At 45.7% G+C, this 142516-nt stretch overlaps 5 protein-coding genes across 13 annotated transcripts in view; 3 read left to right on the top strand and 2 right to left on the bottom strand.

Moving 5' to 3' along the window:
* The window catches only part of CCDC9B (coiled-coil domain containing 9B), a 9786-nt gene extending 4841 nt beyond the window's left edge, over positions 1–4945 (top strand). For all 3 annotated transcript variants that reach the window (XM_021009388.1, XM_021009387.1, XM_021009389.1), the window contains 7 exons: positions 1–56; positions 403–461; positions 976–1029; positions 1464–1563; positions 2224–2281; positions 2367–2915; positions 3731–4945. The exon at positions 1–56 is cut by the window's left edge and continues 93 nt beyond it. In XM_021009388.1, the coding sequence (XP_020865047.1) occupies positions 1–56; positions 403–461; positions 976–1029; positions 1464–1563; positions 2224–2281; positions 2367–2897 (858 nt within the window). In that variant the 3' untranslated portion in view covers positions 2898–2915; positions 3731–4945. The remainder of the gene's footprint in view (positions 57–402; positions 462–975; positions 1030–1463; positions 1564–2223; positions 2282–2366; positions 2916–3730) is intronic.
* An 8348-nt stretch (positions 4946–13293) lies between these two features.
* INAFM2 (InaF motif containing 2) lies at positions 13294–14542 on the bottom strand. Its single transcript, XM_021009372.2, is given in 2 exon segments — positions 13294–13558; positions 13560–14542. Coding segments are annotated over 2 exon segments (459 nt in total). The 5' UTR covers positions 13842–14542; the 3' UTR covers positions 13294–13381.
* Positions 14543–25585: 11043 nt separating this feature from the next.
* On the top strand, positions 25586–63064 carry PLCB2 (phospholipase C beta 2). 7 transcript variants are annotated; one of them, XM_021009320.2, is made up of 32 exons: positions 25589–25981; positions 35495–35572; positions 36695–36763; positions 37650–37790; positions 38192–38271; positions 38466–38519; positions 38656–38731; positions 40775–40875; positions 41087–41253; positions 41575–41721; positions 42399–42556; positions 42777–42859; positions 43682–43766; positions 44308–44470; positions 44947–45047; positions 45321–45417; positions 47275–47359; positions 47517–47641; positions 48287–48441; positions 49090–49254; positions 50845–50944; positions 52499–52603; positions 52903–52997; positions 53300–53396; positions 54431–54472; positions 58185–58395; positions 58744–58915; positions 59636–59712; positions 60048–60143; positions 60336–60393; positions 60821–60907; positions 61697–63064. In XM_021009320.2, exons 1-32 carry the CDS (start codon positions 25898–25900, stop codon positions 61892–61894), a joined length of 3552 nt encoding a protein of 1183 aa, XP_020864979.1. In that variant the 5' UTR covers positions 25589–25897; the 3' UTR covers positions 61895–63064. The 7 variants fall into 7 exon arrangements, with proteins under 7 accessions (XP_078007473.1, XP_078007474.1, XP_078007471.1 ...); XM_021009319.2 differs by having other exon boundaries at positions 54428–54472; XM_021009321.2 differs by lacking the exon at positions 25589–25981 and adding an exon at positions 34027–34162 and having other exon boundaries at positions 54428–54472.
* Positions 63065–72633: 9569 nt separating this feature from the next.
* Positions 72634–76799, top strand: ANKRD63 (ankyrin repeat domain 63). The gene has a single exon (XM_021009189.2). It carries the CDS (start codon positions 73279–73281, stop codon positions 74434–74436), a length of 1158 nt encoding a protein of 385 aa, XP_020864848.1. The 5' UTR covers positions 72634–73278; the 3' UTR covers positions 74437–76799.
* A 3754-nt stretch (positions 76800–80553) lies between these two features.
* Positions 80554–133187, bottom strand: PAK6 (p21 (RAC1) activated kinase 6). The gene is given in 12 exon segments (XM_078151344.1): positions 80554–82266; positions 85786–85920; positions 86905–87030; positions 87197–87323; positions 87734–87867; positions 88018–88518; positions 88626–88742; positions 104071–104378; positions 104381–104702; positions 108226–108434; positions 131395–131555; positions 132610–133187. Coding segments are annotated over 10 exon segments (2142 nt in total). The 5' UTR covers positions 108430–108434; positions 131395–131555; positions 132610–133187; the 3' UTR covers positions 80554–82098.
* Positions 133188–142516: the final 9329 nt, after the last annotated feature.

Below are 142516 nucleotides of genomic sequence, written 5' to 3'. Positions count from 1 at the left end.
CGAGATGCTCAGGGAGAGTGGCGTCGCCCTTGGGATCTGGACAAGTCTAAGCATATGTATGTGCTGTTGCAAGAGAGTGACCATGTGGCTGGGGGGGGCAGGGTGGGCCAAGGGGCTCTGCCTAGAGGGATGGTGTGACAAATTCTCAGAGGCAGGATCCCTGGAGTTGCCTTGGGGCTCCTATGCCTTTTGTTGGGGTCCATATTCCATGCTCCATATTTTGCATCTTATCTTCTAGGCCCCATGTCCTTCCCTTCATGTCTCTCTGTTCTACCTGACTGTGGGGAAGGTGCTTTGTGGAAGTATAGGTCTGGGCGGCAGAGGATGTCCCTGTTGAACTACCCTGTCTTTCCAACTGCCTAGGAACATCGGTGAAAACTTAATTCTTTTATTTCTCAACAGGTTTCAGGATGCCAGCAAAGCCAGGGATCTGGGCGTGCCAGCGGGTAGCAGCAAAAAAGGTGAGTAGATCCCTATATTCTACTTTCCTCTTACATTTTCTGACAATTTTGGGTAGAAAAGCTTGAAGTATGGGTAAGGCATGATGGTGGGTGAGTAGTTTGGGGGTTCCCTTAGAGTTTAAGGAAGTTTCCTTTGCAGTTCTTAGCTTCCCCCTTTAAGTACTGGGCCCTAGAAGAATGACTGCCCATCACACCTTCCCTATCTGAATGATGATGGGGTGAGCACCGATCTCAGAGTCAAAAGATGTGGATTGTAATCCCAGGTCTGACATTTCCAAGTTCTGTGATATGGACAAGTCACTTAATTTCAGCACAGTGCCTGGCACATGCTAGATGCTTAATAAATTAACCTGCAAAATGGGATTGATACTTGAACTACCTTTCTTATAAGGTTGTTGTGAGGAGAGTGTTTTGTCCAGCTTAAAGCATTGCATACACGTAAGTTATTATTATAATTATTCTCACTTGGGATCCCTGCCTCCAAAGTTATTTCCTATTCCATTTGTTCCCACAGGACCCAGGAATTACCGGAAGTTCCAGTCTCGGCCATTGCCCCCTGATGAAAGAGGTAGGCAGGGTCGGAAGATTTGGGAGAGATGGGGGTGGTGGAACAAAGGTCTTATGTTTCTCTAGCTCCTGCACAAGATGCACAGAATACTGAGCCCTGGGCTGGTGAATCAAGGCTCCTGACACTGCTGTTGTGCGCCATTTCCTCCATGAAAGCCTTCCTTGATTTCTCCTAACTAAAAGTGACATCTCCCTTCTAAAGTTTTCTTAGAGAATTTTTTCTGGGCCTTTCTTTTGGCTATGCTAGATTTTACTATGTAGCATATTTATTTGTGGACACATCATACCCCTCCAACTTGTTGGATGGCTCTTCGATGGCAGAATTGTATCTTTTTTATCTGTATCCATGGCACCTGATAGTACCTTGTACACAGTACGAGCTTAATAAATGTTTGTTGAATTGAATCAAATTAATCCACATATCTTTTCTTGCAGTTGGTGGTGCTCACAGTGGGAACCTAGGTAAACCCAAAGTGGTACCAGCCATGAGCAGTAAAGCCCGTGGGAAGGACAGGCTAACTGGCCGGGCCCGCAGGTAATAGGCACCAGGGTGAGCAAAATCGGGCTTTGGGTGCCAGGTGAGTATCCCTAGCTAAGGCTGATCTTCTTCTGCCCAACTACATTTTTTCCCTCCCCTCTTGCTTTCCCCACCTGTGACAAAGGACACCAAAGAGCTCAAGATCCAAATGCCTAGTTTCCCTGTCCCTCTGAGGCAGGGGTACTTCCTACCTGGATCTATCCCTTGTCACAGGTTAATGAGACGCTGGGAGAGACTGTCAGCAGCAAGAGTCCAGTACCTCTGGGAGGTTGTAGTGTAATTACAATAGTGACATCCCTGGAGGTAGTGCCTGGCATGCCTTTCTCAGGCAGCACAGGCAGGGACATGTCTAAAGTCCCCATAGGATGAAATAGTGTGGGTAGGGTGATAAACAGCAGCTGTGCATCCAGAAGCAAGGAAGCATTCAAGGAAGTGGGGAGGGCGCTGGGTGGAGACGAATGTTCACAGTGCCCAAAAACAGAAGTGAGAAGGAAAAAAACTTCTGAATTTTTTTCATTTTGTTCCCATACTAGTTGTGTGAACATTTACACCTAAGTTTCTCTCTTGGGAGACCCATTAAACTGAGAAGGGGGTTCAGGGTGCAGGGGAGGGGGTAGAGAGGGAAAGGGGTACCTACCATATGCTCTATGTTGACAGGTGGGATGCGAAAGAGGGAGAAGAACAATCCTGCCCCAAGGAGGACTTAGAGAGTCAGGTGGGTGCCTGAGGGATGCAATTGGAACAAGGAGAGAGGAGGGACCCTGAATTCATTGACTCAGCTTGCTTGTACATTATTTTAGGGATCTCACAACACAAAGAGGTCACAGAATGAAGAGGAGGACAAACAGAAACAAAAGAGTCTGGAACACAGTGACCAGTGTGGTATTCAGGAGCCCAGCACTGGCCTGTCCAGCCTGGACGGGCACCAGAGAGAAACAGAAGACAAGCTCAGCACTGGCAACCCAATGTCCAGTCTGGAGCCTAGGTCTTCCCGGAAAGTTGCACCTGTGCTCCCTTTCTTCTCCCCAGGAGATGCCAACAGCCCTGCGCCCAGGGCAAGTGGGAGCAATAAGCCCACCTCAGGACCTAGTGTCAAGGAGAGCAACCTATTCTCCTTTCCTGACAGTTCAGAGCAGGCTCAGAAGCTAAATAACAACATGGCAGAGCTATGCCTCCATGAGAGCCCTGAACAGAAGACAAGATCCCAGGAACCCACTGAGGATGGCTCAGGCCAGGCTGGAATTCAGGGACAGCTTGGCACAGTTAGACAGTCCAGCCAGAAAAACCAACCAAAGGGAAAGAGTGATAAGAAGAGTGGTGAACAGGATTGAAGTGAACCCCAGAAGATGGTGAGTGGACCAGTTCTCTAATACCAGGGAGCTTAGAAAGGAAGTGCTGAATCAAGACCTCTAAGCCTTCTGGGTAACAAACTGTTGGCTTCTGGTTTGCTGTGCCAGGCTGGCTAAGCAGCTTGGTAAACTAACAAAAAAAAACTGATTTGAGGGGAAGGAGTTCCCTTTCTGGATGTCACATGTACATCAGTGTAGGCACATGCTTGTACATGCAAACTTATACACCTGGTAGTCTTCCCATGGCAGCACCTCAGATTCTAAAACAGCTGGCACCATATCCCAAAGCCCCTTTGGTGCATCCTATGAGCCATTCCCTTCTGCGTTATAAGAGCAGAAGCTGCTCGTTGTTTTTCAGGACCCCAGAATGTACCTATCTCACTTACCCATTACTTCTTAGAGTCTATGATATTTCAAATTGGTCTATTGACTAGCTTCCGTCCACCAGTTTGAGGGTTCTTTGCCCTACTGATATGATTCCAGTGGCAGACACTGGTGGTCAAGTCCTGTGCTTGTAACTCCCTGCATTATACCCCAACTCATTTAGGTGCTACCTCACTTACCATTGCGTCAAGTTCCCAGAATTTTGCCATCTGCTCCCAAAGGTGTTTCAGGGAGTAAAAGGTGACTCAGCTAATGGAACAAGAAGTTTGCTAGCAGCATGGAGGGAAAGAACCCATCCAGTTGGCATAATCTGGGAGGAACAACAGGATTTGAATTGGCCTCTTAACTAGAGGACATTCTACAAAGTTGAGGTTAGAGTGGGAATAAGGATTCATATGGCTAACTATCATACCACTCCTTCTGTCTTTCAGAGTGAAGAGAGAAAAGCAGGAACTCCTTTGGGCATCACACTACCTATGGTTAACTCCCTTGAGTACCTAATATTATCCTTCCCTCATGAATCTCATTTCCTGGATCTCATCATTTAGGCCCTAGATTTCATCATGTATTTCCCTCTGCCAACTTTTTCCTCCCGAGCATTGCCCATTGCTGTCCATCTCTGACTTTTCTATCTTAGCTATGCTTTTTACTGCCAGAGGAGGTTTACCCCTTTGCCAGAAAAATGAACCATGACAGTTCAGAAGATATGGGGTCCTTCTGGTGCATAATTGAAGAGGTGGAGTATATGAGGAATGGAAGGAAACTTATGATCCTGGCTGGCCATTTGTATTTCTGGATATGCTGCAGAATGCTGGGGGGCCTTGAACTTTCTCCCTTCTAGGATCACTATCTCTACTTTCAGAGTGTGAAAAATCAGTGTCCTGAAATGAAATGCTGCCTTTAAAAGAGGTCTGAGTGGGACTGTACTGGGTTCTTACAGTAGGGAGTAAGGAAAAGATGAAAAAAAATTAGAACTCTGGGTTTGGTGTGAGGGTAGAGTAAGAAAATAATTTCAAGGCTTGAGGATATTTCTGTTCATGTGGAAGTAGGGCCCCTGAGGGATATATTTTTGGACCCTAGGATAAGATGGAAAACCCAGTTCCTAGCTGGGGCCACTGGAAGACCCTTATCTTCTAGCTGGACATATATAATTCCCTTTAGTTGGTATAAAGCATTGGAATTCCTCTTCCCCAGAAGAAAACTTTGATTTGGAGGGGAGCCTGGCCTTGAATTCTGATGATCTCTAATTATACCTGCCCCCAAGAAGCAGTTGACTATCCAGATGTGGTGCCTTCTTCATTGAGAAATTTGTGTGGTTGTGTCTGCATGTGTGATATTATAGGATGAGGGATGTAGAATAAGGAACTGTGAGCAATGATTTAAGTTCTCTAGTGGGTTCCTGAGCTGGAGGGATCCAGGGTGGGATGGCAGTGAAGAGGTGATATTTTACTTGATTGGAGGCAGCAGTCTCAACTTTGCAGAGTATGTCCCAAAAAGATGTCAGGAGAAACAATGCCACAGATTCAGGTTTTAACCTACATCAGAAGCTGAAGAGAATGGTGAGTAGCTATGGAAGAAACATACAGTATCTCAACTGAAGGGAAATGATAATCTAAGACAAATAAAATTAAGCATTCCTGACTAAATGTGAACTATTTTCTGTGACATGGTATAAAATGGTTAGTGTAGCTATCCTCTGCTGTTCTTCCACTGTATCCTACCTAGGATTAGGCCATCTCCAAAAAAACAACAAAAACCATACCTCTCTAAAAATATACACACACACAGACAGTACTGGGCTGCACCCACCTTGAATCCTTTTCTCCTATGCTCTGTCTGCTTCTGACTCTGCTAACCTGAAGACCTCCAGCCTGGGGCAACCTTCACTCCTTTGCCCCTAAAAGATACAAGTTTCTCAATATAAGTCTCTTTGAAAGCTTAGCCTGGCCTTCACAGCCTTCTGGTCTGTGATTTGGGAGGGACAACAGACTGTAAAAGGGGCAATCCTTATGAAAATATGGGAGGCAATCTGGGACTATACCTGGAGCTGTTAAGGCAGTGAGCTGGATTGGATCAAATCTTGAAAACAGCAGAGAGAGGGTCTGAGAATAGGGTTGTTCTGGGGCCCATTTTAGCTCAAGGGAAAAGCATACTAAGAAATTTTAAGGAGAAGAATTTTTAATAATCCTGACATTTCTACTATCCAGTCTGGGCCCAATATAGCTTAGCTCCAAACTTTCTTTTTTTTTTTTTAAATTAAGAAGTACTGTACGGTCACAGAAACAACAAGGTAGATTCAGGTTCCCCAGGGCTATCGAGTGAGGACAAAAACTCTTCTCAGAAAAACAATTTTGGTTTTCTTAGGGTGTCTTGATTCCTTTTATCCATCAATTCTGTCACAAGGATTTGGGGACTATTTCTCCATTTGACTTCACACTCTGGTTTCTATTTAAATCTTTGGCTTGGGCCTGAGCTGTCCCTTATCCCTGCACTGTCTCTCCTCTGTTTACATCGCTAACATTCTTGTCAGCTGCTCCCAAACCACAATCCTTGTTTCTTTTATGTTCTCCCCAGTAGCCAACTCTGTTTTTGGAGTTTGCCTCTAAACTCTCTTCCTCCAAGTTCAAACTTTGTCAACCAAAACAGCACCATAGCAACATTTTCCTGCAGACTCAAGAGGTCCCACATAGGTATAAAAGGTGACGCAGTTATGGCAGGAGCTACAAGAAAGGTTGTGGTTGGGTTTTTGGTTTGCTTTTTTTTTTTTTAAGCTAGAATTCCAGAAGGTCAGTCTGCCATTTAATCTTAAAACTGGCCTCAGGAAATGGGAGAAAGGATGAAATATAACAACACTAGGCAGGGATAAGGAGACAATTGCTGAGACTCCTACACATCCGGATCTTTCTTGAATTCTTGCAGTTATGGGTTAGGGGTAGAGAGGGAAGGGAGATAATGAAGACCCAATTTCCCTTTTGCGTCAAGCTGAGTCATTTATATCTCTGTGTACTCCCCTAGCTCAGCACCACTTCCGGAGCCACGAAGGTTATCAGGGTTTAGGGTAGGAAGCATTCATACAACAGCATGAACCCTTAAGGAGTGGGAGATCTCAAAGCTGCGCCAGCCCTGCAGAGGAGCTAGTGTTACTTTCTCTCAGACAAGTCTGCAGGAGCTCAGATGTCAAGGCCGCTTATTATCCATTCGCTTGATGCCAGGCCTGGCACCGGGAGGAATGGTATGTGGCATCGGCTGCTCCTTTTATGGATTAGCTTGGGGAACAGCAGGCTGCAGGCCAGGGGGTGAAGCAAAACACATCAGGACCTTTATAGGAGACAAAAGGGGAAGCTAGTTCAGAAATCTCCCCAATAAGATCAGTCTTTTACTATTGTCAAAGAATTGAGGGACATCACTGTCACTTCCCCCTTTCCTTTGTATTCTTGGAAGACCTTTCCATTCTACCTTCTCTTCAACCCTAACCCCCTACCACACTATTAACAATTGCTGTCTTTGCATTACATAAGAATGGGAAGTTGTTTGTCACTGGAAATTTGCTGCTTCGAAAATCAAAGAGCCCCCCCTTAATGCAGTCCTTGGCTTAGTGACAAAGGAAAAGGTTAGGCCAAATACCTCTGTACTCTCTATAATAACATTGTAGTTATACTTCCCTCTCCTTTACTCCAGCCTCGCAGAGTATAACTTCTGCCCCAGGCACAAATACTGTGTTGGAAAAATATCACCTCATTTATAAGGCATCTTTGTTCCCAAGAGCTAAAAGCATGTTCACATCTCACAGCTTCTGATAAATTCCCATTTAGTGATAAGGAAAGAGAAGCAAAAAGTGACTTAGCTGAGGTCACATAGTCATTGGCAGAATAAGTATTAGTGCCTAAATTCCCAGTGTTCTTTTGTTACTTTGCCGCACCCCTTCCAATTATACTTTCATTTGTATAGCATTTCATTTACAAAGGGCTTTCACAAAGGTTATCTCATTTAATCCTTCAAAATTAGAATCATATACTATTCCCCTTTTACAAGTGTGGAAACTGAGACTCAGAAAAATGAATTGATTTGGCCAGAGTCACTAAGATGCTAAAGTGGGAGAGCTAGTCCAGTGTTCTTTTCACTATATTATTATTTCTATCTTTGTATCCCAACTTCTAACAGGCAGCAACTTATACACATAGTATGCGCTTAAAAATGCATGCTGGATTGCATTACCTAAGCCAATAGCAGAAGAACTGAGTGGGAATGCCAGGTACAGAACTCACTTACCAAGGACAAGTTGAGGGAGAACCTTATCTACAGGAGGCAACTCTGCTTTATTTACTCATCTAAAAGCTCGAACCATTGACACAGCAGAGTGAGAAGTAAATTAGAAATAGAAGCTACACTAATTGACATAATTTCTTTACCTGAATTGATTCAGAGGGTTTGTGAAACTGAATGAACAAAGTCTCCTACCCCTAGTGCAAACTGGTCATTTTACTTAGCAATAGACATATCAATGAAATAGTTAGAGGAAGTCTTCCTAATAAGGCTTAGCTACACAGGCCGTATGTAGGCCAGTTTATAGCCAGCTATTTGAAAGAACTAATCATGCATCACAGACGCTTTTGTGAAGAATATGTGCACGCGCTTGCACGTGCACGTGTGTGTGTGTGTGTGTGTGTGTGTGTGTGTGTGTGTGTGTGTGTGTGTGTAAGGGGGAGGATGGTAATGGTATTGTTTTAGTGGGAAGCTTCCTTCCTAGTAAGAAGAGTGAGTTCTACTTGCTATTTAGCTCTCTGGCAAGTGTGAATGCAAGCAGGAGTCACAGCAAATACAAAAACTAAGTACAATCAGCAGAATGTCCCTCTAGTTACCAGGAAGGTCAGAATCATTATGGGGTATAGAGTGAAATTGTGGTTTTTGGACTCATGCTGCTGATAACTCCTTAGTGATGACTTAGCTGTTCCCATTTGTACCATTATGTCCAATGTGAGATCTAGCTGTTTCTGTACTTGAGTCGAGGTGACTATTAGGAAAAGGGACATGTGACCAAAGAGAACCCTATTTTTTACCTACTGGCAAGAACAAAAGCATTGCACCAGTGGCAACAGCAAACCAGGGGCTGTGTCAGCAAATGAAACAGATGTAACTGAAAAACTGCAGAGGGAGCAGGTATTCTTAATATACCAACAAGCAAACAGAGGCCTGGGCAGAGAGGGCAGTGGATCCAGCTTTATAAAGTGATGCATGTGGGAAGAGAATAGTCATGGGATTTTAGAATTAGAAGGGGGATTTTAAAAATCACCTCATCCACCTATCTCATGTTATTACAGTTAAGTAAAAAAAAAAGTTAGAGAAACATTGATTATATACTTACTATGTTATCTTGCCTGGAAAGGAAACTAAGAATGGTTAGAAGGTTTAAGTGACTTGCCTGAGGTCACACAGTTAATAGAAAAGCTATGACTAAAACCTAGGTCACTTAGCTTCCAGTGTGGTGTTCTCACTATTCCAGCACATACCTTTTCCCTACTTAGCACAGTAATGGAGTTGTCTGAAATGAGATGAGCACATTCCAAGAAAGAAAACAAAAAAACATAATCAGAAATTGAGTAGATGCAATCCAAACTGTCCTCTTGGAAAATTTAAAAATCTGTCCCTTTTAAGACTGTGCAAGTTCATTTAATATTCATAGTAATTCTGTATTTCTACAACATAACAATATATAGGAATTCCCATCTGCTGCCTGAGCAAAACCAGAGGGCTATTTGAAGTGTCTTGGCCCCTCTAGTCCAGAAGAATTTCAGGTACACCTGCATGCCCTAGATGTTAAAATAAATTAGGAAGTTCTGGGCTTGGAAAAGGAAATCAATATGCCCTCAATAACTTATTCTCAGAGATCACAGGATGTGTTATTCACACCCCCAAAGCCAGTTACATTTTGCCAAATGTAACTGAGCTGTTGTAGCAGCCAATATGATAGGTATGGCTGATTCTTTTGTCACAGAGTAGCAATTTAGAAATACCTCCATACTCGGAGGGGGTGGGGAAGGCATTAATTCTAAGTGGCATCAGTAGTTCCAAAATTCAGGTTCTATCCTTCTGGTTTCTCTAGAGGAAACAAGTCACTTCCCCTAGTCCTACATGAGATTTCAAAATATGGTGAGTGAAATAAACACTTAAGTGAAGGGCTCACTATTTGAGAATCTGCTGGTGGAAATAAAAAAACCAATTAAAAAAAAACTAGGTGAAAAAGCTTCCAGAGCAGCAGCTTCATGGTATATAACACTATAGGATTTTTAGGAAGAAGGGATTTTGCTATAGTAGCACTCTGTAAATCCTTCAGAGAAATACTTTTCTTTACTTCAATATCAATAGAGGAAAATTTTCAGAACAGAGACTCACAGCAGTAGCACCTCAGGGAAATATCTGACCAAAATCTCACTTTAAAAATTTTTTTTTTCTGAATGCCTAAGAATAAAACCATAGCAATAACTTAAAACACACACACACACCACACACACACAATCCCAGTATTTCAGGTACAAAGTAGACTCAAAAAGAAAGCCAAATTCTTGGCTTAAACCTTTCTCCGCTGGCTTGAGAGTTAATGGGCATTTCTGCAACTAAGATTCCAACCTCTGAAAATAAGCTATTTCCATTCAATACTCCCCAGCCAACTGGGCCTTGTCTTGGTGGAATAGTTCCTTTCTAATTAGACAGCAGGGCCCTGCGTATCGCACAGTACAGACTGCTGTCATGTGCCACAATGTGTGAAGCTGTGTGCAGCTGTAGAAGCAACATGTAACTATCGAGAGAGAGAGAGAGAGAGAGAGAGAGAGAGAAGAGAGAGAGAGAGAGAGAGAGAGAGAGAGAGAGAGAGTGAAGGGGCTGACTGAAAGAACTATGTAACTCTTTCACTCCTCCTTTGCTCTGCCTTACTCAGCCCTCTAACAAAATGCTATTGTGTGGGTTGAAGAGGGGAATAAAAGCGGGGCGGACCTTTTCCAAGCTTTCCCGCAGACTACAAGGTTATGTCAAAGCCCAGCAGCTGCCCCCCCAGCAGCTCTTGTGAAGCACTGGCCTCAGGGGGCCCCATCTAACATTGGCTCCTAGCTCCACATTTGTACAGGGCAGCATTTTGATAACAATGGGTTGATTTGAATTGCTTCCCCTATACTTTGCTGCATGCCTAATCCCTTATGTTTGTACCTTTTTACCCTGCCTTTCAAAAACTGCCATTTAAGGTTTATGAAGTTGGCACTCCCTCCTTCCCTTGTTGGAATGTTTCCTTTTCTCCCTTCCCCCCCTTGAAGCTAAAGCCATGAAGTGGCACCTTACCATGACCCAGGCCAGGATTGCCCTGCAGGGTCAATAGGTTTCTAAGTCTGCGCCTTTGGAACCTCTTGAGAAAAACCATGAGAAATAAGGCTTTAAAAGAGAAGAAAGCAGTAATGGTATCAGAATTAAAGCCTTACTTCAACTATCAGCTCTTCAAGCATACTGTCATCTCTCAACCTCATCATTAAAATATAGCAGTTACTACTGAGAGTTTCCACTGAAGCTTGGGCACCCTGGCTGAGTTAGGACAGCAGAAGACATTTATGTTTGTTGGGGATATGCAACTAATTCCTAGGGTTTTAAGAATGCATCAAGTCTAAAGTGAAATTATTCCTCCCTGTATTAACCAATCCAGCCATAGCCCTCAGATTACTCCCCCTACCCAATCCTTTCAAAACTGTTCTGTACTGGCTCACTTCATCTGAAGATACTTTTTCTCCTGGTCCCCACCCTTTTCTCTCCAAGTTATCTGAGAAAATAAATTTAATAACATTCTTACACAGGTTTAGGCAGAGTTCTTAGAATGTATTTTTGTTCACCTGAAAAATAAAACTTTTAAAAAATATACAGGACTTTTGAGTACAGGTATATCTTAAATGGCTGAATTATAAATAAGGTCTCTGAGCATGTTCACACTTAGAGCTGGAGCTAATGTCCCATTTCCAGTGAAGGCTTTAGAGAGTTAGTGGGGCAGCAGTTGGACATTAGAATGGTCTTGCTAGATTCTTTGATCCCAAGGTGGATTAAGATAGTCCCGGAATGCTGGGGAGTTCCAGATGGTCTCCTGTTCAAAAGGTCTTGAGATAACAGACAAACTTACAAATTATTAAAATGTAGGACTAAAAATTCACACAGTAAATATAAATTGCAGGCTATTATTGAAGTAATAAAGGTGATTATTTCACGGTGTTTTTTCCCCCCACCACGCTCCATACTGGGAAAAAAAGAAAAAGGCCCCATTGACTTTCTAATGACTGTAGCCAGTAGCTAAGAAATCCTCTAGCCAGTACTACTCAGAGTGCTACTGGCCTGTCCCTAGGCTATGACAGCTCTGATGCTATTTATCTTGGCCCACACAGGACAATGGCTTAAAGCATAGCTCCTCTCTGGTAAACTTGAATTGCAGCTGGCTAAAGACTAGGCCAGAAACAGCAGAGATGAACCATTTCAGGACACGCAGGTGGAAAAGTTTTTTTTTTGCTTTTTTTTTCCCTTAAAGTGCCATATTTTCCCAAAAAGGAAATACTAAGGGGTTTACTCTCCTGTCACTGCACTGCAAGTGCTTGGCTACAGCTAATGGCAGAGAGAAATGGAATCCAAATACAAAGAATTACTCCTTCTCCTCCTAAGCCATATGTCATTTTCCTTTGTTTCTTAACCCCACAATAAAAAATATATGCTGCATAATAGAGACTTCATCAGGAGAGAGAAAAACACATCAATTTACCTTTCACATGATTTTTTCTGTTTGCTGGCTATCAAAAGCTATTTGTGCCTAAACACAATTACAAGTTTGAAGCCCACCTCCGCAACCCTTCGGATTCTGTGGTACAGCTCCTAAACCAGATAACTGGTGACGAGGCTCTTATTTCACCAGAACAGATTTAGTCCCTAAGAGAGGGTTAGGCTTTCACTACAGGATCAAAAGGGAGGAAAGTCTAAGCTTGATAAGAGTGTGATTACTGGAGTAATGCCAAGGTCTTGAAGGGCAGCAAAAAGGCATAAAAATTCTTGCCAGGCCCTCTATTTGCTCACTTTTCCCTAACCCACCCCTGTAATAGGAAGGTTAAGAATAAAGCACAGAGAGGCCTTGCTCTTTCCCTTCCTTCTATCCTGGCTCCAGTCCAGATAATTGGAGATGCAACAGGAAGCATCTCGGGAGGGTGGGGATGTCATTACATTTCCCACTCTCCCAAAAAACTGCTTCTATTCCTCCTGAGGTTTTTTCACTGTCATGTCAACAAGTCTAAAAATTAATCCAACAACAAATGTTATTGGTTTAAGGATGTCACAAATCAATCTATCTTCGTGTAACTGGAAGAGGATGAAGGAAGAGGGTGATGAACAAACCAATTTCATGACTAAAGGTGCTGTGCCCTCCTGACTAGCTGCACTTGGGGGGCAGCATTTTCTGGGCGATAGTCCTTGCTTGACACACCAATCAGTAGCTATCCAGGGTGTGGATGGATATATATAGTTCTATATAATTATAGCTTCTAAGTGCATATGTCAACAACTATATACACGAATCTATAAATTAAATGCATCTGTGGCCACAGCAACTAGGTTGACACCTGAGCTCCACTACTTGTGCTCCCCACTTTTGTGAGAGCTTCAGCTTATTACAATGGGCCCCTACAGCTCCCTCCAAGCCCTGAGTTGGGGCGGGGAATGGGAAAGTCCGGGACACCCCTTCCCCCTGAAGGATACTCAAGAGAGAGCCAAGGAGGGTTCGGGACTGGGAATCTTCCCACCCCCACCCAACCATCCCCCCTGGCTCCGGCCCTGGTGCATCACGGTCCTCCGAGGACGGAACCGAAAGCTAGCGGCGAATCTTGGTCCCTCTCTCCGAAGCTGATCGGGCCCGGGGACTGTCGGCGCATAGGACTCGGGGCCGCTGGCTGCCGCGGCTGGGGGTCCATACCCCCTGCCGACTCTCCCTGCCCCGCACCGGCGGCTGCAAAGTCCTGCCCCCCGGGGTTGGGGAAGGCCAGGGACGGGTTCCCAGCCGCCCCCCACCCCCATCCAAAGCGGCTTCAGCGACTCCCGGGTGCCGCCGCCGGCGCTTCCTCCTCCGGCTCCCGCCGCCGCCGCTGCTCCCCGGACCGGCCGGGCGGCCGGGCCGTGGTCCCGGAGCTCTGCAGCGGGGGCGCGTCCTGCGGCGCCTCGATCCTCGTGGGGGCTGTGGCGTTGGAGCCCCCAGTCGCTCCCCCCCGGGGTCCCAGCCGGCGCCGTGGCTGTGGCCGTGGCGTTGGAGGGGCCGGGAGGCGGGCCGCCGCCGGGAGCCCCCGAGGTGCCGGCCCCCACCGGCTGCCAGATGAGGCTATAGTAGACGGCGAGCACGATGGCAGCCAGGGACACGGACAGCACGTAGGCGAACACGGTGGCGAGCCGGACCCACTTCTTGTTGGTCTTGGCCGCCATCTTCGCCTTCTTGTCCCCGGTGTAGGTGGCCGGCTTGCCCCGCTCGGCCAGGGCCGAGTCGCGCTCCTTCATGGGGGGGCCCCGGCCTTTGCCCCGGTGCTCCACGGCCCCGGCTGCTGGGGGCCCCGGAGGGCTGGCGAGGACTCGGAGGCGTGGGGCCGGACTGCACTGGGGGGCGGCCTGGCGCCCTCACGACCCCGCGGGCTTCTGGCTCCGGCCGCCGCCGCCGCCAGCCCCAGCCACCTTGTCGCTGCTGCCGGGGCCTGAGTTCGTCACCGCCGCCAGCGCCGCCGCCGCTGCCGCTGTCCTGTCAGCCCTCCAGCCCCAGCCCCTGCCGCCGCCACCTCCGTAGCCACCAGCCGTCTCAAGGTCCCCATCCGCCGCCGCCGGCTCCCGCAGCCAGCCCCCTCGGCCGCCAGACAGACTGTGCCCTGCGCTCCGCGCGCCGCCGCCGCCGCCGCTCCGGCTGACCACCAGCCGCCGTCCGTCCGTCCGTCTGTCTCCGGCGCCCGCGCGCGACTCCACTCGCGCTTCTTTCCGGGCCGGACTCCTCCGGGATGGGGGGGAGGGGGCGCGCGCGATCCACTCGGGGCTTGCTTCTTAAAAGGGCCACGCCGGTGGTGTGGCAGCTCGGGTCGGAAAAGGTGGGTTTTTAAAAGAGCGAAGCTAAATCCCGCCAGCAGTACCGGCTTCTTCTTCGGACGACCCGTTAGGGAAGCTGAGCGAAAGGGACTCTTAAAAGGGCGATGCCTTGGGGGCGGTGCTGGCGTGCGTCAGGGGCGGCGGCGCCGGGTGGGAGGGAAGGGGGAGCCGAGGGAAAGGGAGCTCGGAGCGCTTCTTTAAAAGGGGAGCGTCGCTGTACTGGGCGGAGTGCTGAATTGGTTAGATCGAAGGTGTGAGTGGTTTAGGGCGGGGTGCCCCACTAGTCCGGGAGACTTTCTCCTCGCTTACCCGCACATTCTGTCTTCAGCCTGTCCCGGTGGGACTCGGCAGAGTCCAAAGAACTAAAGGGGAACTATCTAGAGTTGTGGGAGGAATGGGAGCCCAGCTCGGGCTCCCGTGCCTCAGTTTCCCTCCGTGTAAAGTGGATTTCAGAGTTTCTAGGAAGCCCAGTTCCCTCACTTGAAGGCACTTGGAGCTCAGCCCTGTCTCTCCCCCAACTCTAGACTCCCTTCTCCCGTAGCCCGCCCCGCAGCGTGCACACAGCACTTATTCATTTAATGCATATGTTGGTTCCATGTGTTCCGTGTTGTTAGAGCATCCAATTTCCGTCCCCACCAGAATCGTCAGCCTTAGGCTGTAAACTTCAGGAGCTTAGGCTTTTGTGCAGCACACATGGAAAGACAGAGAGAGAGAAAGAGAGAGAGAGAGAGAGAGAGAGAGAGAGAGAAGAGAGAGAGAGAGAGAGAGAGAGAGAGAGAGGAGAGGAGAGGAGGAGAGGAGAGGAGGAGAGAGAGGAGAGGAGAGGAGAGGAGAGGAGAGGAGAGGAGAGGAGAGGAGAGGAGAGAGAGGGAGAGGAGAGGGAAGAGAGACCGACAGACTTTCCTGTAATGTCGAAGACTGACGATCCCTTTGGGGGATCTCACCCTGATTCAGCTGAGGCGTTGGGGATCTCGGAGTCCTCCTGGTTGAGCCTCTTGTCCTTCTCTAGTTTGCTGCTTGGGCCGTGGGCCAGGTTTCCGCTTGTTACGGTTTACTTGTCGAGTTAGATATCGTCAGGTCCCAAAGGGGTGTATTGTATAGCGCTCCCTTGGGAGTCCTTGGGAGTCCGACCACTGCTACCTAAGCTTCCTTACTCCCATTCCCTTCCTCTACTTCCCTTCCCTACTAGAACGAAACCAACGTAGCTTCTGGCTGGCTTCTCCATTCTGCTGGGTGGTCCTCATACAGCTCCAGATTCCCAATGAAGTAGGCTCTTGGCCAGGTTTGGAGGAGGATCAGGAGGACACGGGATTCCATTAGGAGCAAGCCTCGTCTTCCTTCTCTCCCAGCCCAGATCCACGGAGGAAGGCCATTTTAACCGCCTTCTCTCTCTTTGCCTTCCTCCTCACCTTAGCCCTTCTATATTCCTTCTCTGTTCTCTTTCCCTCCGTTATTTCCCCAGATGTTCTTGCCCTCTCCTCCTCGAATCCTAGTTGCCCGTGTTCATGAGGGTTTGTGTGGTCTCTGCCTGTGGGTAGCCTAATGATGATGAGAGTGTATTATGGAGACTCTAGGATTGCACTAACGTTTCATTGTCCTCGAGTGCATCACATCTATTTGCCTATGTGTGAGTCACTGAGTGAATGTGTTTGTGAACCTTCATTCTTCCCAGGATTGTGTGGCGTCTGTAAGGGATTGAATCTCCCAGCTATTCCTATGGGCCTTCCTCAGTTGGAGAAACCTTGGTGGTAAACCACACCTCAGAGAAGCTGCTTGGTGTGATGGAAAGAGTTCAGGGCATGAGTCAGGAGTGCCCCGCTTCACATCTCTTATCCTTACTAATTTTGTGGCTGGAGGTAATTTAACTTTTCTGATCCTCAGTTTCCTTATCTGTAAAATAGAAATAATCATTTAATTCCATTCAGGAAACACATGAGCACCTACTACTAGATGCTAGATTCTAGGGACAAAGGTTTCTAATAGTCCCTCTTTTCAATTGATGTACTTCACAGGGTTAGTGTGAAGATCAAGTGAGATCACGTATGTAAAGCAGATTGCAAACCTGAAAGCACTAAATTGGTCCTAATGCTGATGCTGCTGCATCTTACCTATTTGTACCCTTGGGCACATGAGTAAGACCTCTTGGGCCTTTTTCCTCAACTGTAGAATTATGTGTTGGGGGGGAAGGGGTGGACTAGATTACCACTGAGTCTTCTTCTGGTTCTGCATTTATACTCCAATACTCTCTCATTCCCCTCTCTAGAAAATTAATATGTGATCAGTTTCCCTGCCACCTTTTCCACTAAAGGCATCTTAATTGGGTGAAGAGTACTAAGAGTAATATCCAATAGCCAAAGCAGCTTCCTGACCTTCCAGGTTCCCTTTCTAACTCTGATGCTAGAAGGATGCTATTTCAAGGAGTGACTTTTCTCTTTCCATTCTGAGAAACCCCAAGGGCCTCTGGGGTTTGCATAGTTTTTACTGTGCTGCAGCAATTAATCAATCCCTGTCCAAGACTGGACAGGTTGGAGGCAGGAGCTCAACTTGGAACTGCAAGTAACACAATGGCCTGTTTAAGGTCATAGCTTTAGAATTCTTACTCTTGAGCTAAAAAGGGTGCTCATTGACTAGATAATAACTAAATTGTAGTGTATGAATGTAATGGAATGTTATTGTCAAGAAAAATGACAAAATGAATAGTTTCAGAGAAAACTGGAAAGATCAATATGAACTGATGCAAAGTGACATGAATAGAACTAGTATACTTTTTCACAATAACAAACATCATAAACAAAATCAACTTTGAAAGACTTGAGAACTCTGATCAATGTAATGACAAAGTGCCACAGGACAGAAGATGCAGTATGCTATCTACTCCCTGACAGAAAAAGTAATGGATTCAAGATGCAGAATGATACATGCCTTTTGGGACATGGTCAATGTGGGGATTTGCTTTGTCTATGCATGTTTGCTGAGAGGGTTTTCTTTTTCTTTTCGTTCATTGGAGGAGGAAGGTGGGAGAGAGAAAATAATTGCTTCTTAATTGAAAAAAATAAAATTGAATTTAAAAAAGGAATTCTTATTCTTGGAGGTTATCTTTTCCTTTCTCTTCTGTGTGCCTCACAGATTTTAACTAGCTGGATATAAGTCTGTGCTATTTTTAAAGATTCTAGGTCCTTACTCTTTGACTGACCATTTCAGTTGACAACTGCCCTGGAAAGTTCTTTATATAGAGCTTTGCATATCTTCTGATGCAAGTCCAGGTTCTCTTTGCAGTAGAGATTTTAAAAAAAGTTTTACTCTTCCTAAGTTCTTTACTTTAAAAAAATTTATCCTAAGAACTTGGAAAGTTCTCATTTGCTCCCCACTTACCCCTCTCATCTCTAGACTAAATGACCCCAATTTCTTTCATTTTTCTCTTAGGCTTTTACTCCTTAGATTTACTTAGTGCTTTTTACCCTAAAAAGACAATCAAGCCTGGGTGCATTGGTTCATTAGGTGATCATTTCTTGTGATGCTATTACAGAACACTAAATGGTCTCCTAGTGGCCTGAAAGTGAATAAGACCACCCGGGGAATGAGTGGCTCAGGCGGGAGGAATTTGGTCAACAAATATTAGGCTATTTAGATTTATAATTGGACAGAAATTGAGCTAGACTGTGCACTACCATGTGCCAGGCACTGACTTAGGCACTGGGGATACAAATACAAAGTATGAAACAATCCTTGCTCTCAAGGAGATAATTTTAAATGGGGAAACAACATATTTTTATGTGTGTGTATGTATATATGTATATATATGTGTATGTATGTACACACATATATATCTACAAAAAACATCTGAAGAGAGTAAATACAAATCAATTCAAGGTAGTAAGGGGAAGGAATCACTAGTAGGAGGGATCAGGAAAGGTTTCATATAGAAAGTAATGCTGGAGCTGGGTCTTGAAGGAAGAGAGGGGTTTCATCAGGGGGAGGTAAGAAAATTGTGCGTTCCAGTCATGGCCAATGCAAAGGTGTGGAGATGAGAGATGACGTATGGTGTAAGAGGAACAGAGAAAAGACAAATTGGGTTGGATGGAAGAGGGCAGAGGGATAATGTATAGTGAGGATAGAAGGGTAGGTTGGGGTAAGGTTCTAAAGGGCTTTGAAAGTTAAGTAGAGGAATTCATATTGTATCCTAGAGGCAGTGGGGAGACATTGTAGATTACTGAGTGAGAGAATGACCTTTCAGACCTATTTAAGGAAGATTATTTTAGCAGTGGTGTGAAAGACAGACTGGCATGGGGAGAGACTTGATTTGGGGAAGCCAATGAGGAGGCTGTTGGAATAATCTAGGCAAGAGGGCATGAATTAAAGCAGGAGCTGTGTGGATAGAGAGAAAGGGTTGGATGAAAGATATTGAGAAGCAATGAATAGCAAGATTTGGCAACTGTGGATAAGTGGACTCTGTGGAATAAGTGAGAGTTAGGAATCAAGGTTAATGCTAATATTATGAAACTAGGAGACACGAAGAATGGTGGTGCCTCTGACAGAAATCTAGAAGTTTGGGGGAAAAACTTTGCTCTTACGTAGAAATAAGCATTAAAGTACCTCTTTATCTCTTTAGGTGTCTGGATGTCTAGAGCACTGGAGATGGAGCCAGGAAGACCTGAATTCAAATCCTGCCTCAGACACTTGTTAGCTGCATGGCCCCGGGCAAGTCACTTAACCTCAGCCTCAATTTCTTCATCTGTAAAATGGGAATAACAACATTCCTCACATGAAATAACATGTTAAGTGTTTTGCTAAAGTGCTAAATAAATAAAGACTATCTCCCCAACCTTTGAAAACTAGATTCACTTTATGAGTTTGGAAAACCAAAGAAACAATTATCGTCTTACATTTTGTATTACAAGAACTTTGATGTGTTACTTTATTTGAACTTCGCAAAAATCCTGTAAGTGAGGCTACATGTTGTCATTCCCATTTTGCAGAGCAAGTTAAAAGACTGCCCAGGGTGAAATAACTAGTAAATGGTGACTGAGACTAGAACCCCACATTTTTGGCCCCCTGCATAGACTACTCTCCACTATGCCACACAGCTGGAAGTAGAACCCAGATCTTTCAATTCCTCCATTGTTCATGCCTACACATTCTCAGTTCCCAAATGGGAAGAACTGTATTTAGGGCCAGGGTGGTGCTATCTAGGGAAAGTTCATAGTTTGGGATGGTGAGGAAGGTGTCTTCTTTCCTGAGAGAAATCGCTTGGCCTCCTCACTTTCTCACTTTTGCCAGACCCAGAATCAGGAAGACCTGAGTTAAAATCCAGACTCAGACACTTAGTGTGACCCTGGGCAAATCACTTTACCCTCTTTGCCTCAGCTTCCTCATCTGTAAAATGAGCTGGAGAAGGAAATGGCAAACCACTCTAGTATCTCTGCCAAGAAAACCCCAGATGGAGCCACAGTAAGTCAAACAGGACTGAACAAAAACAATAAAAATACACTCTGTCCCTTCCCCCCTTTTGTGGAATGTAAGATCTTTGAGAGCAAGGACTACTCCTCAGCACTTTGGAAACATAATAGGCACTTAATAAATGTTTGTTGGATTTCTTGACAACTGATAAGAGCTGTGTTTCACACTGTCAATAGGCATTTAATGTGCCAAGCATTGACCTAAGCACTGGGAAGATAAAGACAAAAGTGAAACCTAGTCTTCTGCCTCCAATAAGCTTACAATCTAACTGGGGGTCTAATTTGTATGTGTGTGTACATACACACATATAAACATGTATGTATATATACATACATATGTATATATGTATACTCAGAATATATAAAAACTGAATACAGGGTTGTTTGGGAAGGGAGTGCCCTAACAGCCAGTGGTGGGGAACCAGGAAAGCCTTCATGGAGAAAATGGAGTTTGAACTTAATTTTGAAGGAGATAAAGGATTCCAGAAATTGGAGGTGAGGAGGAAGTACATTCCAGGCATGGGGGCAGCCAGCCAGGGGCATAGCTCACAGGTAGAGCAGAATTTGAATTTGTATTCTCTGCAGCTAGGTGGCAGTGGTGCAGGAGATAGAGTACAGGGCCTGAAGTCAGGAAGACTCATCTTCATGAGTTCAAATATGGCCTCACACTTCCTGGCTGTCTGACCCTGGGCAAGTCACTTAACCTTGTTTGCCTCACTTCCTCATCTGTAAAATGAGCTGGAGAAGGAAATGGCAAACCTCTCCAGTATCTTTGTGAAGAAAACCCAAAATGGGGGGTCACAAAGAGTCAGACACAACTGAATAAAACCCCTGACTCTAGGTCTGATGTTCTTTCTACTCCACCATGACTCACCCTCACATTAGAAGGCTAATAGCAAGTGAGAAAACAGGAAGAGATGGGATCAAGGGGGCATATAAAGAGGTTGGTCTTGGTGAGGACAAGGCCACCTCTTTATCAGACTGAAGGAAACGAGGAATGATGTCAAGAGATGGCCACATGAGGTAGTTTTTGGACTCAATTTTTTTTCCTATAAATTATACGTGAGGCCTCAAGCGAGGAGAGAGAGAGAGAGAGAAAGAGAGAGAGAGAGAGAGAGAGAGAGAGAGAGAGAGAGAGAGCGCACACTATTGGAGACTTGACAAGATCTTAATGTAAGGAGTGTGATGTTGTATGACAGACTGAAACCAAAAGAGATTAATAACTAAGATGTGCTCCACAATAACTAAATTCCCAACCCATACATATCCAGACTTCTGGTTCAGAGTTCTTGGGGGCTCCACTAGTTCATCAATAAATGACACCAGTAGTTCATGAACTAGCCTTGGATTCAGTGAGTCTGAGGTTTGAATGCAAACTTCTTGGCCCACAGAGAGGGAAACTGACCAAAGCTGAGTCTTTTTTACCCAAAGGGTTGATGAGTTAGAAATTGACCTTAAGGGAGTCCTGACTCTTATCCTGTCATTCTGATTTCCAGGGCCCAGTCTCCTCACTTATAGTTTGGGTTTTGTTTTGTTTTTGGAGGCAGTCAGAGTTAAGTGACTTGCTCAGGGTCACTTAGTATCTGAGGCTGGATTTGAGCTCAGGTCCTCCTGACCCCAGGGCCAGTGCTCTATTCACTGTGTCATCTAGCTGCCCCAATTTATAGTTTGAGTAATAGCGTGTGTGCGTGTGTGTGTGTGTGTGTGTAAAGACTAATACATAAGCTTTCTTATTTTCTCAGTCCTTCCAGTCCAAGGTCAGACTATCTTCCACAAGATCCTTATACATTTGCACAGATAATATTATACTCATTATATTTTACATTCTCTGCACCCAGAACACCTCCTCATTTGGAGGCAATGCTCATTTGGGGCGGGGAGTACAGAAGATGCCCTGATGGACGTCAGTTCAGTGGGCAGAAAGCAAGGTGTTGGAGGGGAGCTGAGCTGAGCTGAGTGGGGGTGTTGCTGCCTAAAATACCCAGCAGGGGGCATACTCACCCTTTCAGTTGTCATCTGCGGGGGCTGTGATTGGCAAGCCAAGGCGGGGGTGACTGTGTCTTGGCCCTAGCCCTAGAGTGGATCTGAGTGAGGGAGGGAGGGAGGGAGCTGCTCCTGGGAGGGCCTGTCACATTCCAGCTCAGAGCATCAGTAGAACATGGAATTGGTACAGAGCTGGCACGATCCATCCCCTGGGGACCAGGCTGGCTGGGGTGGAAAGTGGAGAAGGGAGTCCTGAGCCTACAGGTTTTTGGGAATGCAAATCTTCTTGGGGTGGGGATTGGGGGGGCTTGTATGTATGGTGGGAATGACAGGCATTCTTATCCTAAAGGGAATGATAGAATCATAGCATAATGGGTTTAGAGTGGGAAAGGACCTTAGCAATTAATCCTCTTATTTTACAGAAGAGGAAACTGAGGCCCAAAGAGAAGTGACTTTCCTAAGGTCACACAGCTAGCAGGTGGTAGAGCTGGGATTTGAACCCAGGTTGGTAGAGAAGATTATTGGCCCTGGAGCCAGAGGATCTGGATTCAAATCCTGCCCTATCACTTACTAGGTATGTGACCTTTAGTGAATCACTTACCTTATCTGGGCCTTAGTTTTCTCAGCTATAAAATGAGGGGGTTGGACTAAATAGTTTCTGAGGTCCCTTCCAGTTCAAGATCTATGACCCTACAATGATGGTTCCATAGCCTCATTCCATTACCCTATGCCGCCTTAAATCAGACGGATGGAATAGGGAGATACATGCCCTTCTAGTCAAGTAAAGGAAGGCCAATCAGTCAGTCAGTCAGCCAATAAACATTTATTAAGCACCTACTATGTACCAGACACTGTACTAAGCTCTGGGAATACTGAGAAAGACAAAGAACAAGCCCAGTCCCTGATTTCAAGTTTACTTTCTCAAACTAACGGGAGGAAATAACATGTAAACAGCCAGATACAAACAACCTGCATCCAGGAAAAACGGGTCAAGTTTAAAGAAGTCTGGCCTGGGGGGTCAGGGGCTCTGGATTCTAGTTTCCATTCTGCCACCAAGAAGTTATGTTTGGGGCCCAGTTTCCTCCTTTATAAAGTGAAGGTGATGGACTCTGTGGGAAGGGGTTTGGTTTTGCAGTGAGGGGACCTGATTTTGAGTCGAAGTTTTGTCCTTTACTACCTGTGTGGCCTTGGGAAAATCACTTAACCTCCTCAGGTCTCAGTTTCCTGATCTGTAAAAAGTTCCAGATGACCTCTGATGTTCCTTCCAGCTCTGAATCTTTTATTCTGCAGCCAGATGACTTCTTTAAGCTCTATGAATCTATAATAAGGCCACCTGGAATCTGAGCCAGCCCCTAAGAGGCTACAAATTTGAATCCTACCATTGAATCACAGGACAGAAATTTCTCTCCAAGCACATGACTTTTCCTAAATATCTTGCTTCCTGGGTTTCTCCCAACTCTTTGTGTCCTATGGGATCTAAGTCTTGGGAGTGTGGGTAGGAGACAGGTGCAGAGTCTCAGACTGGCCTTTAGCATGTTGGGGTCAGGAACCATGCCAAGCAGTTCTGATGCTTGGAGAAGGGGGTGGGACTTTTATTCCACTGTATTTAGGAGTGGGCCTTCCAACATAGCTTCAAGAGCTGGCTTGAAGCAGAGGAAGTACCTAAGCATAAAACTGGGAGTTGGGATTCCTGGGTCCATTTCTGGTTCTGGTGTTAATGAGCCACAGATAAAGAAATCTGTCTTCCCAGCTTCAATTCCCCAACCTGTGAAATGAGATAAGAAGTCTGGGTTTTTAGGTAGGTGGGAAAAGGGGAAAGAACTTGTTGCCTCCTCCTGAGGGTGGAGAGGAAGATAGCAGTAGGGTCCACATTTAGAGAGGATGGGGATTCTTAGATGACTCTGTTATGTTGTTGACAGGTGCAGAGGGCTTCAGGCCAAGGGATTGAGATTTCCCTTGCAAAGTTCATTCAAAAGGGTTAAGAGAGGAACCTGATCCATGGGAGTGTAGAGGAAGTCCCTGGGGCCTGGTGGGGGGTGGGTCAGGCAGGGGTAAAGAGAGGGGCAGAAGGCCAAAAGCAAGAAAAGAGAAGTTAAGGAGGATGGGGGAGAATGGAGTTAAGTGACAGGTGAGGGAAGAGGGCAGGGGGGAGCTGGGGAGCTCTTTAGAATGAGGAGTGGTGAGGGGAAGCTAGGTGGCTCAGTGGATAGAGCACCAGCCCTGAAGTCAGGAGGACCTGAGTTCAAATCCGGCCTCAGACCAAACACTTGACACTTACTAGCTGTGTGACCCTGGGCAAGTCACTTAACCCCAATTGCCTAAAAGCAAAAAAAAAAAAAAGAATAAGGAGTGGTGATCTTCAGCTCTCTGTCTTCTGGTCTCTGGGTTGTTTTGATTGTTGAATTTTTAAAAATATAATAGCTGTCCTTTCCCCCTCACTACCCTGTGCATTGTGTGGACTTCTCTATGGACAAAGACAGAAGCAACTGCCAACCTTGCCTGGCTGATCTCTTTCTGATTTCTTTGCTAGTGTGGAATGGCCCATGAGAGTGGGAGATGATGGAAGGGTCTATATTTCTTGGGGTCCAGCACGTTTGTTGTTCTGCAGACTACGACTGCTCAAAAGGGTTGAGGGGCCCCAAGGTGGGGTCTGGGTCAGCCAGGCAAGCTCCTCACAGGGGAAGTAAGCTGATGGGTGGTGCTCCTTGCTTCCCCTACTGGGCTGGATGGAGGAAGATAAGAGGAGCTAGTTAGGCAAGAGGAAGTGGGGTAGGGCCGGGTCCCTGCTCTGCTCCATAGAAGAGGACACAGCTACTGTCCCCAGTGAGAGTTAGTGTGGGCTAGAGGTGGGGCTGCCTTGGGAAGGGGGCCCAGTCCTTATGGGGAAGGCTTCAGATCCCCAGGAGGTCGATGGGAGATATGACTCAGGTCTAGGACCTCTCATCCAGGGTCCTGGGCAGACAGATGAGAGAGAGGGATTCTAGCAAGCACAGCCTTCATCAGTGAAACTGCAAAGGGTAACTTAATGGGAAGCTGGGGAGGGGGAAAGGACAGGTCTCCAGGGGCCAAGACAGTGAAACTCTGATGGAGGAGATAGGGGTGTATGTTTGAGAGGTAAACCGATTGTCTCACTTGCATCTGATTTTCATGGGGAGGAAGTGCTGAGAAAGAATGACTAGGTCACCTAGCAAATTTTGCTTATTCAAAACACTCAGTGCCTCCAGCTATGACCCTAAATCTGGTTCCCTCCAGCTGGCTCTCCCCTCTTCCCCCTTCCTCCTCCAACTCTTTCTGATGGCCTCTCTTATGTCCCTGCTTCTGTCACTCAAGTCTGAATTGGGAGTCACAGGGCCTTGGTTCAAATTCCATCCATGCCACTCACTATCTGGAGTGACCTCAGAGAGGTCACCTTACCATCCTAGGCCTCATTTCCTCATCTGTAAAATAGAAAGGTTGGACAAGATGGCCTCTGGGCTCCCTAAGAACTCTAAATATATGATCCTAAGATCCTATGATGTCTCCTGGGAGCCCTCCTATGCTTTTAACCTGGGTGACTCTGCTTCCTGTTCCTCTGTTTTCCCAGAATTCTTTCTGAGGGTCTCACTGAGCCCCTTTGGGGGATCCTCCCTGGGTGACAGAGAAAAGCATCTTGAACCTGGCACCTCCAGTCTAACCTCTGCTGCTTTAGGACGATAGAGAAGTAGGAGAAGGAAGTCCTGAGGCAGGAAGTGCTGGGGGTGGGGGTTAGGGGGTGAAGGAGAAGGAAATTATGGCCTCCCCAGCAGCTGCTGGTAAAGTCTTCCTAGACCAGACCGTGATCCTCCTGTAGCCTGTCAGTGGGCACAGGTGCTCTGGCAGCCACTGATTTGCAATGCAGATAGATACCTGGCTGCTACCCCCAAACTTCGTGCATCTTATAAGAGGGTGTGGACTTCCGGACTGGGATACTTGGGGCGAGAGCAGCATGTGAGACCGGCTTCATTCTGCTCTGCTTCCCACCCACATACTGGCCCGCACTGCCCTCCTCTTCCAGCTTGCTGTAGCAGCATGTCTCTGCTCAATCCAGTCCTGCTGCCCCCTGAGGTGAAGAGCTATCTAACTCGAGGAGAGCGCTTCATCAAATGGGATGATGTGAGTGGGGTAGCAGAGCGGAGGGCCTGAACCTTGGGAGGAAGTCAGTGCAGGGGGGCTCTTTCTTAGCAACCTAGTGAGGTCAGGTCGTAAGGGCAGATTGTGTGGGTATGGCAGTGGGAGATCAGTGAGTCTAGTCTGGCTTCTCCCACCCTTTGGGGCTGAGGGCTTCTTCAAAGGCAAAGAGTGGGGTGTGTCTGTGGGTGTAAATGTGTTTTCCCCTCATCTGCAGATTCATCTGTTTGGGTCAATGGGTGGTTGTAGCTGTATTCATATTGTGAGCACGCATATTTGAAAACATGTACGTGTCTTTGTGTGATTCTTTCTCTGTGCTCATGGGTGGGTGTGGATCAGAGGGTATCTCAATCAGTCAAACCTAGCACTCAGTAAGTGCCTGCTATGTGCCAGGCACTGTGTGAGGGGCAGGGGATACAAAGGCAGAATCAATATTTCTGCCCACAAGGAGCTTGTATTCTAATGGTATGGATGGATGTGTATACCTGAACGTGTGTTTGACCGCTTCATGGCAGTTACTGGAGAGGCAAGGTCAGTCTCTATTAGTGATATCAAAATATTTACCCATTTGTCTCTTCCCATTGCCAACTGGAAGATTAAGGATTATTCTCTGATTGGGGGTCAGATCAGGGTGGGGGACAGCAGGGAAGGGCATAAGCATTTATATAGTGTCTACTGTGCTCCAGGCACTGTGCTAAGATCTCATTTGAACAGCTTTAGGAGGAAGGTGCTGTTATATTATCCCCATTTTATAGTTCAGGAAACTGGGGCGGAGAGAGGTTAAATGTCTTCCCTAGGGTCACACATGTCTGAGGCTGGATTTGAACTCAGATCATCCTGACTCCAGTCCCAGAGCTCTATCCACTATAGAAGAAGTCTGGGATCCAGAGTCAGGCAGGGAGATAGGGGCAGAGCTGTGATGGAATCCCGGTCCCCTGTCTCCCAGTCTGTTGCTCAGGATTCCCTTTCTATCCCTCCTGTTCAGTGATCCTCAGGCTAGGATTCCGGCCCTCTACCTCTTCCACTTCCAGGGTAGAGAGGCACTGGGACCAGTGAGCAGGGGCTGCAAAGAGATGCTTGGCCTCGCTCAGCTCTCTCGGGGTGCAGGTTGTTAGAGGAAGGGAGCAAATAAGGTGAGATCATGGAAGACCCCCGGAATCTCCAGGGAACAGGAGGCTTTCCTGCATCCAGGGCACTCCATGCTGTCACAGCTAATAAAGGAGACTAGAGCTATCTGATTATGCTTTTCTTTGCTTCAGGGCTCAGCTTTCTTTCTTTCAGCAATTGGGGTTAAGTGACTTGCCCAAGGTCACACAGCTAGTAAGTGTCAAATGTTTGGTCTGAGGCCGGATTTGGACTCAGGTCCTCCTGACTTCAGGGTGGGTGCTCTATCCGCTGCACCACCTAGCTGCCCCAGGGCTCAGCTTTCTTAAGCCTGTCCCATCAGCCCTGAAAGACGGAGAATTTGCATCATCCCCTACACGACACACCAGTTGAGGCTTTGGTCTGCTAGGGCCCTACAATATACCCCTGATTCTTCATGTCCCCTAACCCTGCTGTGTCTCCTGTGATTTGTCCCCTCCCCACCCCCATAAAACTTCTTCATTTGGGTCACTAAAAAGAAAACCAGGAACCATCTTCTGAGGAAGCAGTGGGAGGAAGAAGAGATGTAAGGGTGGCTGCAGGGCCTGGGGAGCTGGAAGGGTGTGGAAGGATCAGATATGAGCAAGGGTGCCAGGGTGGACCCAAGAAATCCTCTCTCCAAGGGAGAGACTCTCTGGAAATCAAAGCTATGCACCAAAGTCCTTGTACCCCCTGAATCCTAAGGGAAGGAGAGAGAAGGCCCAGCTAACGTGGCTTTCCTACACCTTGGGATATAGATCAGTTGCTCTTGGGAAGAGGCTTTCTTCCTGGTGATGGGACTCAGATGGTATAAGGTCACAGGATCAAAGTAGCCAGAAAGGACCTTAGGGGTCTTGTAGGCCAACCCCCACATTTTAAATATCATAGAATCTTAGAGTTGAACAGAGCCTATAATTTCATCTAATTTAACTCCTGCATTTTATAAATAAGGAAACTGAGGCTGAGAGGTTGGGACCTGCCAAAGTCACATGGGTAGTTAGTGGCAGAGACAGGATTCAAACTCAGGTCCTGAGACCCGAGTCCAGAATTCTTTCCTCTGCACCAAGTTGCCCCCTGTCAACAGGATTGCTAACCTATCAGACAAGAAGTCTGGGACACTGGGCCTCTCCAGTTAGCATCACTTCACATGAAAGTGAGTCTGGTCCCCTTGGTGACAGGCCATGGCCCCTAAGGTATGGGAATAAGGGAGGGGATAGGTTTTTGAGGGGAGGGGGAAGGGGAAGCAGGAGGTAGGAGGAGGTGGTAAGGTTTCCAGGAATCAGGCCAAAGAAGAGAAGCAGGTCCAAAGTGAAAAGTGAAGTACTTTCTTAGTTCTTCTGGGAAAGTTTATTACCAACCAGCCTGAGGTCAAGACTTACAGGGACTTGTGAATTCCTCTTCAAGTCAAAACCTCTGTGACTCCTCCCCCATGCCCCACCCCCACCTCTGTAGTGGTCAAAGTAGCTAATGGTCCTTGACCTGTAGAATTCAGCAAAGAAAAATGTATCAAGTGCGTACTTCAATTCAGGGCACTATGCTAGTGACAGGTGCCCAGTAAGGGATAAGACACAGTCCTCCCTTGAGAGGCATTGTTGGTACAGTGGGAAGAGTGTTAGATTTGGAGTCAAGGGAGCTGGATTCAAATCCTACCTCTGACACTTATTACAGTTGTCCCTTCCACATCAAGGGGGTTAAGGGTGGTGCCCACATGAGCTGGAAAATATTTTGTAAAAATTTTTGGCTCTCCCTTTGTACTGGAGAAGTCTGAATTTTTTTCTTTTTCTTTTATGGGGTGCTTACAGTACCTTATTGTAAAATTTAGGTTAAATATTTGGTCATAGGCTCTGTGTTCTCTGGGCTTTGTATTTTGTCTTCCGCAAAACTCCCCAAAAATTCCCATATAATTTCTTATGCTGATATACGTTGAGATACATCTATATCTATATCTATATCTATATCTATATCTATATCTATATCTATATCTATATCTATATCTATATCTATATCTATATCTATATCTATATCTATATCTATATCTATATCTATCTATCTCTATCTCTATCTCTATCTCTATCTCTATCTCTATCTCTATCTCTATCTCTATCTCTATCTCTATCTCTATCTCTATCTATCTATATCTATATCTATATCTATATCTATATCTATATCTATATCTATATCTATATCTATATCTATATCTATATCTATATCTATATCTATATCTATATCTATCTGTATCTATATCTATCTCTATCTCTATCTCTATCTCTATCTCTATCTCTATCTCTATCTCTATCTCTATCTCTATATCCATCTCTATATCCATCTCTATATCTATATCTATATCTATATCTATATCTATATCTATATCTATATCTATATCTATATCTATATCTATATCTGTATCTATATCTACATCTACATCTATCTATATCTACCTCTACCTCTATCTCTATCTCTATCTCTATCTCTATCTCTATCTCTATCTCTATCTCTATCTCTATCTCTATCTCTATCTCTATCTCTATCTCTATCTATCTTAACCCTGTCCTTATATATCGAATATATTGAATCCTTAATGCGGGAAGTCGAGATGTGGAAGAAATAAGTGTACTTATGGCCTTGGGCAAGTCACAGCTTTTTCTTGGCCTCAATTTCCTTATGTGTAAAATGAGGGGAGTGGGATTATATGTCCTTTGAGCTCCAAATCTATGATTATATGATTCCCTCAAGCAGCTTACAGTGTAGCTGGTAAGACAGGACATTCATAAAAAGATAACTAAAAGATGCATTCATAAAAAGAGAACTCATAAGAGGCAAATGAGTGACACAGACAACAATAATAATAACTAGCATTTGCATAATGCTTTAAGATTTGCAAAACACTTTACAAATATTATCTCATTTTATTTGCATGCAAATAGTAATGATTTGTTTCCTCTCTGCCCATGCTTATTCTCTCAATTTCTTTTTGTTGTCTTATTGCTATGAATGTTCAGAACTTTATTAAATAATAGTGATGGCAGTGAACAGCCTTGCTTTATCCTAGATCATATTGGAAAGGCCTCTATCATTTTTCCATTATAGGTAAAGCTAGTTGTTTGTTTGTTTGTTTTCAATAGGTTTTTAAAAAATCATATTAAGGAAAGCTTCGTTTGTTCTTATGCTTTCTAGTGTTTTTAACGAAACTACCTGTTATATTTTGTCAGCGGCTTTTCTGTATTTATTGTTTTTGTTATTAATATGGTCTATTGTATCTACTGTTTTCTTAATGTTGAACCAGCCTTGAATCTAGCATAGTCATAGTGAATTATCTTGTGAAAAGATCATTCACTGATGGTAGCCTTTTGGTTAATGTTTCATTGCATATTTTTATATCAATATTCATTAGAAATATGGGTCTATATGGTTTTAATTCTCCTGGATTAGGTACTAGTACCATATCAATTCATAGAAAGTTTGTCTTTTTTTTCTATTTGTGAAACAATTCACGTAGTGTCAGAGTTAGCTGTTTTTGGAATGACTGATAGAATTTGTTGGTAAGTCCATCTGAACCTGAGTTTTCTCTTTGGGAGTTCATTCATAGCTTGTTTTTCTGAGATTGGACTAATCTGCACCAGGTAGTGCACTGGGTTTGGAGTCAGGAAGACTCATCTTTATGAGTTTAAATCCAGCCTCTGGTACTTACTAGCTGTGTGACCCTAAGAAAATCACTTAACCCTGTTTGCCTCAGTTTCCTCATCTGTAAAAAGAGATGGAGAAGTAAATGGCAAACCACTCTAGTATCTTTGCCAAGAAAGCCCCCAATGGGGTCACGAAGAGTCAGACAGGACTGAACAACAACAAAATTTAAAATTCCTTGTTCTGTTAATCTATGTATTTTATATATATTTTTTTGGTGAGTATTTATTTGTCCTATCTAAGTTAGCCATTTTTGCCCTGGAATATTCTGGCTCAAGCTCATTTACCTGTCCCTCAATCCCAGGTTTACTTTCAGCTAATCAGGAAGCCTCCTGAATACTATTAGGCTTTTGTTGCCCCACATACATTATTAATCATTTGCCCAGCTTGATTTCCCTTCCCTCTACCCCTTTCCTCCAAAATGGTTTTGTGTGGGAAATAAAATGAATTTAAGTATCACAGGGTCTCAGAATTAGAAGGGACCTTGTAGTCCTCTGGTCCAACACATACCTGAACAGGAATCCCCACTACAGTGTCCCCAGCAAATGACCATCCAGACCTCTAGTGAAGGTGGCTGAGAATTCACTCTTGCCCAAGGGAGTTCACTTTTGGACATTCCACTTTTGGACAGCTCAAATTGGTAGGAAGTTTTCTCTTATATCAAAGCTGAAATCTTTATTTTTGCCACTTTGCCCAAAGTGTGAAATATAATCAGCTTCTCCCTTTGAAAATAGGGTTATGGCCCACAAAGTCAAGTCAAGAAGCATTTATTAAGCACCTACTATGTGCCAGGTATTGTGTTAAGCTCTCAAAGAAAGGTAAAAGCTCTCCTAGAAAGCTTTTGTTCTAAAGGAGCTCATGTCCCAACAAGATATAGACAGGATATGTTGGAGAATATTTCTGAGGGAAGGTACTAGGGGATCAGAAAAGACTGCTTGTAGAAAGTAAAGGAAATCAGGGAAGCTGGAGGCAGAGATGTGGAAGGATCAGATCCCAGGCATGGGAGACAGCCAGTGAAAATGCCCTGAGTGAGGAAATGGAGCATCATTTGTGAGTGGGACAGCAAAGAAGGCCAGTTACATGGGCTCACAGAGTGCGTGGAGGGAAGTGAGGTGCAAGAAGATTGTAAAGGTAGTGAGATGAATGAAAGGCCCCCAGAGACAGATCTTCTGAGTAATTAACAATTTGTTCATTAGCCTATCCAGTAATCAATAAATTGATGGTCGGTGGTTTCTCTTAGTAACCAAAGACCCCCACTGGAGACCTTAAATAATCTTCTGAAAAGAAATGCCTCTGACAAGTGAAAATCAACGTTGATTGTTGGACACTGAATGAGTAGGTGGGCTTTAGCTCTTCCTGCTGAGAACGTGGCTTGATCATGAGACTCAGTAGCCTCCAGCAATCTGGACAGAGGAAACCATCTCCATCTGGACCTCTCTGGTTAGTTTTCTCTTTCATGAGCTGGGTCACCCTAAACTCTAATGGAGGGGTACAAGGACCTTTCCCCAAGATAAGAACTCATCCAGATTGGATTCTGTTTATACTCTAAACAGAAGTTAGGTCTCCTAATTGAGTGGGGTCCTGTCCAAGATTGAAGAGCATGTTCCTTGAAGGCTAGAAATAATCTCATCAATTGGTTATGTCCTTCAGAGACTGACATTGAAAGAACTACGCCTTAATGAGGAAATAGGAGAGAGAAGCCTGGATCCCAATTTAATAATTAGTTATTGATATAATAGTATAATAATAATTTCTCTCAGTAGGAAGGAGTCAGATTATGAGGAGCTATCAAAGCCAAATAGAGAATTTCCTGGAGGTAATAGAGAGGCACTGGGGTTTATTGAATGGGGGGAGATGACATGGTCTTTCATAGGGTACTAGAAGACTTCAGACGAGGGAAAGTTCTCTCCAAGCTGGGATGGTCAAAGAATATTTCAGGGAGGACGTGGGACTGGAACTGGACATTGAAGAAAGAATGAGGCTTAGAAAACTGCAGGCTGGTATATAGCAAATTGAATGCTGGACTTGGAGGCAGGAAGACCTCAGCTCAAAGCCCACCTTCAATGCCTCCTAGCTGTTGTTGTTCGACCTTCGTTTTCAAAGAGGACGACCAGTGATGTCATGGGTGACATCTTGACTTGAACTGGATTTGAGTGAGACAGAGTTCCCCAAAGTCATCAGTCTCCTGGCAAGACAAAAGTCAAGAAGACTGGAGATGGCTCAGGAGGCAGTGGATGACCTCAGTGTAGATGTCCAACCAAGCTCCACAGTGCCTACTAGCTGTATGACTCTAGAAAAGTCACTAGCCTCGCTAGGGCTTCATTTCCTTATTTGTAAAATGGGAGTAGTAATACCTGTAATACCTACCTTACAAAGGCTGTGAATTTTTTTTTCAAACTTAGAAGTGTTCTATATATGTATATATGTCATCATTGTTCTATATATATATATGGACACATATATACATACATGATAATGATAATAATAGCTGATATTTATATAGTACTTGCTATGTGCCAGGCACTATGCTAAGTGCTTTACAACTATTATCTCATTTGATCCTCACAACAATGGAAGGTAGGTTTGTTATTATCCCCATTTTACAGACAAGGAAACTGAAATATAAATATACATATATAGATAGATAGATAGATATAAACACATATCTGTGTCTATTATATGAGCATAATATCAGCAAAGGTGTGGAGGTGGGAATGTCTGTGGCATATTTGTTTGACATTGAAATGGGCCAAGAGGTTTACTTTATCATGAGAGATAAGGTTAGAAAAATAGGGGCAAGGTTGAAGAGGATTATGGGTGTCAAACTGTGGGTTTGGACTTTCTTCCAGTGGTCTCCAAACTTTTTTGAGAACATATCCTTATCAGTTAAAAAAAAACTGTGCATGCAGACACAAAATGTTTATTTAGCTATTATATTATATATTTACATATAATATACAATGCTGTATATTTTATGTTCAGCTGTATATATTATATACAATGCTGCATATGTTGTATATAATATATAGCATTATATATAATTTATATTATATAACATTATGCATAATGTTATATTTCATATATTTATTTCTTATTTTTAAATTATATGCATTTACAGCATGACATAATGGATAGAGAGCTACCTTTGGAGCCAAGAAGACCTGAGTTCGAGTGCCTGACATATACTAGCTGTGTGACCCTGTGCTTTTTACTTCTCTGTGTCCCAGGAAGCTTTCTAGGATCATAAGTCACAGAGGAGTTGCAAATTTGCATTGGTAGAGGAAGGTTCCTCATTCATCATTCCCCAGATAAGGAAACACCTACCACTAATGCAGATTTGCGATTAGATCGATGAAATCCCAGGTCTGATTCCTATCCCTGTTCTTATTTGTGTTCTGTAGTACTAATAATCGTGTACATTATAAAACTTACACAAAAATAGAAATTAAAAAAGATGAGATAAAGATGAAATCATATTTGTTTATTGAATCAATAGGGACCTATGCGAGTTTGTCAAATAGGAGACTGACTTGTCCAGACTCAAGATTTGAGAATATAAATTTAGCTTCTTTGTGGAGGATGGACTAGAGCTGGGGAAAGCCTGGAGGCAAGGAGACCAATTATGAGGCTATTATAATAGATTTGGGCCTGCTGGGATATAGAGGGGTGGCGAATGAGGAGTCAAGAGTGACAGTGAGGGATTGCTAACTTGGGAGATTAGAGGTATCTTGGATCAAAATATGGAAGTTCAGGAGACAGATATATGTTTTGGGAAAGATAGTAAGTGTGGTATTCACAATGCAGTTCACAAACTCTTCATGTCTGCTTATCCTTTGCAATTCATTTTTTGTCCACCCCAAAGGAAAAGGGCATGGGGGAGGGCTCTTACTTATTAATTATTACCCTGGAGTACAGAGCCCACCTGCTAAGGGGCACCTGCCACAGACCAGAATTGATCTGGGGGCAGGGTTTGGGGATGCTGAGGGGTGAGGATGGGAAAAGGAATTTTGCTTGTGAAGCTGCTGTGGATGCCTGGGTAATGCTTAGGGGAGAGAATATCTAAGAGCAAAGGGTTGTCGGCAGTGTCAAGGGCTGCAGACAGACCAAGACGGATGAGGATCTTTTGAGAAAAGTGCCATGAGATATGGCAATTAGGAGATCACTAGTAACTCTGGAAAGAAGTCAGGTGAATAATGAAGTCCAAAGCCAGATTGCAGAGGGATTAGAAGTGAGTTAGAAGACAAAAATTAGAGGTGCAGTTGTAGACAGCTTTCTCAGTGAGTTTAGTTGAAAAAAGGAGGAGAGATATAGTACTACCTCAAGAGGGTATGGTCAGATCAAGTGGTGTTTTTTAGGGAGAGAGAGATACAGAAGTGTTTATGGACGGCAGGGAAAGAGCCAGTAGATAAGGAGATTAGATGAGAAGAGAGAATCTCTCAACTGAAGAGAGAAAGTAGGGTTGATTTTGTTAGAGAAGACAGGATGGGATCAAGGGTGCATAGAGTGGGGTTTACCTTGGCAAGGAAAAGGATTATCTTTTTATGAGAGAGTGGGAGCCAAGAACAACTTCATGGTGCCTTGAAACAATTCAGCTTGGCCTAAGGAAAAGAGAAGGGGAGAAGGATAAAATGGGGACAAGAAGGGGAGGGAGAAAGATGGGTGCCGGACTGAAGAACTGAGCTCCTTTCTCTACAGGAGACTTCAATGGCATCCCCGGTCATCCTTCGAGTGGATCCCAATGGCTATTACTTGTACTGGACATATCAAAGCAAGGTGAGGACAGCCCTTCACCCCTTTCCCTCTGTTTTTGCATACAACCTCAAGCCTATTCCAACAGGGGAGAGAAGATGGTCCCTGGGATAGTTCAAAGAGGCATGTGCAGGAGAGAAGTCCCAGAGGGAGCTAAGTTACAGAAGGTCGAGCTCTCAAGGCCTCTCATTAGAACAAGAGGGGAAGGACTGCCTGGTGCCTGTCTCTGGGCAGAGCTAGAGTCTAGGCCCAAAGACAATGACCAGATGACCGCTTTGCTTGCCTCTGAACGTGGAGTCAGGGTTTCACTTCCTCTCAAAGAACAGCTGGAAAACTCCAGCACCCTAGCACCTCCCAAACACCCAGCCTCTCTATACACACACACACACACACACACACACACACACACACACACACACTCCCTGATGCATCACATATCTTCTGTCTAGTTGCTCCCACTGCCTGGACTCTAGAATTCCTGTGAAGGAGAGGACTGGGTTTGGGGTGATCTGCCAGACAAAATGTTGGGAAAGCCTGAAAGTCCACAAATGGAAGGTCTGAGCCAGGCCCCACCAGAATGATTGAAGGGAGGAAAAGTGAAGCCAGGACAGTGTCCAGAGTTCCAAGGAATGTCTGTCCTTCCTGAGGTCCCCACACAGGTCAAAAAGTAAGATTTTAGAGTTGGAAAAGGCAACAAAAATCATTTGGAGTATGAGCTCCTCATTTTACAGAAGAAGATGCTGAGGTCCAGAGAGGGAAATGACTTGTCTAAGGTAACACAGCTATTTAATGACTGAGCTTGGGTCAGATCCTAAATCTTCTAACCCCTGAGTCAGAGTTTTGCCCTTTAGTCAGCTCTAAAAGGAAGGAAGGAGGGGTGGGGCAAGATAGGACTGATCAAAAGGCTATTAAGAAGAAGAAGAAAAGGGAAGAAATTCGGTACCAGGAGGGCTATTCCATGGTCCACTCTAACTATACCATCTTTTTCTAGGAAAGCAAGGGGTTTGGACATCTACAGTCAGACATGCCTTATCTGGAGGGTGTATTTGGATGGATCATTTTTAGGGGCTATGATAGCTACGCTCTCTCATCTTAACTCCACCTTTCTCCTTTCTGTCTCTATCTTCTTCTCAAACCCTATCTCAGGAAATGGAGTTCCTGGACATCACCAGCATTCGGGACACTAGGTTTGGAAAGTTTGCTAAGATGCCAAAGGTAAAAAGGGCTGCATGGGTCCTGCTGGAGCAGGAGAAGAGGAAGGGAAGGGCCCAAAGCTAATGCACAGAGAAGAAATGACCCAAGGGCATAGAACAAGAAGTGGGTGGAGACCCTACCCTGGAGCGGGTTGGGGCTGGGATACCTGAATTCTGGGCAAGAAGGGAATTTCCCAGAGCTAGGTGGCAAGAACTAGAGCCAGGGCTAAAGGGACATATTCCCTACTACCTATACCATCCTTGGGTCCTTGGCCTTTCCTCAAGCCTTTGAGGAGATGCTGTCCTCTCTTCCTCTCCCCCCCAAAAAAAGAAAAAAAAAGGACAAGGAGCTAGGAGAGAAGGTCAGGGAGGAAAGAGAGTTGGCCAGTTTTGTCTAGAGCACATCTCTACAAACCGCCCTGCCCCTGGAGCTCCCCAGACTTGACCAGAGTCCCTTGGTTGCTGCCTACATGAGGCTTCACTTATGTAGGAAGCCTTGCTTGGGCTGGGCAGGTGAGGTTGGTAGGGAAATTTGGGGGAGGAGCAGCAGCAGTGAGCTTGGTCCTGGGGGATTGGGAAGCAGGACTTCCACAGGTAGGTACCTGGACAGCCTGGGCAAGCCTCTCCCACATTGGATGTCTCAGCTCTACCTTCCCTCCTCTCTTTTGATAATGATAGGATAGGAAGGAGGGAGCAAGGAGGTGGTTCTCAGGAAGGGCTGGAAGGGTGTGTTGTTTGGGGCCTCCCCTGAACTGGGTATGATGTCTCCTGCGGATGGAGTCCTTGAGAGAGAAGGAGCTGAGAGTGATATGTTGCTATGGTTGGGGTGGGGGAACAGTTCCCTAGCTTGCCCTCTCCCTCGCTATTGCCCCGACACTTCAAACCCCTCCTGAATGGGTTTATTGCAGACCCAGAAACTTCGGGAGGTTTTCAACTTGGATTTCCCTGACAACACCTTCCTGCTGAAGACGCTGACTGTGGTGTCTGGCCCAGACATGGTGGACCTGACCTTCCATAACTTTGTCTCCTACAAAGAGAATGTCAGCAAGGTGTGTATGTGTATGTGTGTGCATGAGAGGGGTTGGGGTGGGGGTGGGTTGGGGAGGAGAGTTTCAAGAAGTGGTGAGGAGGGGCAGCTAGGTGCTGAAGTGGATAAAGCTCCAGCCCTGTAGTCAGGAAGACCTGAGTTCAACTCCAGCCTCAGACACTTACTAGCTGTGTGACCCTGGCCAAGTCACTTAACCTCGATTGCTTAAAAAAAAAAGTGGTGAGCAAAGGTCTGAGGATACCATATACTGGCTCTCATAGGAGGGCAGGGGAGCCTCCATCTCTTGGGTAATCCTAGAGAGAGCCCTTGGCCTCAGTTCAGAGGAAAGGGCAGAGGAAGAAGCATCCCACTGGGATTATGATGAGTCCTGGACTCTGCTCTCTCATCTCTTGCCTCTCACAGGACTGGGCTGAAGATGTTCTGGCCTTAGCTAAGAACCCATTAACAGCCAATGCCCCCCGGAGCAGGTTCCTGGATAAGATGTGAGTGATTCTCCTTTCCCCACTGTTTATAATCGCTCCCACCTTCCCCAACAGGCTTTTGCTAAGTCTCTGGGGAGTGTGTGTGTGTGTGTGTGTGTGTGTGTGTGTGTGTGTGTGTGTGTGTGTGGGGGGGAGGGAGGAGGAAGGAAGGATGAGGAACTGGGACCTCACAAGTTGATCTCCTCTCACCCTAGCCTAGTAAAGCTCAAGATGCATCTCAATCCAGAAGGAAAGATCCCCGTGAAGAAGTGAGTGCAAGAAATCCCTATCCCCGTCTTGGGCTGGCACCTCTCCCCACTTCCTCCTTCTTCCTCTCCTTCACTCTTCTCCTTCTCCTGACCCTCTCCCCAATTTGTGCCATTCCCTTGCCTCTTCCCCCTTCAGTTTTTTTCAGATGTTTCCTGCAGACCGGAAACGAGTAGAGGCTGCCCTCAGTGCCTGTCACCTTCCCAAGGGCAAAGTGAGTATGCACTTCTCTCCCGGTATCATTTGCTCTTGCCCCACTCCCACCCTCACCTCCTCTTGCCCTCCCTCAGGGGTGGCTGCAAGGTCAGTGGACTTCTCAAATTGAGAAGGCCATGGAGAGCACTGGAGCCAACTTTCTTTATATAAATTTACCAAGAACATCCTCATCTTTCTCTATCAATTCTCAGTTCTCATTTCTTATAAATAATGATGATAATTTTAAAAGATAGTGCTTTAAAATTTGCAATGCCCTTTCCATATCTTATTTGATCCTCCTAACAACCCTGTGAGATAGATGCTATTATTAGCCTCATTTACAGATGAGGAAACTGAGGTTGAAAGAGTGAAGAGCTTCCTGGCTCTGGTTCAATACTCTATCTTTCCTAGCCATGTTCCCGCTTATAAAAAGATGACCCTTCCAATCCTACCATCATTAAGGAACATGCTTTGAGTTATGTTTTCAAGTAGTGGAGGTGGAAGAGAAGGGTCTAGGAATATAGGGATCAAAGTTCAGCTAACTGTAGTTTGTCAGTCCTTACTTATCTGTGTGATAAGAGGACTTGGTCCAGATTCGTGATGTCAGACTCAAAGAGAAACAGGGTGGGAGAGGGCACTAAACCACATACAAGGATCCTGTGGACCACATATTGACTTAAAAAACCACATGTGTTTACATATTTCTTTATTTGTTAATAAATCAACACACCTAAAGAGGTAGGAATTACATTTTAATCTGGTTCAGGCTGAATGGGGAAATGTTGTGAGATACTTGAGGGCCTTGTGTTTGACAGCTCTGGTCTAGACCAAAGTGTGGTCAGAGGCTTCTGGGGTACTCAAGGCACTTTCAAGGAGTTCACAAGGCCAAAACTATTTTCATGATACTAAGATATTTTAAGGCTGCTGGTGGCTCGGTGGTTAGAGTACTGGGCTGGAAGTCAGGAAGACCTGAGTTTAAATCCAGCCTCAGATACTTCTTAGCTGTGTGATCTTGGGCAAGTCACTTAACCTCTGTTTGCCTTAATTCACTGGAGAAGGAAATGTCAAACCACTCCAGTATCTTTGCCAAGAAAATCCTGTGGCCAGCTATGGTCCATGGGGTCACAAAGTTTGGGCAGCTAGGTGTTACAGTGGCCATGGACAGAGTGCTAGGCCTGGAGTCAGGAAGACTTGAGTTCAAATCCAGCCTCAGACACTTACTAGCTGTGTGACCCTGCGAAAGTCACTTAACACTCTTTTCCTCAGTTTCCTCATCTGTAAAATGAGCTGGAGAAGAAATGGCAAGTTACTCCAGTATCTTTGCCAAGAAACCCCCAAAAGGGGTTGTGAAGAGCTGGAAACATCTGAACAACAACAAAGACATTTAAATTTTTCATATGCTAAATACTAATAGACATAACCCATATAAACAAAAGTTCTTTTTAAAGTAGGTAAAAAGACCAAAAGCTTTGAGAATAAGCAGTCTAGATAATCTCTTAGCTCTGAAATTTAAAAAAATTTTTTTTTCATTTTTTGGACTGAACCTGTGATTTCCCTGGCATAGGGAACACTTGATGAGGGAACTCCCTTCACCAGTACAGATCTGCAACTATTCTTTGTACTTGTCCATTCTTTGTACTTGTGTCCCCAGAGCCTGGCACACAGTAGGTATTTAAAAGTGATTATTGATTGAATGATGTTAGGGAATACTAGCTGAGAGGGTTCTTGATGAGATAAAGTGACTTCTTCACTGCCAGTATGTCACAAGCACAGTAGTATTCCATTACAATCACATGCCACAACTTGTTTAGCCATTCCCCAATTGATGGGCATCCCCTCAATTTCCAGTTCTTCGCCACCACAAAGACAGTTATAAAAATTTTAGAACATATAAGGTCTCCTTTTTTTCTGATCACCTTGGGAAACAAACCTAGTAGTGGCATTGCTGGGTCAAAGGGTATACACAGTTTTATAACATTTTGGGCAAGGAAGTCTCTGAAGGGGAGGAACTGATAGAGAGTTTGTTGATAACCAATTTTTCCCCTCCTCTTCTCAACCCTAGAATGATTCCATCAATCCTGAGGATTTCCCTGAGCCTGTCTACAGGAGTTTTCTCATGAATCTATGTCCCCGACCTGAAATTGATGAGATCTTCACCTCTCAGTGAGTTTCCTGGGCATGAGTCTAGGACATGGTTAATGGGAGAAGGGTTAGGCTGGGTTGGGATCAGGGGATTGGGTTATTACAGGCAGGATCAGCAGGCTCTGGCCTTCTATTGTAGCTATCACTGCACTGGATCAGGAGCTTATTAGAGTCAGCCCAGAATCCCTGGAGATTCTAAATCTAAGATTTTCCTTCTCTATTTGGACTGCAGCCATGCCAAAGCAAAGCCTTACATGACCAAGGAGCATCTGACCAAGTTCATTAACCAAAAACAACGGGATGCCCGACTCAACTCCTTACTCTTCCCACCAGCCCGACCTGACCAAGTACAATGCCTCATTGAAAAGTATGAGCCCAGTGGCATCAACATCCAGAGGGGTGAGGCTCCTTACCTGCAAATTTTTTTTACCCAAAGCCCTCTTTTTACCCTCTTATATTCCTGAATTCCCCACCTCTCTAGGTTTCCAACTCTATTTTCCTTCTATCTTGAGGCTCCAGCCACTTTTTCAGTCATTCTCTCTGAGCTATAGCCAGACCTTCTCCCCTCCTTTCCTAACTCAATAAGGTCTCCTGGAACCCTCTTTTTTGTCTAGCAGTGAGGAACAAACCTTAGCATCCTGTCTCCCTGACCCTGCTCCTACACTTTCCCCCAAATAATGGAAACTTTTTTGCCATTCTTTGCCATTCTTTCTTCCTCAGGTCAGCTATCCCCAGAGGGGATGGTTTGGTTCCTATGTGGTCCTGAGAACAGTATAGTGGCCCAAGACAAGCTGATACTGAACCAGGACATGAGTCAACCTCTGAATCACTACTTCATTAACTCCTCCCACAATACCTACCTGACAGGTGAGGCTCCTTACCTCAGAGTAAGGAGATTTTGATAGCTCTCCTATAACTATAGTGAGGTGAGTGGGCTTTGCCCTGGGGTACTACATGTAGAAGGTACTTTAAACTGGAAAACGATCACACACTTACCTCAAATGAGGAGTGCTTTCTCCAGGCACAAAAAGATGGCTGGTTACAGCTCTGCTTCAAGAGAGTCAATTCATCTGCCCACCCTGAGACCTCCATCTTTGACCTTTGACTAAGAATCTCATCCCTTAGTAACATTTCCGTTCCTCTTCCCCACTTTTAGCTCTAAGGGTTGAGGGTGCTGCTTGAGGATAGTATGTTTTATCATCAATCAGAAGTGGAATATTGGTGTGGTATATGGGGCACTGAACTTAGTGTCAGGATAGACCTCAGTTCAGATATCATCTCAGACAATAAGATCCTGTCCTTCTTAAAATATGTTTTGCTTTTTGGTCTGTTTTAAATACTAAAAGTGTGATAAAATAAAAGACTCTGACAGACCAGAGCAGTAGGAGAGACTCAGACACTTGGTAGCTGTGTGACACTTCTCCATGCCTCAGTTTCCTCATCTGTAAGATGAAGGGGTTAGATAGATTTAATGGACTTTCAGCTTTAAAAAACTGTATGTCTGGTCTTAACCCTGAGTGATCCTACCCCATCCCCTTGTTCAGCTGGCCAGTTCTCAGGACCCTCATCCTCAGAGATGTACAGACAGGTCTTGCTCTCTGGCTGTCGCTGTGTGGAACTTGACTGCTGGAAAGGGAAGCCTCCTGAGGAAGAGCCCATCATCACCCATGGTTTCACCATGACCACAGACATTTTATTCAAGGTGGGATGATTGGGAAGGAGAAGGAGAAAGGGAGATCAGAGATCTGGGAAGGGCTATGACTAAGAGCTGGGAGGGCTCAGAGAAGAACCGAGATCTAGAGCTTTAAGGAAAGGTAGCCTGGTGGTGGGGTAAGAGGGAGTAGATTATGGGGTAGGAGGGGAAAGGAGCTGTGTGAAGGGCATCCCTGGAGTTCTAATCTCCACACATTCCCCTGCTCCAGGATGCAGTGGAGGCCATTGCTGAGAGTGCCTTCAAGACCTCACTCTACCCTGTCATCCTGTCCTTTGAAAACCATGTAGACTCGTGAGTATCCTACCTGTATCCCCAGCCTCTCACCTCCATCTCTGATCTCCCACTTCTATTTCCAGCTTCCTTGGAGCTCTCTTCAGTTTTTTCAAGACCCCATAACTCCCATAAGTCCCTAGTCCCTGTCATTCAGACCTCCCTGAAGTTTTGGACCAACCTACCCTGCTGATCACTTTTAATGGAAAGGGCAAAATAGCTTGGGAGAACATCTTCTCCATTAGATCAGGTGGGAGATGGGATAAAGCCTCTCTCTGAGGTCCACAGGCCACTTACTGTTCCCCTCACTCTTTTTGCTTGATTTTTTAACTCTTAAATTAAAAAAAAATTTCAATTAAAAAGCATTTATTTCTCTCCCTCCCACCTTCCTCGGGGAAAAAAAAAAGAAAAAAAAAGTCCGTGGAACAAATACGCAGAGTCGAGCAAAACAGTTTCTCACATTGGCCATGTCTAAAAATGTACACCTCATTCTTCACCTTGAGTCCATCACCTTTCATGGTGGATGGCAAAACTTTGTCAGGAGGTGGGCAGCATGCTTCAACTTTTGGACAAAGGGTTGGTCACTGCATTGATTAAAATTCTTAAACTCTTTGCAATTGTTTGTCTTTAAAATGTTATTGTCTAAATCGTTCTGGTTTTGCTCACTTCATGCTGAGTCAGTTCATATAAGTCTTCCCAGATTTTTCAGAAGCCATCCCTTTCATCATTTCTTGCAGCGTAATAGTATTCTAATATATTCCTATGCCATAATTTGTTGTGCTGTTGCCCGATTGTTGGGCGCTCTGTTCCTTTCACTCTTTTCTTACCACCTATTCCTTGCAGGCCCCGACAACAGGCCAAGATGGCAGAATACTGCCGAACCATATTTGGGGACACGCTCCTCACTGAGCCCCTGGACAGGTTCCCTGTAAGTAGCACGCAGTCCTTGAGAACAGAGATTGCTTCATTCTTTGTATTTGTATCAACAGCATATATAAAGGTACCTGGTACATAGCAGGCACTCCATGAATGCTTGTTGATCAATTGATTATTGCAGGGCAAGAGAGCAACTGGGAGACCAGATCATGGTTGACCACAAGATGCCCAAGCTCTATAGGAGAATCTGGGGCTTGGATCCTGTTCTATATGTCTCAGAGGAGATCAGCTAGCTTAGGTTGTATAGCATTTATGTTGCTTTAAGGTTTGCAAAGCGCTTTGCAAATATTATCTCATTTTATCCTTATAACAGCCCTGAGAAGTAGGTGCTATTATTATCCCCATTCTACAGATGAGGAAACTGAGGCAGTCAGAAGACAAGTGACTTGCCCAGGGTCATACAGCTAGTATATGTCTGCGGCTGGATTTGAACTCAGATCTGCCTAACTCCAGGTCCAGTGTTCAATCCTAGTTGCCACCAGGGGAAGATAGGTGACACTTAGCTCTGACACTCTCCCGTCCATATCCCTCAGGTGAAGCCAGGGGTTCCCTTGCCCAGTCCCCAGGACCTTCTGGGCAAGATCCTCATCAAAAATAAGAAGAATCAGTCCCCAGCTCCCATTCCACCCAAGAAGGAATTGTGTGAGGAGACAGAGGGCTTTAGCCAGCCCAGTCCAGCCATGGGTGAGGACACAGGTGAGAAGGCTTAAAGGGGCAGGCTATATCACTGGACTTGGGATAGGAGAATGTGGAGACAAAAAGGGTGATGGAGGGGGATTCAGAGACAAGAGGGACTGGTCTCTGGCTTTGGCAAATGGGGGCCTGTTCTGGGACAAGGGGTATTATGAAGCGGGATTGCTGTTAATCAAGGCAGGGTGGGGGGTGGGTTTACCCAAAGAAGATACTGATGCAGTTATGTTGGGAAACCACTAGATTTGGAATCTAGATCTCAGTACAAGATCTTGGTACAAGTCTTGACTTGAGAGCATGCTAGCTAGCTTTGTGACCTTGGGCAAGTCATTTAGCCTCCTTGAATTCCAGTTTCCTCATCTGTAAAACGGACCAAATTATAGCCACTCTCAGGCTGTCAGTGAGGATCAAATGAGATCATATATGTATAGCACTTTGCAAACTTTAAAGTCCTATGTAAATTTAAGATATTCTTATAACAGTGTGGGTTGGTGAAGAAGAGGCTGAGCTGGAGGAAGAGGAAGAAGAGGAAGAATCAGGTAACCTGGATGAAGAGGAAATAAAGAAGATGCAGTCGGATGAGGTATGAATGAGAAGGTAGCAAAAAGGCGCTCCCCCCTCTCCCCATCTAACCAGAGGCTATTTGTTTTTCTTCTGGCTCCTCCATAGGAACCAACTCCTAGGATCCCTGTGCTTTCATCTCCCAGGCAGTAGAGTCTGGAGGGGTGAGACAGGGGTTTCAGGACAACTGAGTTCTATAAGCCTGCATCTTTGTTTCCTGGGAGCCTTCCCTGTCCCCTTCTTAGCTTGCTGCTCCCCTCTCTGTATCTTCCTCCAAACCCTATCTTTTCACCAGGGCACAGCTGGCCTGGAAGTGACAGCATATGAAGAGATGTCTAGTCTGGTCAACTACATCCAGCCCACCAAGTTCATCTCCTTTGAGTTCTCCTCCCGTGAGAAATAGTGGGATGGGGCTAGGGAAGTGGGAGAGGGGCTTTGAGAGGGTGAGATGTGTACAATAAGGAGGCTGAGAAGAAAGAGACCCCTGGGACAGAAGATCAGAGGAGTAGTTGGGATGGGAAGAAAACCACAGGGAGAAGCACTGTATCAAGGGATGGGAGAGATCATGCTTGGGAGCATTCCTCCACCTTCCTTTTCATTTGCCCAATGGCCATGCCCAGTACTATCCATAAATGCTCAGACTATGAATTTTTTTAAGAAACTTAACTGAGTGACAATAACTCTGAGCTCTCTGCCTCTCCTACCCAGAGCCCACTTGTGCTAATCTAGATGGCCTCTACAGCTTCCCAGCATCAAGATAGCCCCTACTTATTAAAAAAAAAAATCACCCACTTCTAGGCCTTGACTGGGGGCCCCATAGGATCTGCTGGGGAAATAGGACCATAGCAAGATTATAACAATAGCAAAACTCCTTTAGGGATTGATGGGTTGATGGAAAGTTGCTAGACCAAACCTCCAGGTCTTCTGATGACTTCCTGAGGTGCTGTGATCCCTAAAGGAGAGGGGAACCAAGGCAACCTGCATGGGGACATCTGCATGCATGCATACCCCATCCTTCCTGTGTATACCTACACAGATATAAATATATACTTTCCCATAGGTCATAGGATCATAGGACAATAATAACAACAATAATAAAAACTACCATATTGCGGCGGCTAAGTGGCACAGTGGATAGAGCACTTGCCCTGGATGCAGGAGGACCTGAGTTCAAATCTGGCCTCAGACACATAACACTTACTAGCTATGTGACCCTGAGCAAGTCACTTAACCCCATTGCCTAGCCAAAAAAACCCCAAAACCAAAACAAAAACTACCATATTAAAGGTTTGCAAAGTATTATGTTAGTGTTTTTGATTTAATCCTCACAATACTCCTGGGAGGTTGGTGTTACCCCCATTTTACAGATGAAGAAACTGAGGCTAAAAGATGTTAAGTGATTTGCCTAGGATCACACAGTTAGAACATGTTTGAGGCAGGATTCAAGCGCAAGTCTTCCAGCCCTTAGCACAGTGCCTGACACATACTAGGCACCTAATAAATGCTTGTTGACATGATTTGACTTGACATCTTGACTCCAAGTTTGGCAGCCTGTCCGCTATGAAGCCTAGCAGCTGGAAGGGAGCTAAAAGAAACCATTTGTTAACACACAGAGGCAGTTAGTTGTTGGTATGGTTAGAGCACTAGGACTGGAATTAAGAAGACCTGAGTTCATCTAGCCTCAGAAACACATATTAGCTGTGTGATCCTGGTCAAGTCACTTAACCTCTGTCTGCCTCAGTTTCCTCAACTACAAAATGGAGTTCATAATAGTACCTACCTTCTAGGCTCATTTGAGGATGAAATGTGATAATACCTGTAAAGCACTTAGCATGGTGCTCGGCACATAGTAAGCGATTAATAAATGCTTATCCCTTTTCTTATTCCTTCCCAATTTAATAGTTGGCTCATGTTGCCACTTCCTTCCATTTTCATAGGATCATAGCTAGAAGGAGACCGTAGAGGCTCTTCTAACTCACTCATTTTACAGAGGGGGAAATGGGGCCCAGAGAGATCAAAGTGATTGGTCTGGCTTGATACAGCTAGTAAGTGTCTGAATTGGAATTCAAGCCCATTTCTCTAACTCCAAATCCAAAGCCTTTACCATGCTGCCTCCAGGCCTTGGGGGTGAGGGGTGCAGCTAACAGAACAGGGCAGCCTCATGCCAGCCAAAAGGGCCCTGAGGTGTAGGCTTTCAGCAGGGGACCAGGGGCCAAAGGAACCTGCTATCAATTTCTTTCCCACCCCAGAGAAGAATCGGAGTTACGTCATCTCTTCCTTCACGGAGTTGAAGGCCTATGACCTACTCACCAAGTCCCCTGTGCAGTTCGTGGAGTATCCTTGAAGTTACAGATGGGGGGGAACCCCTAGATTTTTTTGCAGGGGAGGGTGTCATCGGACCAGGTGGGAGAAGGTCCTTGCGGGAGAGGAGGGCCAGGGTGCTGGTTGGGGGTCCCTTTGACTGCCGGCCAGGATCCTATACACAGGACAGCTACAATAAGCGTCAGATGAGTCGGATCTACCCCAAGGGCACCCGAATGGACTCATCTAACTACTCTCCCCAGATGTTCTGGAATGCAGGCTGCCAAATGGTTGCCCTCAATTTCCAGACCATGGGTGGGTGTATATCTTAGATGCTTGTGGCACGGGCAGTTCTTTCCCCAGCACTTACCACCATCCACCTTCTCCTCCTTCCCCTACCCCCAGCACTAGCCCATACCCACATCCCTATCCTGTTTGTAGTGATTGTCTACATGTGTGTATTTTTTGGGGGTGGGGTATGTGTGTGTGCATATTTAAGCTTGAGTGAGTATGTGTCTATAATTACATATGTTAATTCATGTTTGTGTGTGTGTGTGTGTGTGTGTGTGTGCACGCACATGTGGGGCAGTATCTGGGTATGCCTCCTTCTCTTCTACCTGTTTTATTATTCTTCTTTTCCTGCCCCAACCCTAGTAAAGGCTGAATCTTGTGCCCAAAACTGTCCTGTGTGTGTGGCCCTTCCTTTAAGGAGACAGAGTAGGGGAGTAGCCTCCTGATGTGTGTCACTCTGTCCCTTCATTCCTTCCGCCCATTTGAGGAAGGAAGCACAGAGGTCCACTGGAATTCAGAGAGGCAGGGTCAAAGACTTGCTTAACAACTTAGAAGTGGAACTAGAAACCCAAGATCTTTCTTGCCCACTCTGCTTGTCACTGCCCTTGCTGTCTGGCCCATGCTTGGTGGTCACAGTGTGCTTCGCCATCTGTCTTCCCATGCCCTTAGATATGCCCATGCAGCAGAACATGGCACTGTTTGAGTTCAATGGGCAGACTGGCTACCTTCTCAAGCATGAGTTCATGCGCCGGCCAGACAAGCAATTCGACCCCTTCTCTGTGGACCGTATCGATGTGGTGGTGGCCACAACTCTTTCCATCACGGCAAGTACCTTGGGAGGAGCCAGGGCCTGATGGGGGTGGGAAGCTATGGGGGAGGGGTGGGTAGTCCCAAGGGAGCTGCGGCTCCAGAGAGTGGGTGGGACTAATGCCTTGGGTGATGAGTCTAGGGGAGTTGGGGGAAGGTAATACTCCTTCTTCCCCTCCTCCCCCTCTCCTGAGATCCCAGAAAACTTCAATCCAAGCAGCTTCCTGCAGTAGCAGGTTACCTTGGAAACTGCCTCCTCCTCAGCACTGGAGGCTGCCTCTTAATCCCCATGGAAACAGAGGGGGAGGGCTGGAGGCTGGGATGGAGAGAAGGGGGAATGGATGAAATAAGTAGGGGCTGTGTGGGGGCAGCAGGTTCCCTGTACTACTAAAGATGCTCAACCACATTGACCACGGGGGAAACTGAGGCAGGTCATCTCTAGTGTTGAGAATCCCAGAGTCCCAGATTTTAATCCTAACCACTAAACAACATTGCTTCTTCGACACGGCCAGAACACAATGGAGGGACCCTCCCCACAAGTTTCCTTATATGAAACCTTAGTAGTAGAGAACTACTAATCCCCCTCCGAAGAGGTCCTGGATGGGGGAAACTGAGGCTGGAGCCCTCCTGACATTTCTCTACCCTCCCCTATCCCTGGTCAATAGGTGATTTCTGGGCAGTTTCTGTCAGAACGAAGTGTCCGAACTTACGTGGAGGTGGAGGTGTTCGGCTTGCCTGGAGACCCCAAGAGACGCTACCGCACCAAACTGACACCCAATGCCAACTCCATAAATCCCGTCTGGAAAGAGGACCCCTTTGTCTTTGAGAAGGTGGGATGAGTGGGGGACAGGGTGGGGCGTGGGACAGGAAAGTATTCAGGGGTCAGGGTCATAAGCCTCTCCACAGGACCCAGAAATCTGTCCACAAGGATGAGAAAATTAATGAGAAGAGTGGATGCCGACAGGGCTGGTGCCTTTTCCTGCCTTCTCTAGCCTTCTCCCTCCCTCCCTCCCTGCCTTTCTTCTCTTTCATGGCATCGAGAAACCAAGTTAGCCCAGTAGGTGGACATGTGTGTGTTTGGTGGGGTGCCTCTCTACCAGCGTGGAATACAATGCTTTTTGGTAACATGGAGACACCTAGGGCCCCACATTTGGCTATTATCATAGTGATCACTGAGGGAGGTCCCAGTTGGGACTGGTAGTCTCACCCTGGCTCTCTGCCTCCTGGCACACCAACCAGAGCCCCTTTTGCCATTAGATATAACTAGAGACATAACTAGCAATTTTGGTACCTGGAACAAGCTTTGAAAAATTTGCCCTGAAGTCAATTTTTTTCCTTTTTTAAAATTAATTAATTAATTTTTAGTTTTTAACATTCACTTCCATAAGCTTTTGAGTTCTAAATTTTCTCCCCTCCCTCCCCTCCTCCCTTCCCAAGACGGCATGCAATCTGATATAGGCTCTATATATCCCTTCCTATTAAACATATTTTCACATTAGTCGTATTGTAAGAAAGAATTAGAACCAATAGGAGGAACCGCAAGAAAGATGAAACAAAACAAAACAGAAGAAAAAAATGGCAAATAGTATGCTTCGATCTGCATTCAGACTCTATAGTTCTTTCTCTGGATGTGGATAGCATTTTCCATCATGAATCAAGTCAATTTTTAAGAGAAATTCAGCTGAAGGAGATAGAAAGAGAGAAGCTGGGACATAAGGCTCTGTCTGGTGAGAGATATCCCAAGGTACTCCCCATGACAGAAGCAGGGCAGCTGAGGGCAGAGACCCTGTCTTCTGTAGGCAGAAACTTTAACTTGAGGATTCTATGATGATGCATGAGACTGAGTACACCTAGGGTACAACCACTGGAGGAGAAGGCAGACCATCTGGTGTTTTTTTATTTTAATTAATTATTCTTGCTAACTTGTTGCTATAAGTTGGTTTCAATTCTGCTGGAGACAAAATGCTATTAAGAGATTGCTAAATTTTGGTGTCCTGGGGCAAAGCTCCAGTCATCTCAGCCTAGTTATAGGTCTGGCATTCCCCAGGGCCTATGGCACCTTGCCTTTTCCAGACTGTCATAAAATCAGCCCTATGAGACAGGCAGGACTGTGAAGTATGGAGGTGTTGTTAAGCCCAGACTGAATAATCAGGGATTGAAAGGAATTAGGGACCAGCATCCAATCAAGAAGCTTCTTTAGCATATATTTGGACAGGTCTGGTAATATGTTCCAGTTATACAGAACTGGGTGTCAAGCATCAGGCACTGACCCCCCCCCCCGACAAGCACTGTTGCCTCCTCCCCACTCCCACCCCCCTCTTCACTTCCCAGTCCAAGGATTCTAGGACCTTGGAAATGATGAAGATGGAGAACTCAGCCTCCTAGAGCTGCCTTACCAAAACTGCTTCTCCTCTCCCCAGATCATGATGCCAGAACTGGCCTCTTTACGAGTGGCAGTGCTGGAGGAAGGAGGCAAATTCATTGGGCACCGGATTATCCCAGTCCATGCCCTGCAGTCAGGTAAGGGCATTGCCCTCAGGGAGCCCTTGCCTGGGCGTGGAGAAGAGGTAAAGACCAGGAAAACTGATGATGCGGGGGCAGGTGGGATACAGGTGGGAGGAAGAAAGGGGGGTTCCTTAGACTGAGCTCTCACCTATACCAAGCCAGGAGGCTGAGCCCAGGTGCCCCCTGCTTCCCAGATGTAAGTATTTGTGGTTTGGGGGGAGGGGGCCGCCAGCCAGCACTTCCCTAAAGGGGAGCTTGAGTAGAATCTGGACTAGGAAAATGGAAGCCAGGGCTGGACAGTCTCAGAAGACAGGTGGGCGTTTGTCCAGGAGCCTGATTATAGATTAACCAGCATTTCTAGAACTTAGAAAAGAAGGGAAAGAAATAATAATGTCTTGGTCTAATCTAGAGTAACAATAATAAGGAGAAGGATAGGGACTTCATGTGAGATTTGATTGGTGTAGGGAACTCTCAGATGAGGAAGACCCCCCTCTATCAATGCCAACTGGCACCTTTTCTGCAGCTTAGAGCATTACACTGTTGCCTCGGCCCCGGAGAAGATGTGGCCAAGGTCATTCAGACAATATAGCAGAGACAGGGCTTGGAGCCAGGCTGGCTCCGAGACTGGCCCTTTATCCACTACGCCATGCTGGTTTTTAGTAACGGTAGTGAATAATGTTTCACATTTATCTCACTTTTTTAAAGCTTACAAAGCCCCTTACAACAACTGTGGGAAGCAGGTGGTGGAGGTACGCTTTAGCAGATGAGAAGAATGAAGCTAAATGACTTGCCTGGACTGGTGTATCCAGTAGATCGGTCTGGGGCTTGAACCCAGCTCTTTTCGTGTGAATCAATTACTCTTTCCACTAGTTCATGGATTCTACCCAAAGTCTACAGACATGGAAGATTTCAGGGGATTCATTATTTTGGATGAGAAAAAAATACATCTCTATTTCCAACAATCTCTAACTGAATTTTAACATTTACTTCAATTATTTAAAAGCATTATTTTGAGGAGTCCGTAGGCTTCACCAGACTAACAAAGGGAAATCCATGATCCACAAAAAAATGTTGATCTAGGATCTCTAGAATCTAACTCACACGACCTCTGAACGTCTTAATGGCCAAGAATCATGGTTAAAAGGGGTATTTTACAGACAAGGAAATTGAGGCACACTGAGGCTGGAACTCTGGGTCAGGAGCAGCTTGGTCTAGACTCCGGGATGGGCAACCTGCTGCCTCAAGGCCACATGTGGCCCCCTAGGTGCTCAAGTATGGCCCTTTGACTGAATCCAGGATATTAGGCAAGATTTGAATCCAGGTCCTGTGATCCCAGCAGTAGGGCTCTTTCCACAATACTATGCTGCTTCTCTTAAATAATCTATCCTGGCTGCCCAGGCCAATCAATCAATCAACAAACATTCATTAAGCACCTATGATGTGCCAGGCATTGTACTAAGCCTACCTTGATATAAGCAAGAGCCTTGTGCCTCTGCCAGGGCACCAAACCCAGGGTGTAGAGGGTGGATGAGAGGCCATTTGGCTAAGGTCCCACATGTGTCCTGGCAGGATACCATCACCTGTGCCTCAGGAGTGAAAGCAACATGCCCCTCACCATGCCTGCTCTCTTTGTTTTCCTGGAGATGAAAGATTATGTGCCTGACACCTGGGCAGGTAGGAGCCCTGGGGCCCCAGGACCTCGATGGGTGGGGAGAGATGGGGGACTGTAGGAATGAAAGCAGGGTAGGAGGTTGGCTGCCTCCCTGCAGGGAGAGAGCACCCCCTCTCCCCACCTCTCCATCATGTTCTATGTCCCAGCTCCCTCCAACCAGGGAAGGGATTGATGATAACTCCTGGTCCTCTCGGGGCAGCAGAGGGAGGTAGCCCTAATGAGTGAGGGAGAGTAGAGATGGGAGGGCATGGTCACAAGCTGGTCCTTGCAGTAGACCCATACTCTTTCCCTCTGCCCATAGATCTGACTGTGGCTCTTACCAACCCCATCAAATTCTTTAATGCACAAGACAAGAAGTCAGTAAAGCTGAAGGACACAGGAAATGACCCACCTGAGGTGAGTTCTCTTTGGTATTGAGTAGGAGGAAGCAGAAGGGCGTTGGCTGTCCTGGAGTTGGGGAGAGGAAGGACAATTTAGCTGGGGATGTGGTCAGTCCCTAGAGAAGTTCTCTTGCATTGTGGGGCAGTTGACGGGGGCTTGGGAGATGGGGAGAGGTTCCTTGGTGAAAGCCTTCCCTTTATCTCCCTCCCAATAGTAGAGAAGTCCTAAGGACAGCAGCACCATGCTTCTGAGAAAAGGGAGCATCAGTGTGCCTATGACCCTGCTAATCATCCTGATCTCTCCTCTCTCTGTAACAGAGGCCTTTGCCACAAAGGAACTCGGCTCTGGGCCAGGCCAATGGGGCCCTCACCTCTGCAGGCTCCTCTGTGGCCCCATCACCCAATGGTCCTGCAGGTACTAAGGGCCAGGTGGGCAGGATTTGAGTCAGATTTCAGTCTGGGGATGCTTTGCTGTCTCCCTTGTCTCATATTACTTCATCCTGAATGCCACATCCTTCAGCCGAATTGGACTACTCACTTATCCCCCAATGCTGTGCCTTCCCACCTCCATGACTTGGCTCACACGATTTCCCATGCCTAGAATGCCCTTCCTTGACCTTTGCCCTCTCTGGCCTGCTGAATTCCTACCCATCCTTTGAAGCCCAATTCAAATGCTATCTCTTTCATGAAGCCTTCCCTTATTCCCAGGGGCCTATAACTCCTTTTCCACTTAGACACTGTGTAGCAATTTTTTTCTGCATTTCTACAATGCAGAATGCAATACCATGTAGTATAGTTACTTATGTTTGTTCCTTATTCCCCTATTAAACTGTTAGCCCTGTTCAGGCAGGGGCCATGTCTTATCTAAATTCTGTATCTTCCTGAGTGCCCAATACAGTGCACACATTAGACCAAGGATTCTTAACTTAAGGTGTGTGAACTTGACTTTAAAAAAAATATTTTAATAACTATATTTCAACATAATTTTTTGTAATCCTATTTTATCTTATGCATTTGAAAACATTATTCTGAAAGGCCCATAGGCTCCACTAGACTGCCCAAAAGGTCCATGACGTAAAAAAGATTAAGATTTCCTGAATTCGATATTTACTAAATGCTTATTCAGTGACTATCCCTCCAGATACCCTCCTGCCTGGTAAGAGGGTCTCTGAGGGGGAAAAATAAACAAAAAAACTTGTCCCAGTCCCCTACACATATAAGTGGGAACCTACGGGGTCAGTGTGCTCAGCCATGGGAATTTAGGTGACTTGAGAGGGTCTGCAACATTTGTCTCCTCAGTGCTGCTGAGAGGAACCTCAGGGATCTGGCTTGCCAGTCCTGGTAAAGTGTCAGGTCAGATGCACAGCCCCAAGGAAGCCCCCAAGTCTTCTCCCAAAAAGGGGAGCCAGGAGAATTTCCGAAATCAGTTTCCTTTGTTTTTTACAGCAGCTGTGACCTGGTTCAAGGAAGAAGCAATGAAAGAGGTGGCAGGTAAGCCAGGCCTTCTGCATGCAGAGAGGGATTGGAGGCTGGATCTCTGGGTCAAGGGGCAACTTGCCAGGGTGGGCAATCTTCAGCTTCAAGGCCACATCTGGCCCTCTAGGTCCTTAAGTGTGTCCCTTTGACTGAATCCAGACTTCACAGAACAAATCCCCTCTAGGTCCTCAAGTGTGGCCCTTGGACTGAATCCAAACTTCACAGAACAAATCCCCTCTAGGTCCTCAAGTGTGGCCCTTGGACTGAATCCAAACTTCACAGAACAAATCTCCTTAATAAAAGATTTGTTCTGTAAAACTTGGACTCCGCCAAAGGGCCACACTTGAGGACCTAGAGGGCCACATGTGGCCTCGAGGCAGCAAGTAACCTACCCCTGGAGGAAAGAGCATTCTCTCTGGAGTCAAAGGGCCTGATTCAAATCACACCTCTGATGTGACCCTGGGAAATTCATTAACCTCAGTGGGCCTTGGTTTCTTCACATGTAAAATGGGAGGGGGGGGTTTGGATTAGATGGCCTTTAAGGTATCTCCTAACTCTAAATATATAATTAATAAATCTCTCTGGGTCAAACCTGAGATTTAGGAGACATTCTAAAGACTGCTTTCCTCCTTCCCTTTCTTCCTAGTGATTCTAGTTCTTCCCAAAGAGGGAAGTTAATGTCCTTGGATGAGGGGAATGAGATAGCCCTAGCAAGGAAAGGGTGGGTTCAGGCTAGGGCTTTGTGAAGAATCTGAAAGAATACTAGTAATAGTAATAATTGAGATTTATATACCACTTTAAGTTTGACATCATATTATCAATTTACTCCTAAGTTCCCCAGCCTTCCCCCCCTTTGAGGGGTCATCCCCACTACGTGAAGTTCCAAATCCCACTTGTTAGAGGTCTAAGGATGCCTATACTAAACACTACCAATGGGAGATAGCCATGGCTTCCATCATCATATCTTTCCCTCGCTACATGCAAGCCATACAGAATTTAGACAAGGATTTTTATTTACAAGGGGAGAGATATCATTTTGGAAGGAATCCATATGATTTCAAGTCCACGAACAGAAGAAATCTATTCAATGGAGACCAGAAGGCTCTATTGTTTACACATTAACACACCATTACCTCTGTTATCTGCTCTTTGCTTTCTGTGACTACATCACTTATGATGAGGGCTGGGGTGGGACAGGGTGGGGGGTAGAGAGCAACTCCCTCCTTCCATTAATCTATCCTGACCACTTATCAGGTATGTTATAGTTGGAAGGTGGTGGGGAAATTCCTTTCAGGAATGGAATGGCCTAATGGCACTGAGGTCCCAACCAACTCTGAAATTCTGGAATCCGGTTACCTAGTTCCCAAGCTGAATCCGCAGCAACTCTTAAGTGGTCCAATCCATAGAATGATAAAGCTGTAAGGAACCTTAGAGATCACTTAGTTCAGACGAAGCATTTCATGGATTAGAAAACTGAGTCCCAGAGAGGTCTGGTGTCTGGTAAGTGTCCGAGGCAAGGCTCAGGTCATCTGAAAACATGTCCAGGGTACCACCTTGCCTCTGAAATAGACACCTTGCTAAGCTTGGCCGTCTGCCTCTTCCTGCATGGGTGTGTTTGTTTTTAACTTACCAGATATACAGATTTCCCTTCTCTTCCTCTCCCAGTGAAAATATAACTCCTCTTTCTGCCTCATTCCTATCTTACTCAGCTTATAGTAAGTCAATATGATTGATTCCACTGGGGATGCTTGGTTTCAAAGGATTTCTGCGAAGCAACCTTGACTCCCTAGAATGAATCCACAGTTCTGCTTCATATTCACTCACTCATAGCCTCTTCTGTTCCTTAGGGGAGGGAATCACACAATCCAGGACACAATTTTACAAGAAAAAAAAAAGGCTGTAAAATACCAAAGACACATAGAAACAAACTCCCAGTATGAATGGGTCTCAATAGCCACCTAGTCCAACCCATACCTGAATTACCCCTACAGTGTTCCTGACACATAGTCATCCAGAAGACATGTGTGTGTTTGTGTGAGTGTGTATGTGTGTGTGTGTGTGTGTGTGTAGAATCAGTGGTGAGGTGGTGAATGTTTAATGGTTTAAATGATTAATTGTTCTCCAAAAAAACAAAATATATATGGCACTTTTGAGTTACATCTTCATTATTTTTTTTATCACTTTCTTTAGTCTGCACAATCAACAAAACAGACCAAGTCCTCATTTGTATCATTTAGCAATTTTTTTTAGGCAATTGGGGTTAAGTGACTTGCCCAGGGTCACACAGCTAGTAAGTGTCAAGTGGTTGGTCTGAGGTCAGATTTGAACTCAGGTCCTCCTGACTTCAGGGCCAGTGCTCTATCCACTGCCGCATTTAGCAATTTCTAAGATATAAATGTTTGCACTGAAAATGTAACAATTGGCTCACCAGGGCCAGTTCAAGTTGGCTCCAGCACACCTCTGGGTGGAGTACTCCTGTCCTAGGCAGCTCATTCTACTTTAGGGCTGCTCTACTTGTTAGGAAGTTTTAAGCTTATGTCATCCCTCTATCTGTCTCTCTATAACCCCCACCCATTGCCCCTAGTTCAGCTCTCTGGGGCCAGGAAGATTGAAGTGAATCTCTCTTCCATGTGGCATCCCTTAGATATGTGAAAGTCTCTGCCTTCTCTACTCCCTCCCTTCCTCTCCTCTCCTTCTCAAGTCCTTCTTTCTTCAGATGAACATCCCCAGTTCCTTCAACTGATCCTTAAATAATATAATCTTGAGGCCTTTTCCCATCACGGTTGCCTTCCCAGGCTCTTAAGCCCATCAAGATCCTACCTGAAAGGCGACATTAAGAAGTGAACCCTATTTCTGTATTTCTGGCCTAACGGGGGCTGAGGACAGTGGAACCATCACCTCCTTATTCTTGGATCTTTGCCTCTCACCACAGCCTAAGAGAATAGGACTTTCTTGTTGACATGTTGAACTTGCAGCCTCCTAAAACTCCCAGATCTTTTTCAAACAAATTGCTTCCTATTTATTTTTCCTTTCATCTTGTACTTATGAGACTGATATTTCAAATCCAAAGTGTCAGACTTTACATTTACCCCTATTGAATTTCATCTTCAGCTCAAGGTTCTAGTCTGTCCAGATCACTTGAATCCTGATGCTGTCATCCAGTATGTTAGCTATCCCTCTCAGCTTTGTATCATTTGCATATTTGTTAATCATGCCATCTCTGCCCTCATTGAAGTCTCTGGGGCAGCTGGGTGGTGCAGTGAATGGAGAACTGGGCCTGGAGTCAAGAAGACCAGAGTTAAAATCTGGTCTCAGATATCAGTAGCTGTGTGACCCTAGGCAAGTGACTTAATTTTTGTTTGCCTCAGTTTCCTTAACTGTAAAATGAGGATAATAATAACACCCTCCTCCCGTGGTTGTTGTGAGGACAAAATAAGTTAATTGTAAACTGCCTCATCTTGTTGGCACTTAGTACCTGGCACACAGTAGGTGCTTAATCAGAGCTTATTTCTTAACTCCCTCCCTCCCTTCCTTCCTTCCTTCCTTCCTTCCTTCCTTCCTTCCTTCCTTCCTTCCTTCCTTCCTTCCTTCCTTCCTTCCTTCCTTCTTCCCTTCCTTCCTTCTTAAAATGCTAAGCAGAAGGGATTCCCACTGAGGAGCAAAAAGACCCCTCTATTCCCTTATGTCCTCTCCCATACCTCCCACCCGTCCCATCTGGGTTCCACAGAACCTCAGACAGCCAGCCTGGAGGACCTGCAGCAGTTGAAAGGGTTCCTGAAGCTTCAGAAGAGACAGGAAAAGGAACTTCGGGAACTGGAGAGGCGGGGAGCCCGGCGCTGGGAGGAACTCCTGCAAAAGTATGCCAGCCTACAGGCTGAATTGACCCCCCACACTGGATGCAGGAAGTTGTCTGTCACAAAGGGATCCCGGAAAAAGAGGTAATGGTTAGGGTGGACCTTGTCCCTGCTCCCTGGTTCCCTGGCCCCCACTTCTTACACCCCTGTATCCAAGTAGAGGAGGCTGATGATTCCCTCTGCCTTGGACCCCTGGGCTGCAGTGTCATCATCCCCATGACCCAGAAGGGACAAAAGCACAGAGGTGGCCATCATCTGGCTTGGGGATATTGAGCATTTCTACCCAGGGACTGGAAGAAGAAAGAGTGATGGAGGAATTCAGTGGTACTCATCTCTATGCTCCTTGCTGTAGGCAGCACTTCCTTTGGGCCTCAGGGCACTGAGGGGGGGCTTGGAACTGGGGTCCTCAGTGCATCCCTTTGGACATTGTAGAAACGTCCCTTGGGAGGAGACCAGCGGGGCTGGGCCGGGGCCAGTCGAGGGGCCAGAAAGCACAGATGGGCATGTTCAAGAGCTGAAGGAAAAGCTGGAGACAGAACTGTACCAGCAAGGGGAGGAGCATTATGAAAGTATCATGAAACGCAAGGAACAGCATGGCATGGAGGTACGTGTACCAGGAATCCTGGGAAACCAAAGCCTGGCATTGGAGGTCCTCTTGTTGAAGGCCACTTGATGGTGTGGCACCCACCGGGCCAATGTGCTAGGGAATAGACGGTCTATGTCCATCCCTCCTCCCCCAAGTCAGGGAGAATATTGTAGTCCAGAGGTGGGAGTAATGTCCAGATGTCAACTCCCAGCATGAGAGCATAGACTTGAAGATGTCTTCCATCTCAGAGGTTAGCTGGTCTAGAGTTCTTAAACTGGACTTTAAATCTTTTTTTCAATATTTTGACTGCTGTATTTCAATATAATTGACTTCCTTTGTAATCCTATGTATTTTGTTTTATACATTTAAAAATCTTATTCTAAGAAGGGGTTTATAGTTTTCTCTAGACTGCCAAAGAATTCCATGATACAGAGAAGATTAAGAATCCCTGCTCTAACTCAAACCCTCATTTTACAGATGAGGAAACTGAGGCCTACAGAAATGAAGTGAACTTGACCACGGCCACACAGATAGTGGAGATTTGGACCCCTGCCCTCTGCCTCCAAATCCAGTGCTCTTTCCATGGCATAAGAGAGTCTCTGCTAAATCCCTTGTCTGAGATGATACTCTGTCATTTCCCTTTCCATCCCACCCCCAGTAGGTAGTTAAGGACAGCGAGGGTCAGCAAAAATGTCTGTCCTCTAAGCTCTTCCCTCTCCCCCTTCTCCCCAACACTAGCAAATCGCCAAGGTGATGGAGCTGGCCCAGGAGAGACAAGCAGCTGAGCTAAAGGCTCTCAAGGAATCTGCAGAAAGGTATGGAGGGTAGCATAAGGTGGAGACACTATGGGCTAGTACCTTTCCCCTTTCTAGGCAGCCAAATAGATTCATTTGGCTTATAGATTTAAGGACCCTTAGAGATCAAATCCAATTCCCTCATTTTACAGATGAGGAAACTGAGGCACAGAGTGGTTATGTGACTTGTCCAGGGTCATATAGGTAGTAAGTGTCTGAAGCAGGACTTGGAGTCAGGACGACCTGGGTTGGAATCCAGGTTGTCCTGACTCCAAGTCCAACATGGCTATGCCATGTTGCCTTTCTCCTAAGGCCTCATCTTAACTCTACCACCCACAACTTCTCTTTTCTGGCAGCAACACCAAAGAGATAAAGAAGAAGCTTGAAGCCAAAAGGGTAGAACGGATTCAGGCCATGAGCAAGATCACCAGTGACAAGATGGCCCAAGAGAGGTGAGGGGGGAGGAACCAGGGTTCCTAGCCCCCATACACAGGTGTTCCCTCCTCTGGCCCTGACAACAGACCCTTGGTCTGATTTCTGCCCATCCTGTTGGTCCTGTGGGTGTTTCCCTTCCCCAAGCAAGCTCAGACTTACCTGAGCAGGACTTCCTTCCCCCATGGGGACTTTCTGTTCACTTTTCCTAGACTGAAGAGAGAGATTAACAACTCACATATACAGGAAGTGGTTCACATCATCAAACAGGTAAGTAGTCTCCTGTAAAACCCTTCCCCCCTTGGCCCCAGGTAGGCACAAGCTTCTCCCCTCTCCTAGTTGGAAGGATGGAGAGAGGGATTATGTCTAGGAGTCATTTAGACATCAGGTTAGAACTGCTCCTCACTTCTCCCTTCTCTAGGTGCCTTTGACATCTGTAGGGGAGATATACTCAGAATTTGCCCTTATTCTGGGTCTGGTTATTCTATCCACTTGGGTCAAAGAGGTTGTGGCAACCAATCTGTTTTCTGGACAGCTCTCTTGGGTGGGTGAGGAATGGCGTACATAGCAGGTTGGAAAGTAGAAGCCTCTCTGAGACCAGGGAATTAGGAGGATGGAGATAGGAGGAGAAAGAGACCCAAGTGGATCTGTTGAGACTTCCTTTGGTCTCCTCTTGGGGGCCTCTCTTTTTGCCTAGATGACAGAGACCCTGGAGAGACACCAGGAGAGGCTGGAAGAAAAGCAGGCAGCCTGCCTGGAGCAGATCCGGGAGAAAGAGAAGAAGGTGAAGGCTCTACCCTTTGCTCCACTCCTCCCCTTTCCCTGAAGGCTTTAACTATGGAAGGCCTAACTCAGATGTCCTGGGAGAGCCTTGTCTCAGGGCACCCAGGGACAAGTGAATGGGGCCCTGGGCTTTGGGGGTCTGATCAGGCAGGAGATAGTGGGGTAGCTTCACAGTTTCACATCAGCTAGATTATAGCCACTAGTAAACTTTAAAACATTTTTTTACATTGGGGTAATCTTTCCATGCCCACTGTCCCTCAGTAGAACCCTCTCTTAGAACAAGGGAGTATGGTTAAGGAAACCAAATCAACACAGTGCTCTTATCTGAGAGAATATGCCCCATTCCGCACCTGTATCATTAGTCCTCAGAGGTCAAGACTGGTCATTATACTAATAATTCCTTCCACGAGGTTTTCCTGATACCATTTTGGTCATTGTGTATACTGTTCTCTTGCTTCTCCTTTCTTTCCTCCGCATCCCTGAAATCTTCTCTATTATGTCTTCTTTTTGATTCCATTCAAGATATCTATTATCTACTGATTCTGTTCTAGATCCAGGGGCCAATAGGAAGATGACTCAATTCCCCTCTTCCCATAGGCCTTCCCAAAGGCCATGCTAGTTGGCATAGCATCCTTTCCTCCTGTGGGAGGCCATAACAGGCTGAGACTTGTCTTTTTCCATTGTTAGAGCTCAAGGAGGTAGGGAGGTGGAAAGCCAGGCAGGTGTAAAGTAGGAGCAGCTGACCCCTCCCTCTTTCTGATCTGGTCTCTGCTCTATGTCATCCCAACAGTTCCAGCAAGAGGCATTGTCTGAATATGAGGAACGGATGAGGAGCCTGGAGGCCAAGGTGAAGGAGGCGGTGAGATGCCTCAGTTTCCCCCAAGACTCCCATGACAAGAAACTGGAGACTCCCAGTGCTGTGGAGGAACCTTCAGAGGAGGCATCTCGGCCAACTGAGGCTTCTTCCCAGCAGGATAGCCATCTCTAAAATCTAAAGATCTCTCCTCCCATTCTGGGATGAGGGCAGGGCTCCAGCTAGGGAATATGCCTCAAGCCCTGTTGTCTCACCAAGACACCTGCCCATGTTCCCTTAACATAAAGGGAGTCCAGAGTACATACTAGCTAGAGGGAAGTGGGGCCTGGCTGTGATACTTTGACTCCTGTTCTTTAGCCCCATCTACAGTTTTTGACATCCAACTGTCCCAGACAAAGGTCAGGAGGCAGGAGGATGGGGTTCTGTTTTAGGACAGTCCCTTAGGAGTCAGCACTGGTCAGGACTGGGAAAAGGAACATTTCTGACCTGGTCAGATCTGGGGACCTCTCAGAAGAGCCGGCCTGTGTGATGGTTTGTTAATCGTACTGGTGTTAATCCAAGTGCTCTTTTTGTCCTTGTCCCTTATCCAAATTAGTTCACCTCTATTGTCAATTCTCAAGGAAAATCCAGGGTTACTCCTTCCAACTCTATCAATATGAGGACTGAACCGGTAATTCCAGGGTCACTCTGGGCTCTGGATAGATCTTCCGTGCTAGGTGAACCCAGAATCCACACCCTTACATTGTCCTGAATTTTTCCTGGCCTGGAGCTGTTTCAGACTAAGGGTTCTTCCTGGGATAGAAGGATCAGGTACCCTTCCCTCTTTACCACCTACTGAAGAGAGGATGACTTAGGAGGAGTACCCTGCTTTTCCCTGGCACCTTTGTGTCTTAGGCTTCAGCAAACAGTTCAAGGGGTGGCAGTGAGTGCAATGTCTAGAGCTCATACAGTACTTAAACTATCCTTCCCTCCCCACTCTCCCTTGTCCTGGGGTTAATTAACTATAAACTCTTAGGATTGTTCCATCTTTTCCCTTGAATTATCTCATTCATTCCGCACCCCTCCTCGACCCCTTTCCACCCTTTCTTCTTGCCTATGGACCTCAAGAAACTGAGAGAGAACTCAGGCCTCCAAGCCCCTAGATTAATATTCCTCCCTCCTTACCCCCACAGTCTGCATCAGTGGAAACGACTTCTGAGGGACGGGCTGCCTAGGCAAAATCATTTGTTGGTGGAGGGGAATGGGGAGGAAGAGAGAAGGTTGCTCTCAGTCCAGTATCATTTCAGGTTATTTATTATTTGTTTTCTTTTTGACTTCATTAAAGACTGCTGTTACCTACTGAAACCTGAGGTTCTGTTCTAGATCAAGGGGCTGGAATGTTCCTGGTCAGAAGATAAATTCTTGACACCACCTCCCTCTACCCTAAAACTCAAGTTATGCCTACAGCTCTGAAAACCATGGCTACCCCTGTGAGTCCCTTCCTGGGGGGAAGAGAAGGCTTCTTGCTACTATCCCAGAGGTTTTTTTCCCTGGGGCCAGTACTGCTAATTACCCTCTAGGCAGAGTGTCCTTTCTCTGGGTTGGGAAGCAAATTTCCTTTCCCTTCTGCAAATGGTTGTCACAAATAATACAATAGGAAGGAATCCCTGTCAATGCCTTATCCAGCCAATAAAGGGGTGATGTTAATGGTGAGAATCTCAGCTTTTTCCATCCCCCAAATCATACCATGATGGTGTTGTGGGTAGTCACTCGCTGTGCCTGTGTGTGACACCAATCCTTCCTCTGTGTGCCCCAAGGAGGACATCCAAGAAACACAAATTTTGTAGTATTTCTGTGCCCCTTCCCCATCATAATTTACCTTTCCTATTCTAATTACCATTTTTTTAGCCACATCCCTCAGGACCTTATTCTCTCTTGGGGTCAAGGGCAAATCATAGGATCAAAAGACCTGGAAGGAACCTTAGAAATCAGTGAGTCCAACCTCTTAGTTTTTTATTAATGAAATTTTTAAAAGTTTTTCAATGACCAAGCATTTGTTTTTTTCTCTGCCACTACCCCTTTCCCCACTTGAAAAAAATTAAAAGAAAAAATAAAACCCTTGTAACAAACTATAGTTAAGCAAAACAAAATTTCCATATTGGCAGTATCTAAAATTGTGTCTTATTCTGCATATTAACCCATTCTCTCTCTGTCGGGAGATGGGTAGCACTCTTTCATCACTGATCCTCCTTAGTCATGCCAACCTCTTAGTTGAAACTGAGGACTAAAGGGTGACTTGCTCAAGGTCATGCTAAGCAGACCTTAGATTTGAACTCAGCTCTTCTGACTCTATATCCATTGCCATCAGATTAGAATCCTGGCTGATGTGTTATCCGATTAGTAAAGGTCTTGTCCTAAGGAGTGTTGTTGATGATGAGAATCTCAGCAATTTCTGCCCCTCACTCATACCATGATGGTTGCTGTGGGCATTCACTTGCTCTACTTTTGTATAAGGCCAACCCTTCCTCTGAGGGCCTTGTGCTATTCTGACTTCTCTTGGTCTGGCTGGGGAAGTCTTATCCCAAGTGTGGGGAGTTCCAGGAAACAGTTGTTTTCTTGGCTTCCAGTTACAGAGGATGCCATCAGCTGGCAACACCTGGGGCGCAGGAAAGTACACAAACAAGGGGCATCCCCCAGGGCCCTTGGTTTCAGGGATGCTGCCAACCTGGCTGCACCTATCCTTACTTCTCAATCCAGTGGCACTGGCCTCCATCCTGTTCTTCAATCAAAATCCTGCCATCTCCTGATTCTGGGCCCACTGGTTGTCCCTCATGTCCCTCATTCTCTTCCTTCTCCTCTCTGCCTCTTGGCTTCCCTGTTTCACTTCAAGTCCCAACTAAATTCCCGCCTTCCACAAGAACCCTTTCCTGAGCCCCTTTAATTCTAGTGCTTTCTCTCTGTTGCTTATCTCCAATTTATCCTGGCTATATCTTATTTGTACACAGCTGTTTGTATCTCGTTTCCCCCTCATGAGTGAGTTAGCACTGTGCTTTTAGGAAATGGAATACATTAGATTGTGAGCTCCTTGAGAGCAAGGTTTGTCTTTTGCCTTTCATTGTATCCTCAGGAAGTACACAGTAAGCACTTACTGTCACTTACTGGCACACAGTAAACACTTACTATCACTGGTAGACAGTAAGCACTACCACTTAGTGGCACCCAGTAAGCACTTACTGTCACTTAGTGGCACACAGTAAACTTATTATGCTTGACCTGATTTGGGTCAGGGTACACTGGTCCCCATAATCCATGCTTGATGAATCAATGCTGCAGCTAATAGCTTTGGTGTGGTAGAAAGAACACTGGATTTGGAGTCAGAGGATCTGGGTTCAAATCCTGCCTCTGTCATTTTTTATGTAACCCTGGGCAAGTTACTTAACATGTGGGGTCTTAGTTTCCTCAACTTTAAAGGGAAAGAGAGAAAGAGTAGGACTTGGACTAGATGTCCTCTAAGGTCCTTTAAGGGCAGCTAGGTTTCACAGTGGATAGAGTGCCAGGCCTGGAGTCAGGAAGACTCATCCTCATGAGTTCGAATCTGGCCTCAGACGCGTAATAGTTGTGTGACCCCAGGCAAGTCACTTAACCCTGTTTGCCTTAGTTTCCTCATCTGGAAAATGAGCTGGAGAAGGAAATGGCAAACCACTCCAATATCTTTGCCAAGAAAACCCCAGATGGAGTCACAAAGAGTCAGACATGACTAGACAACAACAGAGGTCCTTTCTGGATCTAAATCTGTAGGATTTGGTGGATTCGGTCCCTCTGCCATCCCTCTCCCTTCCTCCCTCCAGCATGAAGGGAGGGTCCTGGGCTAGTAATTAGCCCTGCTCGGAGCACTAGACTCAGCCAACCTTTGCCTCAGAGGAGCTACTTCCCTCAGCCCCACACTCCAGCAGCAGGAGTGATTCCTTTCTATGGACTTCTCTCTCCTTTCACCCATTCCACTTCCCGCCAAACGTCCAGCATCCTTTCCTGAAACCAGCCTCTGTTCATAGCTAGAAGCCTCTGATTCTATCTCCTGGTGCTCAGGGGTGGGGGAGCAGGACAGAGTAGGAATTCCTTCAGGGATCTAGGCACGTGGGGCTGGGTCAGAGTCTGAGGGGCTGGGAGGGAGCTGAATCAGAGTATCTCCCAGTTTCTGACTGATGACTCAAGCTGTCTAAAGAGGCTGGGGAAAGGGGGTTGGGTAGAGGAATCAGGGAAAGGGAAGGCTGCCCTATTCTTTCCTCTCCGAGGTATACTGGTTTCTTTAGTCCAGGCCCTGGCAGTGCCTCAAGCAACTGGTCTGGAGCTAGGCAGCCCCTTTTTGAGCAGAGATTGGATTAGCTTCTATAAAACAAACTAGGGCCAAGCCATTAGGCAGTTTCCATGGGGGATGAGAGGGAGCACATCTCTTTTGAGTTCCCTTATTCTCCAGAAAAAGTGCTAGTGGCCAAATGCTCTTTAGGGTCTTGCCACTTGTTGGACCACATAGCATACTTATTCTTCATTTGATTATAGGGAAAGCTACAGAGAAAGGGATGGGGGGAGGCATCCCCCAGGGGCATAAGAAACCAGGAGGCTTGTGGTGGCAGGGTCTGTAATGAAGTTCAGGACCTTTAAGTTTCATTTCTTGCTTATCGATTTGGAAAAGCCAGAGATAGCCTGTTCCTTCCCCTTCCCCATGCCTCATTTTCCCCCTTTGAAGCAAAAGAAAACTCCTCACTCCCTCTCCCTGATCTTGTTGATGATTAAGAAACAAAGTGGCCCCTGCTGACTCAACTTCACCCCCCCCACCAGTTGCTCTGCAGATCTTCCATCCAGATGCTACAGAGGCCCAGGCCTGACCCTCTCTACCTGGTGCAGCATGACAGGTTGAGGGGGCTGGGTGACAGATGAGGAGAGGGGAGGGGCTGGGCCAGCACCTGCAGATGGACAGACAGGCTGCTCTGCTCTGGGAAGCCCTTCTCTTTCAGCCCTACCCGGAGAGCTGGGCTAGGCAGAATTAAGAGGTGGGGGTGGGGTGGGGCTGGGGTGGGGAATGTGATGGGGGAAGGAGGGGGAGCAGGAGCTGCTTCTCCCGAGGCTCTGTCTCCTTGTCAGTGTTCTTCTCCCTTAAGCGACAGCTTCTAATTCCGGCTGTTTGTGCTTCTCCTCTGCCTTGTGCTAAAAGTCTCAGCTTTTTTCAGCTCTGCTATTTCTTCTTGGTTCAGAATGTACCCACGGAGAAGTCAGAGCATCCAGCTCCGATGTTATAGCCTTGGCCTTTCTGGATGGTAGCACTGCCACAGGGGTGGGTAGAATTGGGCCCCTATTAACAAAAGAGGCCCGATAGTTCCCTCAGTCAGACCTCAGGGTGAGATCTTAGGATTCTCATATTGTCCAGGGTTTTGCTTCCATATGCACCTAGGTAACAAGAACATAAAGCTAATTGGGCCCTCGTGAAGTAGGAAGAAGGGATACCAAGGGCTCAGCAATAGGTGTGGTGCAAGGAAAGGGTGGCTTTGGAGTCAAAGGACTTGGGTTCAAATCCCAGCTCCTCCAGTGACTATATTTGTGATGTCGGGAAAATGACTTCCATTCTCTGAGCCCTGGTTTCCTCATCTATAAAATGAGGGGCTTAGCCTAGATGACCTCTAAGATTTCTTCCTCCTCTAAATCTGTACATCTATGACAGAGTAGGCCAGAACTGTCCATGGACCCAGTGTATCTCTTACTATATGTATGATGTTAGAAAACCCTCTGGGTCTCAGTTTCCCCATCTGTAAAATGATGAGGTTGGACTAGATGACCTTCCAGCTCTAGATCTATAGGCTGTTAAACAGAGGAGGCCAAAGCTGACCGTGAAGCTCAGGGCCAGTCTATTGGATTCATTTTTTTCTCCTTTCTTTGCCATCTACTCTGGGAATCAAATGCATATTTCCTACAGCTCTAACCAAAGATGCTCTTTCTCTTACTATCTTTATGACTTTGGGGAATTCTTTATGTCTCCGTATCCTATTCTCTAAATTGAAGGAATTGGACTGAGCCTATAAGGTCCCTTCTGCAGCCCAACCTGGTCACATTGTTCAGACTCAGGAAGCATTGGATTATTTTACAAAGGTGGGGGGAGGAGGAGAACACAAGGAAAAGAAAAGATGAATAGTCAAGAACCAAACCCAAAAACTTTAGCTCCCTCCTTGGGTATAGGTGAGAAAGGGGTGAAGGGGGCTCATTTCTCGTCAGAGCTCACTGTAGAGATCTCTCAGAGCCACATACTTAGGATTTGCCAACAAAGCTAACCCCTGGTCCCCAGAAACACTGCCTGCATTGCTGTGCTAGGAAATACATGGTGACTAAGGAAACCTCTGGCATATAGGCACCCCAGTCACATACCATAGAGCCTTGGGTCTATTTACAGGATACTGTTCCTGATAATGATGGTGGTGTCAAGAGGCTTTGAGTATTATGGGATACTGTGGTCTGAAGGTTAACGCATCACCAAATCATAGACTCTCAGAATTGGAAAGGACCTCATCTAGGTCAGCCCATGCTATGCTCTGGGGAGGAAGTTGAGTTGGCATAGGCCAGATCAAACTCCAGAGGGAAAAACAGAGAAAAATGGATTCTGTGCACCTGTGCATAATTGCTCAAAAGCCTAACATGATTCCCCTATTTTCTTTCTTTCTTCTTTTTTTTCTTTTTTGCTTTTTGGTGAGGCAATTGGGGTTAAGTGACTTGCCCAGGATCACACAGCTAGTAAGACATCCCCTATTTTCTTCCTGAATAAAGTACAAACATCTTAGTCTGGCATAGGAAGCTCTCCAAAACTGGCTCCAGTCTACCTTTCCAGAATCATCTCTCACTATTCTCATCTACATACTCAGTACTCCAGCCAAAACTGGAACTGTCACATTGTTGTGCTGCCCTTCCAGATCTCTCTGACTCTACTCACCTTTCCCCTGCCATCCCTCTCCTGTTGAACTCCCTTCTTTCCTTAGGATAATAGAGCTACAGCTGAAAAGGACCTCAGAGGCCATTCAACTCAAGCCCTTCAGTTTTCACAGGGAGGGTAAGTGACTTGTTCAAGGCTGCAGAGGTAGTCAGGATCAGAGATTGAGCCTTGAAGGTCCAATACACGTTGCAATCTTACCACATTTCACACCCTCATTTTGAAGTGATCTCCTCTCCCAAATCTCTTGTGGTATTTTGGCCCCTCTCTTTGCACTTGTCATTTAAATTATATGATGGTCATTTAACATGATACATATGAGGTTTGGGGAGACTATACTCAATCTTTTTATTCTTATTTTCATTTCTAATTTCTCTCCCTCCCTCCACCCCTCCTCCTCTCATTGAGAAGGCAAGAAATATAATACTCATTATACATATGAAGTCATGCAAGCCATATTTCCACATTAGCCATAACATGTTAAATATGTTTTATCTCCCCATCTGACTGTAAATTCTTTCATGGAGGGATTATTTCTGACTTCATCTTTGTATCCTGGACATAGAATCCTGTTCAGAGTAAGCGCTTCATAAATGTTTATCAAATTGAACTAAATCAGATGAATGAGAATGCATGTGGATGTTTTACCTTCTGACAAAACAGAAGAGTTGGGGAACATTTCTTTGTGTCCTGGGACTTCCAAATCTTTGTTGGTTGAAGTACTGAAATTCTATATGAAAAATTGGAAACTTAGAAACATAATATCCCTTGAGCCCCCATTTCATCTCATACTATTTTATGAGCAGAAGCTTCTATTCCTTGTTTTCTCTATCCACTCAAAGCATTTCTTCATCCCTGAAATAGTTATGGTGTAGAGGGGACTTTCATTCTTCCCCTACCTCCCTGACATGTCAACTGAAATCTAACTGGTCTTATTATTGCCCTTTTAAGATGCCTTGGGCAGCTAGATGGCTCAGTGGTGGAGCACTGGGCCTGGAGTCAGAAAGACCTGAGTTCAAATGCAGCCTTAGACACTAGCCGTGACCCTGGGCAAGCCATTTAACCTCTGTTTGCCTTACTCCACTGGAGAAGGAAATGGCAAACCACTCCAGTATCATTTCCAAGAAAACCCCAGGGGTAGCATGGTGCACTAAGTCTACTCTGCTTGTCTGGAAAGCTTTCATAGGGTCATAGTTCAAGAGGTAAAAGGGAACAGAGACACCATGTAGTGCAACCTTTTCATTCACAGATGAGGAAACTGAGGCCAATGAGGTTGTGACTTATCCTATGTCACACAGACAGTTGTCAGAGGTAGGGTTCGAACCCCGATCTTCTGATTCCTGAGCCAATATTATTTTCACTGAACTACTTATGTTTTCCACCTATTCAAATCCCCCTTATCCTTTAAGGCCCTACACAGGTCTGATTCCAGCCTCTTTTAGACTTTCCCCACCACCTGTACCCACCAGTATTTCTCCTTTCTCTCAACCCCTCTAAACATCTGTTATCTCATCCTCTCATTTGACACTTGGACTGTTGGTCACCTTTGTCTCTTTATTTGTCTTATCTCCCCACCTAGACTGTAATACGTTCCCTGAGGGCAGGTAAGGACCTATTCTTTGCCTCTATACATCTCTATCCCCCTTGTTGTTGTTCAGTCCTGTCTGACTCTTTGTGACTTTTTGGAGTTTTCTTGGCAAAGATACTGGAATGGTTTGCCATTTCCTTCTCCAACTCATTTTCCCAATGAGGAAACTGAGGCAAAGAGGATTAAGTGACTTCCCCAGGGTCACACAGGTAGTAAGTATGTGAGACTAGCAAGTGTCTGAAGTCAAGTCTTCCTGACTTCAGGCCCACTCTGCCACCTAGCTGCCCACAATCATCCCCCTAGTAGATAGTAATCTCCCAGGAGTCGGGGACCTTGTCCTTGTCTGTTTGAATCCACAGTACTTTGGGAAATAAATATTTGTTGAATTGGACTTGTGTCTTCTACAATGCCAATATATCACTAAGTACTATACAAGGTCTTTTTAAAATTACCTTTCTTCCACTTACAACATGGTGAGGAGAGAAGGGAGAGACTAGCCAGAGACAGAGTGAGAATTTATGAAGTGATACGTGCCAGGCACTGTACTAAGAGCTGAAAATACAAATACAACCTGTAAGCATGGCAGTCCCTGCTCTTAAGGGGCTTACACTCTAATGGGAGAAGACTACACATAAAAAGGAAATGGAAAGGGGGTGAGGTGCTATAAAAGGGGCACGGTGGTATAGGACAGGCCAGAAGTACCATCAGGGAGACATTAAGGAGGCCCAGGCCCAGGCAAAATAAGGCAAAAGCAGACTTATCAGAGCTGGAGGGCTCATTGACTAGAGTCCAGGTTACTAGCGGAGAGAAGGTAGAAGTTATGGTCCAAGTAGAAGTGGGACCCTATTCTTCTGCTGGCTGCCAAGCCTTCTGAACTCCTCCATGGAACCTTGTTTGGGGGTGGGATAACCGGGTTCTACACTTTTTCTTTTCCAATTCTCCTGCGTGAGAGGGGAAATGTGTACTGGAAGAAGGTCTGGGTTTAGAGAGTAAGGTGAAAGGCTGATGGTTTTTAGAGTAGGAAGCAGTCCTTTACGTCTCTATTTCATCCTCCATCACCCTGCCCCCGCCTCCTCCCTCCTCCGTCCCTCCCCAGCTTCCTTTCCCGACCAAGAAAAGGGTTGAGGAGAGGGAGGAGGATTCAAGGCGGCATATGATCTTGGAGAAGGGGCGCTTCTCCGTTCAATCAGGAGAACGGTGGGGGAGGGGGAGGGAAATCGGGAGTTCTGGACGTATTTTCCTTGATTGAGTCACCTGTGGACCCTGCTCTGCTCTCTTGCCCTTCATGATCCCCTTTTAACGAAGTGTGAAAATCAGGGACTAAAACGCGGGGCTCTAGAAGCTTGTGAGGAACCTTGAGCAGCTAAGGCTCGCAGAGAAAGAGGAGGCATCTTCCCTGTCTCCTCTTGCAGCCTTAAGAGAATCTGTGCGGGGGAGGGCCTGGGGGTGTTTAGGCTGAAGGTGTTGGAGGATGTAGAATTCAGCCCTTAATGCCGTGTGTGTGTGTGTGTGTGTGTGTGTGTGTGTGTGTGTGTACATGCGCGCGAGTCTCAGCGTGTGGCGGAGAAAACCACTGTGTGTGTGTATATGTGTGTTAGTTTGAATGTATCGGGGAGCCTGTGAGTATATGTGATTGTGGGGATGTCAGTCGACGACTGGCGGAGCGCTCGGCAGGCGCACAGAACATGACACCTTTTTTCTTTTTCTCAACTACACCTTCACCCAGCCCTTCCCCCAGCAGCCCCAAGGCTCTCAGCTCTTTTCAGCTCAAATTCTGATCTGTCACAAACTGCTCCAATCCTAGGGAAATGACTGTTCCCCTTTGGTGACTCAGTTGCTGACCGATGGGTTGCGCTCCCCATTTTCCCAGTACAGGGGCGTTGGGCGGCACTCTTCTGCTCCCCCACCCCAGTCTGGAGGATTGATCCCGCCGCTTGAGGTGTCTGAGCTACACCCCCACCCCCAGGCCCTTGGAGGGAGCAGGCAAGGAGCGTGAGGGGGTGGGACTCAGGCGCCCTGCAGTGCAGGCAGAGGGGCTGAGACTCTAGGATCTGGGATTGGAGCTGCTCAGTGCCAGTGGCCCCCCACGAGTTGCACCCGCCCCCCGCCCCCAGTTCCACAGCCGCCGTCTCAGCCCCGGCAGAGAGGGAGGAGGAGTCGATCCTCCGCTCTGATCCCCCAGTGGGGCGCTGGGCGCCTCTCTCCTGTCCCGGAGCCCTCCTCGAGTTCCAGAGGAGACATTACCATGGAGAGTCCGACGCTATCCTGACCCCCGAGGCTATAAAACCCGGACACCTGGCGGGGTGGCTTCAACTGCTCTTGAGCCAATTAATCCCCCAAATAACTGGCGCCCCAGTGTGGCTTCCCTCTCCACCTCCCTCCCCCCCCCCGAGTGGGAGGAAGAGCAGCGGCGGCGCCGGCAGCCTAAGGAGCAGCGCTGGAAGAGATCCCATCGCCTCCACCGTTGTTTCGGCAGGGAAACTAAGAAGGCTGGAACGCTAGAAGCTGTCACCTGAATAGCTACGAGAGGGCCCCCAGGTATGGGACTGGGAAACACCTGGGCGCAGGAAGAGTAGCGGGGAGCCCCAGACGGGGGAGCCCAGGACCTGTAGTTACCGTCTACTGGACAGCCAGGTGCTGGCTCCAGAGAGTAGCGTGGAGCAGAAATATCCACGCGTGAAGGCTGGGAGCCAGAGAAGTAAAGATCGTAGATAAGGGGTCCAAGAGCAGCGAGGGGCAACCCCCCCACACACCAGCAGGACAGCAAGCAGCAGGAACCCCAGAGAAGGTCTTCAGCTTCGTGGGAAACCCAGGACCTGCAGCTGGAGTCCTTAGGACATCTGGGCGGCAAGCCCAAAACGCAGGAGCAACAGCTCTGGCCAGGGCCACCCACGCGTGGAGCACCGGCACCAGGCCCGAGGCCCAGCCTTGACCATTTCTAAGTGAGACCCAGGAGTAGCTCCAGGGCAGTGGAGCCCACCTCCTCAGGCGCCAAGGCCGAGCGCAGCTGAAGAGACCGAGGGTATGTTGAAGCCAAAGGATCTGTGCCCTCGGGCGGGCACTCGTACTTTTTTGGAGGCGATGCAAGCTGGCAAGGTACACCTGGCGCGTTTTGTCCTGGACGCCCTGGACCGTAGCATCATTGATTGTCGGGCGGAGCAGGGGCGCACGCCTCTCATGGTGGCGGTGGGGCTACCAGACCCCACGCTCAGATCCCGCTTCGTACGGCTGCTGCTGGAACAGGGCGCGGCCGTGAACCTGCGAGACGACAGGGGCCGCACGGCGCTGAGCCTGGCCTGCGAGCGGGGCCACCTGGACGCGGTGCAGCTGCTGGTGCAGTTCAGCGGCGACCCAGAGGCGGCAGATTCGGCGGGCAATAGCCCAGTGATGTGGGCCGCCGCGTGTGGCCACGGCGCCGTGCTCGAATTCCTGGTGCGCTCTTTCCGCCGCCTTGGCTTGCGCCTCGACCGCACTAACCGCGCGGGTCTCACAGCATTGCAGCTCGCGGCCGCCCGAGGCCACGGGCCTTGCGTCCAAGCGCTCACAGGGCCCTGGGGCCGTGCTGCCGCTGCAGCGGCGGCCCGCGCCCGGGGCTCTACCTCGGACAGTCCCCCGGGCCGGCCCAGTGCTGCGCCCAGCCCTGAGCGTCGCCGGCCTAGCCCCCGCCGCCTTCCGCGGCCCCTTTTGGCCCGCTTCGCCCGGGCAGCTGGCGGCCATGGGGGTGAAACAGGCATCGGGGGCAAAGGCTCGGGCCGACAGAGATCGTTGGGCAACGAGCGGCCTGAATTTGGCCGCAGCATGAGCTTGGCGCTGGGCTCGGTGACCGAGGAGGAGGCTGCGCGGGTCCGGGCAGCAGCTCAGCTCCCCCAGCCAAATTCCCCTCAGGCCTCGGGCACCGGGAGGTGGCGCTCGCAGGAGCTACTGGAAGGCAAGGCTCTGACCCTAATCAAGGCTCCTGGTGGGCTCACCCCCCATCCTGAGGGCGGCCCTGGGAGAGGCCGTCTCGGTCTGCGCCGCCGTTCTACTGCGCCGGACATCCCCAGCCTAATGGGGGAGGCGCAAGGGTCAGACGGCGGGCTGGAGCAGGAGCTTGACTCGCTGCCCCTCACTCTGCCTGGCCAGCAGACCCCTTGGCAGGGGGGTACCGAGGCAGAAGCAGTGGTCTTGCAAGCCCAGCGGTGAAGAGGCCCGAGGGCGCTTCACCAAGATTCCCCAAACCCAAATTCTCCTGTGCTGGATCCATGCAACAACCCAGTTCCTCCTCTTCCCTATTGACCCTCCCACCTCTGCAAGGGCCAGAGTTGCTCTCTCGTTCTTACAGGGCCATCCAAATTTCCTGTGTCTCCCGGGTCTGCTTCTCCACCCCTGGCATCCACCAGAGTAGCCAGAGTAGCCTGTGGCCTCTGAACAATCCCTCTGAGGGGTTTGCACTATTCTCCTCTCCCCTCCCCCATCGTCCCCGTTGTTTCCCCCATCGCGACCCCCGTCCTTGCCCTCCTTTCCATTTCGTTTAGATTTTCCTCCTCCATCCAGTGGGCCAGCTCTTCCCTTTCCTTATCTTCCCCGTGCACTAAAAGCAAGTAGAAGAAAAACTGGTACCCAACAGACTCGGGGCCCACGGTCTATATGAACCTAAGGGTGTAGTAGCTTTGAAAGTCTTAGCCTGTTAGTGAGACCTAGAATCATAGATTGTTAAATCTGAAAAATATCTTAGAGTGCATTTGCTCCAACCTGTTCATTTCATAAATGAGAAAACAGGGACCCAGAAGAAATCAAGAGACTCTCCCAAGGTCATACAGGTAGTAACTAGCCAGATATCAAACCGAAGGCTCTTTATTCCCTAATCCATTGCAGTTTCCCATTACACCTTGCTGCTTCCCTAACCTTTAGCGTTCATTTTTGCAAACGGTAGAAATGCCAATACATTCTCTGTGCTGCAACCATAGCATCTTGAGGGATGAGAGAATACTTTCTCAGAATGCTGGCAGCCATCTGCCCCAGGTGATTGCAAGCTTGCTCCAGGTATGTCTATGACACAGTCCTTTCTCTCCCTGCACCAATAGTGATGATGCCCCAGTGCCAGGGCAAGGGGAGAGCAAAAGGGGGGGGGCGGTCCGGAAACCTGAGGAACAAAAGGATCCTTCATGAATTCTGTCACTTATTATGAGTCTTTGGGAATGAGGGAGAAAACTATGTGTTTAATTACTATGAAAGGGTATTTTCCCCCAAAAGCAGTCCGATACGAATGAAAAACAGCTGGTTAGGAATCTTTGCTATTGTCCTCTAATGTCCCTTATGCCATAGGAACATAGGTTTAGAACTGCTGGGGGCCGTAGGGGCCATCAACTCCAACCCCTTCATTTTACAGATGATTAAACTGAGACCCAGGTTGATTGGCTTGTTTAGGGGCAGATAGCTAATAAGTATCAGAAAGGAGTTCTGCACTCAGGTCTCTCTGACTTCAAGTCTAGTGACCTATCTCCCAGGGTATGCTGGGTGCAGTAGTCCTAGGTTCTAAGTGGGATCTGACTGGGGGGGCGGCGCTACCAGTTACAGACTATCCTGAGTACCTTTCCAAACTTTTCTGGCTCTCTTCCCCCAAAACATCCATATCCTAGCTATTGAACAGCCACCACGGGAAAACAACTAAACCTCTTTTAGTTTCCATTGGGTCTAAATCGAGTTTTTGAGGTAAGGAATCCAAAGGTTTATGACAGTTACTCTCATTTCCCCAAGTCTTCCACTTCACTGTTTCCACTTAATTCTAAGACACTTCAAGGGGAAATGTTTCCTTAGTGCTCCCCCACCTCTGTGCCCCAAACTCCCCCTCTCTCACCATCTGCACAGAAGGTGTTCCCATAGGTTTGTGCTTTAGATATGGGCTTGCAAGGCTTTGGCTTAATTTTTCCCTTTGCTTTCAAATAACTGCCATTTGGAGGCTTTGTACATACAGCAGAAAGCAGCAGGCTTGATTTGAGGTTTAAGAACCTTGACAATATCTCTCTAAATAGAAGCTCTGCGAGGGAGATAATTGACTGAAGTGTTTGTGATGTTAAACTAAGAAGCAGTGAAGCTGGAAGCCCACACTAACTGCAGGTCCCCGTTTAAATTACATCAAACTCCCGCAAGAGCTAGAAGGAAGCTGCTAAAAAGTCTGCAGCTTCTAGCTGGGCTGTAGATGGAGGGTAGAGTGATGATGGATGCTAGAAGCTGACCCCCACCAGGGAACCAACTGGTTATGCCATTCTGACCCCCACCTCATCACCACCCCCGTGGGACGGGGTCCAATTTCATCCCCATTACCGACAGATTAGTGAGTCAGAAGCAACTGCCAAGAGGTAGTTAAAAAGTTCTTTTTCTCCTCTTCCCTCCTCATTCCTCCTCCTTCTTCTCTCCTGCTTCCTCCCTCCTCCTTCACTCTTCACCCTCTCTTTTTGTTAGCCTAGACTAGTGGGCCTGTGTTTATATGCAGGCACTAGGACCCTGTAGAAGCTCCAGGGCTTCAAGAGAGACTTTGCAGATGGAATTTTTGCTACCAGGCTGAGGAGAAAGGTTTGTGGGTGGGTGGGTGGGGGTGGGTGGGGGTGGCAAGGTCTTTTTCTGAGTATAGATTTGGGAATACAACCTCCACCCTTGGGTTGGGATTTTCTAGAAATCCGTGCTCCTGGTGGAGAGTGTGACGATTTTCACCTCAGAGTTTCTGAGGTGGAAAACTGTTACCAAGGAGAATTAGCTTGTGGTGGGGGAAAGGAGATTCTGATCTCTCACCCTGAACCAGCAGAAGGAAAGGGGTTGAGGAGGCATCTCTTCTGTACTGGTCCCTTTGCTTCTTCTGGAATTCTTTTATTCCCCCTCCTGGCCCCTTGTGCTCCAGTCACCCTTGGAGGGAGAGAGCTGGGTCTACTTTCCAGAAGGAAGGCTTCCCACACCCCAAATACCATTTGCTCTGTCTCCAGGAACCAGGCCAACCACAGAATACCGTCCTCAAGATGGTGGTGCCTAACCTTCTTCTGCCCTACCTAGCCCCACTCAGGATCTGATCTCTGACGCCCCCTAGTGGCTGACATGTTCCCCTTCTCTACTTGGCCTCAAGGATTCAGTTTAAAGATTTGAAAGGATTGATTATAGACTACAGAGGCAGAGCGGGAAGGGACCTTAGAGTCATTTAATCCAATCTCCCTCATTTACAGCTGAGGAAACGGAGATCCAAAGAAATCAAGTGACTTGTTCAAGGTTACATAGGTGGTGTATGATGGAGCAAGGATTTGAACTAAGGTCTTGAACCACTCCATGGATGATTTTTTCATCCCTCACCCACTGGATGTCGTAATGTCTATGAATCTTTTTTTCTATTCTTGGGGAAGGGGAATGTCAACCAGCTACTTGAAAACATTTTTGTTGTGGTGAAATGAGGGCTCAGAAGAGTCCCTCTAATCTATTGAGGGGGCCCTGGGGACACAGAACCTTTGACAGGATATCATGGACATTGTGTGTGTCTCTGCTTCCTGATTTTTCTTGCCCTCCTACTACAAAAATTGCCCTCCTTTATAACTTGTAACATATCAGCTTCAATTTTTGGAGTGGTTCAAGTTGGAGAATGTAGCTTCCCACTCAGTTTCCTCCTCTGAAGTTGGGGTTTCCAGTTCCTCTCTCCAATCCCCCCCCAAAAAATTTTGCCAGCTTCTTTCTGGACCTTGGTTGTATCTCAGAATCGTCTCAGGGGGTGGGAGAATCACACAGCTCAATTGCAAACTGCTTCCTTCTGCTACTTACTTACTAAACTGCTCCCTTTTTTATTTTCATATCTAGTGCAAGAATACATTTTTTTGGGTCTCATCTTTAATACACAGCTAAGCTTGGCCAAGCACATTGTCCCAGGAGCTGACCCAGTCTTTCCCATAGTAGCAGACATGTAGCTTTTGGGTCAAATGCCACCTTGACCTTGGCTGACTGGGTAAGCAAGGGTACCTGCTAGTCTCACAGAGTTGCCAAGAGATTGCTTGATGAAAGTGATATTTCTCAAAAACCACAGCAGGTCCTTCCTGTGTGTACAAAACTGTGTGTGGAGCAGACTTGTGTGTCTTACTTGTGTAACATGTATGGCTGGCTTGCTTTCCCTACAGCTTTGTGCTATGCCATAGCCCTGCTTGGAACTTGTCAAGGTCACCACAGTTTGGCATCCAGAAGCTCTCCTCTCTGCAGGTCAAAGGTTTCCAGACTGGAGCTAGACCATCTCCCTGACCCTGTCTCCTTTAGGGCATCATTCTCAAGCTGGCTGGCCCAATGTAGTGGGGCAGATTCCCCCAAACTGTTTTGCTTTCCAAACTATACTGTTTTCATTGTAAACTCATCTAAATCCCTGGGGCTTGATGTCCCAAAGTGGTTCTAGGTATTGATCTGTCTGTGGGAATAAGTGACTCATCCATACCCTTTTGGAAGAAGAGGCTGTTTTGTAGAAAGAAGATTAACTCAAAATAATAGTTAATAAATCCAGTATTATTCAATTGAGGAGATTGGCCTGTTTTATTCTCTTCGGCTCAGCTGCTGAAAAGGAATTTCCTTGTTACTTTTGGAGAAACAAAGTAGCCCTCTTTTTAACACTCCTCATGTGGAGGGTTTCAGGGGTAGGGTTTGGGGGAGGGGGAGGAAAAGAGAGGGAAAGAGGGAGTTTACATAACTCTCTGACCCCTGGGTACCTGTTCGGTTGTCTGAAATCTCAGTGGGGAAAGTCAACGTATGACAATTTTATTGCTAGAAGGGACCTTAAAGGTTAATAATAGTCAAGTCCCCCTGATCCGTACAGATGAGGAAATATCTCCAGATATTTACAAAAGGTGAAATAACTTAACTCAGTGGCAGAGTCAGAACAGGAACTGAGTCCAGTCTTTTGTTGATTTCTATGTAACTGACCCATTATGTTTCTGAGTCCACTGACTTTACTTTTTTGCCCTTGTTAATATCCCAAGGTGGAACACCCGCCACTCAATGTTCAAGGCTGCTCATCTAAAACTCAGGTTAGGAGGACCTGCATTTGAATTCTGCCTCAAGCACAGTCAATTAACTTTTCAGGACCTCAGTTTTCTGATCAGTAAAATTGAGGGAACTGGATTTGATGGCCTGAAAAGTCCCTTCTAGCTCTAAATCTGTAAGCCTACAAACTTGGTGGATAAACTTACGAGAAATGCCTGAGAGTCAGAAAGGTTAAGTAACTTGTCCATGGCCACTCAGACAGTAATGATAATAACAACAAGAATAACTAACATATATAGCACGTACTATGTGCCAAGCACTGTGCTGAGCTCTTTACAAATATATTCTCATTTGATTCTTACCACTCCTCTAGGAGATAGGTCCTATTGCTATCCTTATTTTACAGATAGAAATCTAAAGTTAAGTGACTCGCCCAGTGTCCCACAGCTAGTAAGTGTCTGAGGCTGAATCTGAACTTGGGTCTTTCTGACTCCAGGCCCAGAGCTCTATCCACTGGGCTACCTAGCTGCAGAGTCACCTCACTAGTAATAACAATGATAATGATGAATATTTACTATGTGTCAGGCACTATGCTAAGCACTTTTCAAACACCTCAATCCTCATAACAACCCTGTGAGATAGGTGCTATTATTACCCCCATTTTACAGATGGAAAAACTGAGACAAATAGAGGTTAAGTGACTTATCCAGGGTCCCACAGTTAGTAAATATGTGAGGCCAGATTTGAACTCATGTCTTCTTAACTCCAGGCCCAGCACTCTACCCACTGAGCCACCTAGCTAACAGAGATTAGAGGGGGGATTTGAAAGTCAGACTCCAGGTCTAGCCCCTTTCGATATGTCCTGATGTCTGAGTCTTTCTCTTAAAATAACCTAATTTGATGGAAACAGCTTCAGACTGCAACAGAAAGGGAAACAACACTTTGACTTCCCATGGTTCCTCTTCTAGTTGTAGGGCTAGCCCACACTGAGTGTCAACGAGAGCGGTACAGAGGGTAACCACCTCCCAGAGGAGCAGCTGGCAAGGCCCTGTGGTAAATTCAGCTTCCTACGTGGGCTTTCTTGATCTGAGACTCAGCTATTTAGGGGAAAACACTCTGGACACAGGTTCCAAGGCAGGCCATTCACTTTGTCTCCCTCTGCTAAAATTTCAGATCCACATTAGATGACAAAGCTCTTCTGAGGCCAACCCAACCCAAGGGAAACCAGTGAGCGTGAAAAGGAGACACCGAATGTTTGCCTCGGACCTCTCCTGGGCAGAGCAATGTCAGTTCAGTCTGACTTTCCAGGAAAATGGGAAGAACACAAGCTTTGAACTTAAGAACACCCATTTTAATTTAAAACAGGAAACAAGTGCAAACAGTTCACAAAAGTTCTCTAGGAAGGGTGATCAGTTTCCAATTCTGACCTAAAAAAACAAAAAGACTTTGCCATCTTGCTCAAAAACGGGTTATTGGGAAACGCTGGAATCAGAAAAATCCCTTCTGGGTGGGGAAGGGATCCGATAAAACTGTTTCTTGGAGATCCCTGCCTTCAACAGCCCTGATGATGGGAGCTCCCAGCCTAGGACTGTGCCCTGGGCAAAGGAAGTGCTGCTTTAGTATTTGTTGGCTTTGAGCTGAAGTGCCTAAGGAAACAGATGAAAGTAAATCCTTCTGAGAATCTCACCCCTGCGATGGTCTCCATGGGGGGCTGAAATGAGACCTTGAAGGCCTTGAACCATGATGGTTTGCTTACCTGGGGGGCCATGAGAGAAGGGGTTCCATTTGTGAAATTCACAGGTAAAACTAAGTTCCAGCTACCTGACCATTGCTTTCTGCCCACTCTTGGCTCTGGCCTTATGAAACCCGAGGGCCCTCCACAAACAGATAGACAAACTTCTGAAAAGACCCCAAAAGTTGAGTCACCTAGCCTCCACTAGGCTTAAATACAGATGTACCAGGGACCTAGTTTGGACTTAGAGGCAAAAAGGACAAAGTCCCTTAGGAACTAAATTATTTGGGAATGAGGATGGGGCTGGTATGATCCTGGCTTTGGGATCTAACCAGGGCCCAAAGCTCCCTGAATGCTCCCTCTACTCTTAGAGGGAGGCATCCCTTTGTCCCAGGGAACATGCTCTCCTGAGACAGTTTCCCACTGAAAATGTCTTGTTTTCAGCTGAAGGTTGATTCTGTTTCTGGCCCAGAGCTAGAGCAGCACCCAGATTGTAGGGGAGGATGTATGCAGAGCCAGAAAACAGATTTAGGTAGCATATCCATGTCCTTCCTGACCCTCTATCCCTAAGTAGCTGAGGCATAAGGGAGGGAAATAGGTCTTCTGGTTATAAAATCTTTCCCTGGACAAGTTCCTCCCCGAGACACATATGATTTATGTTTGGTGGACTAGAACACATGGTTTTGGTGTAATGCTCGTAAGTCCCCACATGAAGGTAAGAGTTAGGAAGAATTGGCTCTCACCTTGGAGCCTGGTAGGCCTTGTATAAGACTATTCTGGTCTTCGGGGTTCCTCAGAAACAGTTCTGTACAAAGAATTGGATATATACTGGAGAATTCCCAAAATGTCATCCTGACAAGAGTTGTCTCAGTAATTCCAAAGACAACCAGTGTCTCTCTTAGGAGAGAGAGGGAGGTGAAGGGGAGGGGGAGCCAAGGGGAGAAATCCTAGTTGGCACACTGGACCAAAGGTTAATGGGACCGGGGTGGGTTGGGGGGATCATTTCACATTCAGTCTTTGGAGAAAATACTGAGATGATGCAGGCACTGTTCCTAGCCTGCCTGGAAGGCTGCTGGTGCTTCCTGTGTCCAGTGTCCCCAGGCCCGCAGGGCCATGGAGGCTGATGGACACCGCTAGTAGGCTCAGCAGGTAGAGGTGCGCTTTCGGTAGAGCTGAATCAGAGGCACCAGACACTCAGGAAGCCCTGTCTGCAGCAGGAAGGGGTGGTCTAGCAGCTCCTGGGCGGTAGCTCGATCCAGGGGGTCTCGAATCAGCATCCTCTCCAGGAAGTCTCGAAGCACTGGGGAGGTCTGTGGAGATGGAACAGAGTGAAGTACAGGTAGAGGATTGTAGATCAAGAAGAAAGAGGGACCTTAGAAGTCATCCAGTCCATTTCACAGATGAAGAAACCAAGGCTTAGGGAAGTTAAGTGACTTGTCCAAGGTCACTCAAATATTAAGTGCCAAGGTGAGGTTTGAACCCAAGTTCTGTGGCATTGTTCTTACCACTGTGCCAGTGCCAGAGCCAGATCAAGGAGGCTGTGTTCCTGTCTGCGAAATATTTTGTTGCCCCTTGGTGCTACCCCCCTCCAATCTCCACAGAATACCCACCTTGATGTTGGAATGAGGATGTTTCTCATACTAGGTAACCCATTTCAAACAGGCTTCAGTTATAGTTAAGTTAAATGGGTCAAACGAACCTTTTTTTTTTTAGGCAATTGGGGTTAAGTGACTTGCCCAGGGTCACACAGCTAGTAAGTGTCAAGTGTTTGGTCTGAGGCCACATTTGAACTCAGGTCCTCCTGACTTCAGGGCTGGTGCTCTATCCACTGTGCCACCTAGCTGCCCCAAAATGAACCTATTTTTCAAAGACAGCTGGTGGCACAGTGGATAGAAAGCTGATCCTGGAGTCAGGAAGATGTAAGCTGAAATCCAGCCTCAGCTACATACTAAATGTGTGACTCTGGGCAACTTTAGCTTCATTTGCCTCACAGTATAATGAGAATAATAACTCCCACCTCCCAGGGTTGTTGTGAGGATCAAATAAGGTAATATTTATTAAAGTGCTTAGCATAGTACCAAGCACATAGTAGGAGCTATGTAAATGCTTATTCCCTTCCCTTCAAAGTATGCACATTCAATTTTTCGTAGTTTGTCTTCCTTATCAAGATATAGTTTGGCAACCTCTGCTTCCTTATTTCCTAGGCTCAATGTCAAAAGCCCAGTAGCTTTTTTAGATTACCATATTGCTTTGACTATGAGGCTACACCCTTAAAATGAAATCTCATTGAAAGAAAAAACGAAAACTCCCATAGACATTCACTGAAATAAAATTTTACACAAAGTTATTGTAAGGATACACATTTATTTGAAATATTTCTCTGGAAGGGACAGATACTCTTTGATCTGGCTCTGGCACAGTAGTAAGAGCATGATTCTGGAGCCAGAGGGCCTAGTCAAATCCCACCTCTGTCACTTACTATCTGGGTGACCTTGGGCAAATTACCTAACTTTTCCTTGGACCTCAGCTTCTTCATTTGTAAAATGGGGGTGGGGGAGTAGATGGATAGATGGCTTTGAAGGTCCCTTCTATTTTAAGAACTACAATTCTATGCCTTTTCTTTTGCTTTTATTTTCCAAGTCAAATAAACAATTCAGTGATCTCTTCATCTTTATTACGCTTACCATTTATTGAATGCCAAGAACTATTCAGCCTATATGAAGAGTGATTATAGGATACAATCTTCAGAAAAGCCAGATTTCGAGGAGGGTGGGAATTACTCCTTATATTCAGGCAACACAGTATCTTCTGGGCTATGGGCCAGCTTTGGGGAAAGTGTTGAGCCCTTTGCTAAATACCGAACCAAGGAATCTGGAGCTATGGGAATCTGGGTTACAATCTTTCTTCTCCCCAAAGGGAGATGTAGCCATTCCATTGCTTGACAGAGACAGTAGGGTATAGTGGAAAGGGCACTCTAAAGCGTACTAGGAATCAGGAGACCTAATTTCTAGACCTGGATCTACCACTAAGTCCCTTTCAGATCCTGGGTAGGTTATATAACTTCTCTGAGACTCTATCTCTCTGTCTCTGTGTCTGTGTCTCTGTTTCTGTCTCTCTCTCTTGCTCTATAAGATGGGAGTAAGAATACAATACTTATCTTGCTAACTTCACAAGGCTGTGGTGAAGATGAAATGATAAGGTAGTGAAAGTGTTTTGGAAAACATACAATGTGACACACATATGTAAGATATTAATATTATCCAAGCCAGTATGGTACCTCGTAAAACTAAACCTCTTTAGCTCCTAAAGAAGGAGGCTTGGTTTGAGATATCTGAGCCCCACTGCTAAGTCCCGGAGGCCAGAAATGGGTGAGTCCAAGAACTAAAAAATGCTACACGGTCAATTGTCCTAGAAGATACATCATAATGCTTTTGTGCCAACATTCTGGGGGCAGGGCCAACACTACTGTCTAGGTTCCCGCTCTCTGCCTCTCCCCTCTCCATTCCTTTCAAGTAAGTGGCTCAATTATAACCTCTGACATTTCTTTTTCTGGCCACCAGGTGTCAGTGTAGCATTGCAGTCTTATTTCCTTCTAGCCTGAGCAGGTATAAATTACTGGTTGATATTAGTATGAATTTTGTACGAAAAGGTCTGGTTTTTGGGGGCACATTTCTTGTAGGCAGCAAATGGCAGGCTTTTGTTTTCTTATCCATTCTGACATTTCCTTTGATTTTATAGGGTTGTTCATTCACATTTAAGGTTAAAACTTTAAGTTTGGAGTTTTTCTACATTTATTTCTTTTGTGTTTATTTTTCCTCTTATTATATTTTAAGTCAGTACTTTGTTCCTGTGATTAGTTTCATTGTATCTTTTTTTTTTTTGGAGAGGCAATTGGGGTTAAGTGACTTCCCCAGGGTTACACAGCTACTGAGTGTCTTGTGTCTGGTCTGAGACTAGATTTGAACTCTGGTCCTCCTGACTCCGGGGCCAGCGCTCTATCCACTGTACTACGTAGCTGCCCCCCATGATTAGTTTTGCCTATATTATTTTAATCCTACTCTGTTTCCACAGACTCTCAGCTTCCCTCTTCCCCCTCATTTGACTGTTCTCAGTTATTTTTAAAGTATTCATTTGAGGGGAGACTGTGGCTTGGATATTAACAATGATATTAGATACAGATTTGATGGTACAGTCTGGGAACCATCACATTGTGACATAGGAGCCCTGGAAAGCATTTGTCCATATGCATAAATCCCTCCTTCCTAGGGATGGGAGAATGTTGAGATGGAAGAAACCTTAGAAATCAAGGATGCCTTTGTTTACAGATGAAGAAGCTAAGGTCTCTTGAGGTAAAGTCATTTATTTGTCCAAGTTCACACAGGTTGATGATGCAGAATTTGAACTCATATCTTCTGACTCTAAATCCAGAATTCATTCACTCCCACTGGTACCAGTCTTTTCTACATTTCCCTTTGCACAAATCAGCTTATCTTTTCTGGCTTCTGGAGCTCCCACCTTTTACCCACCTGGCTTCTCTCCTCACTCATCCTAAAACCCTGACAAAACTTCAGGATCTAGGCGAGTCAGGTGACTCTGCTGTAGGGCCTGATCAAGGTAGAAAACTAGGGGATGTGGTCATAGCCGTGCGGCTTGAATGTGGAGTCAGAATGTCAGTGGATAAAGGAATGTCTTTTCATGTCAATCCACACTCTCTGGTTTTGTGCCCCAAGGGTTAACTAACCATGTCTCTGAGATCCTGGCCTGTGCCCCTGTAGAGGCAGAGCTGGTTATGTGAGGTATGATCATGTGAGCTAGAGGGACTTACTGACCTTGTGAGAGTTTTTCAGTTTGGGTGGGGGGCTGTCCCGGAGCCTCTTCATAGCTTGCACTGGAGAGTCGCTGAAATACGGGGGCTCCCCATCCACCATCTCAATCACCATGATGCCCAGAGACCAGATATCCACCTGTAGAAAGAGAATGAGTATCAGTGGCTCTCCTCTGCCGGTGCTCTTTCCTTGGCGACTCTCTGGGTAGGGATGGTGAGAGGCTGACTCAGGACAGGCTTTCTTCCATCTGCTGATAGAATTTCCTACAGCCAACTCATCAGTCAGCCACCTACAACTACTAAGTGACTACTTGTGTAGAATCTTATACTTGGCCCTAAGGGGAGAGAAGAACTGCACCCCTAGACCGTATCTACAACTACTTTGGACTGCTAACTCAAGCCTCCTGAGAACTGAACAAAAAGAAGAGGGAGAGATCACTTCAGCCTTACATCTCTCTTCCTGTTTAGCTAAATTACCAAGAGATGGCTAATATGGAAATATATTCTTCATGATTTCACATGTATAATTGATATCCTATTGCTTGCCTTCATAATGGATGGGGGAGGGACTGGAGGAAGAGAATTCAGAACTCAAATTTTTAAAAAAATGAATGTTAAAAATAAACATTTGTTTAAGAAAAAGAAGTTAACAAAAATAAGTAGATAGATACATTGCCATGAAAGAACAGCCCACTTCTAGAATGACCAGTGGGAAACAATGAAGAGGAATGGAGGAAGATCATAAATTTAGAGCTGAAGGGACTTTAGAGACCACCGAGTCTAACTTTTTTTAACAGATGAGGAAACTGGGGACCAGTGAGGTTCAATGACTTGTCCAGGGCAACATAATTTGGAAGTGTATAAGGCGGGATTTGAACTTAAGTCTTCCCAACTCTAAGTCCAGAGTCCTATCCACTACACCATGCTGCCTCAAGAGACCTAAAAGGGATTGGGTAGTGGCTATGGTAATATGGAAATTAGGGATTTGGAGGGGAATGAGGGACATTCTATGGTCAATAACCAAGGTGAAGTCATGAAGGAGAGGCCAAAATTAGAGCAGGGGCAAGTGGAACAACATTTAATAAGAGAAGGTGTGGGATGACTGTGAGTAGTGAAGAGTTACCTCGGTTGTATATGGAGACCTTGAGATCACTTCTGGAGCCATCCAGTAAGGAGTACCAACCAGGGACTTCCTTTTGGGAACATCTTTGCTGATCTGGGCACAGAATCCAAAGTCTGAGAGTTTTACCTGGTAAAGGAGAGGAAGAACACAGAAAGAACAAGATGGGGATGAGTGGCTGATTAGGAGATGGAAAGGCATCAGGAAAAGAAGAGAGGGTGCAATGTAAAAGACAGAGGAAAGTGGGAGCCTGGTATGTTAGACTGAGATGGAGAAAGTCAGAGGAGGGACCTACCCTTCCATCGAGGGTCAGGAGTATGGAGTCACTCTTGATGTCTCGATGGATGACACCCTGAGAGTGAAGGTAAGCGAGGGCTTGTAAGACCGATTCACTCACAGTAGCAATCTGTTCCTCGTTCAGCCTGCAGGTAGGAAGCGGGGTCTTAGCAGGGTTAGCTTTGGGGAGGGTTGCAGGGGGACAGAGGCATGGGGCTGAACCAGCCGGAGCCAGGTGGTCTATGACATCAGCCTCCTCCCATTTTTGGAGACTGTTTCTCTATCTCTAGATTCCCACGGCCTCACTCAGGGCAGGACAGCCTGGGCCCCATTCAAGCTAGCCCAGCGACTCAGGCCTGGATTTAGAGGAGAAAGACTACAATTCACTCTGCCTCTAGAGGGTCACTTTCTTACACTGGGCCTCAGTTTCACCATGTGTCAAAAGTGTAGCAGAGGTGGGGGCATGCACATGGGTGTGCATGGAGAGTCTAGGGAGTTGGAAGTTGGGAGCTGTGGGACGAGGGATGGCTAAAGAGCCCTGCGACTGGGCACATACCTGACTTGGGATACAATGTCAGTAAGGGCGCCCCCCTGCAGAAACTCCATCAGCACCCACAACTCTTCACCCACCAGGTAGCTCTTGTACAACTCTACCACGTTGACATGCTGATAATCTCTCATGATCACCACCTGTGGAGGCAGCAGGGAACATTGTGAGCGCCAGCGAGCCCGTCCCCTGCCGGAGGCTCCCCCAGGTTTCAGATTCCTGACCTTGATCGCACTCCCACTTATTCCCCAGAGAATCCTTTCTGGCACCCCTCCCGACGCCCTCCCCGGCACCTCATTAAAGAGCAGTTCCCGGCGCTGCTGTTTCCTCAGGTCCATCATCTTGACTGCCACCTGACGCCCGGAGTGCTTCTCCCGGGCCAGGCAGACGATGCCTGTGGAACCCTCCCCAATCTTCACGTAGCTCTCCAGCAGCAGTCGGGGGTCTCCTTGGTCCACCACCATCCTTAGGGCTGCCTTGAATTGTTCGTGGGTCACGATGCCCGGCTCCTCTCCGGCTGTCATGAGGGCCTTGGCTGTGGCGGGGTCTTGGGGCAGGTGCAGGTTGCTGGCGCTGGTTTGGGGGTGCCGGGTTCGGGGGGAGCCGGCAGGGGAGGGGCGGCCAGGGGGCAGGGCCGCTGCTGGAGCTGTCCGAAGGGACTTCTGGGGGCTGCTGGTTTCAGAGACGATCAGGTTATTGAAATCCCCCACGGACTGATCAGAGAGCAAAGACTGGGCCTTGGCTGACAGGCTCGGGGGAGAGTCTTTCTGCAGCGACCGGAAGAGGGAATTGGGCTGGATGGAGGAAAGGAGGAAGAAAGAGGAAGGAGATTTAACAGGAGCCAACTGGGCCTGTCTGGCCTGGGTTTAGGGGCAATAGAGGGCAGGGGAATGGATCTGACCTCTGAGGTTCCTGCCAGGCTCAGGAGCCCATCCGGGTGTCTGGGAGATGAACTGAACTGAGAAGCTTCTGCAAATAAGTGCTTTCGAATAAGCCATAGCCAAACCACAATTCTGGCCTGTAATAAGGAGGTAGAATAGTAGCTCTGCATGGGGGTGACTCTTCCCACCCCAGAGAAGACGGTGAAAAGCCACTTTCTTCAAGGGGCACCCCGTTGGCTGAATGAACAATAGCAAGGCCCCAGGGAGACCTTTGTGACAGAGCATTCTACCCCTGTGGGGAGCCAAGTCACAGGGAATCTGGGCTACAGATTACAGAAACCTGGCTGTCTCCTCTCCAGCTCCCTCCTCTCCCCCCACCCTACCACACACTCACAGAGGAGGGCCTGGCAAGGACACCCACGAGGGCTGCTGGGACTTGCCCCTCTCAAAACCAGGGCAGGGGAATGGGTGATTACTGAGCTATTGCTGCTGCTGCGGTCAGACATTCCCTTTTGGCAACGAGCAACAAGCAACTGAAATATTGTAAAAACAGTTGGGGTTTTCTGCCATGGGGGTGAAATAAAAGCGAAAGAAACATCTCCTGCTGTGGACCACCAGAGTGGGGAGTGGGATTCCTCAGACTTATTTCAACCCAATGTTTTCTCAGTAGTTCTTAGTAGTAGAGGGAAACTCAATGGTCTTTATTTCAGTCACCTAAAAGGGCCCCAAAGAACACCAAGCCCTCTCCAAGGGGTTAGAGATAAGACTCCACTCCCCTCGCTCTGTGATTAGAGGCAGCGAGGTGGTGTAATTGGATGTGATGGGCGGCTCCAGGGAGACCTGAGTTCAAGCGCTGCCTTGCACACTGACCACCGGCTATGTGAACCTCGACAAATACCTGATTTCTCAGGGACTCAGTTTCTGCATTTGTAAAATGAGGAGGGATGTACTTGGTGGTGTCTAGGGTTTCCTTCCACTCTAAATCTGTGATTCTATTATCGCAAGCTCAGAAAACTGAGAGGGAGACCCAAGTATGACCTTCCCCTGGGGGTTTTTCCTTTAGGAGAGGGTGATGGGCTTACTGTGTCTGCCTTTTGGCTAAGCCTGGTCTTTCTCCCTACTCCTTTGGGAGGAAGGAAAGGGGGGAACAATGGGATTCCTTAAACCTGTGTCCTTCCCTGCCACCTGGGGTTCCAGGCCTAAACAAAAGCGGTGAACAGTAGAAAGATCAAAGGACCTGGTCAGAATACCTAAGCTCATTTCCTATCTGTTCATCCTTGGACAAGCCACAACCTCTCTATGCCTCAGTTCCTCATCTGTAAAATGAGATGGTTTGAACTAGATGTCCTCTGAGCTCTCTCCTAACTCTAGACCTATGTTCCTGTGATCCTAGTTCAACCAGCTTATTTTATAGATGAGGGACATGAGAAACGAAGGGATCTGCCCAACGTCACATGGGAGGAAAGAGTAGAAGAAACCACATTTGAACCCCATACTCAGAATCCAAAGTCAGGGCTTTCGAAGAGGCAGAGCCAAGACTAACACTGAGTGTAGTGGACTGGGTTCAAATCCTGGTTCTTCTACTTACTACTTGTAGGACCTGGCAGCTTACTTCACCTATCTCAGTCTGTTTCTCCAGCTGTAAACAGAAGAGGTGGGGCAGCTAGGTAGTCAGGAAGCCTTGAATTCAAATTTGACCTCAGTCACTTACCGTGAGACCCTGGGCTAGTCACTCACAACCGATAGCCTCAATTTCCTATCTGAAAAATGAAGGAAATAAGCATTTGTTAAGCACCTACTATGTGCCAGGCACATGCTAAATGCTTTACAAATATCATCTCATTCGATCCTCACAACAACTGTGGGTGTTATTGTTTTCCTCATTTCACAGAGAGGTTAAATGACTTGCCCAGGATCACACCGCTAGTAACTGTCTAAGGCTAAATTTGAACTCAGGTCTTCCTCACTCCAGGCCCTGGACTTTATCCACTGTGCCACTTAGCTGCCTCCAATAAAGGCAGCTGGGAGTCAAATGTTCTGCAGACCTTCACACACTATTAAATGCAAGTTAGTATTACCCTCTTCAATAGCATCTGCATTTTAAAAGAGGAGGTAATGCTTATTAACCCAAAGTAATGAAAGAATATAGGATGAATAATAACTACCATTTATAAAGTACTTTGATGGTTGCGAAGCACTTTACATATATTATCTCATTTTATCCTCCCAATAACTCTGTGAGAGAGACTCTATAATCCCTATTTTACAAATTTTACTGGGGCACAGAGAGTTTTAGTGACTTGTCCAGAACTAGTAAGTATCTGAGGCAGAATTTGAACTCAGGTCTTCTTGACACCAAGACCAGCAATCTATCCACTGGACCATCTAATTATCAATTAAACTCCACGATGAAATTTCATTCCCTGGGGCCCTGGTTTGGGAAGGTATTTGTGGAATAGAGGGCTTTCCCATAGATCTCTAAAACAGAAAACAAAATCTCACCATATAGGCAAGTGCTTACTCTGTCTACTTGTAAACCCAGTCTGGTCCCTGAAGCAGGGCAAAGGTGCCCAGGAATGTTGACTAACCTCTATCTATCAGGTCCTGAGGGCTGGACTGTGACCTTTATTCAAAGACCTCAAAGCCAGGGCTCAAAATGAAGACTCCCACCTGTCTGACCTTCTCCTCCCGTGTGCTTTAGGGTCCCAACTCTAGTCTGGGCATCTTTATCGACAGGCCTTCATGCCTGGGATACTCTACCTCCTCATCTCTGCCTCCAGCTTCTTTCGCTTCCCTCCGCTCAAGCTACAATCCCACCTTCTCCAGGAAGCCTTTTCCTCTCTCCTTAATTCTGATGCTTTCCCTCTGTTGATTATTTCCAATTTATCCTATATATACTTTGTATATAGTTGTCTGCATATTGTCTTCCCTGTTAGATTGTGAGCTCCTGGGAAACAAGTGCTATCTTTCTTTTAGGGGCTTAGCATTGTGCCTGGCAAATAGCAGGTGCTTAATAAATGTTTATTGACTGACTGATAGACCTAGGCCATGAGAACTTTGTTTGGGAGTAGAGATGGGAGCCCCAGTCTGCCAGCTGATGCCTGTCTGGAAGCATCTGCTGACTCCCTGCAGAGCTACACCAGGGTTTGATAGACAGTGGGGGGAGAAGGGATGCTGGTTGTGGGAGGGCTGTTCCTGGCTCCTACTAAAATTATCATTTGGTAGAGGCAGAAAAAACTTCTAGAAAAAAAAATTTTTTTTTTCAGTATTAATCCATCTTCAGGTAGGTTTGAGCAATGTAGAATAATGGAAAAAACCATAGCTAGAGGGGCAGCTCTGGGCTCACTGTGTGACCAACAAATGGATCATTTCTGGTCACTAAGCCTCAGTTTTCCTCATCCCAATGAAAGTGCCCAGGGCTGCCTCCCACCCCCAAATGCACATACACATACAGAATACAGGGGCGTGTAGCCAGGGCTGGGGGGAGATCTCAGACACTATCTAGTTCAACCCCGACATGTAGAGAAGAGAAGAGAAAAACTGAGGCCCACTGCTTTGCACAAGGTCCCCTCTGTAGTGAGTGACAGAGTCAGGATTCCAGAGCTGGGTTAGCTCAGCAGAGGCCAAAGTCAGAGAGCACTTTCCGTTGTGCCGTGCTGCTTTCCTCAACCTTTCATCTAACTAGCTCTGGACTTGGGGGTCAGAATATCCAAGTTCTATCCCTGGCTTACCTGCCTAAGTGCATAACTTTGGGCAAATCATTTTGGCTCTCAGGAACTCAGTTTCCTTATCTGTTAAAGGAGAGGTGGGACTAGGTGATCTCTGTGGTTCCTTCCTCCCAGCTCTAAAGATCCTACTCAAAGCCTCTGAAGGGCAAAACCAGGAAAAGGACAGTTCTCAGCTTAGAGCCCAAGCCAGCCACACTCACTCTCATACTATGCTTTATTCTATGGAGATCACTTCCCAGCAGCCTTCTCTCCCTGGAAAATGCTTTTAGCCCCGAGGGCCCCTCCTCTAGGAACCTCCATCTGAGGATGTGCCAAGCAGCCAGGCTTCTGGCTCCCCTCCTGACTCTCCTGGAATGTTTTCCCATCCCCACACCCTTCCCCCCTCACTCTTTTTATTTCTCTTTTATGTGCTGTCTTCACCTCTCTTGTTCTTCACAATGTCTTCTCAAGCAGAGCATTTTTTGCTTTTCTTTATATTCCCATTTTCTTTATATTCCCACTGCTTAGTACAGTTCTTGGCTTATAGTAAATGCTTAATAAATGCTCTACCTCTCTCTATCTCTGTCTCTTTATCTATGTACCTATGTATATCTATCTCTATGAATCTCTTTGTCCCTTTCTCAATCTCTGTTTCTATCTCTCTGTCTCTCTATCTACATATATATGTATCTATACCTCTGTCTGTGTCTCTATTTCTGTATCTCTGTCTCTATCTGTACCTATCTGCCTACATATATGTATACATACATACATACTTACATGCATACACATACACATACGTACATACACACACACACATATATGACATAGCACTGGGCTTAGAATTAGGAAGACTCATCTTCCTGAGTTCAAATATGGCCTCAGACACTTACTAGCTGAGTGACCCTCGGCAAGTCACTTAACCCTGGCTGCCTCAGTTTCATCGTCTGTAAAACGGAGAAGGAAATGGTGAACCAGTATCTTTGCCAAGAAAATCCCAAATGAGAACACAAAAAGTCAGACATGACTGAAACTATATATACATATACATATATATATATAATATACATCTGTTTCATATCATCATGTATACACAAACACACACACATATGTGTCTGTCTCTGTATCGATTATCTATCTATCCCAGCTGGTGATGTTATGGGCAAACAAATTGTTTGGTCCTACCCCAGAGGTGGCTGCAAGGATGGGCATGAACATATCCCAGGAGCTAAGAGGAGTTATACTGGCAAGATCAAGTCGACATGCTTGAGCTGAGACCTTCCCCCACATGTGGGGTAGTCCTCTAATCTCACGATGAGAAAACGCAGGATTCCAAAATCTGTCGGCTGGCAAGTACTAGAATTACCATCCTGAGATCTGGCTTTCGGGCCTCAGTCATCGGTTTGCAATGAGCACGTGGAAGAAAGGACCATAAGATCATGGTATCATGGGTCACAAGCCAGAAAGCAACCTTAAAGGCTATTGAATCCAACCTCTTCATGCTACAAATGAGAACCACAGGTTTAAAGACTTGCATTCCTTGTTTTATAGATCAGGAAAGAGGCCTGTTGTTGTTGTCATCATTTTTTTTTGTTTTGGTTTTGGTTTTCATCAGGCCCAACTCTTTGTGACCTAATTTTGGGGTTTTCTTGGCAAAAACACTGGAGTGGTTGGCCATTTCCTTCTCTAGCTCATTTTATAGATGATGAAACTGAGGCAGCCAGGGTTGAGTGACTTGCCCAGGATCACACAGCTAGGAAGTGTCTGAGGCCAGATTTGAACTCGGAAAGATGAATCATCCTGGCTCCAGGCCTGGTGCTCTATCCACTGTGCCACCTAGATGCCCCTAAGTGTCTGAGCTGAAATTCAAATCCAGTTCTTCCTGATTCCAAGTCCAGGTGTCCTTGGGGAATGCTTTATGGATGGTCTATCATTGTTGTTGTTTGTCCCTTGTCCTCAAAGAGGACCATGACATCATGAAGGTGATGCTGCGACTTGCAAATGAACCGGATTTCAGTGAGGGAGGGCTATGCAAAGTCACCAACCTCACTTTCTCCCCTGAAGCCATCTGGGTCTAGTGACCAGATACAGATCAGGACGACTGGAGATGGCCCAGGATACAGTGGGAGACCTTGGACTTTTTAACCTTTTTAACCTTTTTAACTTTAACAAGGTTATCTGATCTCATCAGCAAGGCTGTTGTCTAAACAACCTTTCTCAGCATCCTCTGTGGCAGAGTCCTTTGGCCGAGGCCAGAAAAAACTCTGTTTTCTTAGAAGCCCCAGGTTTGTGTTATTTCCAGCTTGTTTCCAACATGTCTGAACCTGGGCCAAAAATTCTTCAAGGGCCTTTCCTTCCCTGCTGCCAAAAGCTCTTTCTCTGACATTCCCCCCTTTGACCTCTGGAGTTTGCTTGCTGGGGCCTTAGAAAACTCTCTGGGATCTAGTTGTGGGGCTGGCAGACACCAATGGGCAAGAAACAGGTGCACACACAAGGAAAAGGAGAGCCTAGCACTCAGGACATGGTGTCATGGGGGAGGTCAGGCTATGGGAAATTAAATTATTTGTTAAATGGGGATCGAGACTACATGGCCTGTGATTTCACTGGTCTGGAAAATCCTTACATGAGAAAACTAAATCAATGCAGGTCAGCACTTTTTTTCGGGGGGGGAGGCACAACTTGGAGTCTAAGAGAGTTGTCTGGGACATTGAAAGATTCAGTAACCACGCCAGGGTCACCCAGCCAGTATGTGTCAGAAGCAGGTCTAGGATACAAGGCCAACTTTCTATTGCACTGTGTCATGCTACCTGTCTTATTCATTAATAAGAACAAAAAAATGCCCATAGCTAGTCCTTAAAGCTTGTTCAACCAACATAGAACAAGGGTTCATGGCAGGTAGAGGGAATTTCACTCATTGTCAAGAGATCTGCCCTGAAACTGTGGGTGCTTCCTTGGAGAAGACCTGGCATTTGGTGGGGGGAAGACTCACAAAAAAGTGTTTTTTCTCAAGATGATGCTCAGAACATAGAAGCTATTAAGAGAGTCATGGAATCTAAGAGCTGGGAAGGACATCAAGAGGTCATCTGGTTCAGCCCTTGACTCTAGGAAGAACCTACTTCCATGAACCATGAAAAACAGAAGGATATCAGTTCTAACTTTATGTGTCCAAGATGGGCAGGTTTATTTTTAAGGCTGATCCTAGTAGGCTACGCTTTTGCCTCTTTCCTTTCTCTTTCTCCTTTTGGTTTGAGACCAAATTAAGGAAATTAAATTTCAAGATAACAAATAGGTTGGCTTAGGGCATCCAAGTGTGTCTTTGACCCACTGGAGCTTCCTATAGTATACTAAAGATCACAAGACTCAATCTCAGAAGGCCTGGGTTCAAGTCCTGAAGTGGCTTAATCTTTTTGTGCCTTAGTTTCTACACCTGGAAAAAATGGGGATGTTACTACTTAGGCTATCTACCTCACAGAAGGGTTGTGAGGATCAATTCAGAAAATTAATTTCAATAAGTTTAATATGGATGTATATGTAGAGCCTATATAAAATTGCATGCCATCTTTGAGTGGGGGGAAGGGGAGGGATGGGGAGAAAATTTGGAACTCAAAATCTTATGGAAGTGAATGTTGGAAACTAAAAATAAATACATTAAAAAAATTAATTTCATTTTGACAAACACTTATGATGAATAGATACTACATTGTAATTTTAAAAGTAAAATATGTAAAAAATAATTTTGGGGAGGTTCAGGTCTCTGATTTCTTTAGTGTAGGGAGCTCCTGATGAAGAAACTCCCACTACTGGGGCAGCTAGGTGGCGCAGTGGATAGAGCTCCAACCTTGGAGTCAGGAGGACCTGAGTTCAAATTCGACCTCAGACACTTGACACTTACTAGCTGTGTGACCCTGGGCAAGTCATTTAACCCCGACTGCCTCACCAAAAAGCAAAAAAAGGAGAAAAAAAAAAGAAACTACCTCTACCCAGGCAGACCACCAACTACCGTTTGGCAAGTTGGAATCTTTGAGAGTTGCCCGGGGTCATACAGCCAGCATGTGTCAGAGGGGATACTCTCATCTGGGTCTCCCCAACTCAAAGGCCAGTCCTTTATCCCTACACCATGGTACCTCTCTGATGAAAAAAGCAAACTGTTATGAATAAGTATTCTGTGGGGCCTGGAGCTGGTGGAAAGTCCTAGAGTATGAAGGCTTCGTGGGCTGGGCCAAATGGCCGCTAGCAGCTAGCTTACTAAATACCCCCTGGAAAGGGGTGGAGGGAATGTTAAGATTTCACATTTTAGGAAACTGCTGTCAGGAAATTCCAAAGACTAATGATTCAAAGGAACACTGACTCATCCCTATGGTACTAACGGGGGAGAGCTCAGTAAACAACTTGTCCTGGAAACCTCTTGAGTCAGGTCAGGAGGCACTCTAGGACTGTTGTGCTCCAAGCCTGCTGTCTGGCATTTCCTACTTCGGGAATATTAACCTGTCAACAAAAACTGTGCTAGAGTGAAAGCAGCCACCCTGTTGCACGAGGCAACAGATCTGGGGTGTAGCTTGGTGTCTACCACTTGGAAGCTATGCGATCTTGGGAAAGTTACTTAATTTCTGATTTATCCATAAAATGAGATAAAATAGGACCTGAGCTGTGAGACCCTGGGAAAGTCACTTAACTCTGTTTGCCTCAGTTGCTCATCTGTAAGATGAGCTGGAGAAGGAAATGGCAACCACTCCAATATCTCTGCCAAGAAAACTCCAAAATGGGGTCATGAAGAGTTGGATGTGATGAAATGATGCAACGACAAAAAAGCAGAGCCCGGGCCAGTTGGGTTCCACTGCCATCTCTGACATTTGCAAGGCAGATGACTCTATTCCCCTTCTCCTTAAATTCTTCTGTCCTGCTCTCCCATGGTGCCTTCTTGAAACTTGCTCTATCATTAATAAATGCTCTTCATTCCTTGATCTCTCCTCTCTTTCCATACTGAACTCATGGAAGGCTGGCTCTCTCTTGCTCTCTCTCTCTCTCTGGAAGATACTGCCCCCTGACCATCCTCTCCATGCTGGTTGCTACTTTTCTCATGCCCCCTGGCACACTTGGACAGGAGGAGGCATTGCTCTCCTTCTTCCCCATTGCCGCTTCCAGATTCTCTCTCATTCTGCATCCTTTCCTTTGAGGTTCACTGCATCCCCCTCTATCACTACTTTCCGATTTTTGTATATAGTGTGCTGGCCCCCCAGTCATTTGACTTCCTTTTCTCAAGGAGCTCAGCACTGGGCTTATAGTCTACTCTACCCCAAATCCTGCCCTCACACTTGGGGACTTCACTATGAATAAACCTCCTTAGCTACCATGACCTGCATTTCCACATCTCCTCAGCCATCTAAGGAGATGGGCATACCTTAGGTCTCACCATTAACTATAACTGTGCCATCTCTATGTAATTAAGCTCTCAAATTTCCCTTTCTGATCATAATCTCCTATGTTTCTAGGATCACAATAACTGCCCTGATCAGTCAATAAGCATGTAAGTGCTTACTATGTATTAGACTCTCTTACCATGACTGATCAGTCAATAAGCATGTAAGTGCTTACTATGTATTAGACTCTCTTACCATGACTTACTTACTTACTTATTTACCTACTAGACTAGGTACTAGACCCTCTTACCATGTGCCAGGTTTAAGTGCCTCTTATTTATATGCTGGATTTAAGGCATGCTTCTACATTTACTTAACCTCTCAGTCCTAAGGCATTAAATTGAAGAAAAGATGCTGACCTGCAATGGTAGAGGGGGTGTTTCCTCATCTGGAAATCCCCTATACCAATAACATCACAGGTCCAATGCCTATTCTCTGTCCCATTGGGTCAGTCAGTATGGTGAGAGCTGGGGATAAAAGAAAGCTAAAAACATCTCCTGCCCTCAAGGAACTTACATTCTAATGAGGGAGAAAACATGTAAATAACTAGGTTCATAGGAGATATACAGAGTAGATTGGAGCTAGAAGGGGCCTTAGAGACCATCTGGTCCAACTCCCTAATTTCACAAATATGGAAACTGAAGACAAGTAAAGACCATAGATTTAGAGTTAGAAAGGATCTCAGAGGTCAATTAGTCCCAGTTTCACCATTTTACAGATAAGGAAACTGAGGCGCAGAGAGGTAGAGTGAATTGCCCAAGATCACACAGGTACTAAGTGTCAAAGCCGAGATTTGAACAATGATTCTCTGACTCCAAATTCAGCTATTCTTGTCTCCTACAACCTCCAGTCTTTCTATCCTGCCCATGTTCTCCTCTTCCTCTTCCCCTTCAAATTTACAACAGCCTTACGCATCTTAGATTATGAAATCCTGGGGTCATGATGATTAAATCACGCTTTAGAGCTGTTTCATTTCCAGCGTCTGACTTAAGCTTCATTTTCTTCCTTTCATTGTCTTGAGCTAGAGTTAACCATTTCAGCTATCCGTTGTCTTCAGCTCTTGACTTCTTTGTCCCCCTCGTCCAAACCATGCTCACTGGGTCCACCATAAATTCACTTATCTAATAATATAACCTGGTCCTTCACTGCAGGGCAGCTCCTTTTATTCATCCTTGATCGACTCTATCATACTCCCTGCAGGGGAGTCTAATAATAGCTAACGTTTATGTAGTGCTTTAAGGCTTGCATAGCTCTCTACATACATTATCTCATTCGATTCAAGCCTTCTTTTCTCTCCTCAAACCCCTATGCCTCTCTCTCATTGTGACCTCTGCTCCTACTTTACCAAGCTACAAAAACATGGTCGGGTCTCAGCCATATTTAAACAAACAAACAAAAACACCTTTCTCTGAACCTTGCAATCATCTCAAGCTATCATAAAACATCTCTTCTTTTCATTGCCAAGCTCCTAGAAAGAACTGTGCATACACATTGCTTCTCCTTTCTTATTACCCACTTCTCATCCCCTTGCAATCTGGCTTTCAACCCCACTACTCTACAGAAATGCTCTCTCACAGATTACCAATTCTCTTAATTTCTAAACTCATTGGCTTTTTTCCCCCCAGCTCTCATCTGTAGCTTTCGGTGTTGTCAACCATCCCTTCATCTTATATACTCTCATATACTTATATACTCTCTCCTTCCTAAGTGACTGCCACTGTTCTCCTCTGATTCTCCTCCTACCTACCTAACTGCTTCTCTGCTTGATCATTATCCCTCTCTGGTCCCCTAACCATAGTTTTCTCCCTGGGCTCTGCCTTGGGCTGTGTTCTTCATATACTTTCTCCCTTGGGGATCTCATCAACTCTGATGCATTTAATTACCATCTCAACACAGGTGACTCATAAATCTCTCCATCTACCCCCTCATTTTCCTCCTGATCTCCAGTCCCACAATGTCAAATGCTTATTGGGCATCTCCTGAATGTCCTGTCAACATCCCAGACAAAATGAAACCGCCGGTCTTCTCACTCACTCCCTTTACCATTCCCTAACCTCCTCCTCCAAACTGCCCTCTTTCTGTTGAAGTCACTACCACTCTCCTAATCAGTCAGTATTCAGTAAGCTAGTATTTATTGAGCACCTACTATGTGCCAGGCATTGTGCTAAGCACTGGGAGTTACAATGAAAGTAAAAAACCGTCCTTGTTCTAAGGGAGCTCACAATTACATAGAAGAGACAACATGAAAACAACTATGGAAGAACAAGATAGTTACATGATCGATTGGGGAATAATCTCAGATGGAAGACATCAGCATTAAGTGAAAATGGAAAGGGCCTCTTGTACAAGGTGGGACTTGGAGCAGAACCAGGAGAACACCGTACGCAGTAACAATATTGTACAATGATCAACTGTGAAAGACTTAGCTCTTCTCAGCAATACAATGATCCAAGACAATTCCAAAGGACTCATGATGAAAAATGCTCTCCACCACCAGAGAAAGAACTGATGGAGTCTGAATGCAGATTCAAGCACACTATTTTTCACTTTTGTGTGTGTGTGTGTGTGTGTTTCCTTTTGGGTCTGTGTCTTTCACAACATGACTAATATGGGAATATGTTTTGCATGATTGCACATGTATAACCTATATCAAATTGCTTACTGTCTCAGGGAGGTGCAAAATGAGAGAGGAAGGGAAGAAATTTAGTACTCAAAAATTTTTTTAAATGAATGTTAAAAATTGTCTTTACATGTAATTGAGAAAAAAATAATATTTTTTAAAAGTAGAACTTTAGCTAAGACTTGAAGGAAGCCAAGCAAGCTAGGTTGAGGAGATGAGGAGGAAGAATATTTCACGCACAGGGGACAGTCAGTGAGAACTCTTGGAGTAGGGAGATAAAGTGTCTTGTTCAAGGAACGGCAAGGAGACCAGTGTCACTGCATCATAGAGTATGTAGAGAGAAATGGTGTACTGGAGAAGTAGGAAGGGGCCAGGTTATGAAAGTCTTAGAAAGCCAAACAGGATTTTGTATTTGGTCCATAGGTACTAAAACAGACAGCTAGGTGGTTCAGTGGATAGAGCACTGGGCCTGGAGTCAGGAAGATTTGAGTTCAAATCTGGCTTCAGACACTTAACACTCACTAGCTGTGTGACTCTGGACAAGTCACTTACCCTCTGTTCACCTTAATCCATTGGAGAAGGAAATGGTAAACCACTCTAGTACCTTTGCCAAGAAAATCACAGGGACAGTAAGGTCCAGGCAGTCACAAAGAGTCAGACACAACTGAACATAGAAGTTTGGACCTATCTCACCACCCCCACCCCTAGATCCAATCAACTGCTAATTCTCCCCCCACAGCAACATTGACATCCTTCCCATCATCTCCACTCAAGATGATTCCCCCCTTCTCCTGGCCTGTCCTTAGAGTCTTCTAACTGTTCTTCCCTCTTCTAATCTCTGTTCTTTTCAATCCTTCCTCCTCCTGCCAAGTAATTTTCCTAATTTGTAACAGGTCTGACCACCTCACTCTTGTGTTTGAAATTTCAGTGATTTCTTTTGGACAGGACCTCTGATTTCACTGGTAGGGGAAACTCCCTCTCCCGGGGCAAGTTGGTACTTGCTAAATAATTTACAGTCTTGAGAGCTGCCTGGGACACTGGAGAGATTAAGTGTGTAGCCCGAGATTATGCAGCCAGCATGAGTCAGAGGTAGAATTCAAACCCAGGTCTTCCCAGTTCCAAGGCTAGCTCCCTATCTATTAGGCCATCCTGCCTTTCACATATCAGGTTCTAAGAGCTTGTAACCAGAACTCTATGTAACAGGATTTCCCCCGCCCATCTCTTGCTTCCTATAACTCTTCCATAAAGCCAGGGCCCAATCCCTGCCCACCCAAGAGATCTTGGGCTCTCTGACCCCTAGATTCAATGCCTAGATTCCAGCCCGTGAGCTCATGCATGTACTTCCTCATTATGTGGTTCTAACTGGGAATGTAAAAGTGACCCCAGCTTTTTCCTGCTGTGAGAGGGCAGGAACACAAACCATTGCCTTAGGGTATGCTTGATTTGGAAATGTGATCAGGAGGCTGGAAATGACCTTGAAAATTCAGACCTTGAAAATGTAGATCAAAGTGGATGGGAGAATTAAAAATAAGTTAAAATTTGCTCCTCAGGGCTAGTGAATCTCAGCCTCCTAGCAGCCTTGGTCAATGTCAACAATTTATTATTATGAACCCAACTAAGATAGCAGGAGGAAGGGGGAGGAAGGGGGGACTACTTCAGCTGGACTGCCCAAGAGACCCGTGATTCCCGTGCAAGTCCCAGATAAACACGGGGCCTACCTTGTCATTACGAGAGCAGATGGGCTGATATAGGAGTTTCCCGGTATGGCTTCCCAATCAAGCACTCCCTTAAGAATCCTACTGCTTAGGAGCAGCTAAGTGGTGCAGTGGATAGAGTACCAGCCCTGGAGTCAGGAGGACCTGAGTTCAAATATGACCTCAGACACATAATACTCACTAGCTGTGTGACTCTGGGCAAGTCACTTAACCCCCATTGCCTCACCAAAAAAAAAAAAAGAATCCTAGGGTCTTCCAGAATTCAGATACTCCATTCCCCTTGGAGATGAATGAACCCTATGTCTTAGGATCATAGGTCTGGAGCTGGAAGAGACCTCAAAGACCTGCTAGTCCAATTCCCTCCCCCATTTTACAGATCAGGAAACTGAGATTTATTATTATCATTATTATTATTTTTTTTGGTGAGGCAGTCGGGGTTAAGTGACTTGCCCAGGGTCACACAGCTAGTAAGTGTCAAGTGTCTGAGGTGAGATTTGAACTCAGATCCTCCTGACTCCAAGGCTGGAGCTTTATCCACTGAGCCACCTAGCTGCCCCTAGGAAACTGAGATTTAGAAGAGTTAAATGATTTGTCCAGTAGTCACACAGGTAATAAGTGGCAGAGCCAGGATTGAAAATCATCCCAGAGGGACAGGAATAATCCCCTTCTTAAATCTCTTCTACCATATTCCATAATAAAATTTCCAGGTCTCTCATAAAACCTCCCACCCCTCAGGCTCTGAAATCTCTAGGGGAAAAGCCAGAATAATAATACCAATAATAATAGCTGACATTTATAAAGGGCTGCTGTGAAGATCAAAAGAGATGATATATGTAAAGTGCTTTATAAACCTCAAAGAGCTATGTAAATGTCAACTATGAATATCATATAACACTTTAAGGGCCGTAAAGCACTTTACATACATTATCTTACTTGACCCAGTAAGCTGAATGCTATTATTATTCCTGTTCCATAGGTGAGGAAGCTGGGGGGTAGAGAGGTTGAGGGACTGTCCGAGTCACCAGCCAGATTCATGAGGATTGACCTCAAGGTCTGGGAAAGCCCCAAGGTTCCAGATTGGGTCCTGGGGTTTCTGGTCACATTAGTCTGAACCTTCTTGGAGCAGACTGAAACGTCAGGGCTCCCCCAGATCTCATGGGCTAGCATATCACTCCCCATTACTCTTCTGCATATAGCGCTCCATTTAGCACTTCTTCCTATCCATTTCCCACCTCCACACCTTTGCACTGATCATCCCCCATGCCTACAATGTACTTCTCTTGCTATAAAAATCCCTAGGCTCCTTTCAGACTCAGGTTAAGCATCACTTTCTTCATGAGACCTTTCCTGATTCCCCACCCCCACCTGGGGTTAATGGACTCCCCCATCATTTCCTATTTAATATATACATACATGTTGTGTTTCCTGCCTCCCCTCACCACCATGGAATACAAACTCCTTCAGGGCAGAGACTGGTTCACTTTTGTCTCTAATCTCCAGTGCCTAGCACAAGGCTTAATAAATATTTGTTGAGGGGCAGTTAGGTTGGGAAGTGGATAGAGCTCCGGCCTTGGAGTCAGGAGGACCTGAGTTAAAATCCAGCTTCAGACACTTACTAGTGGCAAGTCACTTAACCCTGTTTGCCTCAGTTTCCTCATTTGCAAAATGAGCTGGAGAAGAAAATGGCAAACTACTCCAGTATCTTTGCCAAGAAAACCCCAAATGGGGTCATGAAGAGTCAGTCACGACATAGAGGAGTTTATAGAATCACAGAGTTAGAGCTGCAAGAGACCTTGGGGGACATTGAGTACAACTCCTTTTTACAGATGGGGAAACTAATTCTGAGAGAGGATTAGGTAGCCTGACCTGGGACACAGAGCTTGTGAGCATCTGAGATGGGTTTTGAACTTGGGTCCTTCTGATTCCAAGTCCAGTGCCCTATTCACTATTTTGTGTTGACTCTCAAATTGTCTTGTAATGCGGCCCAGACCACATCTCCCACCTACCTTGCTCTTTGCAGCTGGAGTTGGCTTGCCACTGCCATCAGAAATAAACATGCTACGGAAAAGCTTATTCTTCAAGCCGCTTTCTTGAGTCTTGGGGCTGGGGCTGCCCTCCCCACTGGGCCTGCCCCCAGCCGGGCCCACCAGGCAGGACTGGGGTCTTCGGTCCTCTGAATTCTGCCTCCCAACCTTGCCACCTCTGCTTGAGTTCAGAGCAGGGGAAGTCCCTAGGGGTGGACTGGGCAGGCAAGAAGTGAGCTGTAAGCATCGCTGGGCAGCGCCTTGGAACTCTGCAGGCCCTAGGGACTGGGTTTCATCACCAGCCCGTTGGGCTGGGCCTGGTCAGCCTGGTATTCTGGCCACATCATCTCTCGCCGGCCTGCTTTGGCTCCCCCGTTGCAGTTGAGGTAGATACCATAAGGGTCAGCCCTCTCAGGCTGGGGACTTTGAAGGTACATGTCTGTGTCTGGGCCCCATCGTTCATCCCCCAGGAGCCCGAGAGACTGGGCTCTCCTTCTGCTGGTGGGGCTCCGGCCCCGAAGGGTGTTGGAGCTGATGACAGAGAGCTTCTGGATATCATTGAGCAGCCCAGAAATGTAGCCCTCCACTTCAATGGTGCTGCCCCGGACCACCGTCTGTCAGGAGAGAGAAAAAAGAGGTCGTATGAAGGCTGGGGGTCAGAGGAATGGTGGGCCAAGAGGGAATAGCATAGGATGGGGAGAGTCCAAGAAGGAGGCTGTCAGAGAACAAGACCTCCAGAACTAAGAGGAGACTTAGCCATTTAAGGAGGAACTCTCGTGGAGACCAGGCTGCAGCACCCCACCCTTGGTGCCCACCACTGATCTGGTCTAAAAGAGAACAGGGACTCAGATTGGAGGACCCGGGTTCAAATCACAGTTGGGTCACTTATTCTCTGTGACCTTAGGCAAGGCATTTACCTTTCTGGGCCTCACTTTCCTCACCTACAAAATGACCTCTGAGGTCCCTTCCAGAGCTCAATCAATGACACCATATCAATTAGTCTCATCTCTTTACAGCTGGTCAGTCATTTCCAGTCGGGTCCATTTGGGGTTTTCTTGGCAAAGATATTGGAGTGGTTTGTCATTTCCTTCTCCAGCTCATTTGACAGATGAGGAAACTTTAGCTCTACCTATACTACTGAAGAGGGAGGCTCCCCCGCCCCAATTCAGGAACTCTTCCTTAGTTCAGTGACTGGAATTCATACCCACCATCTTCCCTACCTTGAGAAAGTAGAAATTAAAGTAGAAACAGCTCCTTCCTGTTTTTATAGCAGCTTTCACAACCCAGGCAAGTGACATACAAAAAAGGAGCCCTCAAAAACTTAAAGACAAACACTTTGGTGGGGTATGTCATTATTGGACATAATGAGGCTACTCTATGGGGGACAGGTTAAGCTTATTTGTTTCTACACAGTGAAAGGAGTGTGAGTGCCCTTAAAATTTTGGTACCCTGGAGCAAAGCTCCAGTTGCCTTAACCTAGTTAGGTCTCTATTTTTTTTTTAAACCCACAAAGAAACCACAAGTTAGGAACCATTTTGTTTCTGGTTATCAGTTAGCCCTGAAAGATTGACATCAATTGTAAACTCCTTAAGGGCAGACTTATGTTTTCCCTACTCCTCCACACAGCCTCTACCAGCTCCCCCCTCCCGCCTCGAAGTTACTTTGCATACAGTAAGTGCTTAATGAGAATATAGTTGCACTGGCACTCTCACAGAGCTGTCTGTGAGGATCAAATGAAATGCCAAGAGGTAGAGGGCCTTGTTAACGGCAAATTTGTTGTCACTGAGTTTTTTCAGTCGTAACTGATTCCTCTTGACCCCATTTGGGGGTTTTCTTGGCAAAGATGCTGGAGCGGTTTGCCATGTCCTTCTCCAGCTCATTTTACAAATGAGAAAACTGCGGCAAAAGGGTCAAGCGACTTGCCACTAGTAAGTATCCGAAGCTGAATTTGAATTCAGGTCCTCCTGACTCCAGGCCTAGCACTCTATCCACTTTACCACCAAGCTGTAAAATTCAATAGTAAAATGACTAATATAGAAATATGTTTTACATGATTGCAGATACATAACCTATCTAAAATTCTTACTGTCTTAGAGCGGAAGGTGAGGGACGTAGGGAGAAAATTTGGAACTCAAAAAATTTTTTTGTTTTGTTTTGTTTTGTTTTTTGGCAAGGTGATTGAGGTTAAGTGACTTGCCCAGGGTCACACAGCTAGTAAGTGTCAAGTGTCTGAGGCTGAATTTGAACTTTTTTTTGAACTTAAAAATATTTTAAAGTGAATGTTTAAAAATATCTTTACATGTAATTGGAAAAACTAAAACACTATTTATATTTAGTAAATATAAGATCATATAAGATTTAGTAAATATAAGATTAATCCTATTATTGTTATAATTGCTTTGAAGCAATTTGAAACCTCTTCTCCCTCTTATATCCCGGTCCTTTAAACACCCTTGTTCTGGCCCCTAGCAGCAAAACTCCCCTCCAGCTGTAGAAGGGCCCCCTGCCCTTCATCTCTGAGCCAGCTGAGGACTGTGCAGAAAGAAGGCTGATGCTTTCTACAGAACAGAACCTGATTCCTCTTCCTCAAGGCTTCCCACTTGCCCTCAGGGGCGCAGTTACCACCTCTAAGAAGCTTTAGCTTCATAGGGTCACAGATTTAGAGCTAGAAGAAACCTTAGAAGTCACCAAATCCAACCCCTTTGTTTTACAGAGCTGAGGCTAACCAAGGGTGAGTGACTGACCCAAGATCACACAACTAAAAAGTATCTCAGGCAGCATTTGAACTTAGGTCTTCCTGACTCCAAACCAGTGATCAATCTGTTGAACTACCTTGCTGCCTCGGAGGCCTGAGGCCTGAGGTCTCCCCTACATAGGGTCAGGAAAGAGCAACCCTTTTACCCAGAGCTGAGCCCCAGCCCTCCTTGCCTTTTCCTGCCTCTTCCCTCCAGATAGAATACCTCTATAGACCCCAAAAAGGCACAAAGGGAAAATGGGTTTTGTCACTTTCCAGAAAGGTGATGATGCAGGGAGAGTGTCTAGCAAGCGGCTGGGTGTACTGCCTGCCACGTGAACACTGGATTTGGTGCTGGTGAGGTCAGTCTTGCTGGACAAACTCTACCTTTGGCACCCTCATTCTGCTCCAGCCCTGCCTGAGCTGAGACATCTCCCCACGTGGCAGGGGATCTGTGGTGGGGATGGATCTGTTGAGGCAAAGGTCTCTTCCCCTACCCAGCAGCAGCCCCGACCCTTGATTTGCCCCAGACTTGCAGAAGATGGCCCAGGGTCAAAACTGGGCAAGATGAAGACCCAGATCCTACCCCTGTCCCTTGAGCCCTGGACTCTTATCTTGGCTGCTTCTCCCTAGGCCACTCCGTGAAAAGGGAGGCTAATTAGTTGTTTTTGCTGCTGTTCAGTCATTTTCCGTCATGTCTGACTCTTCATGACCCCATTTGGGGTTTTCTTGGCAAAAATACTGATTTCCTTTTCCAGCTCATTTTACAGATGAGGAAACTGAGGCAAACAGGGTTAGTGACTTGCCCAGGGTCACACAGCTAGTAAGTGTCTGAGGCTGGATTTGAACTCATGAAGATGAGTCTTCCTGATTCCAAGCCTAGCACTCTATCCACTCTACCACCCAGCTGCCCCAGACTAATTAGTAGGGAATTAGGATAACAGGTCATTGATAACTAATAATTAAGAGCTTCCTTGAGGTTTCTATATGGTTTTAACAGAAGCTATTTTCCCCCAGCTAGGAAGAATCTGAGCTTAATCCCCTCCTTTTCTCTAGGCTTTGGGAGAGCTTAGCAGGTAACTGGGTAGCAAAATGGTTACAGTTGAACTTGGATTCAGGAAGACCTGAGTCAGAAGGCTGCCTCAAATCATTAGCAGCTGAGACCCTGAGCAAGCCATTTACCTCTCCTCAGCCTGTTTCCTCATCTGTGAAATGGGAATGATAATAATAATAATAATAATAATAATAATAATAGCATCTACCTCTCCGGGTTGTTTGTGAGGCTCACATGACATAGTTTACATAAAGTGTTTTGCAAACCCCAGCATGCTGTCCAAGTGCTAGTTCTTCTCCTCATCAGTGTGGGGCTCACCCCTTTTCCTCTGGGGTTCCTGACATCTCACCTTCATGGGTTGCAGCTGGACCCGGGTGATGCGTGAAGGGTCCACCACAGGTTTGGGCCTCCTCAGGGTGTCCAGAATGTTCTGCCATTGTGGAGGGAGGCCCACAAATTTGCCTTCCTTGGGGTCAAAGGACGTGTGGACACGGTGCTGGAAGTTCTGCGGGGCAGAGATTTCTGGACGTTTCTTTTTCTTTTTTCGGAACATTTTGTCTGAAAACCAGAAGAGAAGAGCATATAATCAGGATGGGATTTTGCTCAGAAGTGCTCATTGTGTGTGTGTGGGGGGGGCAGGTAATGGCAAGATCTGTGGTTATGCACATGTACATCTAAGCCAATTTCCTTCTAGCCCCTTAGCCTCCTCCCCTCTCTGCTTTCCTATCACCCCCCTCAATGAGCTCTACTCCAGAAATAGCTTTCTATCTCCCATCTGGCCAATGCTTCCCTTCATCTTTCTCCATCCCCAAAGCTCCTCTTATCCAACTTCTTCCAGGAAGTTAATCCTGGGGAAAGCCTCCCAATCCACTCCAGAAATCACAAAATAAACAGAAACAAACAAAAAAATCACAGAGGAGCATGTGCCCATTTCCATGCTGGTCCCAAGTTCCAGCTGCCCACCCCCATTCCAAGGGCAGGCCTTCGCTCTCTGTTTATTCTGCATGGAGCCCCAGCCTATATCAGGCCACCAGGGAATAGCAGACCACAAGCATGCCGACCAGACATTTAATAAAGGACCTCTGAGCACTAGACTTCTTGGGAGAGGATGGAAGAAACATCTATCACCACCTAGCATATTACCCCGATGTCAGGAAAGTTTCGAAGCCATCTCACATCCAAGCAGTACGTAAAAGGAGAGAGTGGGCTGTTATATAAGTATTATATAATATTATATATGATATTATATGGAGAAGGGCTATTCTATTCTTAAAGCACTTTAGAGAAGTTATACCCACAACCCCCACTACTGACAGTAAGGCAGTCTTTGCAAAGGGTGTCCTCCTGCTCAAAACACACTGTCTCCTCTCTCCTCTGTGCCTCTTGGCATCTCCAGCCCCCTTAAAGGTTTAGCTCAAGCACCACCTTCTACCAAAGGCCTTTTCGAATTTTTTTTCAGTAGTAAATGCTTCACTCTGTCCCTTCCCCAATTACTTATATTTTTAAAATGTACTTATTAATCAACAAATGTTATCAAGGACCTACTATGCACCAGGCACTAGGAGTAAGGCATTCTGCTGGGTGCCGAGAAGACAAAAAAAAAAAGGTCTTCCAGGCTCTCTCTCTCTTTCTTCCTTCCTTCCTTCCTTCCTTCCTTCCTTCCTTCCTTCCTTCCTTCCTTCCTTCCTTCCTTCCTTCCTCTCTCTCTCTCTCTCTCTCTCTCTCTCTCTCTCTCTCTCTCTCTCTCTCTCTCTCTCTCTCTCTCTCTCTCTTTCTCTCTTTCTTTCTTTCCTTCCTTTTACTGGAACAATTCTTTGTCTTTTTGTCCCCAGCATAGAGCCCAGCGCCCACCGTCTAGTAGGCACTCAACAATGTTTAGAGAATGAAAGGAAGGGAATCCATTGCACCTGTAGGACCTAGAGCTGAAAAGGACCTTGAGACGTCATCTAGCATTACTCTGTCATTTTACAGGTGAGAAAAATGAGGCTCGGAATGTTTCAGTGACTTGCTTGCACCTGCATGATTCTCATTCACTGATCAGTTGTGCCATTGAAGGCTTGGCTTAGTGACTTATTCTGGCTCTTTTAGGGGTGGAAGAATAACAGGAACAGGGAACGGACCTGTGATTTAGGAGGGAACTTCTGGATAAGGACACGCTGTCACCGCCTCCACAACTTAGAGTGTTGGTTGGTTATTGTCCTTCATTCTTTTTTTTTTTTTGGCTAGGCAATGGGGGTTAAGTGACTTGCCCACAGTCACACAGCTAGTGAGCGTTATGTGTCTGAGGCCGGATTTGAACTCAGGTCCTCCTGACTCCAGGGCCAGCACTCTATCCACTGCGCCACCTAGCTGCCCCGTTGTCCTTCATTCTTGAAGGAGACCAAAATGACCTTACTATGTTGGGGTCAAGGTACAGTGTGTCCGACTGTGGCTGAGTATTACAGTCAGTGAGAAGTTAAGTGACTTGCCCAGGGTCACACAGACAGCATATGTCAGAGACAGGACTTCAGCCCAGATCTTCCAGGCTCTCTCTCTCTTTCTTTTTTCTTTCCTTCCTCCCTCCTCCCTCCCTCCCTCCCTCCCTCCCTTCCTTCCTTCCTTCCTTCCTTCCTTCCTTCCTTCCTTCCTTCCTTCCTTCCTTCCTTCCTTCCTTCCTTCCTTCCTTGCCTTCTCTCTCTCTTTCTTAGAGACAATTGGGTTAAATAACTTGCCTAAGGTCACATAGCTAGTAAGTGAGGCCAGATTTGAACTCAAGTCTTCCTCCCTCCAGGGCTTGTGCTCTATCCACCGCACCACCCAGCTGTGCCCCTAGACTGACTTTTCTATTGTGGGATAATAATAATAATGATAACAATAATAATAAACAATAACAAAGAAACAGAAGAAACTGTGCAACACATTGTGGCAGACTGTAAAAGTTTAACCCTGACTGCTTACCTCACAAGATTTGACCTAGTAGCTAAAACTATATATAAAAAGCTCACCAACTTTCACGGACTGACAGACAACAAATCCCTAAACTACTACAAATACAAGACACGAAATACTCTGGAAAACTCTACCAATAAACTGCACTGGAGCTAGGCTCTTTTGACAGACTGAACCATTGCCTGCAATTGCTCAAGTCATAATATTGATCCATAAAAACTCAAAAAGAACATTTTAATAGATGTTGCCATTCCAGATAACTCATAATCTCTGGGCTACATGGACTGTTTCTATCTGAGCTTCATTGGACAAACTGAGAAGAATGATTTTTCTAAAATAAAATGATTTCTCTAAATAAATAAAATAGAATGATTTTTCTACAATAACAATGGTAGCTGACATTTATAACTTAGCTAGGAGGTACAGTGGATAGGGTGCTGGGCCTGGAGTCAGGAAGAATCAAGTTCATGAATTCAAATCCAGCCTTAGATACTTACTAGCTGTGTAATCACTTAACCTTCTTCGCCTCAGTTTCCTCATCTGTAAAATGAACTGGAGAAGGAAATGGCAAACTACTCTAGTATTTTTACCAAGAAAACCCCAAATGGGGTCACAAAGAGTCAGACATGACTGAAAATGACTGAACAGCAACAAATAACTTAGCTCATTTGATTCTTAAGACAACTTTTTTTTTTAAAGATTTTATAGAGAGGAAACTGAGGCTCACAGAGATTACATGACTTGCCCGTGGTCCCACAACTACATACTGTCAGAGAGGTCAGATTTGAACTCAGATCTCTCGTGATGCCAAGTCTAGCACTCTTTCCACTAAGCCATACTGACGATGGGATACGTGTGCTCCAACCTGGTTTTCTCCCTTGATTCTGTGCTTCCCTCTCTCAGGCTGCCACGACCCAAGCAATAACATCTATCTGGCATCCTGGATCAGGAGAGGTCCTGTCACACCCGGGACACTTAAATACCTTTAAAAAAACAAACAAACAAACCAAACCATAGATAGAGCACTGGCCCTGCATTCAGGAGGACCTGAGTTCAAATCTGACCTCAGACACACTACACTTACTAGCTGTGTGACCCTGGGCAAGTCACTTAACCCCACTGCCTAGCCAAAAACAAAAAAGCAAAAAAAAAAAAACCCAACCAAAACCAGTGAGTAGCCAGCTCTCCAAGTCTGCTCAGCCTGTGCTACTGATAGTTTTTAGGAAAGATCATTCCTTAATTCATATAAACCAGGGGCTCTTAACCTGAGCACTTCTATTTTTTTTTAAGACAATGGGGGTCAAGTGACTTGCCCAGGGTCACACAGCTAGTAAGTTTCAAGTGTTTGGTCTGAGGCTGGATTTGAGCTCAGGTCCTCCCGATTTCAGGGCCGGTGCTCTATTCACTATGCCACCAAGCTGCCCCTAACCTGAGCACTTTTAAAACACTATTTTGATAACTATACGGTTTCCTCTGTAATCTTGTGTATTTTATGCATCTAAAACCATTATTCTGAGAGGTGGTCTTTGGGCTTCACCAGACTGACAGCACACAAAAGTGAAGAACCCCCGATATCAACGAACAACAAACTTTAGCACAACTGAATAGGTCCATGTCTTCAAAAGACTAGCTAGATCTCAGGTGTGAGGGATGTAAGTTCAAAGGGTGCAGCGATTGTCTTTGATTATCTTTGGTTTTGCCCCAGCATCCAGCCTAATGCTTTTGTACGCAGCCGGTGCTTCATGTTTGTTGAAATCTTTTGTTGAATTCCGCCCCCTCTTTGGGAACTAACTGTTTCACCTGTCATCTGGCCAAGTCACAGAGATGCTCTGTCCCTTGGTTCCCTCAACTGTCATTCCCCAGTCAGACAGGGGAAGATGAGGTGTAACACCCGGGATTCTCTACTTTGTCTGCACACGGCTTATCCTCGGGTATTACATCAGAAGATAAGACATGCTACACTGGGTAAAACCACAGCCCATCCAGCTTTGGACCGCACCTAGTAGGTAAGCCCTGGGAAGCTGCCTGAGGCCCAGCTAGTAAGTGTCAGAGATGAGATTTGAACCCAGATCTTCTTGACTCTAAACCTCAAAGCCTATTTCAGCCCTCATCTAGGGGTGTGCTAGAGGCAGCTCAAACAGCTTGTTAAAGTTTCAGTGTGAGCGTTTAAACCTTAAAAACTGGCAAATGCTATAGTTACAAATCAGGGCTTGATCCGTCTTGTTGCTTGTTTAGTCTTAGGAAAGTGATGGAGAAAATGTTAATAATGCAAACTAAACTCAAAAGCATGGCCTGTGTGCTTTTCTTCCCCCACCCCCCCGGAAGTTGCTAAGCATTTACCAGCATACCACTGGCATCTTTCCTAATGGTGCTGTCACTCAGAAGACCCTCTGACTCCTTGTTCATTTTGGGGGACCTTAGCATCTCGCAGGGGGGTAAGAGGAAGAACATGGGATTTGGAGTCAGAGACCTAGGCTTAAATTCTGCCTCCATCATTAGTAATGAGATTCTGGTCTGAGCCTCAGTTTCTTTATCTGTTAAATAGGGATAACAATACCTGCCTTCTGCGGCAGGGATGCTGTAACATCCTAGGCAGAGTGCTATACAAATATAAGCAATTATTAGTGTCCTCGAGTTCCATCATGAGATTGATTTGAGTTTACTTCATTTTTTTTCTCGAGGGGCAGAGACCAGAATCGTACACAGTAATTCAGCTGTGGACACCCAATGTTTTTTTGAAAACTTTATCTTTATTTATTTATTTTTTGCTTTTTGGTGAGGAAGTCAGGGATAAGTGACTTGCCAGGGGTCACACAGCTAGTAAGTGTCAAATGTCTGAGACCCTGGATCTGAACTCAGGTCCTCCTGACTCCAAGGCCGGAGCTCTATCCACTGCACCACCTACCTGCCCCAACTTTATCTTTATCTTATTTTAACTTCTCTGGTAGGAAAAGCACTGACTGAAATCAGAGGACCTGAGTTCAAATCCCAACACTAATGCAACCTCTGTGACTTTGGGCACAGTGGATAGACCATTGGAGTTGGGGACTGGAAAGCTCTGAGTTCAAATTCTGTCTCAGGCATTTACTAGCTGTGTGACCTTGGGTAAGTCACTTAATGCCTCTCAGCCTCAGTCTCCTCATCAATTCAATGGGGATAATAATAGCACCTATCTTAAAAACGGGGTTGTTGTCAAGGACCAAATGAGATAACACAGGGAAAGCACTTTGCAAATTTTAAAACGCTATATAAATTTAGCTGCTGTTTAGTCATTTTTTTGTCATGTCTGGATGGGCTAATTTCACAACTAACCACCCTCAAATTTCCACAAGAGCTTTTTGAAGATGGTGGTTCCATTTTTGCCTCCCCGACTTGGCTTGCCAATGCTTGGCTCTGTCATGTGACTTTGCCTCCTGGTTTGCTTTGTCTTAAAAAACTGTGGCTTTAGAGAAGAATCAGAGAAACTCAGGAAGATGACTTTGATGCAGGTGGTTGGGCTATGGGATGGATGGTGAATGGATGCAGAAGAAAGGAGGCAGAACGAGAACAGGTCACACGATGACTACCAGAATGGAAGGAAACAACTTAGAATGACGCTGGAACGCTGAACAGTGAGTGTAGTGACCTGTTGTGAATGCAGAGGACTGATGGTGAAATAAGCCTTCTACCTCTTGACAGAGATCGGTGGTGTACTCTCCAAGGACGGAACCAGGTGAAAATATCCAGATGTGCAATTTGTTGATGATTTGTTTTGCTTAGTTATACTTCAGGATGGGAGGGGAGAGAGGAGGGACTGATGGAGTCTTTGGAAAAAAACGATATAAAAATGAATCAAACTTAAAAAAAACCCCAGCATATTTAAAGTAAAAAACAAAACAGAAATGAAAACAACCACTCTGCCTCTGCTATTTACATTTGTAGAACCTTGAGGGAAATCATTCCTATTGCCTCAGTTTTCTCATCTGTAAACTGAAGCTCATGATACCAGGCAAGACTATTCCCATAATAAATAATAATGACAATAGCTTTCATTTGTGTAGCAATTTAAGGTTTCTAAAGCACTTTACCTGGGTCAACTCATCTGATCTTCACAACAACCCTGGGAAGTAGGTACTTTTATTATCTCAATTTGAAAGATCAGGAAACTGAGGCACAGAGAGGTTAAGTGACTTGCCCAGGGTCAAAATGCCCTTGCTATTTGCCATTTTTATAACCCTGGGGAAGTCTGGGCAAAGTGACTCAGCTAAGTAAGTGCCCAAGGCAGGAGTCAAAGTCAGGTCTTTCTGACTCTACTGTTCTCCAACAGTATGCTGAGTACATATGCGCATAGAGTGAGCTCCCATGCATATGAGGTCCACGTCAGATTCATCCTCTATGCATGCCTATGCTTCAACACCTCAGGGATTAAGTGAGATAATGCATGTGGAGTGCTTTGTAAATTATAAAACACTAATAAAGGTATGCTGAGTCACCTCTTTGATCACCTCTAAGAAGCCACCTCTCTCGTTGGAGAAAGTACAAGCTTTACAACATCCCTGAGGAAAAGAAAAACAGGGATTATCTTCAAGGTCCAATTCTATGCCTCAGAGACAGCCAGGTGGCAGAGTAGATAGAGCTAAGCCCTGAATCAGGAATACCTGAGTTCAAATCCAGCCTCAGACTAGCTGTGTGATCCTGGGCAAATCATTTAATCTGTCTTAGTTTTCTCAGCTGTAAATGGAGAATAATAATAGCATCAGCTAGGGGGCACCCCAGTGCACAGAATGCTGGGCCTGGAGCGAGGAAGACTCATTTTCCTGAGTTCAAATCTGGCCTCAGACACTTCCCAGCTATATGACCCTGCGCAAGTCACTTAACCCTGTTTGTCTCAGTTCGTCAATTGTAAAATGAGCTGGAGAAGGAAAGGGCAAACCACTCCAGTACCCTTCCCCAGAAAACCCCACACGGGGGTACAAAGAGTCAGACGTGACCGAAACAACTCGACAATAATATCACCTCATGGGGTGTTGCGAGGATCCAATGAGGTAATATTTGTAAAGCACTTAGCAAAGTTTCTGGCATACAACAGGTGCTTAATAAACGCTACTCCTCTTCCAGTTCTTTGGATTGAAACAATTTAATCTGAGCCTTAAAGATGGCAGGCTATGGGAAAGCATCTGAAATGAAAATGGAAACCGATGCATCAGCATCTTTAACCTGTGAGCTTCCTGAGGACAGGGGCTGTGATTTTGCTTTTCTTTCTATCCCCAGCACTTGGCACCATGCTGGCACATAGCAGACGCTTAATAAATGCCTGTTTGACTGACTGATTCTAGCTGCTATTACTCTCTTCCCTCCTGTGCATCATCTCTGACACCACACGGGGTGGAAAAAGCAGAGGCAGCTTCTTCCACACTATCCACATTTCTGTGGCTGACAGATGTTTTTGAAGATTCCTCGTAAGTATTTTCTCCAACCATCAATTGCGGCACTGACAGAAATGATCTCCAGAGCACAGAGGGAAGGGACAAACCCAAACCAGTTTGAGAATGAAGCTACTCCATTGGCATGTTTCCTGCTTCCAAAGCCTGGCCGGGCTGACCCCGTCTGGATGCAATGCTACCCTAGAGCTGCCATACCCCCAGAATGCACAGAGGGAGTGAGTGGGTGGAATGGGGAGGGGTGTGTGTGTGTGTGTGTGTGTGTGTGTGTGTGTGTGTGTGTGTGTGTGTGTGTGTGTGTTGGAGCTGAGAGGATTTGTCAGGCAGCTGGAAGATTCTGAGAAGCAGGAGAATCTGCTGAAGGGAGGGCCTTTGGAGAGAGAAGGATCAAAGACAGAAAGGGACTACAATCCAAAGATAAGAGGATGAAGAGTGGTCCATAGCACCGTTGGAAGAAGATTACAGATTTAACACTGAAAGGGATCTTAGAGGTCATCTAATCTCACTTTCTCATTTGATTTGAGGGACCTTGCCTCTGCCATTTGCTAATTGCATAACCCTGGGGAAGTCTGAGGAAAGTGATGCCCAGAGAGTATGCAAGAATTGCCCAAGGTCACATTCATAGTAAATGGTTGACTCAAAATTTGAATTCAGGCCCCGACTCCAAACCCAGCAAGTTTTCCACTGTACAGTGTTGACATTCTTTTTGGTCTCTGTAGCCTCTTCCCAGAGCCTCCTGCCACCATTGCCCAGCAACCTCTCTATTTTCAAAGTGCACTCCATTTATTTAACACATAGAAATATAATATTACATATTCAGTAATATATGTAATATATATTAAACAGAGAGGAAGTACTTAATAAAATGCTTTTTCATTCATTAATTCTATGTCACCCCCATCCAGATCTTTTTCACTATCACCTACCAGCCTCAGGTAGCTATGGGATACAGGGGATAGAGAGCCAGGCTTAGAGTCAGGACGACCTGGGTTCAAATCTGGCCTCAGACACTTACTAGCTGTGTGACCCTGGGCAAGTCACATAACCTCTGTTTGCCTTAGCTTCTTCATTTGTAAAATGAGCTGGAGAAGGAAATGACAAACTACTCTGGTATCTTTGCCAAGAAAACCTCACTGGGGAAGAAGGGGCCTCAAGATCAAGGAGAGAAGGCAGGGACTCGCCTGAGTTCTTCCCCAACCCCCCCAAAAGACCTTTAAATAATGCCCTGAAACAAATCCTGGAGTGGCAGAACCCACAAAAGGATGGGGTGAAACAATTTTATAGCCCAAGACAACTTAAAAGTTTGGTAGGAAAGGTCTGTCGCACTGGGGGGTAAGAGTAGGGGGCAGTCCAGAGCATGCCACATCAGTACATAGCAGGCCCTAGCAAACCAGGAGCAGGCCTTGGGAGGGAATGAAGCAGCAGCTGCTGCAGCTGCTTCTGGAGCTCTCAGCCCACAGACAGTAAGGAGGTTGAACAACTGGTCAGAAGGATATTATGGGGTCTCTTTGCTAGCCCCAAGGCAGGACTCTATTGTTTTGCCCATACTCAGATCCACATCACAGTCCTGGGTGGCAGTCCCAGGGCCAGGAGGAGTACTAGCACACCAGAGCTGGCAGCTGTAGAGGAGCAGGGACATTCCTCACAATGCCAGGGCAGAAAAGAGTGCTTGTGGTCACTCACAGACCAGAGCACAGGCCAGGAGAGTAGTAAACACCTTTCCTTAGATCATACCACCTTGGGAAAAACTGATACCTTACAGGTCCATACAAGTATCTCTGAAAACAGCTGCACAAAACTCCTGAAGCTTGGGCCACTACACCTTCCACCCTGGAAGCAGAACCCTGCTTTAGCAAAGAATTAAAAGTCAAAAAACAGGCTGAGAAAATGAGCAACCAAAAGAAAAAAATTCTGACCATAGAAAGTTATTATTTTCTTTTACAACATGACTAACATGGAAATATGTTTTTGCGTGATTACAGATGTATAATCTATATCAAATTACTTGCCTTCTCAATGAGGGGGGTAGAGAGGGAGGGAGAGAATTTGGAACTCAGTTTTAAAAATGAATGTTGAAAATTATTTTTATGTGTAATTGGGGAAAAATAAGATATTAAATTAAATTTTAAAAAACCCACCAACCTCATGGACAGTATGGTCCATAGGGTCAAGAGTCCAAAACTACTAAACATTAAACAATAACAACAAATCCCCTAGCACAAAGATGTTAAACTTTCATTGCTTGTGGTCAGATTAAAAGATAATTGGGAAATGGTTAACAAAATAAACAAAAATACAACACAAAATAGATAACGTTAATTAGTGTTTTTCCAAGCCAATATGCCACCTGCAGAAATCCATTTCTGTTTGAGTTTGACATCACTGCCCTAGAACAAGGCCTCCTCAGCTCCTCCGGTGACCTACATCTCTACTCTACCCTAGCTGTCCACGTATGGTCCCACCTCAGACTGCACCATAACTGTTACCTCTATGGTCTTGAACTCTGAAATGCCTTTCAATCATAACCCCTTGTCCTTCGCCGTCCTTGGACCACCATTTTAGGAAGGACCCCAGCCATGCTTCACCTTGCTCACAGCTAGACACTCTCCTGAATCCTCTTCCTTCTTTTCTACCTGCTGCATTTCTCCTTCCTTCTCCTCCTCCATATTCCTCCTCCAACCACACTTTCTAGCTCCCTTTTGTGTTATTTTCCTCCATTAGGACATAAGCTCCTTAAGGGGCAGGCTCTGTCTTTCTTTTTGCTTGTATCTGTATCCCTTCCCTGTTTTCCCAATGTAACATTCATTTTAGAGTTTATCTTTATAGCCTCGACCCCAAAGTTAACCAGTTCAACTATGGCCTATCACCCACTCTTGACTCTCTTCCCTCCTTTGTCCTTCCTTGGCTTACGAACTGCCAAAATTCAATGCCCCAGTGGTCAAACCTCCATGCCTATCATCTACTTTTCCCACTCCTACTACAGGGCTGTTGAATGCTGCTCGAGGAAGACTCAAAATGGTGAAAACTCAATTCACACTATCTGATCTCAAGAGGACCTCTCTTCAATGTGGCAATCCCTCATTGACTCTCCCCACACTTTCCCCTAGACTGCTCTGAGCCTTTTCCTCCTCTCAACCCCTGGGGCTATTCTTCTCCCTCTTCTCAGCAGATAATCATGGGATCATACATTTAGAGCTAGACAGGGTCTCAGAGGCCACCCTGTCCAACCCCTTATTTTACAAATGAGGAAACTGAATCAATCCCAGGGAGGTTACATTACTTGCTCAAGATTAGACAGTAATGAGTCAGGAGGCAAAATTTGAAGCTTGGTCCTTTGATTCCAGATACAATGCTCTCCCCACTGTACCACAGGAAAAAAAAAATCAGTGCCATCTCTTGTGAACACGGATGGCTCCCCTACTCAATACATCTAGACCTGTCCACATCATCTCCTGTTCTGTCTTCCTTCACTCAGGTCACAGAGAATAAGGTTTTACTTTTCTTTGCTTTCTACTTGTTTTCTTGATCCCATTCCTTCCCATCTCTTCTGGGAGTTCACCCTATCAATCATTCTTCCCCTTTCTCTCTGTTTCTATAGTTCCCTTCCCTGCTGCCTACAGATATGCTCAGTTCTCCCATCATTAAGAAACTTTCACTTGACCTTGTCATCCCCATCAAGCCATTGGCCTACATTATTCCTCCCGTTCACTGCCAAACTCCTAGAAATAATCATCTATAATCACTGACTGTACTTCCTTACCACCCACTTGTCAACCCCTTGCTGTCTGGCTTTCAACCCCAATGGTCTACTGGAACTGCCCTCAAAGGATCCCAATGAGCTCATAATTGCTAAATCCAAGGGCTTTTTTTCCTCCTCAGTCCTCACACCATCTCTGTCCTACTCCTGAACACTCTCTCCTTCTTTGACTTCCATGATACTGCTCCATTTTGTTTTATCTCAGTCTCCTTTGATGACTTAGCACCTATCTTTGGTCCCCTAAGCATCAGTATCTCCCACTGCTCTCTTCTTTCTAAATTCTTTCTAATAGTGAGGTTCATCTGCTCTCCATGGCTTTAATTATCCCTACAAAGATGACTCTTATATCTTATACACTCAACATGAATCGAGCTTCTGAATTCTAGTCTCCTATATCCAACTCCATGCTGGACTTCTTGACCTAAATTTCCCAACAACATCTCAGATGCAACATGTTCAAAATGGAACTCATCATCTTTTCCCTTAATTCTACTTTCCCCTCAAACTTGCCTGACTCCACAAACCATCATCCTTACAACCAGGGTTTATAAATATAAGATACATAAACTAAATTGTTAAAGCTTAAAACTGACCTAAGACTTTCGGGACGCTCTGCATTTGACTCTCCCTTTTCTTTAATCCCTTACTAATCTGTGGCCAAGTCTTGTAGATTCTCTGTCCCCAACAGCCCTCCCATCTGTTCCCTTCCCCTTAATCACACTGCCATATGCCTTCTCTCTTCACCTATACCTTTCTGAATTCTTATCTTCCCATTCCTTAAGGTTCATCTCAGGTACCACCTCTGCCTTGAAGCCTTCCCTATCACACAGATATTAGTGCTCTTCCCTCAAATATTGCCCAAACTCCAACCTCTACCTTTACTTCTTAATCTATATTGTTACTATCCAAGTTCATGTTGTATCCACCCAGTAGAATATAAGTTCCCTGGAGACAAATATTTCATTATTACTTTTGCATCCCAGTATCTCACACGTATTCTTATAAATATTTGTCAAACTAAATGAAACTCTTAATATATCAGCACCTTTGACTGGAAACTCTTGCTGCTGATCCCAAACATTGTGAACCAGTTGCGATACCCATCAGTTTTTACCAAGCTGGACTTGAAGGATGATAAAGTCAAACATGAATTCACCAAGGCAGAAAAAAGGAATATCCTATCTCAGTAGCAGTTCAGTCATCTTGTTTACCTAGAATGTTCCTTGGGCTTGATAACATACCTACTACCATTCAGCCATCTGAAAATTTGATCTTCTAAGATGTGGTAGAAGGAATAGAGCCTCATCCACATAGAAGAGGGCAGGTTTGTTCCCCCTCTCCCTGCCCCCCAAAAGGCAATTAAACTGTGCTCAAGACTTAATTAGTCCTAGTACTAGAACCACTTCATACCAGCTCACAAGAGTTGATTGTTAAATTTTCAGTGTGAGTATTTACATCCCATGGAACCCTGTTTGCCTCAGTTTCTCCATCTGTAAAATGAGGTGGAGAAGAAAATGGCAAACTACTCTAGTATCTCTACCAAGAAAGCTCCATATGGGGTCACAAAGAGAAAGACATGACCGAAAATTAGTGAACAACAACATTTACACCTCAGAAAACAGCAAATGCTACAAATCATGGCTTGATTCAATTTAAAGATTAAGGGTGGGATGACTTGCCCAAGGGTTAGCAGGTAGTGACTGACAATCAGGATTTGAACCTAGTTCATTAATGTGGGGGAAGGGGTTCATAAAATTTCATCAAATGAATTGGGGGACTCAATTGATCAGGGACCCCCCCTGATCAATCCTCTGCTACACTAAGTTTAAGTTTATCTAGGAAGAGATAGAGGGTTAAGAAGAGTAATTATGGACCAAGAGGTGAGGAGTGAGTCCCAGAAAGTGAAGGACATTCTTATGCGGGAAGTCCTTTTAAAAAGGGCTTGCAACAGCTCCTGAGGTTTCCCTGCTATTATCTCTGCTTCTTCATAGACTTCTCTTTGTTGAATGACTTTTCCTAGGAAAGACTTAAGAACTTAGAGCAGTCAGTCAGCTGAGAGAGCATTTCAGGAATACAAGAGGTATATGATAATTAATAATGATGATAGCATTTACAAAGCATTTGAAAATTTGCAAAATATTGTACATATGTTATTTCACTTGAACCTCATAACTCAGAGGTAGAGACTAGCATTATCCCCATTTTACAGGTGAGGAAACTGAGGTTAAGAGGTTGTGTGATTTGCCCAGGTTCACACAGCTGTATATCATTCACCACAATTCTTCTTCTGATTTATTCCAATGCCCAGAGCCCCTTTATGATGAAGGCACTTCTTAATATAGTAGATTGTATTGCCCTGGATTTTGAGTCCAAGATCCGGATTCAAATTCTACTTCAGCTACTTACTATTTTGTGTGAACTTGAATAAGTCATTCAAGTGATTAGAGCAGCCCAGGAAACATAATAGGTGCTTAATGAATGTTTATTGACTGACTTAGCCTGGCAGGGCCTTAATTTCCTTTTCTGTAAAATGAAAGGGCTGTACTAGATCATCATAAAAGTTCCTTCTAATTCTCAATCCCATAAGCCTATGATGCTAGATGACGAACAGCCTGGCATAATTTAGGGGAAGCATGCCTGAAGGTCTGGGGCAGGGCCAGCTGACCTCCTGATGCTGCTCTCATTTAAAGGTTTCTCCTTGTCTTTCATCGGCTAATCTTAGAGTCAGAGATCAACTGAAGTCAGAGCTGCCTTCTCCAGCTGACAGTTTATTTTCCACTGCAACAATCTGATGTATAGTTTATGGAGCAGCTAGGTGGCTCAGTGGATAAATCAATGGGGCCTGGGGTCAGGAAGGCCTGAATTCAAAACTGGCTTCAGATACTTTGTTGCTATGTGACCCCTGGCAAGTCACTTAACTTATTTGCCTCAGTTTCCTCATCTGTACAATGAGCTGGAGAAGGAAATGGCAAAACCATTCCACTATCTCTGCCAAGAAAATCCCAAATGGGGTCACTCAGAATTGGATACGATTGAACAACAACAACCTAGTCATGGAGGGATGGGAGGAAGGGAATGTGATTTTTAGACAAGAGCTGGTTAAATACACTTTTCTTCTCTTAGAAGAAAAATGGGACCAGAGTGTGGTAGATGATGCCAGATTTAATCAGTTTTGCCTTATCTCATAAATGTTGTAACCCCTTCTCTAACACCTCACCCCCAACAAATAAGATAATATTTGCAAACATTAATATTAGCACAATGCCAGGCACACAATAAGTGCTTCTCCTTTCCCTCCCCGCATAAGCTCCTTGAGGAAAAAGATTTGTTGGTTTGTTTTTTTAATTTTGTCTTTGTACCATCAATGTGCTTTGTACTAATAGGTATTTAATAACAAACATTTATATGGGCTTTAAACATGGCAAAATGCCTTACATTACCTCATTTGAACCCGACAACAACCACATGAGATCGGCACTACAGCATTATTAGCTCCATTTTACAGATGAGAAAACTGAGGGTCCCAGAGGTTGAGTTACTTACCTACAGTTACACAGAAAATAAGAAGCAGGAACTGAACCCAAATCTTCTTGACTCCAGGTCTAGTCTTCTAACTACTACTACTACAACACGGTATTTATTTAATAAATTTCATTTAAATTTATTTTATTTAAAGTTTTAAAATATTTAAGTAATAAATTTATTAAATAAATTCCTCCTGAACATATTTGGTAGAGGCACTTGTTCCAGGATGGGAATGGAGGCCTTTTTTGGGCAACTGGTGGGATGATTCTAACCCTGTGACCATTCAGAGCTACGGGTACTCAATCAATACCAGATATGACTAGAGAATAGGGAGACTTTTTTTTTTAATTTTAAGAAATGATCCAGGACTTTGACATCCAAATAAATGCTGTTTACTTCCAAATTGCCACCTTGGGAAGACTCCACGCTCAGCTGCAATTGGGCTGGAATTGCTCAAAGCATTTTTTGAGATCCTCATTTGGAAATGGCTTCAGAGTCTGTTTCCAAGCCACAATGAGAGAATGAATCTCCTTACCTTAGTCATGACTCATTCTCTTGGACTCCAGACAGTGTCACTGTGCTCAGTCACCCACCTCATTCTCCAGTTTCAGGATCATATAATCAGAGCTCTGGGGCTGGAAGGGATCTTGGAGCCTGCTAATCCAACCCACTTATTTTACAGATGAGAGAACTGAGTCTCAGTTCTCATCCCTCCCATCTGTTCCCTTCCCCTTAATCACACTGCTACATACCCTCTCTCTTCACCTCCACCTTTCCAGATACTTATCCTCCTATTCCTTAAGGTTCATCTCAGGTACCACTTCTGCCTTGAAACCTTCCCTGTTGCCCAGATGTTAGCACTGTCCCCTCAAATATTCCAAATGATTTAATTCCTTTTGATTTTTTAACTATTTTTAAAAATATATATAAAATACACACTTGTCATTTCTCGAGTTATTTTTTAAAAAACCATGCATTGGGCTCTTAAGGCAATTCCCAAAGAGAACCCAAAACAGTTTTGAGCAATGGGAGCTGTGTTAGAGTAAGTATCTGGCCTCCTCAGGTAATGACTAAAGGGAGAGGGTAGTGCTTATCTTCATGTGTTCATTCTGGCCTATTTGTTTAAAAGTCAGTCATGTGACTTTTATAGTTCATCACTCAGCCTTGATGAATTGGTTTGGAACCTGGCCAACTGCTCCCAGCAATAGGAGTGTTGGAAGAATCCTTTCAGGGTTGTTTCAGACACCAGCATCCCCAAGGCTCACCATTCATTACCGAGTGATTTCAAGAGGGTGAGAAACATTCCCATCCATCAAAGACCTATGAACACCCAGCATTCCAGTTAACAAAGCCATTCAGGTGGGAATGAATCAGAGGAGAGAAGTGTCAGAAAGAACCTGAGGAGAGAGGAGAGGAAGGGATACAGGGGGAAGTCTAGGCAATGTGAAAACAAAAGCTATCAGTAAAAAAAAAAATCTTTTAAAAGAAGGTATCTGAAGCTATCAAATCCAACCCATATACATACAAGAACCTCCTCCGTAACACCCCTAGTAATGGGTCATCTAGCCTTGCCTCGAAGAACTTTCTCAAGGGAAGAATTTACTACCTTCCACTATAGCCTGTGAGGGTTGGGAAGCTACATTCCTTCCATACAATCTGCACCTGTAGGTCAGCCTGGCCTGCTGACAGGCCCCATCAGAGAGGGCCAGCAGAGATTAGGGATTTGGGTATGTGGGTCAAGGAAAAAGGAAGCTTGGTCAACAGAGGAGTCTAGGGTTGTACGGTGACTTAAAAAATCATAGGTGTAGACTTGAAAGGGACCTCAGAGGACATCTTTTCTGACTCTCTCATTTTACAGTTGACAAAACTGAGGCTCACCCGGAAAGGTTAAGGGACTTGTCCAAAGTCACTTGGGCTTTTTCAGAGGTAGAATTTGTAACTGCGTCTTTCTGATTCTGGGACTGGTTAGCCACACTTGATCTCTTCTCTAGACCTTAGGGTCCCCATCACTGGTAATGGGAATGATTTCACTTGTCCCTAGCCACCATCCCCAGAAGCTGTCAAGAAGGAAGTAATAACTACCCAGTTCTCAGAGCAATTTTTAATAGGCTGAAGTCACCTGACCACTCTGAGGTTTCTGATCCACCCTAGTCAAGAGATTTTTGGAGGAATTTTTTTTTCTAAGGTGCTTAGAGATGCCCTGTGCCCTCCAACCTCGATTAATTTCTACAACACTGGGAATAAACACCCCCGGGGGAAAAAAACCTGCATTGATAGAATTTTTCCTGCTTTTCTCTTAAGTTCTGTATGGGGTCTCCAAGGAACCTCCTTCACTAAAATATACAACAGTCTTTCAGGTGTCTTGCCCTGGTTAAGTTCCAGCCTGCCAGGGGGTATAGGAAGCGAACAGGTCGAAGGGACCTCATAGTCACCTATTCCCTCATCTTACAGATGAGAAAACTGAGGGCAGAGAGGTTTGAGAACTTGCCCAAGGTAGTGCCAGAAGTGGGATTTGAACCTGGATCCTGACTCTACAGTCAGTGATCTTTCCACTATACTAGGGTGGGCCTAGTGAAGCCTGCCCCATAGATGCCTTGGAGAGATTAGATGGGACAGCAGGAGACCAAGGCAAGGTTTGGGCCTTACCAGTCATCCATTCCAACCCCTTCATTTTAAAGATGAGTTAACCAAAGTATAGAAAAGTAATGTGATTTAGCCCAAGGTCACATCGGTAGGTAGAAAGCAGTCTTAGATCCCCTAATGGTTCAGGCTGGTTCACTAGGAAAACTAAGAGAAACTCCTAATTTGCTACTGGGCTTCTTATTTTTTCTCCACTCAAGTCACTTCAAGTCCTGACAATTCTGATAACAAAGCTCGTTTAATCTCTTATGTCAACATTCCATCTTCTGGGAGGCCAAGATGTGGGACTAGCACAATACGGTCAATATTGATCCAGGGCTAAACCACTCTAGAGCTCTCCCTTGCCACCCAAGGCCAGGAATAGGCTCCTGGGGCTCTCACTGAGATCCTTCCTCTCTTTTTATTTGAAAGGCTTGCTTAAGATCCTAACCTTTGTTCTGATCCACAGCATCAGAAGAGGTAGCATCAGTTCTATGGAACTTGAACCTTTAGGGGCACAGAGCACAGGCTGCAGATCTCTCTTGCTCCATCCAGCTCTCCAAAGCAGCCTTCACCTCACTGTGGTAAGCAACTCACAGCTGCTCCCATGGCCTGGATGAGCCAGGAGCCACCAACTAGAATCTTTCTGGTGATAAGAATAATTGTTGAGTCATTTTTCAATTGTGTCTGATTCTTTGTGAACCCATTTGGGGTTTTCTTTGCAAAGATGCTGGACCAGTTGCTATTTCCTTCTCCAGCTCATTTTTTTACAGATGAGGAAACTGAGGCAACCCAGGAATTATAGCTGGTAAGTGTCTGAGGCAAGATTTGAACTCAGAAAGACAAGACTTCCAGATTTTAGGCCCAGCATTCTTTCTGCTGTACCATCTAACTGACCAATAATAATAGTTGTCATTTATATAAGCATTGTAAAGATTCCAAAGCACTTTAGACATATTGTCTATATATGTCTAATATTATAATACCCTTGGACAAGATAGGACCACCAGCACTTACTATCTGCCCTGCTACAGAAGGGCATCTATCCTGTTGCTATGCCCTCTCTATCCTTGGGCATTGCCACCTAATCTGCAGATGCATCCTAAGGGCCTTGTCATCCTACCCTGGGCATCTGTACCTTTCCATCTACTCTGTGGCTGACCTTATATATATTGTATTCCCCAGTTAGATTGTGAGCTCCTTGAGAACAGGAACTGACTCAAATTTTCTATTTGTATCTCCAGCACATAGTAAAGCATTTGGCATAGAAAATGTGAAATAAATACTCATTCATTCATTTCCCAGTTCCAAAAATCTCAGTCCCAATCCCAGGATCCTGAATGCCCATCTGGAAACTGCCCTCTCCCCACTTCTGAAATAATGTAATAGGAATATCACCCTTCTTGCAAACTTGTAGAATCTTTTTGTAGGGAAATCTAGGAGTACACAGTAAAAAATTGTAAAAATAGCTTTGCTCTTTGCCCTGATGATTTCACTGTTGGGACTATCTATACCGTGAAGATGTTGACAGGATCAAAGTAGTGGTTCTGAAAGGGTGTGCCCTGAGTGTGTGCTGAGTGAGCCCTTCTTGCCTGGAACCTATATGTATGATCTCACATAGAGGCTCTCCCGGTGAGCCTGAGTCCTCCTGGCAAAAATAATAATAACAATGACGATGATATTGTGTCATAAGCAAACAAAAAAAAAGTCACCCCTGGATCATAGAATCCTAAGATCATTAGTCTAAACTCTAGCTTAAAGAGACCTATGAGGACATTTAGTCCAACCCTCCCATTTTACAGATGAGGAACCGGAGGTCCAAGGAAGCTAAGAGTTATAACAAAACAAATCAAAAACAAGGAAAAAAAAGGCTATTTTCCAAAGACTTTCATAGCAGCCTAGGTGTCTAACAACTGGGGAATGGTCAAAGACATTGTAACCATCAAAGCAGTAGGATGTTATAATGTGATTAAGACCGACAAGTTTGAAGAGCACAGAGAAATCTGGAAAGACCTTTATTAAATAATGGAAACTTCAGCCAGGGGCCAGGGTACTATTCTGCTTTCTAGTTCCACAAGGGCCACCAAATATACAGACATTTCAAGAAGGCACTAGGCATCCCTCACAGCCACATCAGACCATATGACTCATATGTCCAATCCAAGTGGGTCTTCTTTCCATCCTTTTTTTTTTGGGGGGGGGAGGCAGGAGGAAAAAGCTTGATCAGGGTCCAAAAATCTTTGATACAACAGGAGGGAAAGGGGTTGGTATTTGTAGCCTTGACTGGCATGCTGGTCCATAAGTGTAAAAATTGTAATGACATTTTATGGATTGAAATTGGTTAATTTACAGGATGACTTCAAAAAAAACCTGGAAAGACTTGTATGGTCTGATGCTAAGTGAAATGAGCAGAACCAGGAGAACGTTGTACATGGTGACAGCCACGGTGTGCGATGACTAATATTTATAGACTCAAGCCTTCTCAGCAATACAAGGATCTAAGACATCTCCAAAGACCTCATGATGGAAAATGCTATCTACATCCAAAGAAAGAACTATGGAGTTTGTATGCAGATCGAAGCATACTATTTGCTATTTTTTTTTCTTCTGTTGTGTTTTGTTTCCTCTTTCTGGTGGTTCCTCCTATTGGTTCTAATTCTTCCTTACTAACATGAAAATATGTTTAATAGGAATATATATGTATAGCCTATATCAGATTGTGTGCCATCTTGGGGAGGGAGGTAGGGAGGGAAAGGGAGAAAACTGTAAAACTCAAAAGCTTATGGAAGTGATTGTTCATAAATCAAAATAAATTAATTAAAAATTAAAAAAAAAGAAATTGGTTAATTTAAAATGGGCATCTTTTAATGCAGCAGATAGAGTGCTGGGCCTAGAGTCAGGAAGACCAGAGTTCAAATCTGGCCTCAGACACTTACTAGCTGTGTGAGCCTGGGCAAGGCACTTAACCTCTGTTTGTCTCAGTTTCCTCATCTATAAAATGGGAATGATAGCAGCACCTACCTCCTAGGGTTGTTGTGAAAATCAAATGAGATAATAATTAGAAAGCATTTAGCATAGTGCCTGCCACATAGTAGGCTCTATATAAACATTAGCTATTATTAAATATAAATAGTTATTAAGCAAGCTTAGCTGGTTATATTGATGCTTGACGTTAAGATTTTAATCACACATTTAATATTTTAAGCATGTCACATTCCTTTCTGAAGCTCTCGTACATTCTCATTTCATGATGTCCACATCCCAAACCCCTGAGCAAGCAGTCAGGGGTAATGATATTACCTCCATTTTGCTGATGAAGAAATTGAGACACAGAGCGGAGGTCACACTGCTAGCAAGTGGCAGGCAGACCCAGAAGCAGAATCTAGGCTTCTAGACCTCCTACCCAAGATTTATTCCTAAAGCTTGTTCCTTTACTCTCAGGCTGGATAGCATCTAACCCCACTAGGGCTGGCTTTTGCAAAGCCAGAACCTATGATTAGTGTGTCCCTAGAGTCCCTAGACACCCAAGTGGCTGTGTGAAGGAGAGTACTGTTGTAGTCTGGGCATCAGATTCTTCATCTCTAAAAGGAGTGGAGTTAGATTAAATTATGTGTAAGATCACTTTCAGTTCTAGTATTCTCGAGAGGGTAGATAGAGTACTAGACCTGGCATCAGAAAGCCTTGTTTAATCCCTCTGGATACCTAGTAGTTTTGGGACCTCAAAGAAATTACTGAACCTTACTGAGTCCCTGTTTCCTCATCCACAAAATGGGGAATTGCTGAAAGACTTAAAAGAAATAATGTATTAAAGCACTTCGTAAATGTGAGCTATGATTATTATTATTCCTTTCCACTCCCTCCTGAAAATAATAATCATAGCTCACAGATAAATGGTGCTTTACAACGCTTTCATAAGGTCTGTTTGTCTTTTTTGGTTTGATTTTGTTTTTCAATCCAATAAATATTTATTAAGTGCTTACTACGTATCTAAAGGGGAAGACAAAACACAAATTGAGGCAGGAAAGTGGGGGTCAGGGTCACCAGAGTACCCTGGGTAGGGGCATCTTGTTCTGTGGAATTGAAATCAGGCAGAGTAGCAGATACAAAGTAGAATGACTCTATTTGGCTTCTAAAGCCACCTAGCCCTAACTACCTTCCTGTCTTCCTACACTTCAATGCCCGCCACATTCTCTATGGCCCAGCAAACGCTGGCCTTCTTGCCATCCCTTGAACACAATATTCCATCTCTAGATTTGACTCATTTTCATTGGCCTGGAATTCTCTGCCTCACTGCCTCCACTTCCTGGCTTTCCTGGCTTCCTTCAAGGCATTTTTTTGGGGTTTTGGTTTTTTTCTGGTATCTCCAGTGTCTGGCAACAAACATGCAGTGATGATTTGTTGACTCACGGAAGTATAATATCTCTTTAAATCCCCTTACTAGCTCTAAGAGGTAGACTGTATTTTTAGCTCCATTTTAAAGAAGGAACTGAGAGATGAAGTGGAAATAAAACAAACAAACAAAAACCCCAACCGAAAGTCAGAGAATCCTAAATGAAGCCAGGTATATCTTGAGTAAGAGCAAGAAAGGAACCAAAACCCACCAGCCATTGTCCTAGTCTCTACTCCAAGATAAGCAGATCCATTGCTACAACTTGTATTCTAGGGGTGTTGCTCCCTTATTGTGAGAAGGGCTTGAGAAAGGGAATTTGACAGGATTAATCAGCTTGGCTGGGATTAAGCAGCCCCAGGATCAGTTTGCTGAAGAGTGGAGATCAGCCTTCCAGGCATCAGACATCCAAGTATCTCCTTGAGATGTTTCCTGCTTCCCACTAGGCCTTGGGTTAGCAGGAGACAGTTTCCCAATCTTATTTCCCAGCTTGTGAACTCAGAACCCTGCCCTGGGTGACGTGACTTCACCCCAGGGATGGAAATCAGAACTGTTGGTAGCAATAGTCCCTGCCAGGTAGGTGTAATGGGGATGGGGAGCAAGGGTATGGAGCAGATTATAGGGCTGAATTGGCTGAAGGAATGAGCTCACGAATACCCTATCTGTGCTCAAGAAATGAGAATTTTTTTTTAAGGGATTACTTCTCCCTTCTCTCCCTCCCCCATTAGCCTATGAGACAATTGACTAGCAAGGCAAGAAATAATCCCAGGTGTTCCTAAGAAAAGGACTTCATCATCTAGGGAAGGTATCTCCTCCTTGGGATGTCTCCCAGAGAGAATCCCTTGCCACCCAGGGTCTTGCAGGTACAGAAGTTGTACTCACCACTTCCTGGCTTTTCCCCCTCCTTTCCTTCTCTTCCTTGCTCTCTTCACTCCACTGTGGACAGAACTTTCAACGGTCTGGGAACCATATGGGAGAATCTTTAACCATAGGACCTTATTCAGTGATGCCCCAATGAATAAAGATCCAGGTGCTGCTGTTTGCTGAAACAGATCAGAAATAAGGGACCAATATAGCAAATATCTTTCGAAGATTGTGTCACTGGTCAGCTTCCAGGATATTCCAAACCTCCCTGCTAGATTTCACCTCTGGTGGCAAAGGGGGTGGTGGGTTTCATGTTGGGTACAAAGTGAGAGGTCAAGAATATTCTAACAAGGTCATGGGTTATAATGCCTCTGATCATAAGATCATAGATATTCTGGAAGGGACCTCAGAACCCACCTAGCCCATTCTCTCATTTGGCAGATGAGGAAACTGAGGCCCAGGAAGGTTGTCCAAGGTCACGCAGAGAGGAAGAGTCAGAGGTGGGATTTGAACCTAGGTCCCCAGGCTCCAAAGCCAGTGCAATCAATGCCTTTTCTGCTCCTCTGTTCCAGCCCAGAAACTGCCATCAGCAATCTGGAAGCTGCTCTCTTGGCCCCAAGGAAGGGGACAGATTTTGCCTTAGTGTACATATCTTTCTCACAATAGCCTATTAAATTCCAATATATTTCCATCAATAATTCCACCTCAGCTACCTCCTGGATATTCATACCGGTTCCCTCTACCAGAACATCGCTGCTACCTGAACTCCTCAAAGGCAAGGTCAGCAGCCTAGAACCCTTGAAAATACCTAGCCTGGATGCTCAGAAAAGCCAATCGGTCTCTGCAAAACTCGGACCCCAAGAAAAACCAATGAGAAAAATTCCCATTCTGAAAAGAATCAGATTTCTAGTTTCTTCAGGAAGATTTCTGAGCACACCTTTCCCAACTTCCTTTCTCCTCCACTCACCGCATAATCAGCGGTAGCCTTCCCCCTCCACTCCCCACCTTCTGCACTCACACGCGGGACAAAGAGACCTGAGCCACGGAGATCTGACCAGAGTCAATTCAGAGTTCACCCCCAACTGGAGAAATCCGACAGACTTGTCAGTCATGGAGCAGGGAGAGAAAGGACAAGCGAGAGGCGGTTTTTGCACCTCCCAGCTCCCTCCGCAGCCGAGCTCGGATAAGCTTTCCCAGTCCCGATCCAGGGAAAAGGGGAGGGAGGAACCCCACCTGCCAAGATGTGCTGAGTCCCAGAGAAACTTGTGAGAGGCGGGAGCGCGGCCGGCGGCGGGAGAGGGAGGCTGGGAGGCGGGCAGAGGTGCAGGAAGGAGGCAGAGACCCCGGGCTTACGTGTTTGTACTGGGCTGGCTTCACCTGGCTGAGGTCTGATCTCAGGGTGTGGCATCAGGTGAGACACAACCTACACTCATTTAACCAGAGAAAAGCCAAGGAGGAAGCTGGCAGGCAGACCAAGCTCCGGCTAGACTTCTCTTCTTCCTGGCCCGCTCCCTGGGGAGCGGGAAGGCCGAGGGAAGGAGGCCACCCTCCGCCCCCGTCACCTGGGTGCCTCCAGCCATTGGGGGAGAGGTGTCCCCGCCCAGCGGCTTTCATCTGGCCGCCCATCTCCAAGCCGCGGCTTGCTTTCGAGCCGGCCAGGTCTCTCTTTCCTGACGCTCGGCCCTCGGGGCCTCGCTCTGCAGTAGCCAGCCAGGAATCCTGCCGGAGGGCTCCGCTGTCACCCTGGACAGCTAGGCATTTCAGCCTGCAAAGATTGCCGACTTTCCCGGCCGGGAACTGGGCCTTGCTGAGAGCAGCGGGGCTCCGGTGATCTGCCCCCTTGCTGACTGTATGGTAATTAACTCATTAATTTGCATTGCAGAGGCACGGCACGTGACTCAGCTCCGTTCCTTCTACCCTAGATCTGGGTGAGTCTAGTCAGGTCCATCTGCAGGCTACCAGAAAGCCAGTGGGTAAGTTTAAAACACACGACACACACACACACACACACACACACACACACACACACACACACACACACACACACACACACACACACACACACCCGGAATCTGGGCTGATCTCTCCAATCTGGACATGTCTTACTGATTATAGGCAAAGATCACTTCTGGTGAAGATTGGAAAACAGTTTCAAAAGTCGTCCAGTTCCAATGCCTCCTCTCCCCAGAATTCCTGGCTCCAGTTAAGATCTCTTGGAAGTTGCTGCATGAATTTAAACAGGGGGTGGAAAACTAGAATCTGGCACCTGATACCAGGCTCCAGTGCCCCAGGAATGGGTTTGTCTTCACCTCTTTCAATCCTCCAAAGGAGTGTGCTGCCCCAGGGAAGGGAGTGGAAGTCCCTGGTCTGGAACCAAAAATTAGGATGGAATCTCATGGTGGAACGTGTGGAATTTCTTCCTACCTTAATTTGGTTGTTTGACTAGTGCCAACTGGGATTTATTGGCTTGCCACCTCTCCTCTCTTGCCCATTATAAATCCAGAAGGAGGTACACCTAGGTGGCGCATTGGATAGAGAACATCAGCCCTGGAGTCAGGAGGATCTGAGTTCAAATCCAGACTCAGACACTTGATACTTACTAGCTATGTGACCCTGGGCAAGTCACTTAACCCCATTGCCTAGCCAATTGAATGCATGAATGAATGCAGAAGAGGATCCTTGGTAGTGTCTGTCCTAAGCACCCTGGATGGGATTGAAGCTAGAGCTAAATGTTAACATGCCTCTGGCAGTGAATGATGAGTGAATGAACTAACATGCATTTATTAAGGGCCTACCTAGTATGTGCCAAGCACTGAGGATACAAAGACAAAAATGAGACAGTTCCTGTCCTGTCTTTACATTCTTTTTTTTTGTTATTATTAATTTATTTTTAGTTTTTTAACAGTCACTTCCATATGCTTTTGAGTTTTAAATTTTTCTCCCCTTTGCTCCCTGCCTCCTTCCCCAAGACAATGTGCAATCTGATATAGGCTCTACATGTACATTCCTATTAAACATATTTTCACATTAGTCATGTTGTAAGGAAGAATTAGAACCAATAGGAGGAACCACAAGAAAGAGGAAACAAAACAGAAGGAAAAAAAAGCAAATAGTATGCTTCGATCTGAAGAGCCTTACATTCTAAGAGGAAAGTGCAACAACATATAGAGGGAAGTAGGGTAACACAGTTAAGTGACTTGCCCAGAGTCATACAGCTAGTGTCAAGTGTCTGAGGCCACATTTGAACTCAGGTCCTCCTGACTCCAAGGCTGGAGCTCTATCCCACTGCACCACCTAGCTGCCCCAACTTCATGAAGACTATTGAGAAGATCAAAGGAGATAATATCTGTAAAGCATTTATCATAGTGCCTGGCACATAATAGAGAGTTAATAAAGGTCTCTTGCCACCCTATCATCAAATTGATGGGAACTTACGTGGATACTGGGAGGCAACATGGTATAGGAAAGTGGTATGGTATGGTGGAAAGAGCACTGAATTTAGAGGCAGACACCCTGGGTTTGACAACCTGGAGCAAGTCATTTGGCCTTTTATGAGCCCCAATTTCTTATGCTACCTAACTCAAAGGGCTATTGTAAAATAAGCATTTTCCAACTCTTATAGCAATATACAACTGTGAGCTATGATTAGAAAGTATTCATGATCCAAAGTTTCATTTTGGTTCATTGTCAAATGCCAAACACTACCATGAGACCTTTCTTGATCCCCCAGATGCTGGGATCTCCCTCCAAAAATGACCTTGCATTTATCTTGTATATTGTCTATATGCACTTATTCTACGTGGACATTTTGTTCCCTTGAGAGAGTGCTTTGGGGACACTTTTTGTTACTGTATCATCAGGACTAGGGCTGCACTGATAAATTTTTTATAACTAGCTTTCCATGTATGTAAAACACACTTTTTAAGTTTACCGCATTATTAACATTTTCTCCATTACTGTAGACAGTCAGCAAAAATGATAGAGCAAGCCCTGATTTGTAGTGTTTGCTGATTTCTGAGGTGTAAATGCTCACACTGAAAATTTAACAATCATCTCTCCTGTGGGGAGCTGGCTCCAGCACACCCCTGATTCAGGGCCATGAGAGGTAGTATAGAGTAATGAATAAGGAACCCTTCTAAGGGCAGCTAGGTGGCGCCATAGTTCATGGAGCACCAGCCCTGGAGTCAGGAGGACCTGAGTTCAAATTTAGCTTCAGATACTTAGTAGCTGTAACACCTTGGACAAGTCACTTATGCTCTATCTGCCTCAGTTTCCACCTCTATCAAATGGGAATAATAGCACCCACCTCCCAGAGTTGTTGTGAGGACCATATGGGATAATAATTGTAAAGCACTTAGCATGGGACATAGTAAGCACTAGATAAATGTTAGCTATTAATAATAATTATTATTATCACTTGTTCATCCTTCATTCTTGAAGAGAACCAGTGGCCTCAGAAGGGTGATGCCCTGACTTGCAAGTGAATTGGATTTAAGTGCGTCAGGGCTGTGCAGAGAAGGCAGTGTGGAGCAGTGGCAAAAACACTTAATTTGAAGTCTGAGTCCTGAGTTCAAATCCTACCCGTGTGATTTGCAGAGGTCACTTAACTTTTCTGAGCCTCAGTTTCTTCATCCATAAAATAAAGGAGTTGTACTAGATGACCTACAAGATTCCTTCTAGCTCTGAGTCTGTGACCCTATGACCTCTAGGGCAATCTGAGCTAATCTTTGAGAATCTCTGATGATAAAAGGTTCTACGTTGGAAGCTACTGGGTTGTGCTTCTGCTCATTGAGGCTGTCGAAGGACACTGGTGATCACCAGCATAGGATCATAGATGCAGACCTGGAAGGGGCCTTAGGGGCCAGTGTTGGTGACCTCTGAGGTCTAAGAGGTCACTGACCCAGACCACTTCATTCCTGGGAGGCAGAAAAGACAAGCGTCCCTAGGGGCGCACAGCTGGCAAATGTCTGAGGTTGGTTTTGAACCCAGGTCTTCTCCATTCTGGGTTCAGTTCCCTACCCCTTCTGCCAAGCGGCTTCTTATGAGTGAAATAAAGGCGAGAAGCGGGTGATTCTTATGCCCCTCCTACGTGCCCTATCTACTGCCCAGTCCAGTCCCTGGCACTACCCTTGAGCTTGAGCCAGAGTGGAGAGGGCGAAGGAACTTCCATCAGTGAAGGAAGGATCAGCAGGCTCCATGACAGGGTCCCTTCTGACCGCGTGTCTGGCTCATGGGCCTCAGCTGGCATGCCCTGGCCTTGAACCCCCAACTCTACTGAGCCACAGGCGCAATGCTCAGGGCAGGGAGTGTCACTTTGACCACTGAAGTGCCTTGAGACTCAAGAAGGCTCCTGGGCACTCTGATTCAGCCTTGACATCATCAAGGAGTGGCCTGGGACAGAGTAATCATGGGCAAGGTACCTAAGCGCTCTGTGCCTCAGTTTCCTCATCTGTAAAATAAGAAGGCTGACCTTGATGGCTTCTAAGGTACCTTGTAGCTCCAGATCTACTAAGTTATGACACCAGGAAATAAACATTTCCCCACTGGGGATGCCCATCTGAGCCCTGACAGCCAGGGAGACAAACTGAAACCATCTCGAGATCCCACGATAGGGGTGACCGAAGGGACCAACCCTTCCCAGCATTCCCTCTCGATGAAGAGCAGAGCTGTCTGGGCCTGTTGCAACATCCAGAGCACAAACAGCGAGAGCCGAGAATACCAGGGTAGGGCCAAAGAGGAAAGATACGGATCTACCTGTGGTTATAAATACAAACACATTATCATTTCCTCCACACGTTTGGGCAAAGTGGCTGGAAAACCAGATGTAGGAACTCTGACACCTTCATCTGCGGTGCCTACAGACCCTGGAGGGGTTAGATTGACATCGAGGGCAAAGCAAGATGGGTGGATGGGTAAGGGACACAGGGATAGGACCAGGACCTAAACATGACTGTGTCTGAAGGGTCACCTTTAGCTAGTCATCCACAGGCCAAGGTTTCCTGCGTAGCCTGGCCTTAAGGGCTGTCCTAACCTAACCTCAGTATGGAATGAGTGCCCAAGGAACAGAGAGGAGGGACCGTTAGCTGAGTTACCCCTCTGTGCCAACATGAACATGGCCATCCTTGGTTTTCTCATTTGTAAAAGGAAGAGTTGGATTAGGTGACCTCTGAGGTTTCTATAATAATCATAATCAATAATCGCTAATACTTACACAACCCTTTAGGGTTTGCAAGGTACTTATATATGTACATGTATTTCACATATATATGTAAAATCTCATTTTATCCTCACACCAACTCTGGAACATAGATACTATTACCATCTCTGCTTTATAGATGTGGAAACTGAAGCAGAAAATGGTTAAGTGACTTGTCCAAGGTCACACAACTAGTAAGTATCTAAGGCAGGATTCAAACTCAGGTTTTCCTGACTCTAAGACTCAGGCTGCACCATTATGTCCTGTATTGGTCTCTATAATGAGTATTTTTTTTCTTTTTGGTGAGGCAATCGGGGTTAAGTGACTTGCCCAGGGTCACACAGCTAATAAGTGTCAAGTGTCTGAGGTCAGATTTGGACTCAGGTCCTCCTGACTCCAAGGCTGGAGTTCTATCCACTGTGTCACCTAGCTGCCCCTAGAATGGGTATTTTTAACCTGAGGTCCACAGAACCTTTAAGGGGTCAATGGCTAGATACTTGAATGAGAAAAATTGTATCTTTACTTAATATAATTGGTTTTCCTTGTAATTCTTTGTATTTTATTTTATATAAAAACATTCTGAGAAAAGGGTACCTGAGCTTCACCAGACTGCCAAAGAGATCCGTGACTAAAAACATCTGTTCTAGATAGAGAGATGGCCCATAGCTGGAATGCGGCAGGACCCTTCTCAAGCAAACACACACACACATACACCCCTCCACTCACTCATCAAGAACCTTGCAGTATAGGAGGTGAGGTGGGATCTTCTCTCAGAAAGGAGGAGCTGCCCTGAATCTTGCACTTGCAGATGGTGTTGGGTTTACCCAGCCAGGAGCCAATGCCATGCCTGAAATCTTCCCAACACACTGTCTAGCGCACACAAACAACACATTCAGCCAAGCAGGCAGCCTGCCTGCTGCCAGAATGGGGAGCTGGCCCAGAGAGGGGGCTGGTCCACTGCCTGCCAGGCTGTGCACCCACTGAAGGCTGGGATGGCTGCCTTTCCCTTGAGGCACAAGGGGAAGAAGGCCAACTTCACTGCTTGCAGCACCAAGGTAACCAAAGAGCTCATTCTGGGAAGCAAGAGACTCCTCTTTGCACAACCCTTGTTGCTTTTCAGGTATCCTCCTCCCTCCTTCTCCAGGAATCTAGAATTTGAATGAACCTCAGAGGCATCTGGTCCAATCTTCTCATTTTACAGAGATGAGAACTGGGCCTCGAGGATATTAAGTGATTTGCCCAAGGTCACAGGGGTAGTAAATACTGGAGGCAGGATTTGAACCCAGGTCCTCTGATTTCAGAGACAGTGGTCTTTCCACTGTCCTCTGCTACCTCTCTCTCCTAGTCAGAACACAACTTGGGCTCAATTCATATGCAGGCAAACCTCGGGTTTTTGCGCTTCACTTTATTACACTTTGCAGATATTCCATTTTTTACAAATTGAAGGTTTGTGGCAACCCTGCATCGAACAAGTCTATTTTCCCAGCAGCATGTGCTCACATCGTGTCTCTATGTCACCTTTTGGTAACTCTCTTAATATTTCAAACTTCATCATTGTTATCTCTGTGTGGTGATCCGTGATCAGTGATCTTTGATGTTACTATTGTCATTGTTTTGGGGCACTACAAACTGAACCCATATAAGACAGTGAACTTAATCAATAAATGTTGAATGTGTTCTGACTATTCCGTTGACTGGCAATTCCTGTCTCTCTCCTGCTTCTGAGGCCTCTCTATTCCCTGAGACACAACGATATTGAAATTAGGCCAGTGGATAGCCCTACCATGATCTCTAGGTGTTCAAGTGAAAGGAGAAATTAATCAACGTGGCAAACTTCTTTGTTGTCTTAGTGTAAGGAATTGCCACAAGCCACCTCAACCTTCGGCAAGCACCACTCTGACCAGTCAGCAGCCAGCAACATCGAGGCAAGACCCCTCCACCAGCAAAAAGATTACGCTCACCGAAGGTTCAGAGAATGGTTTGTATTTTTTAGTGATAAAATATTTTTTAATTAAGGTGCGTACATCTTTTAGACGTAATACTGTCACCTACTTAACAGACTCTATGTAGTATAATGTAAACATAACTTTTTTGTGCACTGGGAAACCAAAAAATTCATGTGACCTGCTTTATTGCAATATTTACTTTATTGCGGTAGTTTGGAACTGAACCTTCACTCTCTCCAAGGTACGCCTGTATTTTGCTGAAGCTTGGCAATGTGAAACACATTAAAATAGCCAGATTCCAATAAACTATGCCATTTATTGCGATGGCATTGTAGGAGAGGTGGGAGGAAGAGGGCCTTCCACCTGACCTTCCAAAGCCCTCTGGGATGCCTGTAGACATAAGTTTCAGCCATAGGAGTCAGGAGACCTGGACCCTTAAGGGACTTGCCATGGTCTGATTCCTGCAAGTTTTCCGTACCTCTCTCAAACTCAGTTTCCCCAGTGATACAATGGAGGGAAGAGTCTTCTCTCTCCATACACGACCCAATGCCTCAAGAATCAGTTTACATTTACGTAGCCCTGTGTGAGTTTGACAATTTTGCAGCTATGGAGACTGAGGCTCAAGAAAGCTTTCCTGAAGGCCTAGGGCTAATAAGTGCTTTCTACCCCTAGCTTTGTTCCTGACTTTCCAAGCTTCAAAGCCATGCCTCTATTGTGGTCTCACCCTGGAACTCCCCTCGGCACTTGGAGCCTCCTCACCCTGGAACATCCTACCATCCTTGTGGCCTGCTCACTATGGAATCTCTCTTCCCAAAGCCCTGTCCCCATTTATCCACTGGCGGGTTCCTACTGGAGCCTCCATTTTGTGGAGGACCCCAGGATGACTTGCCTTTATTACCCTCCCAGACCCATTCCTGTCTTTCTGGACTTCAAAATTATGTCCCTCTGCTGGGTACTTTCAATTCTCCTGCCACCTCCTGCCTCCTGCCACGTATCCGCTCTCTTTTGTGCGCTGTCTTCCCTCTTTAGAATGTCAGCGTCTTGAGGGCAGGGTTTTCTTTTTGCTCGTATTTGGTGCAGTTCCTGGCAAATAGTAAGCACTAAAATAAAGAGATGTCCTTCCTTCCTTGTGGTAGAGACAGAATTTGAACCCAGGTCTTCACTCCAAATCTCTGTCTGTTCCAAGGACACCATAGTTAATAAGCTCCTGCATAGGAGAGGATACAGAGCTTCCTGGGGCAGTAGTGTCCTCTAAAGGGGCAACTTGATCTTAGCAGTTGTTTGCAGTTGTGTCCTACCCTTCGTGACCCCACTTGAGGTTTTCTTTTTCTTTTTTTTAAAATTAATTTATTTTGATTTATCAACAATCACTAACATCAGCTTTTGAGTTTTAAATTTTTTTCCCCCTCCCCAAGATGGCATGCAATATGATATAGGCTCTACATATCCATTTCTATTAAACATATTTTCACATTAGTGATGTTGTTAGTAAGAATTAGAACCAATAGGAGGAACCACCAGAAAGCACTTGGGGTTTTCTTGACAAAGATACTGGAGTGGTTTGCCATTTCCTTCTCCAGCTCATTTTACAGGTGAGGAAACAGGCAAACAGGGTGAAGTGACTTACCCAGGGTCACACAGCTAGGAAGTGTCTGAGGCTGGATTTGAACTCAGGAAGATGAGTCTTCCTGACTCCAGACCCTGCGCTCTATCCACTATGCCACCTAGCTACCCTAGTTCTGGGCCCAGTTCTCTCAAATGGGCCAGCAGAAAGGCCTTGGCCCAAGTTTTAACCGTCAAACTTTCCTGACAAAAAAATGAGCTGCTCAGAGTATTTTAGCCACTTCTTCCCTTGCCTCAATGTCCCCAGAACCGCCATTAGGGAAGGTCTTTTGTACCCTTTCCCAAGGGTACCATAGATGAACTCACCCTAGGAAGGGCTGGAAAACAAGAAAGGCCTGTCTATGCTAATTCCTCTCATTTCAAAGCTATGATGAATTCACTTAATATCTCCTCCTTCCAATTTCTTTGGAGTCCACGCTCATAGCGGCCTATGAAGCCCCAGCCGAAAGCCTTCTGCTTGTGATTTAGAAGCTCGGCTAACGTTGCTAAGCAAAGAACTAATAACCAGAAACCAGCTCCTGTCTAGAGCCTTCCCTCCACTTTCCTTGAAGGCTAATTGTCTCCACGGGTGTGAGAGGTGGGGTTTTTCTGCGGGATTTAGGAGACAGGCAGCCAGAGTCAAAAAGCATTCTTAAAATACTTCCTATGTTCCAGGAACTGTGCTAATCACTGGAGATTCAAAGGAAGGCAAAAACATGATCCCTGCCCTCAAGGAGCTTAATGGAGGGGACAACATGCAAAAAACAAACAAACAAACCCTGAGAGAGATGGTATACATGGAAGACAACCTCAGAGAGAAGGCACCGACTGGCATCCTGGGGGACCTAGGAAGGCCTCTTGCACAGATTGGCATGTGGGCTGGCTTTGAAGGAAGCTAAGGAGGCCACGAGGTAGAGGTGAGGAGGGTGAACATTCAAGACATACGGAGGCACTGAGTCAAAAGATGGAGTGTCCAATGCAAGAAAGAGCAAGACCCCAATGATGGCGGCTCATAGAGTATGTGGAGGACAGTAATAGTATTAGAACACTGGGAAGGTGGGAAGGGGCCAGGTCATGAAGGGCTCTAATGCCAATGGAAGATTTTATATTTGATTTTGGAGGTAATAGGGAGCCACTGTTTATTAAATAAGGAGGTGACGCTACCCTTGCAGCCTTGGATCTGTAGCTCAGGGTCATATCCCCTGCTCCCTTCTGTGGCCAGGACGGAGGTTGATGTCATTCTAGCGAGGTCCCTAGCCTAGCTGGCTTCTGCCCAGATAGTGGGAGGTAGGATTGGTCTTGTATACAACAGAGCTCTCCCTCAAAGACATCTACTAGCAAAGACTTGACTGTTAGCCACGGAGGAGCATAAGGGAAGAGGACATGGTTAGTCCAG

Source organism: Phascolarctos cinereus, unplaced genomic scaffold (assembly GCF_003287225.1).
Source record: "Phascolarctos cinereus isolate Bilbo 61053 unplaced genomic scaffold, phaCin_HiC Scaffold_3;HRSCAF=262, whole genome shotgun sequence".
NCBI classification, from domain to species: domain Eukaryota; kingdom Metazoa; phylum Chordata; class Mammalia; order Diprotodontia; family Phascolarctidae; genus Phascolarctos; species Phascolarctos cinereus.
Note: the sequence above shows the minus strand (reverse complement) of the source record. Positions and strands in the feature narration are given on the sequence as shown.

What these genes read in the sequence shown, in the direction of transcription:
- PLCB2 (XM_021009319.2), top strand. Translation starts at nt 25,898, where the DNA reads ATGTCTCTGCTCAATCCAGTCCTGCTGCCCCCTGAGGTGAAGAGCTAT. An exon ending in CTCAAGGAATCTGCAGAAAG is followed by an intron (nt 59,713 to 60,047) that starts GTATGGAGGGTA and finishes CTTTTCTGGCAG; the next exon opens with CAACACCAAAGAGATAAAGA. An exon ending in TGGTTCACATCATCAAACAG is followed by an intron (nt 60,394 to 60,820) that starts GTAAGTAGTCTC and finishes CTTTTTGCCTAG; the next exon opens with ATGACAGAGACCCTGGAGAG.
- ANKRD63 (XM_021009189.2), top strand. Translation starts at nt 73,279, where the DNA reads ATGTTGAAGCCAAAGGATCTGTGCCCTCGGGCGGGCACTCGTACTTTT.